Source organism: Schistocerca piceifrons, chromosome 1 (assembly GCF_021461385.2).
Source record: "Schistocerca piceifrons isolate TAMUIC-IGC-003096 chromosome 1, iqSchPice1.1, whole genome shotgun sequence".
Classification (NCBI taxonomy): domain Eukaryota; kingdom Metazoa; phylum Arthropoda; class Insecta; order Orthoptera; family Acrididae; genus Schistocerca; species Schistocerca piceifrons.
This window is the reverse complement of record NC_060138.1, coordinates 434,038,662-434,182,840: the sequence shown is the minus strand read 5'-3', so window position 1 is coordinate 434,182,840 and position 144,179 is coordinate 434,038,662. Positions and strand designations below refer to the sequence as shown.

The 144,179-nt window shown below is 41.7% G+C and overlaps 1 protein-coding gene across 1 annotated transcript; it reads right to left on the bottom strand.

The window, feature by feature from the left end:
- Window positions 1–41,617: 41,617 nt before the first annotated feature.
- LOC124793331 (platelet glycoprotein V-like) lies at window positions 41,618–102,703 on the bottom strand. Its single transcript, XM_047258010.1, has 4 exons — window positions 102,465–102,703; window positions 65,536–65,907; window positions 49,625–49,981; window positions 41,618–42,588 (listed from the first exon to the last, which is right to left on the bottom strand). The coding sequence occupies exons 1-4, from the start codon at window positions 102,474–102,476 to the stop codon at window positions 42,274–42,276; spliced, it is 1,056 nt and encodes a 351-aa protein (XP_047113966.1). The 5' UTR covers window positions 102,477–102,703; the 3' UTR covers window positions 41,618–42,273.
- Between the last annotated feature and the right edge of the window lie 41,476 nt (window positions 102,704–144,179).

Genomic DNA, 144,179 nt, shown 5'->3' with positions numbered 1-144,179 from the left:
TGCCCGAGTGGATGTAGTCATCAGAGGTATGTCAAAGTAATACTTTGATTCCTCAAGTTTTTCTTCGAAGCATTAAACTGTATTAGTTAAGTGGTTTGGTATCTCAGTTGTTCCCTGTAAAGTCCTTTTATTTGCTGAAGATTAGCTAATCGCATCGAAGTATCTGCAGAATACCATCTCACTGTAAAGAGTATCTCCAGCGACTGTTTTTGGCAAAATGCAGTACTAATCGCCAGGGTACCCGTCCGAATGTTTCACACTTTTACAGTGTTGAATAACGACAGTATGTGGAAAAAGTGTAGTCGCTTCAGTCGGCATGTATACATCATAAATATTGGGAGCAGAAAAGGGCTCTGAGACCATCTAGTTTGATAATCACAGCGTCTATGACTGGCTTTAGGGAGGATCCCCCGTTTCGAACAATGTTGACTTGCTGTTCCAATATACACTACTGGCCATTAAAATTGCTACACCACAAAGATGACGTGCTACAGACGCGAAATTTGACCGACAGGAAGAACATGCTATGATATGCAAATAATTAGCTTTTCAGAGCATTCACACAAGGTGTTCTAGGCGCTACAGTCTGGAGCCGAGCGACCGCTATGCTCGCAGGTTCTAATCCTGGAATCCTGCCTCGGGCATGGATGTGTGTGACCCTTACGTTAGTTAGGTTTAATTAGTTCCAAGTTCTAGGCGACTGATGACCTCAGAAGTTAAGTCGCATAGTGCTCAGAGCCATTTGTGAACAAGATTGGCGCCGGTGGCGACATCTACAACATGCTGACATGAGGACGACGACGTTTGCAGCAGCACGGACTATCAGTTCGGAGACCATGGCTGCGGTTATCCTTGACGCTGCATCACAAACAGGAGCGACTGCGGTGGTGTACCCAAGGACGGACCAGGGTGCACGAATGGCAAAACGTCATGTTTTCGGATGACTCCAGGTTCTGTTTATGGCATCATGATGGTCGCATCCGTGTTTGCCTACATCGCGGTGAACGCACATTGGAAACGTGTATTCGTCATTGCCATACTGGCGTATCACCCGGCTTGATGGTATGGGGTGCCATTGGTTACACGTCTCGGTCACCTCTTGTTCGCTTTGACAGCATTCGGAACAGTGTACGTTACATTTCAGATGTATTACGACTCGCAGCTCTACCCTTCATTCGATCCCTGCGAATCACTACATTTCAGCATTATACTGCACGACCGCATGTTGCAGGTCCTGTACAGGCCTTTCTGGATACAGAAAATATTTGAATGCTGCCCTGGCCAGCACAGTCTCCAGATCTCTCACTAATTGAAAACGTCTAGTCAATGGCGGCCGAGCATCTGGCTCGTCACAATACGCCAGTCACTACTCTTGATGAACTGTGGTATCGTGTTGAAGCTGCATGGGCAGCTGTACCTGTACACGCCATCCAAGCTCCGTTTGACACAATGCCCTGGCGTATCAAGGCCGTTATTATAGCCAGAGGTGGTTGTTCTGGGTACTGATTTCTCAGGATCTGTGCACCCAAATTGCGTGAAAATGTAATCACATTTCAGTTCTAGAATAAAACATTTTTTCCAATGAATACCCGTTTATTATCTGCATTTCTTCTTGGTGTAGCAATTTTAATGGCCAGTAGTGTAGTTGGAGAGCCTCTACAGTGCTGTTCGAGTCTAGAGAGAACACGAAATAGGCTGAGGCGTGAATGAAAATATGGACTGAGGTGGGAAGTCTGTACTAGTCCGTGCAGTTGTGCAAAGCCGCTGTGCCAGGGTGTCTTACTGATGCTCGCTCCTGCTTAGTAAGCAGGAGACACGGATCCGAATCTTGGTCTTATTACAGATTGTCAAATGTCGTTTCAGTTTGCACTTGTGTATGAGACTTGAAGAGGTCTCTTGAACTGCATAGTTTCTTTGATAAATGTAATCGTTGTGATAAGTATATGTGTGCGACTGAAGAGAACACATCTTTAGAAAGAACCGAACGACGTGAAATATTTATCATGGATTTATGATATATCATTGCGTATGTGTTTCCATGTGCCTAAAAATGTGTTTTGCATTCGGAATGTTTGCCCTGGCTTGTACCACGGGCAGAGGACCACATAACTTATAAATCTAAATCGACAACATTTTAACTACAGTATGCATGTTATGGCATAATAGAAATAGGTAAATCAGAATTACTGGTGACAATGACAAACATGTTGTCGTTCCGGGAGGACATTCATTTAGAAAAGTCTACTAACACGAGGGTCAGAGATAATGGATTGCAGCAGTAGGCAAGGTTATTATCTGTGACAATTCTGTATACAAATAATATAGTTAATAAGTTGATGAAATGGTGTTTGTAATAATGTAACGCCGGAAATGCATATCCTCCTATTTCCATCTATTGTACTATAATTTGTTTTCCTTATTTTTGTTACCTGAATATATGACATTTCTGTGTCTTTACATATTGTAATTGTTTTACTATTTGTATATATATATTAATGCATTTATGTCGATGTATAATTGGTTTGTTTCGTAAATATTGTTTGTATTTTTACGCTGGGTCTTGTCTAGGGAAAACTGCTATCGAACGATTACATCGATAGGTCGTGTGAAGACTCAAAGTGTGTAGGATCTTTGGTAGTGTTAACTCTGCCGCGTGGAGCGCGGGCAGAGCTGTGGGAGTCTGGCTGGAGTAGCGAGTGGAGCAGGTGTGTTGTGTGACGCTCCCGCGAGTTGCCGCGCTTTCGGGGTTTGGCAGCATGTAATTGCGCTCGACTCGCGATGATAGTTTCTGACATGGTGTCGCGGACGGGAAGCATTAGCTGGCGCACATCAAGAGCCCGTTTCGCCTGGTGACCGTGTCGAGAAGAAGGCGCGCCAACATCTAGCTTCTGCAACAGCGACGGCCGACAATGAGTGACTGTCGCCACCTCCTCGATCGACGGCTTCAAACCTTCAATCAACCAACAAGGAAGACTAAAAGCACGTAAAGTTTCAGAACTGTATGGCAGACCTCAGCTTTTCAAATTGTTCCATTTGCCTCGCAAAATTACAGCAACTTAGCATGAACCTTTGTTGCTCATTGTCCCAATTGCATTGCCAAGCAGGGTCCCTTCCTTTTCCGAAATGAACCCGAGTGTCGTTGAAATTCAAACGCCAGCATAATTCCATTTCACTGCTTTAATTTCAAAGTTCAATTTAAGTATTCATAGCTGGCTAGAATAGTTAGATTATACAAGCACAAATTAAGAGTGCGAGTTTTGTTACCGTATTTTAGCTTACCTGTGACTGCAGCTCAGCTTGGTACGTACTAAATTTTACTATTGTTAATTGTTCAGAATCGTTTAATTCAAGTTCAAAGTTAAATCTTTTCTTTCCAAATTGCGTAGATTCAAGTAGCTTTAAAAATGATTGTTGAGGTAGTCCAAGACTAACTGTATTTCGATGTGCTTCAGAAAGAAAGCTCACTATTAACTTCAGTCACTAAATTAACTTTCGATTTTCCGATTTCATTAATTCTTTTGCTAAATTAAGTGTAGCGAAATTTATTACTTCTGAAAAACTTTCAGTTTTCAGACTACACGTGTCAACCTTCAGTTGCCACGCTTATAGTGCTAATTATATGTGTAATAACCTTTCTTTTTCAGTTATTATAGTAATTGTCCATAGGACTGGCGACCGTAATTTCCCCCAAATCTCAAATATCTAATTACCGCTAGTTGATTGTTAACGTAACGGCCGCACATTTACTTTCTTTATTAACTTTATCCCTACTTCAAAATTAATTTCCACCAGTTTCACTTGCATTTTTCCTTTCATTTAGATGTAACCCTTTCCTCCCTCTTTACCGACAGGTTAACTTCGGTGACGATTGCTTTTCCAAAATTCCCATTAGGTACACGCGGTTTCATTTTTCACTGTCATTAAGGTCGATAAGTGAGGGGGAGGTTACAATAAGATAATGTGATAAAGGAGTCTCTTAATCGTGACTGACAGCTTATCTTCTTTTTTGCTAAAATATTCGATTACGAGTAAGTTTTAGCGCAAAATCGGTCTTCCGTGTCAGAATCCGGTTAAAAAACGTTTCTAACGATACCTCGTTCATCCCTGTGCGATTGCAATGTGTTGAAAAAGAAAATGAGATGTCGACTCAAGAAATAACACATATGATCACTTGGAATTTCAAACTTGCGAGAACAAATTGATCGAAACGAAAATAATTATTAGTAAGTACCAGTTCCCAGAATTATTGGAGTATGCTGAACCATTCTAAATTATAAGCATATTAATAACATAGTTTAATAGACTGCATAAAGACAAATTTCCGTTTGTTGCATTTTCACGAGGAGATTTCACGTGTCGTTCCAAACTAAGAAGAGGTTGAAAATACGGCTTCAGTTGTAAATTTCTGTATTTTTACGTGACCGGACTTTTTTAAACCATAATCAGGTGTCGTAACAGTGCTGTGGTCCCCAAGCGCCGCGTGTACAAGGCGCGGTGTGCTGCCTATGAGCGCTGAACAGGTGTTCTAAAAAATTGCATTTCATCTGACTGCATATCATTTTTGTTTCTTTTTCTCACAGTACACGATTCGCTGCTATAAATTAGCAGAGGCACCGCCTTTGTTTTATACAGTTTTAATTTTGTGCTTTGCTAATTCCATTTCTCAAGATTTTGTTTTTGGTTCCAAATGTTGAAATTTAATGGTTTTGTCTACGTCTTTGTCTACATCCAAACTTAAGTCACTGTTTAAATAACTTTTACTGGAGACTTGCTCAAGTGTGTTGTTTTCGAAGACCGACTTTTTCGATAACATTCTTAGATCGAATAGGAATTTTTCATTGAGGGCCGTAACTTTGGTTTAGTAGCAGGTATTTCTAGACTGTAGTGTTTTCTTCCCAACTCATATAAGTTATACGCAGAGTGTAGTAAGTGTACCTGTGTATTTTATAACGCAATAAGATCATTTGGATACATCACAGCATTTAGATGATAGTCCATTTTCAGGTTTATACTTTCACGGACTTCCTTCTACCAGTTTCTTGTGGGATCTTCGATGTAGATGTTAAAAGAAGTTTGTGACATGTAGTATTCCTGTCTAACACACTGATTTACTGTTTTCTTCTTCTTCGGTTTTAGTTATTGATTATTATTTTGTCATTGTAATGCATCTTGGTTGGGAGGAGTCGATAGAAAGTGATACACGTATTCTAATTCTCTGGATTTATTTCCGTACCAAAAGTCAGAAAATTAATTCTCAAGGTAAATTGATATTCTTCTGACAATTAGTGCTTCATACACAGTAAAGTCAGCCTGTGGCAACTTCATAATAAACGTATAATAGTGGTAATGTGTGTTAGTGCCGGTATGATTACTCCATCATCTTCGAAGCTCCAACCAGACAAAATGGTCCTTGAAGATAATGACTATGTTTTACTTGGTTAACGAATGATTTCTATTCTATCATTCATTTCTGATAAAGCTATTCTTCACTATTGCTCGACCTCACTATACTCGTCCAATGTGGCAGCACTCCATCGTCACTGTTAATACTTCTCTGTGTCTCTGGAAACAGTTCAGATGAAGGAAAGCCAATGTGTCTTACGTCTTTAAAAAACTTTTTTTTTTTTGCAAAAGGTAAGTCTTCGGCAGTTTCTCTCGGTTTTCAGACGCCTGTCTTGGGGTTCTCATTCCACGGGTGAAAGATAGCGACCTCCAGTATCTATCAGAAAAGCCGGCTTTCTGCCTTCAACCGACAGTAGTGCCTTTCGCTAAAAATTCATCCTCTCTCCACCCTCAAGAAATTTTTCTCCCAGAGGTCGCTACAGGATGCTCTAACTGTTGTCCATCTGCATGGCAGTGCCCTGGGGAATCACAAAGGTGCATGCAGGGCACGTCTGTGGGAACTGCCGCCTCCCGTCTAAAAAGAGCTCAGCAGTGTTCCTGACTGTTCTGGTGTTTGACTCTGCACTTATATCTGCCAGTGTTCCTCCAAAACATTCCATTATTTCCATATTTCGTATTAGCATGCAGTTGTGTTTTAGTTTATGATGGAAGCTGACAGTCACACTGGGAAGGGTAGCCGCGCGGTCTCAGGGGCCTTGCCACAGTTCGCGCGGCTGCCCCAGTCGGAGGTTCGAGTCCTCCCTCGGGCACGGATGTGTGTGTTGTCCTTAGAATAAGTTAGTTTAAGTCAGATTAAGTAGTGTGTAAGCCTGGGGAGCGATGACCTCAGTAGTTTGGTCCAATAGGACAATCTTTTCATATATATGTGTGCTTTTCTGCAGAAGAGGCGTGGTCTACCCTTGCTTGCCCATTTTTTTCCATAGTCTAGGTCAGATGTGATAGTCTGACCTCGCAACTCAGAAATAAGATCATCAACTACCTTCATTCCCTGATTTTTTTCTGTTGCTGCTCCGCTTTCGTTACTATATAAATTTGGGCTTTCAGTGTGTTTCAAGTTTTGGGGGTGCAAAAATTTTATGATACTGTTTCTTGTTGTTTCACTTGTGATACGCTGACTGAATATATAGCAGCCTCTAATCGCTGCTTATTTCTAGACAGTAACAGTTAAGGACTTCCACCAGCTTCCAAATTGCAACAAGTATGTCGTCCTTCATCTCTAACGGAGTTTTTATCAAATCCCAAGTTGCATAGTGTCTTACATGACTATCTTACATGATTGCTCAAAATACGTTCTAGACACTAGCCTTATGTCACAAACTGCTTTTAGATTTCCCATGTGATCGATATTAGCTCGCTAGAAATAAGCAATCTAAGGAAGAACGAAGGACAGAAACATCAATGTTTGTCCATTATTGACGATGAACTGCTCTTCAATATCTTATATCTCTGTTATTTCATTTTCAAACACAGTGTAAAATATCACATCCGATTAACTTCTTACGTCACTTATGCTGCTGGCTGAAAACCTTGTAACTCCTGGTGTACTCGTGATGACAATAGAAGCTGACAGGTGGCCATGCTAGGCTATTGGGTTCATCTGCCATTCAGTATTCCCATTTTTAGAAAGAGAAGGCTGTACGTTATTTTGAAGAGACTGCGAGCTGTCGTTGCTGTGATCAGACCACTTGCTAAATACATTAATGAAAATCTTTCTTCATCTGTTGAGGTGATTGTTAATTCTCGCAACTCAACATCAGTCAGTGGTCTAACTGCCATAGTGTCACAATTGAAACTGAGAAGAAACTGTACAGATTGAACCAACTGAGAAATGCTGAAAAATTTCTAGAAAAAAATCGAGTGAGCAGGTAATTTTTGCAAACACAGAGGTTTGGTTGATGGTTCAAACTAAGGTGGAGCGATAAAAATAATTATTACCATAAAGTACAACAGAAAACTAAAAGATATGTCACAGTAGAGTAATGAAATTTATGCTGGGTCATTAGCATCCCAATTTTATACATGTCGCAATTAAGGTTGTTGACAAAAGTGCTTAAAATATTTTAAAGTATTTGTGTGCCTGTATCGCTCATGCATTTGCAGACAAAATACCTACATTCGTAAAGTTACCTGGGTATTTAAATAACGAGAAACGAAATTTACAACCATTTTGGATCATTTAGATCACAACTGAACAGCAGGGTTAAGAAAAAGTCATTACTTAATTAAATAGCGCCAGGGATGTGCTGCCATCATCAAGAGATCGAATGTCGCGTTGACGTAGAAGAAATAAAATACAAATGTTGTTTGGCGAAAAAGAAAAAAATACTTCATATTGCACAAATATCGTGTTCATTTTATTATACAATGATCGATTTCGAGGCTTGTAGAGCCATGAAGAGGTGCACCTTTCCGCAGTAAAAATATAAGATACACCAGTGCGTTATGTAGTTTTCTCCATTTCGTTGATTAGACAGTCTTGCCTGCTTCACAGTCGTCTTCAATGTGTCCTGGGTCGTCCTCGATCACTTAATCCTTTCGACATGTAATCCAGTTCTGCCTTGGAAATATGATATTTTCCAGGCTTTGTGAGTGGTCGGTCCAATTCTGTTATTTAATATTTTAATTTGAACCAATTCTATGTTTAGTTTTCCGCCAATATCTTCCATCAGTATCCAATCCACCATGTCGCATTCTGTAATACTTCTTAAAAATCTCATTTCTGCCTATTTTACTCAGATGCTTTAGAGTGGGCATCAGGGCATCGCCGGCAATGAGCAACATAAATAGAGCTATTAGTTTACAAAAACTTATTTTCGTTTCCTTGCTAACTTTATTTTTAAATGGACCTTGATGCTCCCACATAAAGCTTTATATTTGCCTAATTTCTTTATAATGTTCTTGTTTCTATAGAAACTTTGTCACAAGAAAGATATTAAAAATTCTATACTTACTCTAAAATGATGTGCCCTTTGTCACAAGAAAGATATTAAAAATTGTATACTTACTCTAAAATGATGTGTCCTATGACAGTCTACCTGACAGGATCCATTCCTCTAACAGCTGAAGATTTCAACAATAATAAGATTCGCATTAATTCTGCAAACTATTTCGATTTCTGTAACTGTGTTTCATTTACTTGAATTGTTATATAGTTGTCTGAAAATAGGAGAGTATTTCAGCGGACATTGCTTTATAATACAAAGGGGTCCAAAACAATATATCCACAGTTTAAAAGTCCCTAACTGCCAAACTAATTGACGGTGTTGTCTCATCTTTGGCAGTGTAATAGTTTGTAGTTCCGGCAATCGCCACACAAGCGTTGTATTGCAGTGTTTTGTTTTGTCAGATGACAGTCGCCAGATAGTCAGTGTTTTGTTCTTAGTAGCACTTAGTTACTCGAGTAAAGATGGCTGGCGTATGGCTTACATTCGATGAAAGGGAGTCAGTTTTGAAGTGGTATTTTAAGTACGAAAACATTAATGAGGTTCAATGGCAATGGCGAAGTGAGTATCAAACAGACCAACCGACATGTTTTTCGACTTGTCGCATTCGAGACAAATTAGAAGCCGAAGGCTGCGTTAAGGATGTACACAAACAACTATCTGGACGACCTGTAACAGTAATAAGTCCAGCTAACTCCCGTCTTGTGTTACAACAATTCACCCGCTCACCACAGAAGTCTGTGAGACAGTGTGCCCGTGAAACTGGAGTGAGTCGCTCAAGTGTTCGGCGAATTTTGAAGACAGCAAAGTGGAAGTGCTACATCCCACGATTGCTACACGCAATGAACGAGGGCAACCCAGATCGTAAAATGGAGTACTGCAAGTTGTTTACTAACATGGTGCGCAACGATGAAGAGTTTGCAGAGACGATTGTGTGGTCTGATGAGGCACAGTTCAAACTCAATGGTACAGTAAATCGCCAAAATTGCATCTACTGGGCCGCCGAAAATCCGAACGTCCATGTAGACAAAGCCGTGGATTTGCCAGGAGTAAATATGTGGTGTGAGTTGTCTTACCGGGGCTTTATTGGGCTATTCGTCTTTGACGGCACAGTTACCACTGAGGTGTACCTTCACAAGCTTCAGACATCCATTTTGCCTGCCATCCGAGACTTGTATGGAGACGGAAGAGTTTACTTGAAACAAGATGGTGCCCCAGCCCACTACCAAAGTCGTGTTGGGGCGTATCACCACGAAAATCTACCAGGAAGGTGAATAGGCCGTAGAGGTGCTGTGGAGTATCCACCACGTTCCCCATACCTAACTCCTCTGGACTTTTACCTGTAGGGACCCCAAAAGACGTCGTTTATCGACAAAAGCCACGCAAATTGTATGAACGTCGAGAATCCATCGTACATTCATGTGCAAATGTCCAACTGAACACGTAGGAGTCAGTAGTTCGTGCTGCAGTTCAGCGACATCGTTTGCGTGGGGATGTTAATGGTGACCTACAGTGATAACTTTAAGCTGGACTCTAATCTACACTTTCACCAAAAATGAGACAACTCCGTCAATTAGTTTGCACGTCATGGACTTCTAAACAGTGGACACCTCTGTATAATTCTTGGATCCACGAGATATTTTCATTTCTTTAAAATATCGTCGTATGCATATGATAAAGGCTGGATAATAAGACACACTCTTGTCTAAGTCTTGTATTTGCTAGAATTCGTTCACATTCCTTAATTCCCGTGTCTGTGAAGCATGGATCTTGCCGCTGTTGAGAGGCTTGCGTGCCTCACTGATACGGATGGGCGCAACATACATGCAACCACAATGGAAGAGTGTCTTTTTAGAGGGCAGACAAGCGTATGGCTCCTGAAGGGGGGCAGCAGACTTTTCAGCAGTTGCAGGGGCAACAGTCTGGATGATTGACTGATCTGGCCTTGTAACATTAACCAAAAGGGCCTTGCTGTGCTGGTACGGCGAAAGGATGAAAACAAGATGAAACTATAGGTGTAATTTTTCCCGAGGGCATGCACCTCTACTGTATGGGTAAATAATGATGACATCCTCTTGAGTAAAATATTCCGGAGGTAAAATATTACCCCATTCGGATATCCGAACAAGGACTACTCACGAGGATGTAGTCGGCACGAGAAACAAAACTGACGTTCTACAGATCGGAGCATGGAATATTAGAGCTTTTAATCCGGTAGATAGGCTAGGAAATTTAAAAGGGTAAATGGAGAGGCTACAGTTACTTATTCTGGCAATTAATAAAGTTCGGTGACAGGTATAAAAGGACTTCCGGTCAGCTGAATGCAGGGTTAAAAATAGAAAATCGAATGGGGTAATGCAGGAACTGGTGTAATGAAAGAGAAAGCGACGTGGTAGAATTTTGCACACAGCATATATTAATCATCTTTAACACTTGGTTTAAGAATCTGGAAAAACGCTTCTGTTTGTGGAAGAGATCTGGAGACACTTAAAGATTTCATATTGATTGTATAATGGTAGGACAGAGATTTAGGAACTAGACTATTCATTGTTTCCAAGGGCAGATGTAGACTCTGAACACAATTTATTGATTTTTGTCTGCTGGCTAAAACTGATGAAAGTGCAAAGAGGTACGAAATTAAGGAGATAGAATCTGGGTAAGTTGAAGGAACTAGAGGTTGTTGAGAGTTTCAGAGGGAGCATTAGGCAACGTTTGGAAAGATCAGTGGAAAGGAATATAATAGGTGATTGGGTAGCTTTGAGAGGTGAAGTAGTGAGGGCAGCAGACGATGAAATAGGTTAAAAGAGAAGCCCATGTAGAAATCCTTGGGTAACACAGGGATATTTCATTTAATTGATTAATGGGGAAAATATAAAAATGCAGTAAATGAAGCAGGTGAAAGACAATACAAACGCTTCAAGCAGGAATGACAAGATGGCAGAAATGGTAAGAGGACAAATGTAAGGATTTAGAAGCATGTTACACTAGGGGAAAAATAAATACCACCTACAGTAAAATTAAAGAAGTGATTTGAGAAAAGATAAGCGGCTGTATGACCATCAGGAGCGCAGACGGAAAACCAGTCCTAACCAAAGAATGGAAAACTAGAATTTTGAGAGGGTATACAGAGTGTCCATACGTCGAGCATGAACCGGTAGGCAATGTTATAGAAGCAGAAGAGTACATAAACAAAAGTGAGATGATACTGTGAGAAGACTATGACAGACCATTCAAATACCTAAGTCTAAACGAGGCCCAGGATTAGGTCATATTCCGTCACAACTACTGAAAGCCTTGGGAGAACTGGCAATGACAAAACTCATCTGCTGTGCAAGATGTATGAGACAGATGAGGTAACCTTAAACATCAAGAATTATATCATAATTCCAGTTACAAAGAGAACAGGTGCTGACAGGTCTGGATATTACCGATCTATCAGTTTAATAAGTCATGGTTGCAAAACACGAATTCATAACAGGATAATGGAAAAACTGGTAGAAGCCGACCTCAAGGAGGATCAATTTGGATTCTGGAAATGCATAGGAACATGTGAGGCAATACTGACCCTACGATTTCTCGTAGAAGATAAGTTAAGGAAAAGCAAATCTACGTTAGTAGCAGTTCTAGAGTTAGGGAAAACTTTTGAAAATCCGGTCTAGAATATTTTCTTTGAATTTCTGAAGATAGCAGGGAAAAAGTACAGGGAGCGAAAGTCTATTTACAAGTTGAACAGAAACAAATTGTCAGTTGTAAGAATTGAAGGGCATGAAAGGGAAGCGGTGGTTGAGAATGAAGTGAGGCAGTGCTCTAGACTGTCTCCAACGTCATTCAATCAATATACTGAACAAGCAGTAACGAAAACAAAAGAATAATTTGAAGTAGAAATTAAAGTCCAAGGAGAAGAAACAGAAACTTTGACGTTTGCCGACGACATTGTAATTTTGTCACAGACAGCAAAGGACTTGGAATGTCAGTTGAACAGATTGGACAGTATCTTGAAACGAGGATATAATATGAATATTAACAAAAGCAAAACAATGACAATGAAATGTAGGCAAATTAAATCAAGTGATACTAAGGGAATTAGATTAAGAATCGAGACACTTGTTAGATGGTTTAGCTATTTCAGCAACAAAGTAACTAATGATAGCTGAAACAGAGATGATGTATATGAAATGTAGCCATGCGTGGAAGTGAAATACGGACGATAAACAGTATAGACAAGAAGATAACAGAAGTTTTCTAAATGTGGTGCAACAGAAGAATGTTGAGGATTAAATGGGTGGATCACGTAAATAATGAAGAGGTAGTAAACAGAATTGAGAAGACAGGAAATTTGTGGGATAACTTGATAAAAAGAAGGGATTGGTTGATAACATACGTTCTGTGACATCAAGGCATCGCCAGTTTACTATTAGAGGCAAGTGTGTGCGCGCGCGTGTGTGTGTGTGTGTGTGTGTGTGTGTGTGTGTGTGTGTGTGTGTGTGCGAAGTGGGTGGGGAGGGTGGTGTAAAAATCGCATAGGGAGACCTAGGCTTGCCCAGGACTGAATGGCATGGAGAGTTGCATCAAACCAGTCTTCAAACTAAATAGCAAAACAACGCAAGATGAAATTAATATTTCTATACAGAATCCTTGTTACCAAACTTTTGTAGTGACACCATTTTTTACAGTTTACCACAGTTTCATTCAGTTTACCCTCTTCTCTGTTCTTTGTTCTATTAACTGTCTAAAGTTGCACGTTCTTCCTTTTAGAAATCCACTTTGCTTTTCTCCCAGCATACAATCTTCAAGAGTCTTCAATGTTATTTATTATTTGGGAATGGGTTTTAAATCCTGTATTCTATAATTTTCGCAATTTCTGTGCTCTGTTCTTTTGTACAGATTTTTAACTACTGCTGTTGACTAACAGAAAGATGTTTGGCAATTACCCAAGCATTTGTTGAAGAGATGTACAATACTTAATATGCATATTATTCCACTTTATTTGTTATGTTTCACATTGCATCAATGTAGTCCAGGTGCCTCCCCATTTTTGAAGCACATAATACTATATCTAAGTCCTATGCGGTCGCAGGGACTACCAGAACTTTATTTCCATGGGAGCTATTAATTTCTGTTTTACTCACTTAGTCGTCATGTCACTGTTTTTGTAATGTTTTATCCATTGTCTTTCACTTGTTAGGTTTAATCTTGAAGTATATTACTCATGACTTAATTCATATCGAAGGAGCTGCCACTTATATCCAAATTGCGGCCTCCCATGTGCTTCACTTATTAAGTTATTCCATGCTTTTTCGTGACCCCATCTGGTTATATTCTTGGCACCTGTTCTTTTCTCGTTATACAGATTGTATGGCATTTTATTTTTTAAATATTTTTCGCATGCTTTCCATTTTTCGTCAATTCCTTGGTTTACTTCTGCTTTCCATATTCTCAAACCCTTTTCATTTCCTGTCTTCATTCACTTTATTAAACTTCATTTATAGTTTCATCGCCTGTATTATATTATCCCATTTTTGTTTACACCTTCATCAGTGTTTATTTCCATTAGATACAATGTAATTCTACTTTATTAAAGGTTCTTATTCTTCTTACAGGACGCACACCATATACACTTCTTGATTTTCTTGTTTAAATTTTGGGTTTCTTTTCCTCCCTTTTCGATTATCCTATTTTTTCATATTACAATGTAGTGGCCTGATGAATCCTCACTGCCTCTGTTTACTGTAACACCTGTAGTATGGAACTAAACTTATTATTGACTATTACATAATCAATTAATAGTATTCGTTAATTTCAGTAGGTTGAAAGCTGCGAATTGGCTAAGTTCTGGGCCATTTCATTTACTATCGCTCCTTAGAATGTCCCCATAACATGTGGAATATGTATTTCGCCTTATCGAGCATCTAAATCTCCACTAATAATAGTTTGGGCAATTTTGTTACATTTTTCTATTACATATTGTAGTATTTTATAAAACACTTTTGTTTCGTCTTTTCCCCTTCCCCAACAGCGTATATCGCTATCATCGTCGTATGTTATCTCTCCATTTTAATATTTGCTGTTCCCATTCTTTAATTTATGTAGGTAGTACTTTCTAATTTCTTCTTGCCGTTTTGATCTATTAACATGGTTAATCTGCACCGAAGTCTTTCTTTCTATATGTCACTGAGTATTGGTCAGATCTCTCTTTCCTTTCAACTTCCCTTTTGTTTCAGTTGTGGCAGCTATATTTATATATTACTTCTTCAGTTCTTCTAACACTTGTTATTTCGTATTTATGTCTTCCACATTCCATGTGTCACCCTTTAAAATATATTTCATCCCAGGTCCAGGTCGAGTGCTTTCATCATATCCAGATCGATTAAGCGTCTGAGGGAAATTATATTTACGTTAGGGAGATATCGTCACTCTGAACAACACCGTGCTGGAAGAACAGGATTTGATTTTGGGGCTCCTTCTTTTATAATGGCTACCTTCACTACAGTTCACGAGCGTGTTCCACTCGGGCTTTTTATCGGCAACCACGTATACATCCACAGTGCCATTCTCTGTTAATTAGACCCCTGTGGTAAGAGTTGCTGTTTCCGGTCTTTATGGCGTTGGCGGAAGCACTTGGTCCCACGTTCCCTCGTCGATTGTCGCAGTCTTCACTTTAATCTCTGAAAGAAACACTCACAGTTTGCTATCACCAGTTTTTTATATTTTTAGACAACATAGTTGTATGGAGATAAACTGGAATTAATTTACTTATAGTCGATTATTCAAAATGACAATCACAATCGCACTATAGTTACCAACCGTGCACAGGCAGAGTGACGACTCCACCGAGCGACCAAATAGTGTAAATTGCCCTGAAGATTACCCCATCGCGGGTTGAAACCGGTTGGCGGCAAAATAAATAATGCAGTTGTGACTTTCATTTTGAATAAAGGACTATCACCAGTGCAGGTGAACCAAGGATTTTTAAGGAACGAAGATTTTTTTTTTTTTCTCAACTGGTGTTGAATCGGCTACGGCGGAGTCGCGATACGTATTACAGTGTGTTGTATATGGAACAAATGCCATAGATATATTACCAGCCCATGCACTAATACGAAGAGTGTGCATACTACATACATAACACATGTTGTAATAATGACATACCATATTTATAGAGTGATATTTTCTAAGTTACGTATTTAAGAGTAAAATGATCCTTCCTTTACACGAGGGAGACCGAAGAGTCATTTGTTACTGACTTATGAAGTCATTATTAAAATATGCGAGACTTCTACTAATAACCGCCCCACTGCCTTCCGTTCTGAACTGCGGACAGCCCTGTACAGCAAGTAGTATTACACATGCTCTAAAGGTAGCGTCTTTTATTAGTAATCAAAACGTCCTCGATCCTGGGTTCGAAATCCTCCACCACTTAAATTTAGATTAACAACCAGCATTAGGAGGCCGCAGACTTTCGGCGTAAGATGTCACCCTTATTTTTCCAACGGCCTTGCCAAATAGAACTGAGGAGCGGTCAGAGGTTCATGGCACTCTCTTATCATTGGGGTGGGAAACTGCCCCTAAAGACGGAAGAATCAGCAATGACCAACGTTATGAGGATGCAGAGATAAATGGAAACCATTGCATTAAAGACACATAACGTGTATTTACAGGATATGTGACCTGTAATTGAAAATCATGATGATCTCTCTATTGGCAAAAGAATGCCAAGGGGGAGGTGACCACGAGAAAAGGAGTCAATAACCAAGGAAAGAATAGCGTTCTACGGATCAAGGCGTAGAATTTCAAAATGATTTAAATGGTTCAAATGGCTCTGAGCACTATGGGACTTAACTGCTGTGGTCATCAATCCCCTAGAAGTTAGAACCACTTAAACCTAACTAACCTAAGGACATCATACACATCAATGCCCGAGGCAGGATTCGAACCTGCGACCGTAGCTGTCGCGCGGTTCCAGACTGTAGCGCCTACAACCGCTCGGCTAGTCCAGCCGGCGTAGAATTTCGGAAGCTTAAATATGGTAGGGACACTAGAAAATCTGAAGGGATAAATTTAAAGGCTCAGTCTAAACATATTAGAGATCAATGAAGATGAATGAAAATACGACAATTATTTCTGGTCAGAAGAGTATAGAGTAAAATCAACAGCATCAGAAAATGTTGTAACGGATGTGGGACACGTTATGAATAGGAACGTAGGGTAGAGAGCATGTTACAGTGAACAGTTCAGTGATAGGTTTATTCTTGTCAAAGTCGACAGCAAACCAACACCGACAACGAAAGTTCACGTATACTTGCTGACGACGCAAGGTGAATATGAAGAGATAGAGAAAGTATATGAGGATATTGAAAAGGTAATACAATACTTAAAGGGAGATTAAAATGTAATAGTCACGGTGGATTGGAATGTAGTTGTAGGGGAAGGAGTAGAAAAAAAGTTTATATGAGAATACGGGTTTAGGAGAAGTGATGAGAGAGGAGAAAGACTAATTGATTTCTATAATAAATTTCAGCTATTAATGGCGAATACCCTGTTCAAGAATCACAAGAGGAGGAGGGGTACTTGGAAAAGATCGGGTGATACGTGAAGATTTCAGCTAGATTACATCATGGACAGACAGAGAGTCCGAAATGAGGTACTGGACAGTAACGCGTACACAGGAGCAGATATAGATTCAGATTACACTGTAGTAGCTGCGGTAGTGATGACGAGTAGGCTGAATTCAAGAGATTAGTTGGGAAGTGTCGGTATGCAAAGAAATGGGATACAGAAGTACTTAGGGATGACGAGACACGCTTGAAGTTTTCTAAGATTATAGGTACAGCAATGAAGAATAACTCAGTTGCTAGTATAGTTGTAGAGGAATGGACATCTCTGAAAAGTTCAATCACAGAATTTGTAGGGAAAAACGTTGGTACAAAGAATTAACCGCGGAGAATCCATGCGTAGCAAAAGAAATACTTCACTTGATCTATGAAAGAAGGAAGTAGAAAAAGTTGAAGTTCAGGGATACGGAAATACAAGTCGGTGAGGAATGAAGCAAACAGGAAGTGCTAAAAAGCAAAGAGGAAATGGCTCCATTAAAAGTGTGAAGAAATGGAAAAAGAAATGACAGTCGGAAGGATTGATTCAGCACATAGGAAAGTCAAACCAACCTTCCGTGAAATTAAATGCAAGGGTGGTAACATTAGGAGAACAACGGGAAAAGCCGTCTATGAGGCAGAGGATTTGTCAGATGTGATAGAAGAAGAAATAGGATTCGATTTAGAAGAGATAGGGGATACAATGTAAGAACCAGAATTTATGCAAGCTCTTGAAGAAGGGATAGATAACATTCCATCAGAAGTGCTAAAATCATTGGGAGAAGTGGCAATAAAACGACTATTTACCTTGGTGTGTACAATGTACGGATCTGGGGAAATACCATGTGACTTTTGAAAAGATATCATTAACACAATTTCGAAAACTGTAAGAGTTGACAAGTGCTAGAATCATGGCTTAATCAGCTTAACAGCTCCATCCAAGTTGCTGACAACGAAAATAAAACTGAAGATGCGCTAGATGACGATCAGGTTGACTTTAGGAAAGGTGAAGAAACCAGCGAGGCAATTCCGACGTTGAGGTTGATAATGGAAGCTCAAAAACGGTTCAAATGGCTCTCAGCACTATCTGACTTAACATCTGAGGTCATCGGTCCCCTAGAACTTGGAAATACTTAAATCTAACTAATATAAGGACATAACACACATCAATGGCGGAGGCAGGATTCTAACATGTGATCGCAGCGGTCGCGCGGTTCCAGAATGAAGCCCCTAGAACCACTCGGTCACAATGGCCGATGATAATGGAAGCAAGACTGAAGAAAAATCACGACACATTCATAGAATATGTCGACCCGGAAAAAGCGTTCGATAATGTACTTGTAAAATAAAGCAAGATGTTCAAAATTCTGAGAAAACTAGGGATAAGCTATAGGGAGAGACCAGTAATATACAATATGTACAAGAGCCATGAAGGAATAATGAGAGTGGACTACCATTGACGAAGTGCTAGGAATAAAAACGGTGTAAGACAGGGATGTAATCTTACGCCTCTACTGTTCAATCCGTACATCAAGGCATCAAGGAAGCAATAATGTAAATGATGGAAAGCTTCAGAAGCTGAATTAAAATTTAAAGTAGAAGGATGTCAGTGATGCGATTTGCTGATGACACTGCTATTCTGAGAGGAAGTGAAGAGAATTACGTTATATGTTGAATGGAATGAGCAATCTACTGGGAAAAAGATATTGATTGAGAGTAAATCGAAGAAAGGTGAAAGTAATAAGAAGTAGCAGGAATGAGAACAGAGAGAAACTAACTTTAGGACTGATTGTGAGGTTAGTAGATGAAGGAATTCTCCTGCCTGGGCAACAAAAGAACCAATGAAGGTCGGAACGAGGAGGACATCAAAAGGGCATTTCTGACAAACTGAATCTACTAGTATCTAATATATGTCTTAATTTGAGCATGAAATTCCTAAGACTATACGTCTGTGAAATGCGGTACGGAGCTGGTGTTGAGTGGAAAGGTACTGAGATATAACGAATTTATTAACGTTTCTAAAAAAACTAACTGTATTATTAAAAGGCAATATCCAATAATAAAATTAACAATTTGCCTCCAGAACTGAAAAGCCTCAATTTCAATAACACAACTGATGCAAACACCTCAAAACGGAAACAGTACAAAATCACTTCCTTTTAGTAAACAATATTAACTGAAGCAAAAATACATTTGCATTCCAGATAGCAAAACATATGATTAAATGAATATCAAATGATCAAATATCAATCACCGTCTATTGCCAGTAATTATCAATACTCCATTGCCTTCGCAGTAGCCAAAATGATTGACAAATGTGGTTCAAATTTATGATGTTAGAGGCGATGGCATAGGCAACGCCAGTAGCGATAATTCCTCCTTCTCTACTAACATAGGACGGCAGTTGTCTCTACCACAGTTAAATATTTCAGTCATGTTACACAGTATATTTAACTGACCACAGTTAACAAAGATTCAACTCGTAAATTATTTAGTAAAAATTAAACATACTAAAAATGTAGAAATGTACACACGTTACGCAGGAAACTCTGAACTGACTGTTGAGGCATAAAATTTTCCTCTATTCTTTTTAAAGATACAAACAGTTTAGTTAACAGCTCGAGCTTGTGATACTAGCAAAAGGCAGCTATAGACATGCCTCAGAAATAAGGTAGATAGATTAAACAATTTTGACTGACTGTAAAGTACAATTCGTAAATCAGGAGAATTACTTGTGCATTCTATACCCTTAGACTCTACAATCAGTTTTTAATAATGACAGCCACTAGCCCACACACTCTGACAGAACTGAACTCCAGTAATACCAGGAAAAACCTTCACAAATAACGCATTTATATAAATACATATTTACGTACATATTTATATACGTACATATATAACAACGGGCAACCAGGATACGGAGTCAAAATAGCCACCACGCAACTTTAAGTGACGTTCACACTAACCCCCATTGACTATCGGTTGGTTAGAGAGCTCCGAGAGAAGGATGTAACGAAGATTATCGGTAGTCGGAAACCCACAGGTATCGTCCAGCAGACGCCACCGCATCCAGTACTTGCGAAGGTCAGAGCGGACTCCAACCCGGCGCCACAATGGACACAAACTGCTTGCAACTTCAGTAGCAGAGGACACGTCAAATACTGTGCGTCCTGCCGAAGTAGCTTTTAACGAGCAATGTTCACGGCGGTGACCAACACTCGGCCCCGGCCAAATCCGCACTGAGCAACGAGCCATGGCAGACGCTTGGCCACAACAACGCGCCGCCTAACTTGCGCTACTCGCCGCCCGTGCCAGATTCTCCCTTTCTCCGGGTCGCCACAGCCCTTAACTACCATCTCTTCCAACCTGCCCGCTATCGGCGACAGTAACGCTCCATGCGCTCTTGCGGCCAGAGGTACTCCACGGGAATCACGCGAAATTAAACGCGGGCGCAGGGCACAATCTGAGGCAAAGCATTGTATGGTAGTGAAACATGGACGGTGGGAAAACCGGAACGGAAGAGAACTGAAGCATTTGAGATGTGGCTCTACATGCGAATGTTGAAAATTCTATGGACTGATAAGGTAAGGAATTAGGAGGTGCCGCGCAGAATTGGAGAGCAAAGGAATATGTGGAAAGCACTGACAAAGTGGAGAGACAGGATGATTGGGCATCTGTTAAGACATCAAGGAACGACTTCCATGGTACTCGAGGTAGCTGTAGAAGGCAAAAACTTTAGAGGAACACAGAGATTGGAATACAACCAGCAAATAATTGAGGACGTAGGTGGCAAGTGCTACTCTGGAATGAAGAGGGTGGCGTAAGAAAGGAATTCGTAGCGGGCCCCAGCAAACCAGTAAGAAAACTGGTGTCAAAAAAAAAAAAAAACCTGTGCGGTATATAAAGCCACGGAGATTGTAGGTCGCTACGTCTAGTGAGATATCCGTGACGGGGCAAACGGCACTACCGTCTTATACTAAATGACCTGAACGTAAGTTGCAATTGAATGTGTTGCTCTACTGTGAGAAAATTTATAGTTTGTTGCAAGCAGGGACTGAAACTAACAGAAATCTGTTACGTTTTTCTAAGTGACACATTATCCTGTGCTCATATGTTTCTTAAACCAATTTGCTACAGGCACTGCACTCGTACTAAATACAGTCCCAACACAGAGCTATAGCGTCAGCTACGGAAAAACAGTTAACAAACAGGAATTCCTGTGGGGCACTAACGGCTTCAATAGCGTGAAGTATCCAGTTTCTTAATAAGATGGAAATAAAGTTTTAAGGATACACTCTTTATCTAATTTCCTACATAATCGCCACTCAAGTTGAGACACTTATTATATTGTGGCACAGGTTATTCAGTACCGTCTCTGTAAAAATCTTCTGCCTAACGTTGCAACCATTGGTTTATACCGCCACGCAGTTGGGTGTCAGTATCAAAGCGTTGTGTAGCGGGCCATGTTTTCACTTCCAGAAAGTGGTGACAGTCGGTCGGAGCCAGTTCCAAATTGTATTATGGACGATCGAACACCTCCAATCGAAAACTCCGATCTGGATCTGTGCTACGATTGGCCATGAGTGGACATGTGTTGTCATGAAGATGCAAAACAAAAAAAAACAAAAAATGGCTCTGAGCACTATGGGACTTAATATCTGAGGTCATCAGTCCCCTAGAACTTAGAACTACGTAAACCTAACTAACCTAAGGACATCACACACAACCATGCCGAGGCAGGATTCGAACCTGCGACCGTAGCGGTCGCGCGGTTCCAGACTGAAGTGCCTAGAACCGCTCGGCCACATCGGCCGGCTGCAAAACATTTGCCCAAAGTTTTCCCCAATGCTTGTTTTGGGTCGCTAGGATTAACTGCGTCAGCGTTTGGCAATACCTCCCTGAGTTAAGCGCTGTCCGACGTTCAAGGAAATCAATGACAATAACACTGTTAGAGGCCCAAAAAACAGTAGCTCTGAATTTTCTTGCTGATATCTTTTGCAAATACTTCTTTGGTTTCTTTGGAGGATGTGTGTGTCTGCATTCCATCTACTGCCATTTTGTTTCACAATTGGCATCCTTCATGTAGGTCTCGTCTCCAGTTAAAATACAATCGATTATTTCGTTCCTATTTTTCTCGTAATCTTCGACGAAGGTCATTGCTGAAGCAGTCTCTGTTTTTTGTGGTCTTCCGTTATGATTTTCGGAATATTCTTAGCACAAAATTTGTTGTACCAAGATTCTCCACCACAGTTTCATGCACCAAGCTCCGTGAAATTTGCGGAATGTTTTGTGAAGGTTCCGTGAGAGCGAAACGACGATTTTCACGGTTTAAGTCAGGAGAACGCCAAAAGAAACCTACAGTCGTGATTGCTTGATTCCAATGGAGGTGGAAGTGTGATGGTATGGGCAACCATATCATAGTATTCTGCTGGTCTCATCATTACTCCCAAAGGCCGAGGTACAACCAACGATTACGTGAACATTTTAGGTGACCAGATGCACTAAATGATTCAAATGTTGTTCCCCAACAAGGACTCTATATTTTGGAACGATAAACCACCAATTAAAACAGCCAGGAAAGTACAATTGCGGTACGAGGAGCATGCAGCTGAACTCCAGCGCCTTCGCTGGCCAGCACGGTTCCCGGAACTGAATATTATCAAAGCCTTGTGGGCGATATTGGAGCGCAGACTCCGGAGCAGAATTCCGCCCCCCTCTTCAGTACAGGAGTTAGAAGATGTTCTAACCGAAGAGCGCATAACATTCCACTGGAGACTATACAATCCTTATATGCCAGAAATCCAAAGAGGATCGCAGCTGTATTGCCGACAAATGAGGGTCCAGCTATTTAGTAATAAACCATTCCCAAGTGAGTACAGGTATTCACATTATTTTGCCCATCCCCTGTATATTGGTATAAAAACCCAGCCATCCTGGATGATTTGCTAGAATTACGCTAAATATTATTTTTCTCATCATACGCATAAAGCGATATTCTGTAAAATATCTTTGCTAATAATAACTCATGTTTAGCTACGCCTTCATCCTGTTCATTAGAAAATGAAGGCTTCCTGCCTAAGATGACTTTAGAACAGTCTCTTTCATTTAACCTATGTCTTAAAGTAGAAAAAAAATCTTCCGTACATTGTTGCAGCTTACTCTTTAGCTTTCCTTTTTGTTGTGTCATGGAATCCACAATTCATTTCATGTTCCGTCCACCCTTTTTCTCTGTCGTTATGATACCTTTTCTCAGCATCTGAGAAAAATGAAGTATTAAGTTTTCAAACATTTTCAGAAATGCTATTCACCGCAATCGCTAAACGATATTACGGTATCGGAAATAGCGATCACTATGGAAGAATTGGTTCACCTTGCAAGGCACTGCCCTTTGAAGACATGACTAAATTTATAATCGTAAACTAACAGCCACGATGTTTAACTGCTAGTGCTTGATCTTCAAAACGAGTTCCAGGAAGGGTGTAATTAAACAGAGTTGTTTAGCATATTGTTACTGTTAACTTATTCACTTACTTCTACATTTCAGATCACTAATTTTATAGCAAAAGCAGCTGAAATAAAAAAAATGAGGTACTAGGAACAACATCGTGCCGCTCGAAGCTGACAACAGTTCCGGATGTGAGATGTTCCTTCCGCTGTGTCGCAGCAGTATGCGGCTCTCCATACACCGGCTGCACAGCTAAGGTGAATAGCTGTGAGCGGCGGTGCGCGGGCACCGTAGCCACACTACCGGCACAGGGCGGAGAAGGGAGAGCCGAATGGAGAGTCAAGTGGAGGATGGAGAACAGGACAGTTGCTGTCGCAACATCTTTTTTCCCCTTAACAATCTGTTCTCTCTCTTTAAAAATGATGGAGAACAGCAATCACTTGTCCTTTCCTTTCAGGCTTTATTGAAGCAAATCGAAATTTCGTCTGGTAACTAGCTGTTATCAATGCAGGATTCAGAATTTTAATACATGCCCCAGTACGTCATTTCTGTGCTGTGCATGCTTCTGTCACTGTTCATTCAAGACTAGTTAAAACTAAAAAAAACTCCTTCCGAATGGGGAATCAAGGTTAACGATACAAACTGGCCGTAGGCATCACTGGATGCGGATATGGAGTGGCATGTGGTCAGCACACCGCTATCCCCTCTGTCTTGTCGGTTTACCAGACCAGAACTGCTACTTCTCTCTCAAGTGGCTCCTCAGTTTGCCTCACAAGGGCTGAGTGCACCTCGCTTGCCAACAACGCTCTGCAGACCGGATGGTTAATGATCCAAGTGTTAGCCCCCCCCCCCCCTCCCCTCTTCCCCACTCACCGCCAGAGCTTTACTCCGGTCATCTGACGGGAACCGGAATTACCACTATGGCAAGGCCGTTGGTGGCTGCTCAAGACTACTTACTAGCCGAAGTCTACATTTGCTTCAATAAAGCCTGAAAGGAAATGACGCCTGATTGGTGTTCTCATCATTTTGAAAGTAATATCAAAGTCACTCAGTGCATTCCACATTTCTAATGGAAGGTAGGTCATACATCCCTTCTCTGTTCAGAGTAATTGTTCTTGGGTGTTGTAGACGCTGTGTGCAGTCTAGATTACTATCAGGCAGGTGATTTCTCTGATTACATTTCACTGCAAAGAACGATTGTTCCGAAACATCCGTGTTACCGAACATTAATGTTATTGTAGCTTCCTATTTGGTGGAAACATGGAAGTCTGTCCGCAGACAAGTGTCCATAGTATTCCAAGATGTTTTTATTGTACTTACATTATTTTGTCTTTGTATTCTTTGCGACGCTGCGGGTCAATAGCTTCCAATTTCAGTTCAGAACGAATCTGTTCAGTATTCTCTAAATATGGAGAGGAGAATAGACCAAAATTATTTTGTAATGCCGTTATATCTTGTAAACGTTGCTCAAATTCTTTCTCAAGGGGTATAAGGCATGTGAATAACGTTTAGTGTCCTTTTTAACAGCTACATCTTGCACGGACGATAATTTTTGATGATGGGTTTCATTTCAATTTTCCTGCTGCCATTTTGCGTATCCATCGTTTTCTGTTGAAAGATAATGTTCCTCGCAGGCAGAGCTGAGATGCGAGGTAATTGTCAGTGTTAAAATGGTTCAAATGGCTCTGAGCACTATGGGACTCAACTGCTGAGGTCATTAGTCCCCTAGAACTTAGAACTAGTTAAACCTAACTAACCTAAGGACATCACAAACATCCATGCCCGAGGCAGGATTCGAACCTGCGACCGTAGCGGTCTTGCGGTTCCAGACTGCAGCGCCTTTAACCGCACGGCCACTTCGGCCGGCAATTGTCAGTGTTACACACGACTGACTCGCCGTTGCTGCTGTTAGATGACAGCGCTGTCAAAACTGACTCTCCCGTGTTTCACAGTCTGCACCTCTCCCATGTTGTCGTGACTGAATGGTGTGAGCGCACTTCCCTCACTCCCTACCACGTCGAACTTTCTCTGCTCATAAGTAATAACGTCAGCATGCGCTAGGATTCAAGCTCAAAATCTGCGAGTTAAGCTGTGCGTTAGCATAATAGAAACAGCAGTGCACCTCATTATCCCATTGCACCGTATTACCCCACTCACCCCTACATCTGATGATAGGCTTGAAGCCTTCAAATCGACCACACCATAATAAAATGAAAAAAAAATGGCGACGAGTTAATTCAGGTCAACCACAATTCCTCTTTTCCTGATGAAGTATACAACTGCGCTCCCTGTAGCTCCGTAAACAACGCTCTGACATAAATGTTGTTCTATCGATAACAGTGCCGTGTCTTTTGCCAAGGGCGTTCCTCTTCCTTTCGGGGTCGACTCTCTCACAACTTCCGCCCGCTTTTACAAGTTCGCCGGCCGCCTGCGACCGGGCAGGTGCGGGTTATTCAATTCCGGACAGAGGCGGTGAAACGGCGCTCGCGGTGCTAATGAACGAGCGGGCGCGCCACTTTGCCCACGCTGCCGGCTGGCGGCGCGCCTCGCACGCTGTGGGCCGTTCTACGTACTCTAGGCGGCTGAGCCCGCCTGCCTGCCTGGCCGGCGTGTAAACACGGCGCCTCCTTGTCTCGCGTTATTTCCCCGGGGAGCCGGCCGGCAGCGCCGCAGCTCCGTGGCGCGCCGAAAGCCACTTGTCCTGCCGTCCCCAGGAATCTGCCGGGCCAGGAAAAGGAGGCGTCCCTAACAACGGCTCCTCCAAGTACCGAGTCTGGGGCGCACTTCCTACCTGTTTTAGTAAATCAGTGTGTCCTCACTCGGCGTAACAACAACATGTATGTTTTTTTTGATCGATCTGAAGATCTCAAAAATACGAGGGGCATTCAGTAACTAATGTAACACATTCTTTCCTCAGCCACTTTTGGTTGAAAAAATTCTGAATCTGTTACGGGACATTGTGGAACATTTCCGCTTCAGCTCTCATGGTTTAATAAAGTTCATGTACACTACTGGCCATTAAAATTGCTACACCATGAAGATGACGTGCTACAGACGCGAAATTTAACCGACAGGAAGAACATGTTGTCATATACAAATGATTAGCTTTTTCAGAGCATTCACACAAGGTTGGCGCCGGTGGCGACACCTACAACGTGCTGACATGAGGAAAGGTTCCAACCGATTTCTCATACACAAACAGCAGTTGACCGGCGTTGCATGGTGAAACGTTGTTGTGATGCCTCGTGTAAGAAGGACAAGTGTGTACCATCACGTTTCAGACTTTGATAGAGGTCGGATTGTAGCCTATCGCGATTGCGGTTTATCGTATCGCGTCATTGCTGCTCGCGTTGGTCGAGATCCAATGACTGTTAGCAGAATATGCAATCGGTGGGTTCAGGAGGGTAACACGGAACGCTGTGCTGTATCTCAACGGGCTCGTATCACTAGCAGTCGAGATTACAGGCATCATATCCGCATGGCTGTAACGGATCGTGCAGCCACGTCTCGATCGCTGAGTCCACCACAGATGGGGACGTTTGCAAGGCAACAATCATCTACACGAACAGTTCGACGACGCTTGCGACAGCATGGACTATCACCTCGGAGACCATGACTGCGGTTACTCTTGACGCTGCATCACAGACACGAGCGCCTGCGATGGTGTACTCAACGACGAACCTGGGTGCACGAATGGCAAAACGTCATTTTTTCCGATGAATCCGGGTTCTGTTTGCAGCATCATGATGGTCGCATCCGTGTTTGGCGATATCGCGGAGAAGGACATCGGAAGCGTGTATTCGTCATCGCTATAATGGCGTATCACCCGGCGTGATGATATGCTGTGCCATCGGCTACACGTCTCGGTCACCTCGCATTGACGGCACTCTGAACAGTCGACGTTACATTTCAGATGTGTTACGACCCGTGGCTCTACCATTAATTCGATACCTATGAAACCCTACATTTCAGCAGGGTAATGCACGACCGCATGTTGCAGGTCCTGAACGGTCCTCTCTGGATACAGAAAATCTTCGACTGCTGCCCTGGCCAGCACATTCTCTAGATTTCTCACCAATTGAAAACGTTTGGTCAATGGTTGCCGAGCAACTGGCTCGTCACAATACGCCAGTCACTACTCTTGATGAATTGTGGCGTCATGTTGAAGCTGCATGGGCAGCTGTACCTGTACACGCCATCCAAGCTCTGACTCAATGCCCAGGCCGTTATTACGGTCAGAGGTGGTTGTTCTGGGTACTTATTTCTCAGGATATATGCACACAAATTGCGTGAAAATGTAATCAAAAAATGGTTCAAATGGCTCTGAGCACTATGGGACTCAACTGCTGAGGTCATTAGTCCCCTAGAACGTAGAACTAGTTAAACCTAACCAACCTAAGGACATTACAAACATCCATGCCCGAGGCAGGATTCGAACCTGCGACCGTAGCGGTCTTGCGGTTCCAGACTGCAGCCCCTTTAACCGCACGGCCACTTCGGCCGGCTAAATGTAATCACATGTCTGTTCTAGTATAATATATTTGTCCAATGAATACCATTTTGTCATCTGTATTTTTCGTGGTGTAGCAATTTTAATGGCCAGTAGTGTAGTTGGCGGCCTGTACGCAACCTACAAAGTCGCTTCTGTGTTCCAAAGAGACAGCTGAGTTTCTTCTGGGGGAAAACCAGAGCATCGCAGATATTCATGGGCACTTGCAGAATGTCCTTGGCGACCTTCCAGTGAACAAATCACGGAGACTTGTTAGGAGAGGCGTCCGTAAACATCACAACACTGTCGCGCATACCCGTCCTATCTCCCGCGCGCTTACCCGCCGCATACATCTGTTATTCCTGTAATGTTGCAGTGTGCGGACACTCTCATTCGAGGTAGTCGACAGAACGCGAACAAACACCTCGCTGCACAAACGCACGTCTCTGTTTGGTAGCACTGCCACACTCGTCCAACAGTTGGGGATACTCAAAAGCTGTGAGTGAGTGGTACTTCAACGCCTTATAGCAGAAAACAAGAGTAACTAAGGACCAACTGTGTGAAACTGTTTGTGTGTTACGAGGGTGATATTGATTTTTTTGTAACATCGTCACAGGCGATGAAACTTGGGTTCGTCACTTCGAACAGGAAACAAAATGGAGTGGAGCCACAGCATCTCACCTGCGAAGAAAAAACTCTGTCGGAACCTCAGCAAGTAAAGTAATGGCGACGGTCTCCTGGGACTCTGAAAGGGTTAATCTGCTTGATGTGATCTCTCATAGTGCAACGGTCAACACTAAAGTCTATTGTGCTCTCCTCAGGAAACTGAAGGAACGACTTCAGCTCGTGCGTCGCCATAAAAACGCAAACGAACGTCTCCTTCTCCATAACAAAGCAGCCCCCCCCCCTCCCACACACACACACAGATCTGTGCGCTTGAGAGGAGCTCAGAAAACTTCATTGGACTGTTCTTCCTCATCCACCGTCCAGTCCGGTTCCCTCACCTTCCGGCTTTCGTCTGTTTGGCCCTGTGAGTAGTGGTGCACTCCGTAGGAAGCTGTACTTGGATGATTGGGAGGCTACTGATGCAGCAAGACCTTGGCTCCAGCGTCGACCAATCGGTGTGGTACCGTGCGGGCATACAGAACGTTCCAAAAAGGTGGCGTAAAGCCGTTGCACATTAACGGAGATTATGATGGGAAAAAGGGGTTTTGCAGCCAAAGTATGGTGTATTGGAGTCCTGAGTAAAACCAACCTGCTTTCAGAAAAAAAATATGTTACCTATAATCCGTCTTGATTGCAAAAATGTTTATTCACATGTCCGGCCTTCAGATCTGCAATTTCGGTTATAGGAGTAACCCGTCCACACACAGCAACCTTCACATGCGGCGTCACATGCTGCAGATCTGAAGATGGTTTTAGAGGAACCAAAACCGGTCATGTGAATAAGCATTTTTGCAATCAAGATGGATTATAATTAACATTGTATAACCAATGATTCCTGTATCCCATCAGACATTATGTCTATTTTTGTAAAGAAAAAGAATTGTTGATTTCTTGCTGAACGCCTCTCGAACTTACAAATCTTATGACCGCCGTCACACACCGTCTCGAAATCTATCAGAATCAGAAGAGATTATAATCGTAAGCAAAGTTCACCATCAGAAAGACACACACTGCTCGATAGGAACGGCAAAGTTTCCGACGACAGTGGCATAAAAATGTACTCCAATGCCGATGGTGTAGAGTTAGACACCTACAAAAGGGGGACACATAAGTTCATTTACACTATGTGAACTGAGCTACTCCCGTATTTGAAGGGTATAGGTTCTACCGTGGCACTGAGTTAATTACAAAGAGAATAAACTTGAGCACTGTTACACACTGATAGTCTCTCAATAATTAGGATTAGTATCACGCTACGTTGATGTAATATCCTCAATGTAATCTGTCACAAAAATATTGATAGGTCTGTAGATGCAATCAATTCGGGGGTGAATCTGTGAGTGCAACTGCTTAAGACGGTACACTAGCCTGTCAGAGTCGGGTCATTGAGGTGACTTCAATTTAGCGTCCTCTGGTGTCGTGCATGCTTTGCGCACCCCATTAGAGACCAACACCGATAGTGGTGTTGGTGAAAGATTAAGAAGTGCGATCTTTCTCCTAGCTTTGTGTGGTCCGTGGCGGGTGGATGCGATCGATACCGCAGTTACTAAATACGTTTTCGCCAAAGAAGATTTAGTAGATATTTCAAAAATCTAACGGACTACAGCTGCCGAGTAACGTAGAAACAGTTATGGTTGGAGTATCGAAGGAACAGAAATCACTTAATGAAAGTAAGTCTTCAAGTCCAGATTGTTTATCAGTTAGGTTCCTTTTAGAGTATGTTCGTATAATAGCTCCATACCTAGCTATTTTATACAACTGCTCGCTCGAAGAAACATCCTGATCTAAACACATAGTCAACAACGGTACATCACACGTGTGCTAAACAACTAGCTCTTCATTCTCATGAAGTGATGTTATTGGCAAGGGGGGATCTCAAATTGGTTACATATTTCTTGATTTCATAAGGCTTTTGATCCTATTCGTCACAAAAGACTTCTAATCTAAATGCATGCCTATGGAATATGTTTCAGGGGTGCTACTAGAATCGTGACTTGTTAGAAAGGTCACAGTTCATAGCAGTTTACGGAAAGTCACCGAGTAAGACAGAAGGGAGGTTTCACTTTCCTCAAGGAAGAGGTACGGTCGCTCTGCTGTTCCTGATCTACATAAATGATTTAGGGGCCAATCTCAGGATTGTCTGCAGATGATGCGGTCATTTGCCATCTAGTAGTGACATCACAAGATCAAAACCAATTGCAAAATGAGTTTTTAAAGGTGTCTATCATGGAAAAACTGACCATTGTATCAAAATAATAAAAAAATGTGACGTAATCTACTTCACTACTAAAAGGAATCCGTTAAATTTCAGTTAGACGAGAAACTGCACACCTTTTAATTACTTCAATTAAACTAAGTATCTATAAATTACAGCTACGAATATCTTAAATTGGAACCATCACACAAATAACATTGTGGTTAAGGTGAACCAAACACTATGTTTTCTTGGCTGGACTCTAAGAAGATGCAACAAATCGACTAAAGAGAATGCCCACACAACTCGTTTCCGTCCTATGATGTGATAATTTTTTAACCTGCGTTGGGTGCGTTCATTTTTCAAAGTGGAAAGATTTCCATGTCGCTCAGACCAGCAAAATTACTTCGCGTAGTTAGCACGGAGCCTTTAGTGTACTTCTTGAGCGTCGGTGTCTGTGACGATTGCTGCTAGAATTTAGTAGAGATTTTGGGTTAACAGGGAACGAAAATGGTAAAATCGGATGACGCGTTTAACCTACATCTCTCGAATGACACCAATGGCGTACGTGGCTTGGCTGTTATGAAACTGTGAGTACGTGTAGACATGTCTACAGAAAATTAGCCTGATCAAAAATGCACGCTTACAAATCGTGAACAGTGACTAATGGAAGAATCCATTCAAGAAGAAATTAGCACAGGGATCTCTTACTAAGCGCAAGTGTTAATCAATGGGCTTAAATGAATAATGACCCTTGTTCTTGCCAGTGAAATGACCAGTTGACGCATGAAATGGATTGAGTCTCTATCTTACACATGAAGCATAACCCACGAGCTTGGCTCAGAATTGTAGCTTAATCAATTATCCACATAATGACTGAAGATATTGAGTAACGCAATAAACACTGAAACACACAATGAAATTGTTTCCTGCTTTGAAGATCTTGTAGCAAATTTGCCTTCTGAAATCTGGAAGAACCATACGAAAATGATGATAGCGGTTTTTATCTGAGTAGATGGGCACCCACTGTGCAATCAACACTTATTGAATGAATGGATTTGCTGACTGCTACTGATCATGATAAAATTCTCACTACCGTTTAATTTATAAAGTGCATGAGCAAGTAAAGATCAGACAGTAGTCTTCAACGAATGCTGTCAGTTTAACAACGGCAAGGAGCGTGATTAAATTCGTTCCCCCACTAATGCATTAAAATATGTACCACGTTGGGGTAGATACGATAACTACAGCTCAAATCGGACCTCTGTGAGTATCTGCATTTTAACTATAAGCACCCGAAATAACACGCCAAACTGCGCCTTCCAAGGTGTTATCTTATAACTCTTAGCTCATATCCATAAAATACAGGAAGCAAATCTCATTGTTAGTTTTCACGTTCAACTCAAAGTTGCAACCGCCACCAATTGTTTCTATATACATCGAACCATCCACAACTACGAACCAGGCAGGACTAATTTTGTCCCATTTACATACCAGACACATTGCACTCACTCAGTCGCAGACAGGCTGATTTGTAATCGAACGAAACATACAGCTCGCGAAAGAGCGCTGTTAGGCTCCCTCTCCCATCTCTATACACTCCACCTGCCAGTATGATGATGATAAAAATTTCTTTTCCAACAAGATTTCAAGTGATGTACTGACAACGCGGCCTTCACTGCACTTTAATGGCCACATCTCCAGAAGAAGATAATTGCTAGCTGACGTTATACTTCGCACGATGACATCAATTCGGTTTAAGAAATGAAGAGCCGATCGTAAGACCTTTTCCTGGCGAACTGGGAATGCTCCTATAATGGACGATATTTTGTATATTTGTGTCTGACATGCTGTTTCTATAAGCATCTTGTTGTTGTATTTTCTTATGTTGTTGTATTAAATATTTTCTATGTTGATATAAAATTGTCAACAATCTGTATTCTGTATATTGTCCGCAATTGTGTAAATCTCTGTTATGTTTCTATGCAACGTTGGATGAAAGAGATCTACTCTGTATTAAATATAATGGAATAACCATTTGGGCAGATTAAAACAAATATTTGCTTAATATTTCTAACTGGAGATTACTATTCTAAAACAAGAGACTGTTGGTAGCCGTGCTGCCGTGTCGACGCAGGAATGAAACGGGGGTGGTCTAATTTGACAAACTAATCCGGTTGTTCGGGAATTTGAAGACTTAATATGAAGTGGAATCTATTTTGAAAGACATAGAAGAGAGGAGTTGGCATGTGGTTTGCTGAATCAGTCGGTTTGGAGAAGTTGAAACACGATTCACTGTGATGCATCATTAAGCAGCTGTCAGACTCTTCCGTTAGTAAAGAGTTCCCACTTCGATAACTTTGATTTCCACTCTGGAGTGAGTGTCTCTTCAGACACCATGAAATTAATGGACAGTGTGACAGATTAAGGAATTATAAGCCAAAATAATTCCTTGAAAAACTGAAGTGCTGCTTCAGTTACACGTAAAACTTAAAATTATTATGCCTGATAACAAAACATCTCGTACCGACAATATTTAATACCTGTTATTTTCTTGCTTTAGCCAACTGCTAAAGACAAAAAGGTTGGTAGGCTATCTCTCATACCTTTAATGCTATTTGGGAAATGCACAAAGACTTTTGTCACTAAGTAATTTACCCCTTTCTGTGTCGAAGTCAGATTTATTTCAGAATAGTGAAGTTCATTCTTTCTTCTAACGTTATTGCTGTGCACTTTGCTGTTATTTTTGAACTTGGATGGGTTATTAAGAACAAATTTCATAAGTGAACATATGTAATTAGAAAGTAGTGTGAATATCCAAGGTCCCTTAAATAAACATGTGGAAGGTTACCTTCGGTGGGCTCCAGCTGTTATTCTGATCATACGCTTTTGTGCAATGAAAACTCTTCCTTTTACCCCAAAATATGTTGCCAAATGACTGCAGTGTATGAAAATATTCACATTAGGCTAATTTACTGATATGTTTATCACCAAAATTTGCAATAAACCTAATAGCTTAAGGAGCTGAACATAATCAATTCAGCATATCATCACTGTGTTTCTTTCAATTCCATTTCTCATCAATGCACACACTGGGAAATTTTGAATATTCTGCCCCAACAATAGACTTGTCTTCAAAGTCTTTATCTATCAATGAAGTAATTCCATTTTCTGTACAGAACTGTATATACTCTCAAAATTTTGTGCGCATCGATTTGCAGAGAATGATTCAATAATTTTGTGAAAGACATTTTTTGCAATTTACTGACCAAATTCTTGTTTTGTTGGATGTGATTACTGTACTTGCATCATCAGCATAAACGACTAGCCTCGGAACTTAAAGAATGTACAGTGGCAAGCCGTTTATATATATTAAAGCAATAAGAGGCCTAGGACTGAATCCTGTAGCACGCCATTGTTGATTCCTCCCTAGCTAGAGGACACTACTGATTTTTTTTTAAGACTATCTGTACTGTAAACATAAATCTTATGCATCCTTCCTGTTGAATAAGAATTAAACTATTTGTGCACTGTCCCACTCATACCACAATACTTAAGCTAATATAGAAGAATCTCATGATTCACATAGTCACAAGCCTTTGAGAGATCACAAAGTATACCAATGAGTGATGTATGATTATTCACAGCATTTGATATTTGATCAGGGAAAGCATACATAACAAGTTCTCTTAAAAGGCTTTCTGAAAAAAAGAGTTGCATTTTGCTAGTACTTCGTTTTTATGAAAATGCGTAGGTACTCAAGAATTTATTACTTCCTCAACAATTTTGGAAAAAGCCATCAGAAGTGAGATTTGGTGGTAGTTGTTAGCATTGGACGTATCACTTTATTATGCAGTGGTTTAACTATAGCGTATTTCAGTCAACCTGAATAAATTCTGTGTTTCAGTGAGATACTACCTATGTGCCTGAGAACCCGACTTAAATGTTACAGACAAGATTTTAATACTCTGTTTTAAATGCCACCAACTCCATGCGAGCTTCTACTTTTGAATGAACTTAGTATTTTCCCGATTTCAGTAGGGGAGGTGTGACGAATTTCAATTTTATCAAATTTCATAGATATTATCCCTTCCATTACAGCCTTGCCTTTTCTAATGCGTAGCTGGATCCTACTTTCCCTACAAGACTTAAAAATGACTATTACTCATTTCTACTTATGAATTTTCGTTAAAGAATTTTTCACTGAGTTCGACATAAATATAGTATCTCTGTGGTCTTAGTTGCTGTGTTTTCCTTTTAACAATATTCCAAATTCTTTCAATTTTACTATGAGATGTAAATCTCAGACATAATGGACATTCTTCTGGATACTTAAATATTTTTTCTTAATATAGTGCGATGGTAACACAAGGATTTAGGAACCAGGTTTTAAATTGTAAGACATTTCCAGGGGCAGATGTGGACTCTGACCACAATCTATTGGTTATGAAATGTAGTATAAAACTGAAGGAACGGCAAAAATGTGGGAATTTAAGGAGATGGGACCTGGATAAACTGACTAAACCAGAGGTTGTACAGAGTTTCAGGGAGAGCATAAAGGAACAATTAACAAGAATGGGGGAAAGAAATACAGTAGAAGAAGAATGGGTAGCTTTGAGGGATGAAGTAGTGAAGGCAGCAGAGGATCAAGTAGGTAAAAAGACAAAGGCTAGTAGAAATCCTTGGGTGACAGAAGAAATATTAAATTTAATTGATGAAAGGAGAAAATATAAAAAAATGCAGTAAATGAAGCAGGAAAAAAATGAATACAAACTTCTCAAAAATGAGATCGACAGAAAGTGCAAAATGGCTAAGCAGGGATGACTAGAGGACAAATGTGAGGAATTAGAGGCTTATCTCACTAGGGGTAAGATAGATACTGCCTACAGGAAAATTAAAGAGACCTTTGGAGAAAAGAGAACCACTTGTATGAATATCAAGAGCTCAGATGGAAACCCAGTTCTAAGCAAAGAAGGGAAAGCAGAAAGATGGAAGGAGTGTATAGAGGGTCTATACAAGGGCGATGTACTTTAGGACAATATTATGGAAATGGAACAGGATGTGGATCCAGATGAAAAGGGAGTTATGATACTGCGTGAAGAGTTTGACAGAGCACTGAAAGACCTGAGTCGAAACAAGGCCCCGGGAGTAGACAACATTCCATTAGAACTACTGACACGCTTGGGAGAGCACGTCCTGGCAAAACTCAACCATCTGGTGAGCAAGATGTATGAGACAGGCGAAATACCCTCAGACTTCAAGAAGAATATAATAATTCCAATCCCAAAGAAATCAGGTGTTGACAGATGTGAAAATTACCGAACTATAAGATTGATAAGTCACAGCTGCAAAATACTAACAAGAATTCTTTACAGACGAATGGAAAAACTGGTAGAAGCTGACCTAGGAGAAGATCAGTTTGGATTCCGTAGAAATATTGGAACACGTGAGGCAATACTGACTCTACGACTTATCTTAGAAGCTAGATTAAGGAAAGGCAAACCTACGATTCCAGCATATGTGGACTTAGAAAAAGCTTTTGACAATGTTGACTGGAATACTCTCTTTCAAATTCTGAAGGTGGCAGGGGTAAAATACAGGGGGCGAAAGGCTATTTACAATTTGTACAGAAACCAGATGGCAGTTATAAGAGTCGAGGGACATGAAAGGAAAGAAGTGTTTGCGAAGGGAGTGAGACAGGTTTGTAGCCTCTCCACGATGTTATTCAATCTGTACATCGAGCAAGAAATAAAGGAAACAAAAGAGAAGTTCGAAGTAGGTATTACAATCCATGGAGAAGAAATACAAGCTTTGAGGTTCGCCAATGACATTGCAATTCTGTCAGACAGCAAAGGACTTAGAAGAGCAGTTGAACGGAATGGATAGTGTCTTGAAAGCCGGATATAAGATGAACATCAACAATAGCAAAACGATGATAATGGAATGTAGTCGAATTAAGTTGGGTGATGTTGAGGGAATTAGATTAGGAAATGAGACACTTAAAGGAGTTTTGCTATTTGGGGAGCAAAATAACTGATGATTGTCGAAGTGGAGAGTACATAAAATGTAGACTGGCAATGGCAAGGAAAGCGTTCTGAAGAAGAGAAATTTGTTAACATCGAGTATAGATGTAAGTGTCAGGAAGTCGTTTCTGAAAGTATGGAAGTGAAACATGTACGATAACTAGTTTGGACAAGAAGAGAATAGAAGCTTTAGAAATGTGGTGCTACAGAAGAATGCTGAAGATTAGATTGGTAGATCATACAACTAATGAGTAGGTATTGAATAGGTTCGGGGCACAACTTGACTAGAAGAAGGGATCGGTTGGTAGGGCACGTCCTGAGGCATCAAGGGATCACCAATTTAGTATTGGAGGGAATCGTAGAGGGTAAAAATCGTAGAGGGAGACCAAGAGATGAATACATTAAGCAGATTCAGAAGGATGTAGGTTGCAGTAAGTACTGGGAGATGAAGAAGCTTGCACAGGATAGAGTAGCATGGAGAGCTGCACCAAACCAGTCTCAGGACTGGAGACCACAACAACAACGGTGAGATAGTTTTTATGGTGTTTAAAAGTTTCTCGATCATTGCTCCTCCTAGCTGTAAGAAACATTTACCTTCTCTGTTTAAAAGGTATCTTTATATCTTTAGTAACCCAGTGCTATTTAAATAATTTGTTACAATTAGGTTTCACTTCTGTCTTACGGAAACTGTTTTCAAAAACACTCACGAATATATCATTAAATATGTAAATTAAATTTAAATCAGTAATGAGTTCTCTTAGACCTCATCCCATTCTATCTGTTTCAAGGGTTCCCTAAAATGTGCAATTGTTAAATCGATCGTTGAACACATTATTTTGCATTACTGTATGGATCTATGTCATATACTGTAAGCAGCTATGTATCGTGATCAAACAGACAATTCTTAACAGGAAAAATTTGTATTTGTTTCAATTAAACCTGGACTTCAAAAAACTTTCATAAAAAAAATTATGAAGACAAGCGCATTGATTCAATAGAAAGAGATGCATACTATCACTAAAAACATTTTAACAAGACAGCATAACTGCTATTAAACAAACTAGCTTTTGTGTGAGGCTATGTAAACATTTAAGATGCAGCTGCATTAGGTAACAACACATACTATCAACTACAAGATACTGCACAAGCAGCTTTTTTTCACAATACAGGGTTATATCATTCTCACACATATTCACTGAATCCAAATCAACACTATAACATTCCAAGTTCAAATTAGTCACATAGCTTCAAGCTTTCTCTGACGTAGTATCTGGAGCATAGAAACAATGCAACAAATGCTTTATGTGATAATTAGAATTTCAGAATATATTACTTTGACAATGTTACACAGAACAACAAATTGCTTACCAGATTTACGGTTAATTTATCCGTGTCTCAATCAACTTTTTAAATTTTGCAAAAAGTGCTATTCACTTCTCTGTTTACTATTACTTACAGTGTGCGCATGTGTGATCTCTCTCTCTCTCTCTCTCACACACACACACACACACACACACACACACACACACACACACACACAGTGAGTGCGCGCGCGCGCGCGCGCGTGTGTGTGTGTGTGTGTGTGTGTGTGTGTGTGTGTGTGTGTGTGTGTGTGTGTGTGTGTGTGTGTGTGTGTGTTTATCAGTTTGTGTGTGTTCGTGTATGCGTTTGGAAGACAATCTGTTATATGAAGTGTCTACCACTGCAATGACGTCAATCAAATTCACTTAAAGGCATACACATGTGTAGAAAAAATATGTAACAACTTTCGATACAACAAGTAATTACTAACATTTGAGTTCTCAATAAGAATAGTAATGCTTTTTTTAAAGAAAATAAATGTTATGTATATTAAAACATTTATCACACTTCCCCACTACAACAAATGCTGTTAGAATGGATTATCTGCAAAACACAAATGTACCAATACGTGTTCCTCAGCAGTTACTTACTGTGTTCAGTACACTGAAGTGAATCAGAGAAATGAGTTTCCGTCTACAGCATATCGCGTGAAACTTATTTCTTACGGGAAAAGAGATCTGCTATATATCCAATTCATTGTGCAAGCAATAGGAGTTATTCGGTTCCATGTATCAGGGAATATTCTGATCTCCGATCTGAGAGCAAACAGTAAGAGAAATGAGATTTTCTTATAATAGATATGGATGAAACTTTGTGAAACAGTCAAGTAAGGTAATTTCTTTTTCAACGTGTAGCTTTGTGATGGTAGTTTGTCTGTAGGGCAGTTTCCCATCCCAAGGACAAGAGAGTGCCCTGAAACTCTGTCCGCTCCTCCGCCCTTATGACAAGGCCGTTGGCAGAATGCAGGTGACCCCCTATGGCGGAACCCTTTGGAAGCCAATGTTGATTTTTAATCAAAATTTAAGCGGTGGCGGGTCTCGAACCCAGGACTAAGAACGTTTTGATTCCTAATGGGGTATGCTATCCCCAGACTACTGATGTATTACGAAAAAAGATTGATTTCGTAACGTCTCTCGTTAACACAGGAATCTGCATCTGGTCATCTGTGGAAAACTGGTGCCATTCAGCCACGGTAATCAGTTCTGGCGAATTCGATTCGAGGAAACTTTCTTTATCATGTTACTATTTATTGTTTTGAGGTTTTTATAACTATGCTAAAAATTATATTCACCTTCAATACACTTTGAGTCCCTTTCTTACGAAACTCAATCGTCTAGGCGGAATACCTACTGTTCTGACTGATTAGGATTCATATCACTGTGTACGAGCAACGGAAGTTGTTTAACGGTTGTCGGCTTCAGCACAATAACACACATTAATCGTTTAAGTCATTCTTTTTCATTTCTGGTATGAAAGATATGTGATTTAGTATCGAAGCAGAACTCACTTTTAGAAAGTTTTTCATGCAGCAGAAACCAAACTGGACTACCCAGATCCAGGTTATGAATCTTACACTACAGAGGTGAATGTGACTTAAAGATATAGATTGTCATTATATCGAGATTTTTTTGTGTCTTTTAAACGGTATACTTATGACATCTGATTTTAAATGGATGGAAAATTTAAATAATGCTCCTGTAATATAGTTATCAAAATTTATTAGGAAGCTTAACAAAAGAGAAGTGCTACTGATGACACTGATTTTTTGTACAAAATTTATTTTGTATGGAATTTTAGAAAGCAGTTGCGACCTATTGTTGTACAAAGATGGAGCTGAAATTTGGCGCACTGCATGTACATTTTAGTTTTTCCCCGGGATTTTTACATCTGCATGGCATTTCTTGCTGATCAAAGAATGATAAATGGTTCAGAGAATCATATCTAATGTCCTCTACCTGTTTCATTCTACGCTTTGCAGGTATGTACACTGAGGAATCTTATTTTGAAGGATTGCTCCTCTTCTCTATAATCCGTTTTCGAGTCATAATCCACGATTCTGCAATATCCTGTTTTCGAGAAGGAAAAGACTTTTGCCTCATGCACATACTCAAGTCACGACTTGGTTACAGTTACAGCCACATGAATTGCCTGAGTATAGATGCGCTGTGTCCACTTTCATAAGTGAATAAATAATCAATAAATTAAAATCAAAAGCTATACTTGTCAGCATCCCCTATGCCGTTGTTGTACTGTTTCACAAACTAGCTTTCAGAACATTAAAGTACAATTTGTTCTTCTTATCCCAACATCTTAAGGTATCCTTGCTTCCAACACTTTTGACGTTTCAGCCGGCAGTCAGAGACCTGTTGTCAAACCAATTTGTGAGAATCACAACATCATCATTGCTGATAACCCGCATAAATCCATGTGGTTCATTTTTCTTTAGACCTGCGTCAGTATGCCAGCCGGAGTGGCCGTGCGGTTCTAGGCGCTACAGTCTGTAACCGAGCGACCACTACGGTCGCAGGTTCGAATCCTGCCTCGGGCATGTATGTGTGTGTGTGATGTCCTTAGGTTAGTTAGGTTTAATTAGTTCTAAGTTCTAGGCGACTGATGACCTCAGAAGGTAAGTCGCATAGTGCTCAGAGCCACCTGTCTCAGTATATCAAAATCAGGCTCTTTGCTGGCAGTCAGTGAACAAAAATGTCAGCACTTTCCAGTTCTTACTGAATTTCTAAAATCTCTTCCAAACTTTGCTTTTCTTTACAGTTTCCGGTAACGGCTGAAGTAGTTCCAAGTAATTAATAACACCAAAGTATTTTAAAAATGATAGCCAACACTTAGAACTAGCACAAAAACAAATCGTGAACTGTCGTAGGAAACCAAAGGTGAGGGTGGTTATAGAAACTTTGTCCTATGTCAATGACTTTTTTCTGTGACAACTGTAATTCCACTAACGTATGACTGTGGTACCTTAAGTTCACTGAACACTTGAAATAAAATGTACACAATTCTGGAAGCTAAGTAGTTACACTTAGCCAGAAACTTTGCACTGTTGACAGTTTGTGCATGTTGTGAAAGTTGAAAGATGGGTCAACAGATGCTGAACTGAAGAGACCCTCCAGAATAAAATACGCTATGCCCAGTGACTTACAAAGCTTTTAGAATGTGTGTATCGACTGAAAATAAAATCGTCCCCTACAATTGACGTATGCATCAAAAAGTTTAAGAAGAAAACAACGTATGCTCCTTTGAAAACAGTTCTGTTTATCAACTGTAGATTAAAAATAATATCGACCACGCAACAATTTGGTAATGAATATGTTATTAGAGGAGTTACGAACGTGCTTTCGCAGATATGACGAACAGCTTACCCATCGAGTTTAATGTGGCGATTTAAACAATCTGTAGCTCTATTTTTCTTAAGGACTAGGCATTATTAAAAAATGAAGTCATTTTAACTGCAAAGAAAACAACTGGCTTCAGTTCTTTACATAATATAATCTGTTTTCTGATTATTGTCTACACAGCTACTAACTCATCAATTTCATTACCACAGAAAACAATGTGGTTTAACAGAAATCCTATTAAATTTGGCCTACAGTATCCTCTATCTGAAGTTAAATACTTTTATATAAAATTAAATGTGTACAATACTAAGACGAATTTAGAAATGGCAGCAAATTTCAAACTTTATACTCTTATTAGTCTCATTGAAAGAACAAATTTTGAAATAGGGAGCAGCAAATAAAATACATAGCATTCTTTCTCGGTTAAAATTGTAGTTTTGTGATGGTAATGCAAGTAGCTAGGGTCTGTTTCCCAAACACAAATGGGATTTATCACAGCAGGACAGAGTTATATACTAATAAACAATCGTATCAAACATTCTGGAAAATTCTGTAAGTTCACAGTTTCATCTACCGGCCTAGTCTGCTGAGGCAGTACTTGATACCTAACCACATCCGTCACAATTAATCACCTTACTCTGCGTCTGATATACTCCATCTCTCTATCGCTGATCATTATGGAGCACCACGTGGTCTTGTGCGCTCCTTCTCTGTCACTTTTTCCCCTGGGATAACAGTGTAGGGAGTTGTCCTCAGACTCCTGGATTGCAAATCACTTTAGTGTAACAGTGATGGCTGTTGTGGTGGTTTTTCAAGCGTCCTCAGTGACCAGAAGGCTAGACTTATCGACAGCCTTCCTCCGATGACGGCGCACGGTGAAGAAGGCGCCAACGGCAGCTATGGTGCAGCAGGTGACCACCACGGCCACCACGACGATGGTGACTGTGTTTGTGCCGGTTGTAGCTGGAGGGTGGCCGCGGTGTGACGCGCGGACTGGAGGTGGCGTGGTACTGTTTTGGGGCGCGCAGTCCAGCCCCGAGACCACGTGCACCACATGCCGCTCCCGCACAGCTCGCGGGCCATCGCAAGTCAGCTGCTGGTCCAGGGAGTCGTGCGTCTGCAGTAGCTGCAAGGTACCAGCAAACTGTCAGCTAAATATCTGGTTGTACGACACACATTGAGCGACTGCTAGAAGACAGTGTCGTCGATCGGGCGGGAAGGGGGGGGGGGGGGCAGTGTTGAGGGGGGCATATCTCGGATGAAGTTGAAGATAAGTGATACTGCCGCACCTAATTATACAAGCGAATGAAACTTCCTGACAGATCAGAACCGTGTGCCTGACCGAGACTCGAACTCGATCTCGGAACCTTAACCTTTCGCTGGCAAGTGGTAGAACACTAGCCCGCGAAAAGCATAGGTCCCAAGATCGAGTCTCGGTCCGGTACATAGTTCTGATCTGCCAGGTAGTTTCTTATCAGCTCACACTCCACTGGAGAAAGAAAATTTCATTCTGTATACATCCGAAAGTTCGCTGTGTATATCAACGTGGATAAGGCGAGTTTCAAGGGCCTATGCGGTCAAATGTTTATCTCCACCTCTGGACCAATCAAGATAGCAATCTGAAATTTTTTCAGGAAAGTTAACCTTTCTATTTCTGTCGACTGAAGCAGAATTAACAAAGAAGATACAAAAGAACCATATATATTTTAAATTATGCCATTTTTATACTGAATATTTCTTCATCCAACCCACTGAGTTCACACTTATTCAAGTCAACACAATGATTGTGCTTTAGTATTTAGAGTATGTGATTGTAAAACAGGTCACAAATTTTTACGTAGCTATGAAAAGTAGTTTTCGATATAGAGGTACATAAAATATAAAAAACATGCTTGAGAAAATCAGGTTGAAAGTTTAAAATGATAAAAATCCACCCATATACTTAAATTAAGCCTCAAAGGCACCCTGCATCATGGTTAGCATCATCATCTTTGTCATCTACCATGTGTAAAATATTCTTCCTTTTGGGTGAACTTGCTTCTTTCGTCCTTTATTCGACTGCACGCTATGCACATTCAAATCTTGACTTTTCTAATAACTTCAACCACTTTACAGTATTATAGCCGGGGGTTATGTTAAGTTGTTCTAGAACTCTATACCGCCATGTTTACGTCATTAAATATTAATACAGGTTCACTAACTGCCAGTTTCATTGCACGTATCCCCAAAGTAGCAATGGTCTTATCTTAAAAGGGCAATCACAGAAGTAGGTACGTGTAACAGAAGAAATACTTCAATTAATCAGTGAAAAAATGAAGTACAAATATTTCCATGGAGGTTCAGGAACACAGAAATACAAGTCACTCAGGAATGAAATAGATAGAAAGTGCAAGAAGCTAAGGTGAAATGGCTACATGAAAAACGTGAAAAATTAAAAAAAGTAATGACTAACCGAAGCGTATATAAAAGTCAAAACAACCTTCGGTAAAATTAAAAGGGACGGTGGTAACATTAGTAACGCAATGGGAATTCCACAGTTAAATTCAAAGCAGAGAGCAGATAGTACAATTAGGCCCTTTATGAAGGGGGGGGGGGGATTTGTCTGATTACGTGATAGAATAAGAAACAGGATTCCGTAGGAAAGAGACAGGGGATACAGTATTAGAATCAGAATATAATAGAGCTTTGGAAGACTGAAAATGAAATAAGGCAGTTGGAATAGAAAACATTGCATTAGAAATTCAAAAATCACTGGGGTAGTGGTAACAAGAGGATTATTCACTTCGCTGCGTAGAATGTGTGTGACTGGTGGAAAAACATCATCCACACATTTTCCGATGATTTCAAGAGCCGACAAGTTCGAGAACTGTCGCACAGTCAGCTTAATTGCTCATGCATCCACGTTTCTGATAAGAATGATGTACAGAAGAATGAAAAAGTAAATTGAAGATGTGTTTGATGTTAGACGACGAGCAGCTTAGTTGTAGGACACGTAAAATCATCAGAGGTGTTGTTCTGATATTTAGATTGATAACGGAAGCAAGACTGAAGAAAAATCATGTCACATTCACAGGGTTTGTCGACCTGGAAAAAGCGTTGGACATTGTAAAATGGTGCAAGACGCTCGAAATCTTGAGGATTATAGGGGTAGGCTGTAGGGATAAACGAATAATATAGATTACCAGGGGATCAAAAAGTCAGTATAAATTTGAAAACCGAATAAATCACGGAATAATGTAGATAGAGGTACAAATTGACACACATGCTTGGAATGACATGGGGTTTTATTATAACAAAAAAAATACAAAAGTTCAAAAAATGTCCGACAGATGGCGCTTCATCTGATCAGAACAACAATAATTAGCATAACAAAGTAAGACAAAGCAAAGACGAAGTTCTGTACAGGAAATGCTCAATATGTCCACCATCATTCCTCAACAATAGCTGTAGTTGAGGAATAATGTTGTGAAGAGCACTCTAAAGAATGTCCGGAGTTATGGTGAGGCATTGGCGTCGTATGTTGTCTTTCAGCATCCCTAGAGGTATCGGTCGATCACGATCCACTTGCGACTTCAGGTAACCGCAAAGCCAATAATCGCACGGACTGAGGTCTGGGGAACTGGCAGGCCTAGCATGACGAAAGTGGCGGCTGAGCACACGATCCTCACCAAACGACGCGCGCAAGAGATCTTTCACGCGTCTAGCAATATGGGGTGGAGCGCCATCCTGCATAAACATCGTACGTTCCAGCAGGTGTTTATCAGCCAGGCTGGAGATGATGCGATACTGTAACATATCGGCGTACCTCTCAACCGTCACGGTAGCAGTTACAAAACGAGAATCGAGCATTTCCTCTCAGAAAAAAGGGCCGATAACGGTAGATGTGGAAAATCCAACCCATACCGTGACTTTCTCGTCGTGCAATGGAGTTTCCACGACAGTTCTAGGATTTTCGGTAGCCCAAATTCTGCAGTTGTGGGCGTTGACAGACCCTCGGCGCGTAAAATGAGCTTCCTCGGTCCACAACACGTTACTCAACCAATCGTAATCTTCTGCCATCTTTTGAAACGCCCACATCGCAAATGCCCTCCGCTTCACCAAATCGCCTCAGTCCCAACCAAACAGTAGTGTATGGAATGCCGGTGTGACGTGCGACTGCACGAGCGCTGACTTCACCGTGCATAGACAAGTCTCCATTTCTTCCTGAACTGTCTCAGCAGCATTACGCCTTGTGCTCGGTCGGCCACTACGGGGTCTATCGTCTAAAGAACCCGTGGCTTCGAACTTTGAAATAATTCTCGCCACAGCTGCATTTGTCAAAAGACCTTTACCCGTTCGAATCCCCTTCCTATGGCGATAGGATCGTAACGCTCAACTAGCACATTCCCCATTCTGGTAATACAGCTTCACTAATCGCGCATTTTCAAGTAAACGTCAACATGCTGCGACTGCTGGCACATCTGATTCTCTCTCTCATTACAGCTCCTTTTATACACGATTGTCATGCGCAGTCACTGACGTTTTGCTGTCCATTGCCATCTGTCGGACATTTTGTGAACTTCGTTTTTTTTTTTCTAATAAAACTTCATGTCAGTCCAAGCGTGTGTGTCAATTTTTACCTCTCAATCTACATTACTCCGTGGTTTATTAAGTTTTCAAACTTATACTGACTTTTTTATCACCAGGTATGTACAAGAGCCAAGAAGGAATAATTTTAGAATGCCACAGGTTGACCGCGAACGGCCACCCAAATTTGGCGCAAAGTAACGGCACTGCCGTGCACCCGAACGATCCAAGAGCGCTAACTGTCTGAAATTTAGCGTCAGGTGTTATCCAAGGTTGAATGATCGCTGCAGAATTTTGCTGGAAATTGGCCAAAGAAAAATTAGTAAGAATCGGCCACGTACGCGGCCGTTTCCTTTTTCGACCCATTGTAGAGGATGTAGGTCAGGATCACTGCGTAATGTTAATGCTAGCTTACTGCTTACGGATGTGGCACCAGTTATGTTTTCATTAAGTTGCCGTAGATTTACGCTAACTGAGCTTGGTCTGAAGTCAGTGTATTGTAATCCCCAGTAACACAAGTCTACGTATTATGTCGACAGAATACATCTTCAGTTATAGTAAAGCATTTGCCATCTATTTCTTTGATCAGTCATGTCACTTCAGGGTAATATTAAGTAAGCACGTCTATAATGTCCTGGAGACTGCTACAGCCTAGTGGTGAACATTTGAGACTATTTTTTTGGTTTTTTCAGTGAACTTCACGACTGTAGTAGCGCGCGCTCCTCTACAGTGGAAGTTTTAGGGTTTTTTCTACGTCTGATGTAATGCCAGTGAGAAATTCATTTGCATGTATATTAGAAACACATGCATTATGTCAGTTAATAGCTGAAGTTCCGACAAAATGTTACGTTTTAGCCTTCGAAACCACGTGTTTACGAATTGTCTAGGTTATTTCAATTTCTTATTCAGACAACATTTAGCATAATGGAGCCCAGTCGCGCATAGTGGCCAGTTTCCTGTTTGTATTTTATTGTATAGTTTGAACACAAATTAAGTCCCAAAAACGCAAGAGCATTTCATAAAATACACAAGACAAGACTTCATTGTATTAACAAATAGTTGAAAAGCCATGTCCTGTTATTACGGATGTACGCTAAGGTGCCTTCAAATGCTTAAGGAAATCAGTGCAACAATAATGTGGCTCTGTAAGAAAAGAAAAAAAACGAGACGCTACAGATGACAAGAAAATTCTTGCGAACTTCAGAGGCATATTCAACCAAGAGCGAGAGGAAAAGCTCGTTTGACATGTTTTTGACAGGGAACGAAATCATTGTGACATTTCAGCTTGCTGAGCCGACTGATCTATTACACTCATTCAACAAAGAGGAAAAGATAGGACGAGGTTTTGGAGGACAGACTGGGAAGAAAAACCCAAACATAAGCATTAAACAAACAGATTCAGTCTTAAAGAATTGTTAAGGCTTTCGTGGCCACTTGTTGACAACTGCCTATTGGCTTCTGTCTCGGGTTCTCCGGCCGACGTTTATCCAATGATTTTACTGACCTTTCGCTAGCACGAGTGGTTGGCATTGTCAAAGCTTCACCCTCCATTACTGGTGGTGAACTGGAGCCGAGTTCGCGGCCGCAGACTATATGTACCTGGCGCGCAAACGTCCGTGGGCGTCTCCGCGGTCATTTCCGGTGCGGTTCGCCTCTTGCTACCTGCGACGGCCGTTCGCTGCAGTACGGGAAGCCAGGATCCCTTTACCTTAATGCTTTCCTCTTTCTTACTGAAGCTGTTCGCGTGTTTTTGTATTTCTACAGCTTCTCTGAACGAGCGCGTGTGATATTGCTTCTCTACAGCCAGAGCTTCCGTGTCGGCGTATTTTATTACGTGGTCGGCTTCACACAGTGCGTGCTCTGCCACGGACGATTTCTCCACCTGCCACAACCTGCAATGTCGCTGATGTTCTTTGATCCTGGAGTTGATTGATCGTCCAGTCATTTCGCGGAAAAGTTTATGTCGAAATAACGGGTGATGACTGAAATTATATTTTTATTGTATCGGTCTACCTTGCTATATTCGTTTGGAAGTTTACTTCATCACCAACTATGGAATATACAGTGGGCTGTAAGAGTGATATATTGTGTTTTATCTTTGAATTTAACTGCTAGTACGTCATCTGAATTTAACAAATGCGTGCATCCCATGAACGAAATGTAATATGAGCATGTTATTAGGTGGCACTGATTGACTATGAGCGGGCGGGATATTTGTCAAATAAAGGAGAGCTCTCGGGGTAATTTTAGTAGAGTTAATGTATATTTTATTTAGTAACTTATGAACTGAAAAGGTTTTACTTGATAAGTCAATAATGTGCAAGTCACATAAATTGCGTCCGTTGCAAGTTGCAGTCTGTGAGGGTTAGTATTATTATTGTGCCATGCTATCTAATTTTAATCAGCTTTGTCTTGTTTAGTGCTGGATTAAGTTGAGCTGCACCTTGGACAACGCTTTGAATCTGTTCAAATTGGTTCATGTCGAGCCCACGCTTGAGACCCACATCCATGCCGAGATCCATTCTTGTTCTAAAAGTTTTTGTAACCTGTAAGATTGAAAATATTTTCTTAATTTTTCCGTAAAGGAAAAAAATAACTTTCAACAAAAACTACCTTTGGTCTCATTTGGTCAAGAATTTATTTTTCTCGGAAGTATTTGACTTTACTAAAGAATTCTTAACACAACGTAAAATGTTAAATCTTCTGACAGGTTTGATGCGGCCCACGGCCCGCCCCGATTCCTTCCTCTGTACTAACCTTTTTACCTCAGAGAAGCACGTCCTCAGTTATTTGCTGGATCTATTCCAATCACTGCCTTCCTCTACAGTTTTTGCCCTCTACAGCTCCCTCTAGCACCATGGAAATCATTCCCTCGTGTCTTAACATATGTCCTATCATCCTGTCCCTTCCCCATGTAAGTGTTTTCCACATGTTCCTTTCCTCTCCGAATCTGCGCAGAACCTCCTCATTCCGTACCTTATCACCCACCTAATTTTCAACATTTGTCTGTAGCACCACATCTCAAATGCTTCGATTCTGCTCTGTTCCGGTTTCCCCACAGCCCATGTTTCACTACCATACAATGAGGTACTGCAGACGTACGTTCTCAAAAATTTCTTCCTTAAATTAAGGCTGATACTTGATATTAGCAGACTTCTCTTGGCCAGGAATCCAGTTTTTGTCATTGCTAGTCTGCTTTCGACGTCCTCTTTGCTCCGTCCGTCATTGGTAATTTTACTGCCTAGGTAGTAGGATTTCTTAACATCATCTACTTCGTGAACATCAATCCTGATGTTAAGTTTCTCGCTGTTCTCATTTCTACAATTTCTCATTACCTTCGGCTTTTTTCGATTACTCTCAATCCCTACTCTATACTCATTAGACTGTTCACTCCGTTCAGTAGATCATGCAATTGTTGTTCACTGTCACCCAAGTACCCAATTCCAAATGCTTAGAATTTTTTTTTAAATCACGTGTTTTATTGCATCAGGTATTAGAAGAAAACATCCGATTTAAGATAATGAGTATACGCTGTCAAAGGACGTCATGAAATACATAGAGCGAATCAAGAAAGAGTGGGAAAGTTGTTGGCTCACCTCTGCCAATGGAGAAAGAGTGCAGTCACACTGCCAAGGGTTGTCGTGTAGCCGCAAAGTGTCGAGATGAGATAGTTGGCCGATGGCCGCCACCACGTCCACTGGGAGAACCCTCATCTCATTAGAAGAGGCGTCCAGTTCCACCATTGAGGAGCAGGAGCTGATCAGAGGAGCCGGCAGTGTGGTGAGATGGTTCGTACCGACGCGCAAGATGGCTTGTTGCCCGCAGCCGGCCAGTAGGTCGTCGGGCAGAGTGGACAGGTAGTTGGAGCTGAGCTCCAGTCTTCTCAGATGCGGAACTTTCTTGAACAGGCCGCGCGGCAAACTGTACAGCATGTTTCCTGATAGGACCACTACCTGCGAAAGGCAATGAAAATTCAATGTAATTCTCTGTATTGACTTAGTGTTAATACTGCTACAAGATAAACATGAGAAACTCGCTTGGGTATAGGTGAATATGGGATTAGCGACTAGTGAAGAATACTTTTAGTTACAGAATACGGGGAATTTTTTCTGTTGCACGTAGCACACGATGGAGCTACATGCACGAAACACGGATCCAACCGGACAGAAATTTACACAACTTCAACAGCAATGTAATCACCAGAAAATTTACCTTCCAATTACGGTAATACTAATTAGGGAAGTAACTACAGACCTTAAGAACGGAGTGACGGTCAATACCTTTCATTAAGGACATGATCCAACAGTGTCACGACACAGACAAACCACTCTGAAACATTTTTCCGCAAAACAAAATGACAACTAATGTTTAGTTACAGTGGAGAGTTCGGACCTAATGAATGAGTCCAGTTTCGTAGGCAAATTTTCTCTCTCCGTGGGAAATTTTTGGCTGCATAGTAACAGTGGCGAGCTAGAGGAGGAGAAATGTAGCGAGTTCCCCTGCTTTGCCCACCCTGTCTCAACGTCATATTGAGAGCTTCTTAGCCGTTTATCGGCAGACAAGGCACTGAAAATAATTACAGGGTGAGCAGAAACAGTCTGGAAAGCTTATAATATTGTTGCAGGGTACGTTTTACTGAGAAATAATAGTTCAGCAAAAAATTCGATATATTTCGCCTTTTTCGAGTTAATTAGCATTGAACATAGGGCTTCGCGAGCGCAAATTCAAGATGCTCGCTGAAGACGGTGTTTCCAAAAGTGTTCTTCGTTTGATTTTCTAGAACTGAAGAAGGGAGCGATACAAAAATTGGACATGAGACGGACCGTAAGAATCGAACGCGAGTCAGACGCTGAGCCGTCTCGTGCGCTACCATGCACTTTATGAAAACAACCGATATTAATTGTGTCTAGTAGCCCTCTTGAATTTGCGCGCGCAACGGCCTGATTGGCTAAATTCAGTGCTAATTAACTCAGAAAATGGTCAACGTATCGAGTTTTTTCTTAACAATTGCGTCTCAACCCAGCTTGCAACACCCTTACAAGCTTTTCAAATTGTTTCTGGCCACCTGTATAGTTTAGCGATGCCTTGAGTGCCAATACACGGCTAAAGAACCGAATTTAAATATTGTTATAATTATTCGTCAATTGAACTGTGTAGAATAATGCATATTTAAGAAATACGAAGCTGGAGATAAAATGAATAAGCACTTTCCACAAACATCGATGTCTTTCGTAATTTTTCGAGGCGGCAGGGAAAAAAGGCAAGAAGACTACATTTGGAGGACATGCAGGTACATACTGTGACATAATTTTTTAATGTAGAGTGTTTGGTGGAATTTTCTTTAATACTTCTCCACATTTTACAATAAATGTAATTGTTGACCCAAAAGCTAGTAAAACGCAGTAGACTATCATGTATGTAGACATAAGAGAAGGGAGAAAATAAAGCACTGTATCCAACATAATAATTAATTACGATGTACCAAATTACAGTGTTAATCGAATTTTCAAAAATACATGAATACTAACGGGGGTACTTCGGAGGTTAAATCCTAATCAAGGTTCCACGGAAAAAATCATAGCGATCGTAATTAACGAGATACGTATGTAAAATAAGATGAGATGTTATTCTAACATATATTTATGACAGAAAAAATATAGAAGCCCTATGAAACCAACAGAAGTCTCAAAAAACTAAGATAGCTCGTTTATAGAACTGGCAAAAGTGAACTGCAATATTTGAATAGCCCCTTTCGGTTGAGTCTAATATAATTTTTGTGCTGCCTGCCGTGTCAGAAATGAGCGCGGCGAACAGAGTATACAAATTTACCACCTAAAGGCGAGCAACAAACGTTATCTTACATGTTTATTTTTGAAACTGTAATTTATATAAACTTAAATGTTAAGTCGATTTATCCTCTGAACTGTGCCTAGTACCGATCAGCGAATTACGGTTGACATGATTTACAAAAATACGTGTGCAAGTGAAACTAAAGATTTAATTGTGAATTTTACAGTTTAATACAGTGGACCTTATAATTTACCGCCATTATGTCTTTATTCCAAGCAACGTAGAGAGTATGTCTGTCTTTTTAGGTACAGGAGAGTTGAAACGAGGGCAGGTAGAATGTAGGTTACGATCACGAGGATTTAGTTTACTTCTTGGATATTCATCAAAGTAATCTACAAGCCCTTGAAATGGTAAGTAAAAATCTCTTTTTCTCACACTCGAAACGTTGCTAAGTATTCCAGCATATATTATCCACTTCGAGGTACCATCACTACTTGCTTAAGTGCAATTCTACGGTCTGCCGAAGACAACTACAAGCTCTGATAGTGCCCAACATACCTGATCGAAAAGCTTCAAGAAGACATCGTCGTAGAGAGGTTTCTTCAGCCAGAGATATTATCATGTGACATTACACGACATTGAGGATACTTTGGGTGTTTCAGAGAGAGAGAGAGAGAGAGAGAGAGAGAGAGAGAGAGAGAGAGAGAGAGAGAACAATCTGTCTCAAATGAAGATGGTAAAAGGACTCCAGTAGACTCCATTCAGTCGTTTACAGACAATATATCATGAGAAATTCCAGAAATCGTGTGTTACTGATAATCATTACTTCGACTTGGTCGTAACATATATTGATGGATGTGACATATTTTGGTGTAAACATGTATTTAGACAAAGTGTGAAAATAAACAATGCATGGATCATCAGTATTGGTAATTAGTATAATGCTTACACGAATATTATATTAAATGTTGCACAATGATTTACAGTCAGCTTCAAGTGCTATGATCTATATATCAGTATATTCAGATCAGTGCAGTAGAGCTACATGTACTTTCATTAAACATACTGTAATATGATACCCTTGTAACATATTATAGGAACTAATATCGCTGATAACTGAAGAATGCTATATGAACATTAAAGGAATTAACAGTGCAAGATTAAATGTGAACTTCATAGTCATGATAACCACTTAAATAGATAAAGGTTTGTTCAGTAGCTTATGTTTCTTCAAAATGAATAGCTATCTGTTAGTGAATGCCGTGTTTCATGGATAGCTAATCTAAGTTTTATAGAAATGGTGTCAAACAAATAAGTTTGCAAGCCGCCTGTATATGATGTGATAACATATATTACGTGGCTGGTAATTTACAGCTTTGTAAAAAGCCTCATAGCTTACATAAAAAAGGGTATATTAATCTTTGACATCACTCATGTTACTGATGACATATATCTAAACCTGATAACAAATGTAAAGTACTTTTTCTACTACACTACACATGCAGCTCGTTGTTAGTTATAAAAATGATATCTATGGTACAAACAGTTGCCTCGAACGAGCTATATTCACTCTGGTTCAACATTTACTGTGCCAACTGTTAGAAAATATAGAGCAAAGGATCACACGTTCCCACTCAGGTACAGAAAACGTCACCTACGCACCCCTATGTGTAAACGATCTCTGGCTGGGTATGATATGCTGTGGTGAATTAATTACAGTGAATGTTTTCTCAAAAATTGGCTAACTTTATTACCGATCATAAAGTCTTTTTAAGCAGAGGTGTTCTTTAACCAATTCCGAATATAATCGTCACGTCACAGGTAAGGACCATTTGCACATAGTGGGTGTTAAACTGAAGGCTTCTGTGTCTGTGAAAATCTGTTTCTGCTCTACAATCATAAGCAAATAAAGCGATACTTAGAAGCTGTCCATGTTTCCAATAAGGCTTTCTTTGAGAGAGCATAATTACTACTTTAGTAATTTCCTGTTTTCACTATCACTATTTCATTACTAATAAACCGGCAGTTTGTCATTTATGTTGTTAAATAGTGTATTATGTGAATTTGCTGAGCTAGAGTTAGTACAATGTCTACCAAAAATTGCCGACCGCAGTGGCCGTGTGGTTCTTGGCGCTACAGTCTGGAACCGAGTGACCGCTACGGTCGCAGGTTCGAATCCTGCCTCGGGCTTGGATGTGTGTGATGTCCTTGGGTTAGTTAGGTTTAAGTAGTTCTAAGTTCTAGGAGACTGATGACCTCAGAAGTTAAGTCGCATTGTGCTCAGAGCCATTTGAACCATTTCTACCAAAAATTTACGCCATGCAATGAAGTTATATGCCTGTACTTCGTGATCTCCAGTAGCTTCATTTGTTGATACTAGCCCTAAATTTAAATAAATACACAACAATTTTTGTGAGCCGCTGAGGATGATTAACAAAATATTCTCAGATCGGGCACCAATGACCGGAAACCGACATCTCACTGGGTGTGAGGTACTGAATGAGCAACGTTCGAGTGAAAAGTGTCTGTCGACTGCTAATGGCTCGTAACAAACGACTGCTTACCACATTGACGTTTGTGAGACCAAACCTGGAAAACCATAAATAATCTCCTCTCTTGTCTGGAGGTTGGGGATTAACACCGATTACTGTTCACGACTGACTGTCTATGATGAAAAAATACTCGTTATAGTACGTTGCAGAGATGTATGTAATGTATTATGCAGCAGGATATCCTGCTCAGGAAGCCAAACGAATTTAAAGGAATACCATTTTTTATTTTTAAATTTCTGTTTTTTTCAAATGAAATATGTTTTCAAAAAATCGTCCGTTTCATACCTGCTTTATCTTTTAACTAAAATAGCCCAAGCAAACTAAGAAAAATTGTAGATAACATTTAATATACATTTATATCAATTTTTATTTTCGATATTCTTTTCAAATTACCAGAATCTATTTAAACTAAATCAGGTTACCATAACTTATTAGTTCCAAAAGAAACAATGTTTCTTGGTTTAATATTTTTTCTCATCAGTTTATGTAATTCATTAATAACTTCTTTCCAAAACTATTACTTTTTTAAATTGAACGAAGACCTTCAATTTTTTCGTTGTTACTGTTTGAAGATTATTTGTATCAGTACCTTTTACACTTCAAACAGTATATGTGATAATCATGAACGACCCAGTAACAGTCAATTTATATTTATAAAAACTAAATCATTTCATAAATATGATTAAGTTCACATCTACTGGAACAGTTTCAACTGTGTCTTACTGATACAAAATTTGATTTATCAGTTATTATTGATTGATTACTATCATTTACTTCATATAACTTAAAAAAATACATTTACTGTGATACTAAAATCATCAAATTACAAATCTCTCTCTATATCCTTCCAACAGTAATAATATTTGTAGACCTACAATTCCTTTCGAAATTGTAAACTTTTTGTTCATCTAATTATAAATTAAAATTCAATACTTTTTCCGTCATGTAATATATTTACTAGTCCATACCACCTGCCTAAAGTAAATGTAATAGTTGTACTCCTGTTTTTCACCTTTTCATCAAGTTGCATTGTAGATGATATTGATGCAGAACTGTTTCATTAAAGTGATTTTTAATGACGATTACTTTTTGGGAACCCCGCAATTTTCTCCCATTCCGAAACATAAGATTGAAATTGGCCTCAAAGGCCACCCTTGGGCTCGACAGTGCTTCTAACAGCTCGGTGTCGGCACATGCGGTAGAAAGGCCAGAACTCAGAACTTCATGTGACGTAAAAGCAGGTTAAGGATTTCAAATTGGCAACCTATTTCACCACAACAGTGCCCAACGCCACCGTGAATGTGTCACATGACAGGAACACCCCATCGTACCCGTATTTCACACCTTCCTTTGATGCATTTGCGATGGAAGTCATAACCGCGACGCCCAGCGCTGAAATCACGCCTGTTTCCTATGAGTGGCTGAGGTAAACATTTCAAGCACACCGCCGCTCAGAACCAGAACGAAATGGCTTCAGGGAGTGGCATACAGGGCATCAACTAAACCACCCCTTTCCTTGGAACGTTGATAAAATGCCGTGTGGCTGGGGCCTCCCGTCGGGTAGACCGTTCGCCTGGTACAAGCCTTTCGAGTTGACACCACTTCTGCGACTTACGTTTCTATGGGGATGAAAGGATGATAATAAGGTCAACACAACACCCAGGCCCAGAGCCGAAAAAACTTCCGACCCAGCCGGGAATGGAATCCGGGCAGTTAGGTACCACATTCCGTCGCGCTGACCATTCATCTACCAGGGGCGAACGGAACGTTGATTAGCACACGTTTCACGATCGAAGACGACATTTCGCAATTCGATGAGCAAATGCACAACGCTCTTCATAACCTTTAGAACTGTTGACACCTCTTCGGAGATTCAACCTTCGTCAACGGACATTACGGGGCAGCATCCCAATTGGACGTGATCTCTCCGCTTTGGTGTGCAGTGAAATCGCAATTATTGAGCTGGTGTATATGGCGGAACCACTAGGGACCGACGATAAACATTCCTTATGCTGTTTCACTGCGTCTGTTACATGACATCCTGTGGTGTGATCGCAGAGGGTGCAATATAAAGCGGCAAAGAGCCTGAGACTATCTAGTTCGGAAAACCTCTGGTGCCACACATCCACATTTATTGGATATTTTTAAAATGTGCCTTCAAGAGAAAACCTGGGAAGTAGCTCAAGATGCCAGCAGGTAGACAACCACTTGACACACCTCTGATGCTAATAGCCTGCTTGCAGTTACCTAGGAGTATTTTCAGGTTTCCTCTCTAAAGGTGCACTTTTAAAATTCTTAATAAACGTGGGCGGGTGCCAGTGAGGGGTGTTCACAGGGGGACACTTCGCCGTTTTATTCACCGCTGTGTGATCACATCAAAGGAGGGCAAGAAACTGGGGCACCGAAAATTCATAAGCACCTTTTGCTGCTTCATATGAGGTTCAAATTTCGTTGAATGGTTTTGAGCGGTCCCTAGGGGGTCCACCAACTATTCCAGAGCAAAAACTTCGATACAACTGAGATGCAAAGGGCTAAGTTCACATTCAATGTAGTTGTCAACAGTGTGAAAGACTTCGTTCTTTTGCTCATCGCATTGCGAACTGTCGTTTTCAATAGCGAAATGTGTGGAAATCAACGCCCCAATGTAAATGGTGGTTTCACTGACGCCCTTAATCCCACCATGAGTCATTTAGACTCTGTAGATTATTGCCGAGGTAACTCATGAGAAAACCGTGTTATTTCAACGCTGGGCGTCGTGGTTCTGACCTCCATGGCAGAGGCGCCAAAAGAAGGGGTGAAACTTGGGTACGACGTGTTGTGGCGACCTTCCTAAAGTTTGACGCGTCCACGGTGGCGTTGGGTGGACTTGTGGAGACATTTTGTGCCAATGTGACATCACTAGCATATTTTACACGTAACACCTTCTGATCTCTGTTCTGTTTCCTGCACACCTCGCTACTTGAAGCGTCATCGAGCCTGAGAGTGACGTGGCCGGGCGACACGCTGTTGCACAATTACAGAGGGAAGTTGTAGGCATCATTAACACAAATTTCAAACATACGTTGGAATGGGCGACAATTGAGCGGTTTCGAAATAGTGATCCTTTGATTCTGTTATGCAGTGTATGTATAGGTTAGCATTACCTGTATTCTACTGGTAAGGCGAAATTACGCAATGGCATCTCAGTATTGGTGCATTTTCAAAATTCTTAATAAACGTGGACGGTTGCCAATGAGGGTCTTGCGTTATTCATCGGTTGCGGGTTGAGGGAACGTCTACCAGCACATGTCGGAATTACACAGCGTTAGGATATGGAGACAGCAGTATAACGTTTAGAGATATTGCTGCTCGTGTCGGTCGAGATGGCACGACTGTAATTCCATTATGGAATGCCATACTCAACGCCACTGGCCCCGAGAGCACAGATGTTATTCGTTCAGCCACGTCGCCTTCCTTCAGTCAGGAATGGGGTTTATTATCAACAAGCCAGTTATCGACAAGGACAGTGCGATGACTTCTTTAAGACCCGGTCACTCAACTCAGCAACAGTTTTTGCGGGTTTTTTTGACGTTGTAGGCAAAACAAGGGCGCCGACAAGAGTGCGAAAGTGGACGCACGAGTGATACCACGATTTCTTCATCAGATTTGTCCCGATTCATCGTACAGCACCACATTGGACGTCCGTAATAGTGTGTGGACTCTCCGAGGCGAACGAATGTTCCAGACTGCGACCTCCATCCTCATTCAGACTGAGGATCTGGTGCCACGGTAAGGTATCATTTGATACACAACACGATTACCTCCCGCTCGTACACACAATTTTGAAGTGTTAATATGGTCGATACCACCTGTCTTTGAGACATCGATGACTCTTTCAACGAGGTGACTCAAGACTACACGTTGGCCCGTGTACAGACCAGTCTCGAGACTCGATACGTGCAAGTACGAGAACTGTCGCATTGCCAGGTTAAAAACTCATTTATCCAAGTTGCTGACAAGAATAACAAACAGAAATGGAAGAAAAACCGAGAATCTGTTAGACAAGGGATTACATTTAGGGAAGGTAAGGGTGCCAGAGAGAGAATTATGACGTCGCGGTTGATACTGGAGGGAATACTAGAGAAATCGGGACACTTTGACAGGATTTTCTGAGGTAGGAAAAGCGTTCTCAAAGTAAAATTTTCAATATGTTTGAAATTCTGAGAAAAGTAGTAGTAATCTATAGGAAAAGACGGGTAATCCTCAAAGCACGGGAGCATGAAAAGGACACGCATTGAAACACTGTTCGTTGGCGGGGCAGGATGTGGAGGGGTGGTGGGGGGAAACGACATGGCCATGGGGTTTCTTGGTACTCGGTTCCTACTTGAGCTAAGAACAACGGGTAAAAAGGTTTTGGTCTAGCTTGGACCAGCAGCCATTTGTATAGCCATTCGAACATTTGTCTTACTATAGCTATGTAACTGTATTTATGGAGGGTTTGAACGAAAACTTGGGCCCTGGCAAACTGTGCTGCTCTATTTGTTCCTTTTGCGAAAGATTTTAATTGGGCTGAAATTAATACTCATCTTACGACTTCAATTGTACGTGCACTGTTCCGATTTTACGTGCAAAAAGAACCAACCCTATATAACTCAGAACTGGAGCGATACTGATGGTTTAATATTGGTCCACGGATGTATCTGACCTTGCTCTAAGAACAATTTTAACCGTTTGAAAAAATATTGCATCGTCTGGATTTTCAGAGAACAAAACATTTTTCTCGGAGGTTTATGAAGCGCCTCACGTCTATGCTTTAAACTCATATGAATCGATTCAAACTTCGCGCGAAGGTAGATAAAAGAATAAAGTAAAGCAGAATTTTTTTCATTCGTAAATCTTTATCCGTTGCCGATATACAATGTTTAAATTCCGGCTAAATGCAGCACTTAATATTCGTTCTTACGTGAACTTAATGAACGGAAACAGTTTAAACTGGATGAGCTCAGTAAGAAATGCATTCTTGCAACATAATTGAAAACTCGCTCTCATAGAATCTGGATTCGATAAGGTGTTACTTGCAAAGAAACGCGTTTTCTTCCAGTTTTCTTACGCGCATAATTTCCGTTTCAAACTAGTACCAATCGGTTGAAATTGTGAAAGAAGTTAGACAAAAGCATGTAATTAACGGTCATCCTGTTTTGTAAAAACTTTATTCATTGGTTCGACAGACAATAAGAAAACTCCTCTCATAACAGAAGAAGACGAATATGTCCTGGGCGCGTAAAAGGGTGAACTATCTGGCAGCTTTGAAGACATTTAAATCAAAACATCTTGACATATTCGCGATTTTTTACGGTTTAACCCTACTTCCCATTCGGAAAGTTGGCAGTTCTGCGTGTTGTAATTCATGGACTGAAGTCCCTGATCCTGTGGCCAAACTCCAGAATATTCACCAGATATAATGGACGACATACAATAACGTATGCGTGAAGAAAATACATCTAACAGCAAAAAATCGTTTTTCGGGGAATATAAAATTTCAGGGGGTGATTTGTTCCTGAGAGGATGATAAAACTCTTTTTTATTGTTTGGTACTTGGGGTGGTGGGGGTAAATTTACTTCCCGTGAGACCATTTCTTCCTGAAACCTACTCTGTTTTATGTGTTGTGGGGAATGTAAGAATAAACAAGTAAATCTAAGCGCTTACAGAAAGTGGGATGGTACTATAAAATGGTTCAAATGGCTCTGAGCACTATGGGACTTAACATCTGTGGTCATCAGTCCCCTAGAACTTAGAACTACTTAAACCTAACTAACCTAGGGACATCACACATCCATGCCCGAGGCAGGATTCGAACCTGCGACCGTAGCAGTCCCGCGGTTCAGGACTGAGCGCCTAGAACCGCTAGACCACCGCGGCCGGCGATGGTACTATAACAGTAAGTGCCCGAGAGTGGTTGTGCATATACAGGGTGGTCCATTGATAGTGACCGGGCCAAAATGTCTCGAAATAAGAGCCAAACAGAAAAACTACAAAGAACGAAACTCATCTAGCTTGAAGGGGAAATCCAGGTGGCGCTATGGTTGGCCAGCTAGATGGTGCTGCCATAGGTCAAACGGATATCATCTGCGTTTCTTTAAATAGGAACCCCCATATTTGTTACATATTCTTGTAGTACGTAAAGAAATATGAATGTTTTAGCTGGATAACTTTTTTCGCTTTGTGGTAGATGGCGCTGTAATAGTCACAAACGTATAAGTACGTGATATCACGTAACATTCCGCCAGTGCGGACGGTATTTGCTTCGTGATACATTCACCGTGTTAAAGTGGACCGTTTAGCAATTGCGGGAAAGGTCGATATCGTGTTGATGTGATGCTATTGTGATCATAATGTCCAACGGGCGTGTGCTATGTATGCTGCTCTGTATCCTGGACGAAATCATTCAAGTGTCCGGACCGTTCGCCGGATAGTTGCGTTATTTAACGAAACAGGAAGTGTTCAGCCACATGTGAAACGTCAACCACGACCTGCAACAAATTATGATGCCCAAGTAGGTGTTTTGGGTTCTGTCGCGGCTGATCTTCATATCAGTAGCAGACAAATGGCGCGAGAATCGGGAATCTCAAAAAGTCGGTGTTGAGAATGCTACATCAACATCGATTGCACCCGTGCCATATTTCTGTGCACCAGGAATTGCATGGCGACGACTTTGAACGTCGTGTACAGTTCTGCCACCGGGCAGAAGAGACATTACGGGACGATGACAGATTTTTGCACGCGTTCTATTCAGCGACGAAGCGTCATTCGCCAACAGCGCTAACGTAAACGGGCATAATATGCACTATTGGGCAACGGAAAATCCACGAAGGCTGCGACAAGTGGAACATCAGCGACCTTGGCCGATAAATGTATGGTGCCGCATCATGGGAGGAAGGATAATTGGCCCCCATTTTATAGATGGCAATCTAAATTGTGCAATGTGTGTTGATTTCCTACGTAATGGTTCAAATGGCTCTAAGCACTATCGGACTTAACATCTGAGGTCATCAGTCCCCTAGACTTAGAACTATCTAAACCTAACTAACCTAAGGACAACACACACATCCATGCCCGAGGCAGGATTCGAACTTGCGACCGCAGCAACAGCGCGGTTCCGGATTGAAGCGCCTAGAACCTCTCGGCCTATGTAATGTTTTACCGATGTTACTACAAGATGTTTCACTGCATGACAGAATGGCGATGTACTTCCAACATGCTGGATATCCGGCTCATAGCTCGCGTGCAGTTGAAGCGGTATTAAAGAGCATTTTTCATGACAGGTGGATTGGTCGACGAAGCACCATATCATGGCCAACACGTCACCGGATCTGACGTCCCCGGATTTCTTTTTGTGGTGAAAGTTGAAGGATATTTGCTATCGTGATCCGCCGACAACGCCAGACAACATGCGTCAGCGCATTGTCAATGCATGTGGGAACATTACGGAAGGCGAACTACTCGCTGTTGAGAGGAATTTCGTTACACGTATTGCCAAATCCATCGAGGTTGACGGACATCATCTTTAGCATTTATTACATTAGTGTATTATTTACAGGTAATCACGCTGTAACAGCATGCGTTCTCAGACATGATACGTTCACAAAGGTACATTTATCGCATTGGAACAACCGAAATAAAATGTCCAAACGTACCTACGTTTAAAAAACCTACCTGTTTCCAACTGTTCGTCTACAATTGTGAGCCATATGTTTGTGACTATTACAGAGCCATCTATCACAAAGCGATAAACGTGGTCAAACTAAAACATTCATATTTGTTTACGTACTACACGAATATGTAATAAAAAATGGGGGTTCCTATTTTAAAAATGCAGTTCATATCGGTTTGACTTATGGCAGCGCCATCTACCGGGCCAACCATAGCGCCATCTTGTTTCCCCCTTCAAGCTAGACAAGTTTCGTTGTATGTAGTTTTTTCGTTTGACCCTTATTTCGTGAGCTATTTTTCCCGGTCACGATCAATGGACCACCCTGTATAATTAGTATCCAAGGATAGGGATGCATGCTTTTGTGTCATATTGCACAACATAGGAAGTGTCATGTTGGATGAGATTATGGATGTGTGATGTTATACAACATGATATCGTGTACCATGTTACTTAGCGCGAAGCATTATATTACATACCAACACACAAAATGGCACAAAGATGAGAAAATGTTCTAATTTAACTGTCTTTGAAGTTACCAGATGTCTAGAAGCTTGTTCTTTTCTTTTACATCCCTAACTCTGCGCAGGTCATATTCGCCTTTCTTGTCGTATGTCGGGAGAATTTTTCATTCTGATATACAACATGCACAACACCGAAGACGGCAAAATAATGCTGGAGCACAAGAACGAAGTGCTCCGAATAAAACGAGTTTAAGACAGAGATGTTGCCTTTCGCTCCTACTGTTCAGTCTATACGATTAAAATTCAAGATACGAGAACGTCAGTACTGAGATTGTCTGATGAGACAGCTATCCTCAGTGAAAGTGTAGAAGTATTACAGGATGTGTGGAATGAAACGAACAGAGCAAGGAGTGCAGAATATCAAATGATTCTAACTCGGAAAAACAGAAAGGTAATGAGCAGTCGCAGAAACGTGAACAGCGAAAAAATTCACATCAAAGTTGGTGGTTACAAAGTGGACGAAATTAAGGAATTCTGTTATCATGGAAGCCAAATAATCCATGATGGACGGAGCAAGGAGGACATCAAAAGTAGACTAGTACTGGCAAAGAGAGCATTCCTTGCCGACAGAAGCCCACTGGTACCAAACTTTAGCTTAACTCTGAGGAAGAAATTTCAGACAATGTACGTTTGGAGCACAGAAATGTATGTTAGTGAAACATGGACTGTGGGAAAACCGTAACAGAAGAGAGTCGAAGCATTCGAGATGTGGCACTACAGACGAATGTTATAAAGTAGGTGGACTGAGAAGGTAAGGAATAAGGAGGTTCTGCACGGAATATGTGAAAAAAGAAACATTTGGAAAATACTGACAGTGAGAAAGGACAGGATGATAGGAGACCTGTTAAGCTATCAGGGAATAACTTCCATGTACCAGAGGGAGCTCTAGAGCTTAAAATCTTTAAAGGAAGACAGAGATTGGAATACATCAAGCAGATGACTGAGGACGTAGATTTGTAAGTGCTACTCTGAGACGAAGAGATTATAGCACAGGGGACGGGCCGTATTAAACCAGTCAGAAAACTAATGACAAGACAGCATGTTCTCGAGAATTCCATTAAAAACTGTTGGCCACTACTCAAGTGTTGCCAAGAGACTGGCATGCCACCATTCAGTAGCCATTATGCCTGTTGAACTCCGGTACCGAGCTGGAAGAGCATGGAATCGCCTACCCTGATCTGTTGTCCAAAGTCAGGTCCCCTCGATGCCCAGACGGGTTAGAGCCTTGCTTGCTGCCAGAGGAGACAAATCTGTCTAGTACATTTAGTGCGCTGTATACTTCCAAAGCAACTACAAATATAATCACGTATATTTACTGCTGCGCTATATATGCATAGTAAGTAAAATTAATTGCTGTCCTTCTTGGTGTTTAAATTTAAAAGCCAGCATCGTAACACAAGAGGGCTCAGGCAAAAGTTGTGCTCTGTAGTAAGAATGTATATGCTAGGAAACGATAATACCTAATACTGAATATACCTAAAAGGGCAGTCACAGTAGAATACACAGTTTTGAATGTGGAACATTTTAGGCGGAATTTGACAGGTCCATAAAAGGAACCACATTGTACGGAGGATTCAATGAATTTTAGAAGTCAGTTTACTAATGAAAATGTGAGCAGGTGTATAATATTCTCAAGATCTTCCGACAGAATGCGCCTTTGGTTTTCTTTTTTTGTTACAATATGGATGCTATGAAATTTGTCATGAACTCGTAGACATGTCTTTCACTCACCACATTCTACAACTACATCTAGATCTACATGGACACTCTGCAATTCATGCTTACGTGCCTGGCAGAGGGTTCATCGGAACACCTTCACAATAATTTCCTATTATTCCCCTGTCAAACACCCATATCTTTAAGAACCTTTAACATCGCAGCGCGTCAGCAATCGTTAGTTAATATATTAAAAAACTAAAAACCCACCTCGATTGCGAAAAAAGCACCTACTGTTAAGTGTTAACCCAGGTTTCGGCATAGATAACTACACCTCCTTCAGAACAATAAAATCCATAAATTTATAGCTATGGTGTTTTTTAATCATTGACAAAGGTCTTCGTAGGCACTTGTGGGTTTCATAGTTGTTCTGAAGAGGGTGTAGTTATCTACGCCGAAACCTGGGTTAACACTTAACACGAGGTGCTTTTTCCGCATTCGAGCCGGGTTTTTAGTTTTTTAATATACCTACATCTTTCCGTGCAAGCTCTGATTTGATCGTTTCTACCTATGTAGATCGGGTTCAGCAAAAAATTTTCGTATCCGGAGGAGGAAGTTGGTCGGTGAAATTTCGTGAGAAGAGCCTGCCGAAACGAGAAACGAGAAATGTCCACCCAAAATTCTGCATCATGTCCGTGCCACTCCCTCACCCATTTCTCAATAATACAGAATGTGTGGCTGTTCTTTGAACTGTCGATGTAAAATGTTCATCTCATCTGGTAAGGATTTAACACCGCGCAGCAGCACTTCAGAAGAGGACGGACAAGCATAGTGTAGGACGTATTTTTAATAGATCCGTTCCATCTTCTAAGTGTTCTGTGAGTTAATCACAGTCTTCGCTTTCCCGACAATATCTTCTAAACTACCATATCTGAAAATGACATGAAGTTTTAACATTAAGTGATATGTTATTATTAAAACTTCATGATATTTTCAGCTTGTAACTACCATACCTGTAACCTATTTCTGTGCGTTACGCCTGCATTCATTGACTGCTTATTTCGAACGTATTTTGGTGTGTCTCCCCATCGTATTTAAATAATTTAATCATAATATCAAAGATACATTTCACTCTGCAACACTCGTATTGAGTTAGACGGCTTTCCAAAGGTGATTACTATGTGTGGCAATGAGAAGCAATTGTTGCCTGACCATGGAGTTTCACAGTCTTGTTCATAATTCCCTAATTGTTCAACGAAGATATATCGTTAATGAGATAGGAGAGTTACCAACTAACCTCGAGGAGTGGTGTTGCATCGAAGAGGCCGGCTGGTATTTGACGTATGTTGTTGTGGGAGAGTTGAACCTTACGCAGCTCCGGCGTCGCAGTGAAAGCAGTGACCGAAACGCTGGTGATGTGGCTGCGGTCGGCATTCAGATGTCGCAACTGCGGCATATGCACCACGAGGTTGGTATCCAGTTCGGGTACGTTGTTACCGGAAAATTCCAAGATTGTCGTATCATTCGGCACGCAAGATGGAACTTCCAATAGGTCCAAGTTGGCACATACTGCAGTGGTCCGATTATCGACCGCACTTAACTTGCACGGGCACGTCAGTGTTGCTGACATAGCTGTCGTCATCATCAGCACTACGCAGACGAGCGCCTTCTGCAACCAACAAATAACAGGAAAATTTATTGTACAGAATGCGCAAAATGATCATGACAGGTCAACGTAGGCGGAATGGACAAAAAAATCTGTCACCGGACGTGTCGTGTAACTACACTCCTGTCCTTGATAATGGCTTCAGTTTGGGAAGGAAGACCAAAGTTCCTAAAAGTATGACATATATATCTTAAAGCACCAACTGTTGATTAGATCCCGTGGAGATATCAGATCGCGGCGATGTTGTCTCACATACATCTACATCATACTCCGCATGGAGCGTGGGAAAAATGATTGTCGCTAAGCTTGTGTATTTGCTGTAATTTCTGGAATTTTCTCGTCGTGGTTGTTATGTGAGACGCATGTGGGAGGAAGTAGTATGCTTTCCGACTCTTCCCGGAAAATTCCATCAGTAAACCTCTCAGTGATGCACAGCACCTGTCTTATTACGTCTGCTAATGCAGTTTGTGAAGTAACTTGATAACGCTGTCGCGCCGACTAAACGATGCAGTGATGAAACGCGCTGCTCTTCGATAAATCTCTATCTCTTCTATAGTATTACCTGTTAAGGATCCGATATTGGCGGGCACTACTCAAGAATCGTTCTTGAACGACATCATGTTCGCCGTTACTGTAAGAACTATTTGTATCACTATTGCAATTTTCGGCCTTTGTGCAATTTTCAAGTGGTGCTGCACAAGAGTTTTCTTCAGCACATGTCAGATTTTAAAATCCTCCAACATCTATAGGCCTACATATCGTTGAGGAAACCAGGTCTTTTCACTGTTGAAATACAGTAGATGTCTTTCCTGGAGGACTTACATTTCCTTGAAATTCTTCCCTTGAATCTCAGTCTGAGATCTGCTTTCCCTAATGTTTTTTATGTGGTCGTTCCGCTTAAGGTCGCTGAAGATACTTACTCCTAGATATTTTACAGTAGGTGCAGATTCCAGCAGTTTCTCATCAGTAGTGTAACTGTACGATAATGACTTTCTTTTACTGTGTGTGCACAATAACCTACATTTATTTACGTTCAGGGCCAACCGCCAAATCCCGGGCCATTGATCAGTCCGTAGTAGATCATTATGCAAACCGATACTGTCTTGTCTCATTGCTACTACCGAATCATCAGCGAGCAGTTTAACCCTTTACCCACCATTAGGCCTCAGGGGCCTGTCCGTGATGTTTAATATTTTCTCTGTTAGTAACTACGTTTCATTTTAATGAAATCGTATGACTTTCCTTAAAATGTCACGTTAGTCATAATTTTGAAAACAAAATTATGAAAATTTACCTATGCCTTTGTATTAAAGTGCTTGTGTCAGCCTCGCAGTCCCAACAGATTAAAAGCAATTTTTCAACATCAAAATGTCTATGTACGCAGTGTGTGTTCGTCTTTGCGGTTGTAAACTTGCGCAGTTATTCTTTCAGCGTTCAACAGTTTTCCTTGTGATAGTACAGGTTTATTTTGGTGCATTATTTCGTAAGAGTTATCTGTACTGAAAGCTGAAAATGTTAGTGAGAAGAGAACTATCAGAAGAGGAGATGGGGGAATTGTTGCAGCAGTCTTGATTCTGAAAACCCACATAGTGAATGTGAATCTTCCAGTGATGATAATGAGATAGATGTCGCTGAAAACTCAGAACTACGGGAAGATGATCATGAACAATTATCTTACGAAGGTGTAGAATAGTAGTTAGTGCAAATTCCGTTGACTGGCTTATTGTTTCCTCGTGATGGGAATGAAATACGGGCTAGACGTCCTGAAGCTATAATTTCTGGTAGGCTGAGCAAAAACGATGTATTGAAAGAAGAGCAGAGACCTTCAAGTTATTAGATAAGGAACGGTAATAATGAAGAACCTTCTTTTACATTGTTCGGTAGTGTACCCCTCATTGACCAAATGAATATGTGGACCATCAAGGAAGGTCGATCGTTTACGACGACTGGGTGCATATACATATGCAATGAATAAAAATGTTTCTTAGTGTTGTCATCCTGAAGGAATTCACAACTGAAGAAATGAAGATATTGGTTAGCTTTGGAGTGATAGGAATGGCCGACCACTGTTCACTGAAATTATGTCTCGGAAACGTTTCCATGCTATTCTGAGAGTGCTGCGATTGACAGCGCAGCAGCCCGACATGAACACAGGTCAAGTGACAGATTGCAACCAATCGTAGAAGAGTTTCAGATGTGGGAAATTGCTCTTAGGCATGCCTATATTCCAGGGTGGTGCATGTCTGTGGATGAACGTTGATCACATTTTGAGGTCGCCGTCCATTTCGACAATACAGCCCATCAAAACGATAGATACGGAATAAAGCTGTGCAGTTTGCGGCGGTGCAACAGGCTATGGCTGGAAGATGAGAAGTGTATTTGGGGACTGCAGAAGAAACCAGAACCGTGCGACTTGGAGAGAATGATGGGAAAATCCTGGCGACTGAACCAGAAAAGACTCTCCTGTGATTAATTTTTTTTCCATGTCTCGTTTAAGCTCATTGTTTGTTTTCAAAAGGTCTTATACCAGAAGGCAATAGCCGGGCAATAAGGATGAAATGCTTATTTTTATACTACAAGGGTGTGACGTATGCTCTACGTTATTTGATTTTCAGCTATTTTTGATGATAACCTCTTATGTTCCTAAGGAAAACAAAGTTGCTACCGTCCTTAGCTCTTTTCATGATTAACCAATGATGTCATCATTACAAATAAAGAACTTACGATCCAACAAAGGGCGGCATTGACACTATGGACCAGACGACGCGACGCTACAGTGTGACGATAAAATCAAGGCGCTGCCCATTGTTGATTTTCTTCAACATGATCGATGCAATTGTAATGAATGCATACGTAATGAGGCGTCAGGCTTTCATCATTAGTTTGGGAAAGCAGCTATCTGGTGTGAATGAATCAATGATTTCACTAGTGGCACCGAATCCAGAGAGGACAATGAAATCACTATGTAAGAGAAGGAGAGCATATGCATATTGTATAGAGAAGAAAGTTAGAAGTCATATTACATGCTGTAGCTGCACGAAACCTGTACACTAAGAACAGTCTGCTATTGTTGTAGATCCAGCGCTAATTCGCAAAGTATTTTATAGTGTAAACTTTAAACAAATAAAATTATTTTACAAGTATTTCTACCTTTAAAATCGTTTGCGCCATAAGTAGTCAAAATAGAGGCAATTAGCGTCAATATAAACGTAACGGGCCTGTACATACGAGGGTTATTCGGAAAGTAACGAACGATCGGTCTCGAAATGGAAAATACAGTGAAAGTTTGATGAAGCATTGCACAGATGCGTTGGGCACTGTGTCTAGTATGCATGTCGATCGCATCATGTCGCCCTTTTCAGTTCTGAGATCACAGTGAGAACGTAAAGATGGCTATAAATTAGCGTCTCCCGCCAAGTATGAGGGCCTAGGGAAAGATTTCGCCTGAAGCTATGCAATCCACATAACGTAACTGTCATGGACTTCGTTTTAGGCGACAATTCTCGGCCGAACTCTGAAGGGGCAATGAAGATGCTCCTGCAGCGTTTCCGATGGGAAGTGTCTGTTCACCCACAACACAACCCGTAATTGGGTACCCCTGAGATTCATCTCTGCTCAAATGAACCGCTGGCTATGAAGGCAATATTTTGACACAGACAACGAGCTGTAGTCCAGAGTAGAAAGTTGTCAACAAGCACTGGCGGCTGTCTCTCATAACGACGGAATTGAAAAGTTAGCACAACGGTACGACGTATGTCTAACTCTGAGTGGTGACTGTATAGAGAAGTAGTTGGAAGGCGTAGCTCACCGTTGAAAATAAAACGGTTTTGATTTTCACTGTGATGTCCTTAGGTTAGGTAGGTTTAAGTAGTCCTAATTTCTAGGGGACTGATGACCATAGCTGTTAAGTCCCATAGTGCTCAGAGCCATTTGAACCATTTGATTTTCACTGTGGTTTCCATTTCGCGACCTATCGTTCCTTACTTTCCGAACAGCCCTCGTATTTTCTGGTATTCAAAGGGTGAAAAGGCATCCGACGCTTTCTACTAGATCATTCATACACACTGGAAACAGTAATGGTCCTATCACACTTCTTTGGGGTACACTGGAAATTACCTACACATCTATCGATCTTATTCCGTTAAGCGAAACGTGTTGAGTTCCACGTCTCATCCGCTGTTCCACATGACCACAGAAACATTCAAAGGATCGGATGATTTAGCAGTCCAGTCGATCTGCTATGGAGTGACCGAGTGATAGTGAAACCAGGAACGTATTTGGTTGTTACCAACTTGGATGACGAGACGGACGTGTTACTGTATACTTACCATGAAGATGTGGAAAAAAATACGTCTCTATGACTTTCCTTTTCACAATCACTCCACTTTAATTTTTAATTAGAATTTTCAGTTATTACTACCGCGCATGTACACTACTGGCCATTAAAATTGCTACACCACTAAGATGACGTGCTACAGACGCGAAATTTAACCGACAGGAAGAAGATGCTGTGATATTCAAATCATTAGCTTTTCAGAGCATTCACACAAGGTTGGCGCTGGTGGCGACACCTACAGCGTGCTGTCATGAGGAAAGTTTCCAACCGATTTCTCATACCCAAACAGCAGTTGACCGGCGTTGCCTGGTGAAACGTTGTTGTGATGCCTCGTGTAAGGAGGAGAAATGCGTACCTTAACGTTTTAGACTTTGATAAAGGTCGGATTGTAGCCTATCGCGATTGTGGTTTATCGTATCGCGACATTGTTGCTCGCGTTGGTCGAAATCCAATGACTGTTAGCAGAATCGGAGGGTTCAGGAAGGTAATACGGAACGACGTGCTGAATCCCAACGGCCTCGTATCACTAGAAGTCGAGATAGTTCAAATGGCTCTGAGCACTACGGGACTCAACTTCTGAGGTCATTAGTCCCCTAGAACTTAGAACTAGGTAAACTTAACTAACCTACGGGCATCACAAACATCCATGCCCGAGGCAGGATTCGAACCTGCGACCGTAGCGGTCTAGCGGTTCCAGACTGCAGCCCCTTTAACCGCACGGCCACTTCGGCCGGCCGCAGTCGAGATGACAGGCATCTTATCCTCATGGCTGTAACGGATCGTGCAGCCACGTCTAGATCCCTGAGTCAACAGATGGGGACGTTTGCAAGGCAGCAACCATCTGCACGAACAGTTTCAGCAGCATGGACTATCAGCTCGGAGATCATGGCTGCGGTTGCCCTTGAAGCTGCACCACAGCAGGAGCGCCTGCGATGGTGTACTCAACGACGAACCTGGGTGCACGACTGGCAAAAAGTCATTTTTCGGATGAATTCAGGTTCTGTTTACAGCATCATGATGGTCGCATCCGTCTTTGGCGACATCGCGGTGAACGCCCATTGGAAGCGTATTTCGTCATCGCCATACCGACATATCACCCGGAGAGCAGGTATGGGGTGCCATTGGTTACACGTCTCGGTCACCTCTTGTTCGCATTGACGGCACTTTGAACAGTGGACGTTACATTTCCGATGTGTTACGACCCGTGGCTCTACCCTTCATTCTATCCCTGCGAAACCTTACTTTTCAGCAGGATGATGCATGACCTGCAGGTCCTGTACGGGCCTTTCTGGATACAGAAAATGTTCGACTGCTGCCGTGGCCAGAACATTGTCCAGATCTCTCACCGACTGAAAACGTCTGGTCAGTGGTGGCCGAGCAACTGGCTCGTCACAATACGCCAGTCACTACTCTTGATGAACTATGGTATCGTGTTGAAGCTGCATGGGCAGCTGTACCTGTACACTCCATCCAAGGTCTGTTTGACTCAATGCCCAGGCGTATCAAGGCCGTTATTACGGCCAGAGGTGGTTGTTCTAGGTACTGATATCTCAGGATCTATGCACCCAAATTGCGTGAATATGTAATGACATGTCATTTCTAGTGTAATATATTTGTCCAATGAATACCCGTTTATCACCTGCATTTGTTCTTTGTGTAGTAATTTTAATGGTCTGTAGTGTATTATGTTACTGGATCGTTCTGGGAGAACTACAGTATCGTAACGGCAGGCTGCTGTCAAGACTGGAGGTAACTTGAAAAGCACATATGACAGGACGCATGGTGCTCACCGAAGTTATTGGGGCCAAAAATAAAAACGTGATTTTACGGTGTGGGCAGCCATACCTTAACTGATACATTTTAAAGATACCTATAAATATTCTTTTTTAAAATCTTCTAAAAAAGGTTCTGCAAGCCGCTTTAGCTGTAGATAATACTTTATTCCATGATCATATAGGACGAGTTTTCGTGATACTGCACTTGTATCTTCTAGTGAAAAACTATAGAAACAATAGTCTCGGAGGGACTTCCGCAACTGAGCGTTATATCGGAGTTACCGCTTCAGTTATAAGGTTCTTTTTCATCTGAAACATGGTCGGTTTCGGTCTCTTACAGGTCCATCTGATGTTATAGCTTTTTGCTGCTACCGAGAGCGCCGGAGTGCAACTCTACAAGATGCGGTGCCTCACCAGCGAGAGCAAAGCACGAACTCCGAGTCCTGTACTGGTCCCATGCGGCGCTTTGGGTCACAGCACAGAGATATAACACCTGATGATGGTCAGATAAGAGCTCGAAATCGGTCTTATTTTAAATAAAAGGAACCTTACAACTGCAGCGGTATTTTCAAACTCTGTGAAAAAATGCAGCTCGTTTAGATCACTAAGACAGTATGGGGGTCTAATGTTGATTTAGCTATATTTTTTCATCTAAAACTGCGACTACAATATCGTAAAACGGTACTGTGTAATCTTAGAATAAAGGATAATCAACAGTTAACACAGTTTCCTGAAATTTGTACAGGGTTTTAACCAAAATAAATTTACAGAAATCTTTCATGTTAAAAATGAACAACTAATATCAAATCAGTTCCTGGAATTGTGATTAGTTAGAAAAATGAACTGTATATTATTCATATTGGTCATGGTCGCTAAAACGGCTACACAGTTTTCTTAAACTTTCGATGCCGTGTAATGTACATAAAAATGTGTTTTGACGTAGTTTGTTCGAGTTTAAATGTTTAAAATCGACTGGAGAACTGAAACTGCAGTAACACAAAAAATGATACAAGTTGAGCAAGCTGTGAAACCAAGTTGCCATTTAGAAAATTCTTAGTGGGTGACTGTATCTACAACTTTCTAAATCTTTCGTTGACGGATTGTAAATAATATCGTAAAATATAAAATTACGTACGCCAGGCAAATAATTCCTGCATTGTAACACTGCGATGGAGAAACATTATAAATGTAGTCTCACGGAGCACATCGTTTTATGCAGCATTTTATTTTCCGAGATGACATATTGGACACTGTGTGATTTATACTCGGGAAACGGATGTGAGATAAGGATATAATCTGTTCCATTGTTCGTCAACACTGGGTCAGGCAGTTACACAACTGCAACTTCCTCATTTCTAGAGACACTGTATCCCAGCCCCAAGGGTATCATGGAGGGAAAGTCATACTTCCTGATGATAGCTACAGTCCAACTGTCAGTTCACAAAATGATATTGCAACTCGAACAGCAGCTCGCACTGAAGGCGCAGGCACAGAGTAGGTACTAAAAGGAAAGAAACAGAACTAAGATTTAACTGGGGAGAGGTAAGCAAGTTCTTCTACACGTTGTGTTCCCTATCTCCTAATTATGAGTAGAAATCTTTCCCCCAGCCCGCAGCTGTAAATCCACAACCCAGTATCATTTCTGCAAAGTGATTTCCTCCAAGCAGCATCATAAAGAAACGGGTATCGTCCAACATACGCCTATCGATAACACGATTTGTGCGTAAGCGGTGAGCTTTGTTCACACACAGCTCCCACCTCGCTCCTGTTCAACAGTTATGTTCTTGCTGCTGGTTCGCCAAGGCACCGTAGGCAGTTATAATCGATGCTGAAACAGATGTGGTACCTGACCGAAGACTTGTAATTTATGACAATTTCTACCGACTCACAGGCAAACGAACACTTATAGAAGTCAAAATTGTCGTGGGGTCTATGCATGAACCGTTCAATGAATGTGAAAGTAAAACGTTATCGACCTACTAGACAAAAAAAAAAAAAAAAAAAAAAAAAAAAACATTAGAAGTTCTGGCCTCAAGCTCAATCAGAGAACGGATATGAGCCATCTGTCCAGGTACTCTATGGCCGTAATGGCATTAAAACAAAGAATGGCATAGAAAAGCTGTTTCGCAGAGGAAGACCGCACTGAAGTGCCTCTTTTAAATCGTCTCACCAATGACGAAAGGTCAGATACGAAATACGCGACCAAAGGATAGAGAAGCAACTGAAATCATTCAAATAATGTAAAGGCCACTGGATATGACGAGATACCCGCTCGATTCTATACAGAGTACACGGAAGAACTTGCCCCTTTTCTAGTGGCAATGTACCGTAGGTCTCTAGAGGAGTGATTCGCTCCTAAGGATTGCTAAAAACCACACTTCTTTCCCGTTTTGAAGAAGGGACGTCGAATGGTCGCACACAGCTGTAGGCCTCTATATCTGACTGGTCTGTTGTAGAATTTTGGAATATGTTGTAAGCTCGCTTATTGTGACCTTCCTGTAGTCCGAAAATTTCCTCTGGTTCCACCGAAAACAACGATCGTTGAAACCACAATCGCTCTGTTCGTTCACTAGACGCAGTTGCAACACCTAGGTAGATACCGTGTTCTTTAACGCCGGAAGACATTCAACACAGTTCCACACAGCAACCTAACGAACAAAATACTAGCGTGAAGAATATCAGATCAACCGTGAGACTGGATTTAAGAGATAAGGTTTCACTTTAAACGGGGCTTGGGTCCGGCACTCAGTTAACGTATTACGTTCTTGCCAGCCACCACATCCACCAGAGATGGGAAACTTCATACTCCACTTGGAGTCCAGGACTTGTAGCACTTGTAGATGACGACTGGGTAGGTTGGAGAAATATTGTGCATAAAATGCAAACAACAGCTCTGCCGAACACCCGGAAGCACACCATTGTCGCTAACATGAAAGAAGAAAAATGCTGTCTCTTCGACAGAGAGAGGAAGAGATTGGTGTGCACCATCTAGGAACCAAGTGTATTGTGAGTTGTGACAAATACCCAAATGGCACACAGTAGATGGAACACAAAATTTCTTGAAAATTGTTGCTACCTGGGATTTGTCACGGGATCTACTAGGTGCAGGTTCACAACATAATGATCAGTCCATCAGTATTTCTTAAAATGAGAGCACTAGCTACGTATTTCTTTCTCCTGTGAAGAATGTGGTGTGACAGGAGAGGAGATGGACGAGGGTGGGGAGGGTCGAGGATCGAGGGACGGAAAGGAGACCGGACAATGAAGAGGGTGACTTACACTGACTTCTCACTAATTATTCCAGTACCTTTATGACCAGAAAACCTGCCGCCCTATCACTTGGGATATACAATGAGGTGACCAAAGTATTGAGATACCTCTTCATATGGCGTTAACACTCCTTTCCCCCGGCGTAGTGCAGAAACTCGACTTAGTATAGCCTCAAAAAGTCGTTCGAAGTCGCCTGCAAAAATATTGAGCCATGTTGTCCCAGTGGCCATCCATAGCTGTGACAGTGCTGCCGGTGCAGGATTCTGTGAATGAGCTGCTCTCTCGATTACGTCTCATAAATGATCGATGGGATTCATGTCGGGAAATCTGTGGTCAGATATATCGCTCGAATTGTCCAGAATGTTCCTCAAACAAAACCGGGAACAATTGTGATTTGGGACCGGTGCACTGTCATCCAAAAAAATTCCATTGTATTTTGGGAACATGAAATCCGTGAATCGCTGCTTATGTCTCCGAGTAGCCGAATTTAACTATTTCGACATAATGATTTGTTCAGTTGGATCAGAGGACCCAGTGCATTCCATGCGTACATAGTCCACATAGTTGGATCCACCATCATCTTGAACAGTGCCTTAATTTATAACTTTGATCCATGACTTTGTGACGTATGCGCCACACTAACATTACCATCAGCTGTTACCAACTGAAATCGGGACTCACCTGACCAGGTCACTGTTTCCCAAGCGTCACGGGTCCAGCCGATATGGTCACGAGCCCAGGAGCGGTCCTACAGGTGGTAACTCACGAAGTCACAGACGTCTGTGCATTACCACATGTTAGCGCGTTCAAGTGACTGAATTCGCACGTGCAACGATCTGATCGGCTACCATCAATGCTAATTTAATCGGAAATGGCGCAACTTATCGAAACTTTTTGCTTCAAAATTACTTCTCAGCACACTATCCTGCAACACCTTTACAAATTACTCAGACATTTTATCACCAACCTCTAAATTCTTCAGAACTCTCTGCTCTTTTCCAAAATCGAATCTCAATTTATACATCTATTCCTAATCCAATGCTTCAGACGAAGGTCCTATTTTTTTTTCAACATAACCTAGGTTTCCGTGTAACGAAGTTTGGTTCTGGAGTGACATAACAGTGACTGATGGTGACTAATGTTATTGCTTGAAGCTATATTTCTCATTCATTTTTCTTTCTGGACCACCGTCATTCCTCTGCCTGGTTTGATGGACCCGCCTATTCCACTCCAGTGCCAACCTGTTCATCTCAGAGTAGCCCTTAGACCCAACGTCTTCGATTACTTTTTGGGCGTATTCCAATCTCGGTCTTCCCTTCACAGCTCCCCCGGTCCAATAGAAAATATTTCTTGATGTCACATTTCAAACGCTTCGATTCTCCTCAGAGTCCCCCCACAGTCCCTGATTCAATGCCATACAGTGCTGTACTACAGAGTTACATCCTCAAAGAAATGTTCCTGAAATTAAGGCCAGGGATACTGTCTGTCCGTGTTAGTCTGCTTTTATGATCTGCTTGCTTCGTCCGTCGTACATTATTTCCTTTCGAAGGTCTACATCAGATTCCTAGTTTTGATGTTAATTTTATCGCTAAACTTGTTTCTGCTACTCCTTATTACTTTTGTCGTTATGTTTACTGTCACAGCGTATTCTGTATTCAGTAGACCGTTGTCCACGTTCAGTACGTCATGTAATTCTTTCTCGATGAAGGTAGCAATATTAACAGCGAATCTTAGCGTTGGCATTCTTGCACCCTGAATTTAAATCTCCCTACACGACCAGTCTTTTATTTTCGTCATTGCTTCCTCGAGGTACAGACTGATGATTAGGGGATAAAGAATGCAGTCCTGTCTGGTACGTTTCCTAGTCGGAGCGCTTGCTGTGCCTCCTTATTTCTTTTACATGCTGCATACAGTCTTTCCGTATAGGTTTCTCATATTTTTCTCTGACTTTCGAATACCTTGTATCATTTTACATTGTCAAACGCTTTGTCTACGTCGAAAAAAGGCTTCGAACTTCAATTTTCTGTTCCATGCATCTATACATTACTCTTGTCATTAACTATGATGCTTAGGTTGTTGTGCTGACTGTCCGGTAGTTTTCGCATTTATCTGCCGTTATTTTCTTCGGGATTATTTTTCTGAGAGTTGGGTAGTACGTCTCCACTCTCATTTATACTACAAACTAACTTGAACTGTCATTTGGTTCACACTTCCCGCATGGTTTCTGAAACTGCGAAGGAATGTAATCGACATCTATGCTTTCCGCCTTATTTGATCGCAAGTTTTTAAAGATCGGTTTAACTTTGATACTGGATCCTCTAGGTTTTCCATATTGACTTCAACTTCTTCTTGCATCACGTCGGCACGTAAGAGCTCTCTCTCATAGACGTCTTCAGTGTACTCTTTTCACGTATCCCATCTCTCCTCTGCGTTTAGTAACAATTCCTCTTGCACTATTAACGCTGACCTTCCTGCTTTTGATTTCATCGAAGGTTCTTTCTACTTAATAATATGCTGAATCAGTTCTTTCAGACGATCGTTTCTTTCAATTTTTTTAATTTTCTCCCGCTGCTATTTGGCCTTAGCTTCCCTGCATTTACGGTTGCTTTCATTCCTAAGTGAGTTATATTGCTGTATTCCTTCCTTTTCCCGTGCATTTTTTTAGTTCCTTATTTTGTCTTAATTTAAGTATTTCTTCTGTTAGCAAAGGTTTCTTTGCAGTTATTTTCCCTGCATGTATCTCAGTTTTCCCTAATTCTGTGATTACATTCTTTAGAGACGTCTCACTCCGTGTTGGTCTTGTTACCTGTACTTGTTTTATCAGTGTTTATTGAAGTCTTACAGCTGGTTTATCTTTCAGAAATGATCCATAGCTGTACCAGAACGTATTGCAAATGAGAACAACTCTTATCCACTATGAGGTAATAGATTTATTTAGGGTATATCTTCCATGAATTAACCATACAAGGCCTCATTTGAGAGAACTGCTCAACTTACTATTCAGTATTTTTTTATAAATGTATAAATTAACACGTAACTGAAGTATCACAGTGTAATTTCGCTTAGTCTCCTTCCGCCGCCGAGCAGTGTCAGCAGTGCGCAAGTAGCAGCATTACTGCATTTACTAGGCAATCTTGTATTTTAATAACCGTTTAAATTTTGTCGATTTGTTTGCGCTCTCTGTAGATTAGTTCAGACGTTTTTTGCAAAACAGTTTTTAGCATGGATAGGGACTGCAACTGCTGTGTTCGGATGCAGGCTGAGTTGGCATCCCTTCGCTCCCAGCTTCAGGCAGTGTTGGCTTCGGTCATACAGCTTGAGGCTGTTGCCAATGGGCATCACTGTGGGGGTCCGGATGGGGGTTTGTCGGGGACGGCCAGCTCGTCCCACGCATCCCCTGATCTGACTACGACTGTGGTTGCCCGGGATACTGCCCGCATTGAGGCTGATCCCTCACATGTGGTAGAGTGGGAGGTCGTTTCAAGGTGTGGCAGGGGGCGAAAGACATTCCGGAGGGCTGAACGGAAAGCCTCTCCAGTTTGTCTGACGAACCGGTTTCAGGCTCTGTCTCAGGCTGATACTGATCTTCGGCCTGACATGGCTGCTTGTCCTGTTCCAGAGGTTGCCCCTCAGTCTGCAAGATCCGGGCAGTTGCAGAGGGTGGGCTTACTGGTAGTTGGGAGCTCCAACGTTAGGTGCGTAATGGGGCCCCTTAGGGAAATGGCAGCAAGAGAGGGGAAGAAAACCAATGTGCACTCCGTATGCATACCGGGGGGAGTCATTCCAGATGTGGAAAGGGTCCTTCCGGATGCCATGAAGGGTACAGGGTGCACCCATCTGCAGGTGGTCGCTCATGTCGGCACCAATGATGTGTGTCGCTATGGATCGGAGGAAATCCTCTCTGGCTTCCGGCGGCTATCTGATTTGGTGAAGACTGCCAGTCTCGCTAGCGGGATGAAAGCAGAGCTCACCATCTGCAGCATCGTCGACAGGACTGACTGCGGACCTTTGGTACAGAGCCGAGTGGAGGGTCTGAATCAGAGGCTGAGACGGTTCTGCGACCGTGTGGGCTGCAGATTCCTCGACTTGCGCCATAGGGTGGTGGGGTTTCGGGTTCCGCTGGATAGGTCAGGAGTCCACTACACGCAACAAGCGGCTACACGGGTAGCAGGGGTTGTGTGGCGTGGGCTGGGCAGTTTTTTAGGTTAGATGGCCTTGGGCAAGGACAGAAAGGGCAACAGCCTCAATGGGTGCGGGGCAAAGTCAGGACATGCGGGGACCAAGCAGCAATCGGTATTGTAATTGTCAACTGTCGAAGCTGCGTTGGTGAAGTACCGGAACTTCAAGCGCTGATAGAAAGCACTGAAGCTGAAATCGTTATAGGTACAGAAAGCTGGCTTAAGCCAGAGATAAATTCTACCGAAATTTTTACAAAGGTGCAGACGGTGTTTAGAAAGGATAGATTGCATGCAACCGGTGGTGGAGTGTTCATCGCTGTTAGTAGTAGTTTATCCTTAGTGAAGTAGAAGTAGATAGTTCCTGTGAATTATTATGGGTGGAGGTTACACTAAACAACCGAACTAGGTTAATAATTGGCTCCTTTTACCGACCTCCCGACTCAGCAACATTAGTGGCAGAACAACTGAGAGAAAATTTGGAATACATTTCACATAAATTTTCTCAGCATGTTAGTCTTAGGTGGAGATTTCAATTTACCAGATATAGACTGGGACACTCAGATGTTTAGGACGGGTGGTAGGGACAGAGCATCGAGTGACATAGTGAGTGCACTACCCGAAAATTACCTCGAGCAATTAAACAGAGAACCGACTCGTGGAGATAACATCTTGGACCTACTGATAACAAACAGACCCGAACGTTTCGACTCTGTAAGTGCAGAACAGGGAATCAGTGATCATAAGGCCGTTGCAGCATCCCTGAATATGGAAGTAAATAGGAATATAAAAAAAGGGAGGAAGGTTTATCTGTTTAGCAAGAGTAATAGAAGGCAGATTTCAGACTACCTAACAGATCAAAACGAAAATTTATGTTCCGACACTGACAATGTTGAGTGTTTATGGAAAAAGTTCAAGGCAATCGTAAAATGCGTTCTAGACAGGTACGTGCCGAGTAAAACTGTGAAGGACGGGAAAAACCCACCGTGGTACAACAACAAAGTTAGGAAACTACTGCGAAAGCAAAGAGAGCTCCACTCCAAGTTTAAACGCAGCCAAAACCTCTCAGACAAACAGAAGCTAAACGATGTCAAAGTTAGCGTAAGGAGGGCTATGCGTGAAGCGTTCATTGAATTCGAAAGTAAAATTCTATGTACCGACTTGACAGAAAATCCTAGGAAGTTCTGGTCTTACGTTAAATCAGTAAGTGGCTCGAAACAGCATATCCAGACACTACGGGATGATGATGGCATTGAAACAGAGGATGACACGCGTAAAGCTGAAATACTGAACACCTTTTTCCAAAGCTGTTTCACAGAGGAAGACCGCACTGCAGTTCCTTCTCTAAACCCTCGCACAAACGAAAAAATGGCTGACATCGAAATAAGTGTCCAAGGAATAGAAAAGCAACTGGAATCACTCAATAGAGGAAAGTCCACTGGACCTGATGGGATACCAATTCGATTCTACACAGAGTACGCGAAAGAACTTGCCCCCCTTCTAACAGCCGTTTACCGCAAGTCTCTAGAGGAACGGAGGGTTCCAAATGATTGGAAAAGAGCACAGGCAGTCCCAGTCTTCAAGAAGGGTCGTCGAGCAGATGCGCAAAACTATAGACCTATATCTCTGACGTCGATCTCTTGTAGAATTTTAGAACATGATTTTTGCTCGCGTATCATGTCATTTCTGGAAACCCAGAAACTGCTATGTAAGAATCAACATGGATTCCGGAAACAGCAATCGTGTGAGACCCAACTCGCTTTATTTGTTCATGAGACCCAGAAAATATTAGATACAGGCTCCCAGGTAGATGCTATTTTTCTTGACTTCCGGAAGGCGTTCGATACAGTTCCGCACTGTCACCTGATAAACAAAGTAAGAGCCTACGGAGTATCAGACCAGCTGTGTGGCTGGATTGACGAGTTTTTAGCAAACGGAACACAGCATGTTGTTATCAATGGAGAGGCGTCTACAGAGGTTAAAGTAACCTCTGGCGTGCCACAGGCGAGTGTTATGGGACCATTGCTTTTCACAACATATATAAATGACCTAGTAGATAGTGTCGGAAGTTCCATGCGGCTTTTCGCGGATGATGCTGTAATATACAGAGAAGTTGCAGCATTAGAAAATTGTAGCGAAATGCAGGAAGATCTGCAGCGGATAGGCACTTGGTGCAGGGAGTGGCAACTGACCCTTAACATAGACAAATGTAATGTATTGCGAATACATAGAAAGAAGAATCCTTTATTGTATGATTATATGATAGCGAAACAAACACTGGTAGCATTTACTTCTGTAAAATATCTGGGAGTATGCGTGCGGAACGATTTGAAGTGGAATGATCATATAAAATTAATTGTTGGTAAGGCGGGTACCAGGTTGAGATTCATTGGGAGAATGCTTAGAAAATGTAGTCCATCAACAAAGGAGGTGGCTTACAAAACACTCGTTCGACCTATACTTGAGTATTGCTCATCAGTGTGGGATCCGTACCAGATCGGGTTGACGGAGGAGATAGAGAAGATCCAAAGAAGAGCGGCGCGTTTCGTCACAGGGTTATTTGGTAACCGTGATAGCGTTACGGAGATGTTTAATAAACTCAAGTGGCAGACTCTGCAAGAGAGGCGCTCTGCATCGCGGTGTAGCTTGCTCGCCAGGTTTCGAGAGGGTGCGTTTCTGGATGAGGTATCGAATATATTGCTTCCCCCTACTTATACCTCCCGAGGAGATCACGAATGTAAAATTAGAGAGATTAGAGCGCGCACGGAGGCTTTCAGACAGTCGTTCTTCCCGCGAACCATACGCGACTGGAACAGGAAAGGGAGGTAATGACAGTGGCACGTAAAGTGCCCTCCGCCACACACCGTTGGGTGGCTTGCGGAGTATCAATATAGATGTAGATGTAGATGTTGTGAAATTACTTCGTTACAGGTAATTTGTTTCATCCAAATGGCAACGTCGTAATTAAAATCAGTTAATTGAGACACTCATAAATGCAGCGATACCTTACGAATACTTCGTCCTGGAACAATCCAAGTATAGATTTCTTATCTGATTAAAATGCATTATTTTGTACAATAAATTTAAAAAATTCTGTGTAGTTTTATCTTCGACATTTTTGTAGTGAATTTCGATTTTGTATGTTTTTAGGTGTTGTATACCAACGTCAACACATTTCAATCAACATACTACAAACATTGACTGCAAACAAAAGGGAAATCTAAGAGTCTCTCAGTACTCGTTTGATCCAATAAATCTTAGGAAAATTTATCCTCAGCGCCATCGGCAGCAGCAGAGATATTCTTTGCTTCATGAGATATTAATCTTGACGTAGAGAGTGTAATGCCTCAGGAATGACGGGAGGCGGCTGGGAGTGGCACCATAATAAAAGAAACTCTCCTAGCTAAACGCAGGCATTGTCAGAAAAAGTCCAAAGGAGGACAGCTCGTTTTGTATCATGGCGAAAGGGGAGAGCGTCGCACATGTAATAAGCGAGTTAGGATGACAATCATTGAAGCAAAGGCGATTTCCTTTGCGGCGAGATCTTCTAGCGCAATTTCTAGCATACTTAGGGGGAAAACCTCAACGTAAAGAAATAAGATAAATTGAAACTCGTACAGAAAGAAGTGTTAATTTTTCCCCATGTACTTTTAGAGAATGGAACGATTGAGAAATAGTATAAAGGTAGTTCGAATAACCCTCTGCCAAGCTCATTATTGTGAATTGTAGATTAATCATGTAAATGTAGATGTAGAAGACCATTTAAGTTGCAGAACGATTTTGATGATTCGGTTCTATAAAATACGTAGTAGTAACACCGACTATGCCAGGTGAAAGTGGACTAATATGACTATGTTTTAAGGAACGATAAAAAACAAACACTGCGCAAAGTTTCTGTTTGTTGGTTGTGAATATAGAGTTAAGACGTGGACCTACAATCTTAAACAAACTAGTGACCACAAGTATATCCTCGGGAGTTGTGGATCTGAGAATGTTGTGATGACGGCTTGCCTTTAATAAAAAAAAAAAAACCAACGAAGTTTACTAATCACACACTTCAAGTTGGCAGCTATGCAGAGGACGCTGGGAGCGTAAACTCGCACCTGGTTAGTACCTGCTACAGCAAGCCCTGCTTCCCTCTACAAGGCCAGCCAACTTAACTGGTAATGTTTTAACGTGTCTCTAGAAGGACCAGGTACAGCCTCTTCGCTCGCTTTTGTAAAATCACTACGAGTAAGGCCGCACACGACTCAGTACTGCGCTCACAATGGCTGCTTGCTGGATCATCGCACAGAGCTGTTACGATAGCTTAGGTTAGGAACGAGCGGAACCTTTCAGATCCTGGACGAAGTCATTCGATTTTCAGTTATCAGAGAGGATCCAAGCAAAGTGCGCGGTTTTTAGGTAGACCTCTCACCTATGGGCTAATATAAATGAAAATACGTGAATCAATAAATCGATGGAGATAAATGTGACGAACTCACTATAATATGAAACCCATCACTCCACGAACATGTACAGACCTCAAATATAGTGTTCGGTCCAAATACGTAAAGCTATACCGTTACATTAGGCAGTGCCTCGAGCAGATCCAATTAACATATTTAGAGAACACTGTGATAAAGCTGTCCAGCCAAACATTCCGCGGTGAGGTACACAACAGAACATTTACTGTCACTACCGTACGGTGCAGTCAGCTTCATTTCGGAAATGTGATAAGCAGCTGATGGGTATAGAAAGGGGAGGAGTGAGGGGAACACATCTTAATAACCTCACAACATTTGGAAAAAATTTACTAGGGACTGATATCATCATCATGGTTCAAATGGCTCTGAGCACTATGGAACTTAACATCTATGGTCATCAGTTCCCTAGAACTTAGAGCTACTTAAACCTAACTAACCTAAGGGCATCACACTCATCCATGCCCGAGGCAGGATTCGAACCTGCGAAAGTAGCGGTCGCGCGGTGCCAGACTATAGCGCCTAGAGCCGCTCGGCCACACCGGACGGCAATTGTGAAACATCAAATTCTTTAAAGTTAGTGAACATTTCGAAAAACAGCATTTATGAGGTTTGAACCAATTTCCTCTCAGGTCAGTACCGTAAGATCAAGTGGTTTGAGCAAGGAAGAAACATCTGAAATACATCTCCTAGATCAACCATAGAGAAAGAGGAAAATTCTTAAAGTTTCCGTTCCTTTTAGTAACATACGTGGGCTATTTACGCCGTTTTGAAATTTATCCGCTATATTGCGTTCTTGGAGGGACGCGTTCGGTAGTATCAGGAGCGAATTACTCATTTCATATATCGAATACACTCACTAAGAAGATTCTGTCGTGTCACCCACAGAGAGGCCCATATTCGGTTTTGCGTTCATTGGGAATGAAGTCAGTTGCAGAGGCCCACCCCAGTGAGGGAGAATATGAAAATCACTTTAGTAACAGCGAGTTTACTGAACAGCCTACTACGGCATCTCTGCTACTCTCAAACCTTTCAGGGTCCTGCAACACGAACCGCTCTGAAACATGCTTCACAATCACTTGGAAAAATTCTATTTAGCTCAGGGGCCCCCGTACGATTCATGCCATAGTGTACTCCGTTCTACCACTACTCGCAAATCCAGTGAGGGAGATGTAACTGTCTATATGCGTCGGTACTGGCCATGATTTCTTCGCGGACGTTACGCTAGTTGTACGTTGATGGAAGTAGCATTGTTCTGAAGGCTGCCATAAATATCGGTTCTCTAAAGTTATTGGGAAAAGTTTCCCCAAAAGAACATCTTCTTCCATATATGGAATCACATTTGAGTTCATAGAGAATTCCCGTAATACTGGCGTCTTGGTCGAACCTACGGGTAACGGATCTAGCTGCACCCTTTAAATTACTTTGATGTCCTCTTTTAATCAAAATTGGTGGGAGCACAACTCAGAATTTATGTCGATAAACCGAATTCAACAATTCGCCTTCCGTACAACGGACCTTACGTGCTGGTTCCATTCTATTCGCTTTGCGACATTACGCATAGATACACAACCTGATCAAAAGTACACTACTGGCCATTTAAATTGCTACACCACGAAGATGAGGTGCCACTGACGCGAAATTTAACCGACAGGAAGAAGATGCTGTGATATGCAAATTATTAGCTTTTCAGAGAATCCACACAAGGTTGGTGCCGGTGGCGACACCTACAACGTGCTGACATGAGGAAAGTTTCTGTGGTGTCACCGCCAGACACCACACTTGCTAGGTGGTAGCTTAAATCGGCCGCGGTCCATTTAGTACATGTCGGACCCGCGTGTCGCCACTGTGTAATCGCAGACCTAGCGCCACCACCAAGGCAGGTCTCGTGATACGAGAGAGCACTCGCCCCAGTTGTACGAGAACCTAGCTACCGGCCAGTTGTATGAGAACCTAGCTACCGCCCAGTTGTACGAGAACCTAACTACCGACCAGATGTACGAAGCCTTTCTCTCTCATTAGCCGAGAGACAGAATAGCCATCAGCTAAGTTAATGGCTACGAACTAGCAAGGCGCATTAGCCATACAGTGATTGAACTTAAAGTCTCCTGTGTATCGTCAAGATCGATGTACCACAATGATATTAAAGATAAGTATTAATCCTGCTCCGTACTTTTCTTCCTAACATTAATTACGTATCCTGTTCCAGTACATCACGCCCGTCTGCGTTAGTCTAGCTTGCCTTTTCAGCCATCTCAACTTCACGGTGTCGGCCCAGCTACCGACACAACAGTTTCCAAACGATTACTCATACGCAAACAGCAGTTGACCGACTTTGCCTGGTGAAACGTTGTTGTGATGCCTCGTGTAAGGAGGAGAAATGCATACCATCACGTTTCCGACTTTGATAAAGGTCGGATTGTAGCCTGTCGCAATTGCGGTTTAACGTATCGTGACATTGCTGCTCGTGTTGGTCGAGATCCAATGACTGTTAGCAGACTATGGAATGGGTGGGTTCAGGAGGGTAATACGGAACGCTGTGCTGGATCCCAACGGCCTCATATCGATAGCAGTCGAGATGACAGGCATCTTATCCGCATGGCTGTAACGGATCGTGCAGCCACGTCTCGATCCCCGAGTCAACAGATGGGGTCGTTTACAAGACAACAACCATCTGCACGAACAGTTCGACGAGGTTTGCAGCAGCATGGACTGTCAGCTCGGAGACCATGGTTGCGGTTACCCTTGACGCACCATCACACACAGGAGCGCCTGCGATGGTGTACTCAACGACAAACCTGGGTGCACGAATGGCGAAACGTAATTTTTTCGGATGAATCCAGGTTCTGTTTGCAGCATCATAATGGTCGCATCCGTGTTCGGCGACATCGCGGTGAACACAAATTGGAAGCGTGTATTCGCCATTGTCATACTGGCGTATCACCCGGCGTGATGGTATGGGGTGCCATTGGTTACTCGTTTGTCACCTCTTGTTCTCATTGACTGCACTTTGATCAGTGGACGTTACATTTCAGATGTGTTACGACCCGTGGCTCTACCCTTCGTTCGATCCCTGCGAAACCCTACATTTCAGAAGGATAATGCACGACCACAGGTTATAGGTCCTGTACGGGCCTTTCTGGATACAGAAAATGTTCGACTGCTGCCCTCGCCAGCACATTCTCCAGATCTCTCACCAACTGAAAATGTCTGGTCAATGGTGGCCGAGCATCTGGCTCGTCGCAATACGCCAGTCACTACTCTTGATGAACTATGGTATCGTGTTGAAGCTGCATGGGCAGCTGTACCTGTACACTCCATCCAAGGTCTGTTTGACTCCATGCCCAGGCGTATGAAGGCCGTTACTACGGCCAGAAGTGGTTGTTTTGGGTACTGATTTCTCAGGATGTGTGCACCCAAATTGCGTGAAAATATAATCACATGTCAGTTCTACTATAATATATTTGTCCAATGTATACCTATTTATCATCTGCATTTCTGATTGGTGCTGCAGTTTTAATGGCCAGTACTGTTATCAGACGCGGCTGATTAACGCAGAACTAACACTAGGTATCACGAGAGGCCGATGCGTCGGTATAAATTCATTGCGTTGTCAGTAGAGACACGGTAACGGCGGAACCTCCAGGTCATATCTCCTCAGTGATCTCGAACACACAATAGTTATTCCATGGCACCTGGGTACCAAGCGCATCAGAAAAATTTCAACTCCTCTAAAGGTGCCCCCTCCAAAGCTGTCCAACTCAACTGTTGATCATGCGATTGTGAAGTGCAAGCGCGAAGGAACAACAGTACTTAAAGACCAAGTAGACCTCATTTAAAGGACATCTGGGACCGTCGAACATTGTGAATGGTTACTGTAAGAAATTGTATGAAATTTACGGAAAGATTCACTCGTGATTTCCAAAGTGCTACCGATAGTACAGCTCGCACAATAACTTTGTGTTGAGTGTTATAACGAATGTAGTATAACGATCTAGCAGCGCCTCATAAGCCAGAGATCTTTCCTTGTAGTCAATAATAAGTGACGCTTGAGGTGGTGTAACAGGCGACGCCAGTACTCAGTGGATGTCTGGAAACACGTGATTTGGAGAGAAGGCACGTTATCGAGTGCCAATCTGTCTAAAGGGTTTCCGTTCGTCGAACGCCTGGGGGGCCGTTACCTGTCGTCATGTGTAACGCCAACAGTCAAGTAATTGCAAAGAGGAGGTGGTGCTACGATTTGAGGGTGTGTTTCGTGCTTAGTCTGCGGTACACTTATCGCGCTTCAGAAAATGCTAAGTGCAGAAGCATATGAACACATTTTACGGCATTGTGAAACGCGTACTTTGGAGGAACAGTTTGAAGACGGTGATAATATCTGCGTAACAACTTACTCTTTCTCAAAGCACCATATTTGGGGCAATTGTTTGTGAACAGTAACATTCCCGAAACGGACTGGCCTCGCCACACTCCCTTATTGAACCAAAGGGAATATATTTTGCGTTGAAATTATATGCTATCAGAGACCTTTCCAAATCTCAAAACTTTATGCTGTGAATTGAACCCAGGTTCCCTCATCACCTGGGTTATGCCCAAACAACTACGACACGCGGGCACATTGGTTTTGCACAACTGCGCGGACTACCCCAGCATGCATCCCTCCTCAGTCAAAATTCCTATTCCTTCTTCAGCCTACCGGTCATTCCCCCTAACCTCGAATAGCACCTCGGCATCAAGTACAACAGCGGATACTTGATGAAACACAGGCATAGGTGTTGTAACCAAATGAAACAGTATAGTACAATAGACCTTTCCAAGTCTGAAACGTCAATGAAGTATACATGCGGACTGAACCGTCAAACGAAAATTTCTACAAAGGCATTGATTCGAACCCAGGTCTCCTGCTCAGTAGGCATTACACCACCCTGGCGCAGAGGGTTTGCAAAACTGCACGGAATAGCTTAGCGCGCCTTCCTCCTCAGTCCAAATTGCCATCATGCCACAACACCAGCCTTGATACAAATTTTCTTTCATCGCTTCAATTGCATAACTACATACATGGAGGATGAGTTAAAAAGGCGACTGCCCTCCAGACCCCAGCGTTCAATATGACTACATTCTCCGGTTTGCCGGCCGCGTTGGCCGTGCGGTTCTAGGCGCTCCAGTCCGGAGCCGCGCTGCTGATACGGTCACAGGTTCAAATCCTGCCTCGGGCATGGGTGTGTGTGATGTCCTTAGGTTAGTTAGGTTTAAGTAGTTCTAAGTTCTACGGGACTGATGACCACAGCAGTTGAGTCCCATAGTGCTCAGAGCCATTTGAACCATTTCTCCGGTTTCGGCTCTTGAAGATTCGGCTGCTATTCCTCCACAGGCGTTCAGATATCTCATTCAAAGATTACAGAAAAGAATTCAAGCCGTGATGAATGCGATATGTTGACACACCCCATATTAATGTTCCCAGATATACAGGGTGGTCCATTGATCGTGAACAGGCCAAATATCTCACGAAATAAGCGTAAAATGAAAAAACTACAATGAACGAAACTTGTACAGCATGAAAGGGAAAACCAGATGGCGCTATGGTTGGTTCGCTAGATGGCGCTGCCATAGCTAAAACGGATATCAACTGCATTGTTTTAAATAGGAACCCCATTTTTATTACATATTCGTGTGGTACGTAAAGAAATATAAACGTTTTAATTGGACCACTTTTTTCGCTTTGTGAAAGATGCCGCTGTAATAGTCACAAACATATGGCTCACAATTTAAACGAACAGTTGGTAACAGGTAGGTTTTTAAAATTAAAATACAGAACATAGGTACGTTTGAACATTTTATTTCGGTTGTTACAATGTGAAACATGTAACTTTGTGAACTTATCACTTCTGAGAACGCATGCTGTTACAGCGTGATTACCTGTAAATACCTCATTAACGCAATAAATGCTCAAAATGATGTCCGCCAACCTCAATGCATTTGACAATATGTGTAACGACGTTCTTCTCAACTGCGAGTAGTTCGCCTTCCGTGCTGTTCGCACATCCATTGACAATGCGCTGACGCATTTTGTCAGATGTTGTCGGTGCATCACGATAGCGAACATCCTTCAACTTCCCCCCCGGAAAGAAATCCTGGGACATCAGATCCGGTGAATGTGCTGGCCAATCCACCTGTCATGAAATACACTTGTCAACACCGCTTCAACCGCACGCGAGCTATGTGCCGGACATTCATCATGTTGGAAGTACATCGCCATTTTGTCATGCAGTGAAACATCTTTTAGTAACATCGGTAGAGAATTACGTAGGTCGTCGGCTGATAGTCGTATCCGAGTTTTCATTTCTCTCCTGAGATTTCCTTTGTCACGGTTCAGGCGTGGAAGTGTCGTTGATGGTTTAGCAATCCAATCCTAGCGTGGAAAAGGCGGCCACAGACATTACAGCTGATGGAAGGTGGAGGACGTGGCTGAGCCTGGAGGAGTTTACGTCTCCATTCTTCGACGTTCCAGCTCAAAGTTTTGAAGAGCATTTGAGGTAACTGAGCGCCAGCGACTTCGGTCTTCTGCTATTGTGGACCAGTTACTCGGATCGGAGTTCAAGTTTTTCAGATTTTACTTGTACTGATCCTTATAACGTTTGAGAGGGGCACCTCGTGGCCTTTTACCTGTGCTCACTTCGCTGTACAGCATTTGGCGTGTAAGTGTCATTTTTCATCCGCTGCACATGTCCGACCCATCTGAGTTGATGCCCAATGATAAGAGCTTCCATGATATGCATGTTTGCTTTCTCAGGAACAGCCGTGTTGGATATGAAGTCATTCCATTTCAGGTTCATGATATATCTTAGCTTCTGTTGGTTGAAGCGTTCTAGTTCCTTCAGATCGCGGCGATATAACGTCCAGGTTTCGCAACCACATAGCAGGGTGGAAATGACTACAGCTTTGTACACCATCAGTTTGGTGTACAGTGTTAGGTCTTTATTCAGGAAGACACGATTTGTAAGACGTCCAAATGCTACATGGGCAGCACGTAATCTATTCTCCACATCTTTTCCAGATGAGCAGTTAGATGACAGTATGCTTCCCAGGTAGAGGAAATGGTCCACTTGTTCCAAGGGTGTATCATAAATGGATATGCTGAAGTCAGGAACGAAGGAGCCAGGAGTTGGCTGCGCCATCACCTTTGTCTTTGGATTATTGATGGATAGACCAAATCGTTTGTACGCCCTGCTGAAGGAATCAACTGACAGCTGCAACTCTGCAGGTGAATGAGCTGGAGAAGCATTGTCATCAGCATACTGCAGCTTTGTCACACGAGTGGTACTGGTGAACCTTTTTGAATGGAGTCTGGACTGGTTGAATAATCCTCCATCAAACCTGTACTTAAGTTCTATTCCTGTATTGTTTAAGGTTGTCTCGAAAGCATAGCTGCCAGATACAATGCAAATAATGTTGGTGTAAGAACGCATCCTTGTCTAAGCCCACTTGTTATTGGTAATTCATCAGTCGTTTCATTCTGGCAGAGGACCTGTCCAGTCATATCATCGTGTAGAGCTTCAATCAGGTCAACAAAATGTTCAGGGCAGCCGAAGCGTTTTAAGACCATCCACATGGCTTCTGCGGGAACTGTATCAAAGACCTTTTCTAAATCGTAGGAAACAAGTAGTAAAGGCTTTTTCTGTTCTCTGCACTTCTCCTGTAGTTGTCGTGCACAGAAAATCATGTCAATTGTCCCTCTTAAAGGTCGAAACCTGTATTGAGACTCCGGTAGTATAGTCTGTAAAAGTGTCTGGAGGCGATTTAAAAGGATTCTTGCAAAAATTTTGCCAGTGAGAGAGTAGAGGTATTCCCCGGTAGTTACCACAGACGCTTCTGCCGCCCTTCTTGAAGATGGTGACAATTTTGGAGTTCAAGTCAGCTGGTACCTTGCGGGTTTCCCACATTAATAGAATGAGTGAGAAGAGTCTAGTTTTTAGAGGCAAGCCGCCACCCTCAATAAGCTCCATCGGGATGCTGTCAGGTCCAGGAGCCTTCCCAGGTTTCACACTCTTGAGTGCCTTGCAAAATTCTTGAAAAGTTGGAGGATCAGACATCCAAGGTTTTGGAGGGTGCTGTGGGACATTTTTGAGAAAATCTCCAGCGGCAGTAGAAGGGCGGTTTAACAGTGAGCTGAAGTGCTCTTTCCAACGATTTAAGATGTTCTGACTTTCAGTAAGATTGGTGAAGTTGTCAGCAGCTTTCAGTGTTCCTGATGAGGAGCGGATAGGTCCATACAGCTCTTTAATACCAGCGTAGAAGCCACGCAGGTTCCTTGCATCGGAAAGATTTTGGAGTTCTGTGGCTTTCTGTTCTATTTATATTCTATATCCTATTTATAGACTTCAAGAAGGCCTATGATAGCATACACCGACAGACACTCTTAAACACCATAAAAGAATTTGAAATACCATTAAAATTAATCAAATTAGTTAAAATGCGTTTGGAAGAAACCATATGCAAAGTTAAGACACCTGCAGGAGAAACTGAAAATTTTAAGGTGTACACTGGACTGAGACAAGGGGATGCCATCTCACCTATTCTATGTAATATTATCTTAGAGAAGATTGATAGAGAATTCATCAAAACTAATCCACAAGGGATCCAACTGCAGGGACAGAACATTACTAGACTTGCTTATGCAGATGATGTAGCCTTAATAAGCACTTCAAAAGATGAATTAACCAGGATGATGCAAAATTATTACAAAATAGCTGAGAAAGCTGGACTTCATGTGAATGAAGAAAAGACAGAATATCTAGTCATAAGTAAAAAACTCCAAAAGAATACACCACTGACCGTAAATGGTCTCACTTTCAAGGCAGTTGACCACTTCAAGTACTTAGGGAGTCTTTTTAGCAGAGACAATAGAGCAGAAATAGAAATACATGCCCGTCTAGCAGCAGCTAATAGAACTTTTTACAGCTGTATCAAAATTTTAAGGATGAGATCACTTAGTACTGAATTCAAAATCCGTTTTTATCAGTCAACTATTCTACCAGTGGCATTATATGGATGTGAAGCTATTACATTCAGGAAAAAAAAGATGAAGAAAAACTGTTGATATTTGAAAGAAAAATACTAAGAAAAATATTTGGACCAATCTTCGATGAAAATGAAGAACTACGGGAGCTGTACAAACATAGTACCATTGTGGAAATGTTAAAGAAGAGAAGACTGAACTGGGCTGGTCATGTAGCAAGGATGCCGGAGAACAGACTACCCAAAATAGCATCCACTAAGAAATTAGAAGGAAAGAGAAGAAGAGGAAGACCTCGAATTAGGTGGATGGAGAATATCCGGGAAGATGCAGCTAGGATGGGCATCAACTCTGATTGGACAACAATTTCCCTGGATAGAAATAATTGGAAGAGGCTCGTAGAGCAGGTGTATGGTCGATAAGGCCTTAGCCACGTGTAAAGTGAAGTAAAAGTAAAGTAAGTGGCTTTCTGTTGCCACCATTTGTTCTTGATTACTCGTATTTCACTTTGACATTTCTGCTCGAGTTCTTGAAAGTGTGCTCTCTTCTGCGCAGGACGGATCTTGAGCAAGGGATAGGTAAGCATCCCGCTTTGCATTGATGTTGGTTTGGATTTCTCCATGGTTGTCATCAAACCAGTCACTTCTTTTCCGTGCACTAAAACCAACAACATTCTCAGCAGTTTCTTTGACGATGTTCTTTAATGTGGTCCATTCTTGTTCGACGTCATCTGTGGTTCCTGGAGCTTTGTTAAGTTGTTTGACAGTATGTCTTGGAAGTGTGAGCGAACGGTTTTTGTTGTTCAGGTTGCTTATGTTGAATTTTCTGCGTGGTGGGTTTTTGTTGTTCAGATTGCTTATGTTGAATTTTCTGCGTGATGGGTTTGAAAAGTGGGATCGTTGCTTGCGATACTTTGGTACTCTCAAACGGCTGACTAAAAGTCTATGGTCAGTCCAGCACTCATCGATGTTTAGTGCTGCTTTTGTGATGAGAATGTCTTTCTTGTCACGCTGTCGCGCAATAACGCAGTCTATAAGATGCCAATGTTTGGAGCGTGGGTGCATCCCTGTGGTCTTATAGCGGTTACGCAAACGGAATTGGGTTTTGGAGATGAAAAGCTCGTGCTCAGCACATGGACCAAGAAGTAACAACCCATTTGCATTGCAATTTCCCACCCCTTGTTTACCCAAGACGTCTCTCCAAAAACGGTTGTCCCTTCCCACTCTGGCATTGATATCTCCAAGTAAAATTAATTTATCTTGAATGGGTATTTTAGAGAGAGTACTGTTCAGTTGGTGGTAGAACTGATTCTTTGTGTCTTCATCACTGTCTAAAGCAGGAGAATATGCAGAGACGAATGTGACGAATCTGTCTGAACCAATGGGCACTCGAAGAGTCATCAGTCTTTCATTAATCTTTCATTAATTGAGACAGGTGTAAGTCGAAGATCTTTCACTATTTTCATTTTTACGGCAAATCCTGCAGCCTGGATGCTTGGTTCTGCGACGTAGGTAATCAGCATACATTGCACCATTTAGATTGCCTTCGATAAAATGGGGGCCAATTATCCTTCCTCCCATATTGCCGCACCATACATTAACCCGCCAAGTTCGCTGATGTTCCACTTGTCGCAGCCATCATGGATTTTCCGTTGCCCAATAATGTATATTATGCCGATTTACGTTACCACTCTTGGTGAATGACGCTTCGTCGCTAAATAGAACGCGTGGAAAAAATCTGTCATCGTCCCGTAATTTTTCTTATTCCCAGTGGCAGAACTGTACACGACGTTCAAATTCGTCGCCATGCAATTCCTGGTGCATCGAAATATAGTACGGGTACCATCTATGTTGATGTAGCATTCTCTACACCGACGTTTTTGAGATTCCAGATTCTTGCCAAGTTTGTCTGCTACTGATGTGGGGATTAGCCGCGACAGCAGCTAAAACACCTACTTGGGCATCATCATTTGTTGCAGGTCGTGGTTGACGTTTCACATGTGGCTGAACACTTCCTGTTTCCTTAAATAACGGAACTATCCGGCGGACGGTCATGACACTTGGATAATGCCGTCCAGGATACCGAGCAGTATACATGGCATACGACCGTTGTGCAGTTTGATCACAATATCCATACATAAACACGATATCGACCTTTTACGCAATTGGTAAACGGTCCATTTTAACAGGGGTAATGTGTCACGAAGCAAATACCGTCCGCACTGGCAGAATGTTACGAGATACCACGTACTTATACGTTTGTGATTATTACAGCGCCATCTATCTCAAACTAAAACATTCGTATTTCTTTACTTACTACACGAATATGTAATAAAAACGGGGGCTCCTATTTTAAAAAATGCAGTTGATATCCGTTTGACCTATGGCAGCGCCATCTAGCGGGCCAACTATAGCGCCATCTGGTTTCCCCCTTCAAGATAGACGAGTTTCGTTCTTTGTAGTTTCTTCGTTTGATGCTTGCTATCAATGGACCACCCTGTATGTCCAAATATTGCTGGCGGAATAGTGGCTGTGTCAAGCTAAGCTCCATTAATGCAGTTGCAGATTGCTACTCACCCAGCTCTTCAGATCTGATCTAGCTCACATCCCTGGAAAGGAATCTCACCGATTATTTCAAATAAACCGAAAATAGCCACCCGGGAATCGCAAGCACTAATGGAACACGAGGCATCCCGCGCAACTCCGGTGGCGCGGTATACATTAGACCGCGTTAATAATCTAGAGGTGGCTGCTTATTAACTCAATAACTCTGTGTGATGGCTTTGCGTTGGGTAACCACCGCCAGTAACAATGCGGCCGTTAATGACGAGCGCAGTTGGGTACACACGGGCGGCGCGCGCGGGCGAGCGGCTGGGGGAAACGGCCGGTGCGCGGCGCTGCAGCACAGGGTAGCCGAGCGGCGCCGCTGCTGCCGCCGCTGCTGCTGCGGCAAGCTCGCATTTCTCTCTCGCCACTATTGTAGCCACGGGCGAAATTTAATAAGCTTTGACGGCGATGCGCTGCTAGTTAATTACCGTTACACTGAAGTACAGCCGCCAAACTCACTCCACACACCAGTTTTCGTGGATTAGTACATCCAGTATTCCTTTTAGCTGTAGCGACTACGTAGACCTGCGTTTTGAACACATTGTAACTTTTGTAGGTAATTTTTTACCTGGTAGTTTGATAGCACCATATTACAGAAACTTGTTATTGCGTAAGATACAGCAGTATCAATACAGGGTGATTCAGCTGCCCCTAGCCCTGGGTTTCATGCAACCCGCAATATGTTTAAATACCAAACACAGGATTTTCATAGTCTCTAGCTCGCCACTTGCAAGCTATTAGACCTACAGAAAAAGCTGGCATGGTCTTTTTTAGGGAATTTAGTACAGTTAAATTTTGTACTGGAAAGCGTTATTGCTAGAGAATGCACTTTTAGAATTATTTAAAAAAAGTTCGAAACTGACTTTCTAAGACGTTTTTCCTGATTGACTCAAAAACCGTCGCTTCCAGCGGAGACCTATCCCACTACAAAATATCGTTCCATTACATTTCCTACATAAATATCTTATGGCTCTTTCTCTGTAGGGGTAATAGTCTGTACATTGGAAGCAAGAGAATATGAAAATCTTGTGTGTGGTGTTTCATGGTGGTGTGAAAGGTTAAGTCAGGGCATTGTCCCAGTTGCAGGTTGCCCAACGATTTTCAGGGAAACCAAAAATTTCGTTCCCAGTATTTCATGCAGATATTGTGCTAATTTAGAAATTTAAAATGCTGTTATAATCAACTCATTATGAGCTGTAACCTATATTAAATGTTTAACGCAAGAAGTCAAGTAATATAGGTGGAAAGTGCAAATATATCTTTAGGCAGCATAAAACACAGCATGTGAATTACCCTAGTTATTATCAGGCAGTACCTGCGAACATGAGCAATTGGCAACTTGCAACAAACTTTACACAAGTTTCAAACCTCTACAAAACTTTTTCTTACTGACACCTCCTGCAATATTATGAAAGGAAAAAAAAAGATTATATTTTCGCTTTTAATGCAGTAGAACAGAGGTATCAGGCATGGGGTTTTAATGTATTGCTTCTTCACTACTATCTCTATTCGCAAAACACTTCGTAGACAGCATCCAAATGTACCATTGTAAGTGCCAGCAAAATTATGTCTCTGTGCGACTCATAGTACAGGAGAAACGACAACATAAACATTGAGATGCGCGAAAAAATCCCGATTAAAATTGAACTGAAATTATCCAAGCTAAAGTCATCCAGTGTTTGATAACGAGAGCACTCAGCGACTTCTAAAGAACTTTAAACTTATTTTCAAACTTTTTCTACACCCTTTTCTGGTTTTATAACTCATTCACATCTACATTTATACTCTATGAGCCACATTACGGTGTCTGGTGGAGGGTACATTGTGTACTACTGTCACGTCCCGTTTTCCTGTTCCAGTACCGTATGGTTCACGGGAATAGCGATTGCTACTAAGCCACTCTGTGGGTTTGAATCTCTCCAATTTTATCTTTACGGTCTTTCCATGACGTATACGTAGGTTGAAGCACTACACTGGTTGACTGTTCAGGGAAAATACGCTCTCGGAATTGTAACAGTGTACCGTTCCGTAATGCGGAATTCCTCTCTTGTCTCTCACTGGTGAGGCCTGAGCACCTCCATGACGCTTTTGTGGATACTAAGTGAAACTATGAAGGAACGTGCTGCTTTTCTTCGTATCTTTCCTTTATAAGTCCTACCTGGAAAGCAGACCCACGATCAATATTCAAACTTTTTTATCTGTAAAGTAACCAGACGTTTGAAGCTGTTATATACATGGATTTCAATTCTTTGAACACTTCAGGGTCGGGGGTTCACTGGTATGTCACTAACGAATTGTGACTGAGGAAAATCCAGAAAGTAAATACAACAACAAACTTTGTGCTCTGCCTTACGGCAGGTCTTGTCATGGGGAAAGCCTCGTCAGAGTGGTCCACCGCATGAGCATCTAGGGAAGTGATTCTAGTGGTGGTTTCCCGTTTCCTTCTACTGGTGATGATGAAATGAATGAGGACAACAACACCCAGTCCCTGAGCGGAGAAAATCTCCGACCCAGCCGGGAATCGAACCCGGGCACCTCGGTGAGACAGACCGCCGCGCTGACCACTCGGGGAGAACAGAGGGTGAATAAATAACTAATATTTATAAATATGTGCCATACAGCAGAACCACTTCGACTAAAGATTGGTGGATGTTTAGGAACTTCTCTGAGCATTTTGGAGCCGGCCGTTGTGGCCGAGCCGTTCTAGACGCTTCAACCAGGAACCGCGAAAACCGCTACGGTCACAGGTTCGAATCCTGCCTTGGGCATGAATGTGTGTGATGTCCTTAGGTTAATTAGGTTTAAGTAATTCTGAGTTCTAGGGGACTGATGGCCTCAGATGGTTAGACCCATAGTGCTCAGAGCCATTTGAACCCATTGCTGTTTATGAATGGAAGAACTCTCAAAATGTGGATAAATGAAAGGTAATACGCAAGAAATGTAACGCAAACCCAGTAGTTTCCATTTACATAACTATACCGCATCTGCCAGTACAACCTTCTGGGCTGTAACAGTCTATGTCACTGAGATAATTACCTATTGGCGTAGGCCTACCGTATAATCGTATCTCAGTTATCAGTAGACTACCTGTTAGAGTTTACTGAAATTTAATACGCACTAGCATATATTATTTGCTAGGTACCGTGTTTGTGAATCTATTTTTATTCAGGAGAAAAATATCATCATAATGGTCGAGTTGAATGTACGGTCTAAAGTACTGCAACACAGGGGCGCATCTTCTTTGTGGTACCAATGTGAAGGCTATCTAAATTCAGAATGAAGAACTTAGGGAATTATCATACACAGGAAAGAAAATCACAAAGATACCCGAAGCGACCTTATAGTTAGAATCAAATCTGAAAAATTAAATTTGGTAAACAGTATCGTGACATCTAACCGCCCAGACCTCGTAGTCGAAAGAAATTCTTGTAGTAACATTAAACTGAAGCACAACGGTATTAATAGCACATCGTGTGTATGAAGCCTTAGGAGGTGTTCACAAAAGAAAGACGCTAGAAGATGCATTCGTAGGTGATTGAATACAAATGGTTGAAGCCGGAGACAAAATAAGACAAAAGCAAACTGCACAATTGCTTGCGGGATTTCTGTGGAAGAAGACAACACCTATAATTACAGAACTGAGTAGTCAAGATAAAGTATCGTTTTGTCTGGGTTTCATAGACGTTGAAAATATTTTTACCATAGTGAACTTTTCCATCTGCAGTGCCATGTGCACTGCTGTCAAACTTCCTTAGGGATGAAAACAGTGTTTCGGACAGGGACTCGATCCTGGGACCTTTGCCTTTCGCGGACAAGTTCTGACCGCCTGAGCTACCCAAAAACGACTCACGAACCCATCCTCAAAACTGTATATCCGTCAATACCTGATCTCCTACCATAAAAACTTCACAAAAGTCCTCCTGCTTTGCTTGTGAGCCTAAAATGTTACATTAAAATCTATAATAACAACCCTTTAACATTTAATGAAATTATCATCACATACTGATTCCATTATAATTCATCAGGGCAGCGAGAAACTTAATGTCGATAGAGGACCAGGAAAGGTCATCCCACATCAGCGGATCTATTCTCAGCAGTCCTACTGGTTGTTATCAGACACTGAAACAGGGGAAACGAAGAAGTATTTCGCGTTCACGGGACAACTGTCGCTTGGCTGGTAAGTTTTCCTTTTATCCAGTGGACATAAACCTTAGAAACTAATGGTAGAACGTAGCACAACAAGCATTAATCATAAAGCGACAAAAATAACGGTCAATGAATAAATCTAAAACAAAATAGTACGAAAGTGAGAAAACTGGAAGATCTAGCTATACAGGCAGTTAAGGAAAGTTAGTGGATGACAAGGAAGAGTAGAACGTAGAAACGTAAAAATGGCGTTTATGGTATTTCATACACTAGAGTGGGTGTTCGAAACTAAATTGCCGATACACGTGTAAAGTGATATTTACAGTCAATAGACTCGGATGAGTAAAATGTAACGATTAAAGTAATTTTCGCATGGCGTGTCGCTGCCAAGTAACAGCGCGATGAAAGTTAGACCATACGCAGAAAGGTACAGTATAATATAGAAAGTAACTAAAAGAAATGTGCAATCACATGAACAGAAATGGCACCTTTCCTCAAATAAATTATTACATTCACGTTAATGAGATTCATGATGTACTGTGGATGCCACAAAAAGCGGGGATTGGTACTTACCAGAGTGCTTGGTCACCACGGTCGGTAATACATAATCTGCAAAGTGTCCCCATGCTAGCCACGCTGTTGGTAAGTTCTTGTGTTATGTTGTTCCATTACTCCACAAAACACTGCGGTTGACAAATGCTTGATGATCGATAGTGCGAGCGGACAAGCAGCAAGTCTCCCCAGCGCACCCTACACGTTGCCGATAGGATTTGAGTCGGGGAAGCGACCAGGCCAGTCCAATGCCAAAATATTCTCTCGTCCCGAGTGCTCCTCCACCTGTGCTACTCGATACGGTCGCGCATTGTCAACCACAAAAATGAAATCAGGTTCTATTCAACCCCTCAAAAGATGCAAATGCGGAAGGGTACAGGGTCATTGACCGGTGAGTGTTACGTGTTCAAAGATTTAGAGGTCAGTACGCTCACATAACATTATACCTCCATCACTAAAACGATCATGTTAGTTCAGATTTGACATACCGTCATACGGTGAGAGGTGGGATCATGTAATGCTGATTAAACAAACCCGCGACGAATCGCAAGGATCTTCATTGCAGCTTTCCTATCCGTTCCGGTACCCCTAGTTGGTATCTAGATATACATCTACATATAGACATCATATAACTAATGAGGAGGTATTGAATAGGATTGGGGAGAAGAGAAGTTTGTGGCACAACTTGACTAGAAGAAGGGATCGGTTGGTAGGACATGTTCTGAGGCATCAAGGGATCACCAATTTAGTATTGGAGGGCAGCGTGGAGGGTAAAAATCGTAGAGGGAGACTAATAGGTGAATACACTAAGCAGATTCAGAAGGATGTAGGTTGCAGTAAGTACTGGGAGATGAAGAAGCTTGCACAGAATATAGTAGCATGGAGAGCTGCATCAAACCAGTCTCAAGACTGAAGACCACAGCAACAACAACATACTCCGCAAGCCACCTTATAGTCCGTGGCGGAGGGTACCCTCTACCACTACTAATTTTTACCTTTCCTGTTCCATTCTAAAACAGAGGGAGGAAAAGCGACCGTCTATGTGATTCCGTACGAAGCATAATTCCTTTTATCTCCGTGGTTCATACACGAAAGATACGTTGACAGCAATAGAATCGTTCTGCAGTCTGCTGCAAATGCCGGTTCTGTAAATTTTCTCAGTAGATTTCCTCGAAAATAACGACGCTTTCCCTCCTGGGATTCGCATTTGAGCCCCGAAGCATCTCTGTAACACTCGCGTGTTGATCGAACCCACCGGTAACAAATCTATTAGCCTGCCTCTGCATTGCTTCGTTGTGTTTCTTTAATCCGACCTGGTGCGGATCCGAAACACTAACAGAATGTGTCACACTAGTGTTCTACACCGGTTATCACTTACAGATGAACCACACTTTTCAAAATGTCTCCCAATAAACCGAAGTCGACCATTAGCTTTGTCTACTACAAATGCTACAAGCTCGTTTAATTTCAATCGCTTTTCTACGTTACGCCTAGGTATTTAATGCACCTCTATGTGTCAAGCGGCACATTAATAATACTGTATAACGTTTGGATGTTGGTTTTCCTGCTCATTTGAATTAACTTTATTAGTCAAGATCGCAGAACTATTCATAATCATTCGTAAGTAGTTTCGGCTAAAACAGCAAGCCGTCTTTCGATCAAATATGGCAAACATTGCTGTGTCTAAGCACTAGCTCGGTTGGAGAGACACTGTCACAAAACTAATATTATTCGGATCCCAACCTTAGGGGTAACAACCTGAATAAATCATAATCACATTATTACTCTGTAACTAGCCATCGCAGTCCACTGCACCCTCAACCGAAATTCTTAGAAAATATTAAACAGAAGCCCGGAAATTTTGTCGATGGGTTTCTGGTTCACATTGTGTATTGTGTGTATACCTCGAAGTACGCGGGACGCTATCGTGACGTCTGGAGACGCCCACTATTACGAACAACACGTATTTTTGCTCTATTTAGATTCTACTTGAACAGTGTTACTCGGGTCGCTAACCTGTTTTGGTCTTAATTTTAATTTTAACCGGCTTCAGTATGAATTGGTTTAGTGCCTTAAGGCCATGAGATGTGTGCTGCTCTGTAGCGGAACGTGTGAAGCTGGACAGTGTGTCACAGTAGAGTACAGACTAAAGAACGGATATCCAAGCTCCCAAAAAGGCACAAAAGGTTTTAAAAAATGAGAGACAGAATAGTTAGGTACTTACTCGTAAAATCATTGTAGAAACTGCTGTTAGTTTCCTATTAACAGTGACACACTTTCCACGTCGTATATTTCTTAATACTGACACGGTAACTAAATAAGTAATTACAGTATACGAAGCGTAGTACGTTAACGCAATAGCAAGACAAAAGTGCTACAGCTCTGCTGTTCGCTGTGTTGGTACACCCAGTGAGGCGGTCGGTCACCAAGGCAGGTCCACTGTATACAGTACACAACACAGTGTGTTCCTCGAACACTGGCGGTGGCTGTCGGGGCTCGCGGAAGCTGCGGCTTCCTAGTGCGGACGGAACTTCCTGCGCAGGAAGCATCGCGGTCAGTTCAGAGTCTTGCAACAGACGCCTTGAGTCCGGAATTATGGACAGATTACGTGTTTGTCCGCTTTGCAGAGTGGTTACAGCTTTTGTAGAAGATTTCATAATCCAAAAAAGTGACCCAGGTAAAGAATATACCAGGGCATGACACGATCGTTTGAACCAAACACCATTCTGAGGAGACTGTATGCCCACCTGGGAAATAGTTTACATATATATAGAGAGATTATTTTCCGAGTTACTGCAAACGGCTACGACGTATAGTACCGGTTGACACATTTAACAGGAGAGTGATCCAAGGGCTTGATGGTGAAGAATGTTGTGTGCAGTATTTGCACAGTATCATTAATGCATTCCAAGACATATACTCATAGCTTGTGGAAAAAAAATTACTGGTAAATCAGAGTAAGACTCAGCTTGTACAGTTTATAACGCACAGTTCAACAAAAACTGACCTTTCGATTACACAGAATTACGTATGATTAGTGAGACTGAAAAGTTTAAATTCCCAGGGGATAAGATAGTAAGCTGTCGTGGAAAGCCTTTAATCAGGTTCAAAATGGTTCAAATGGCTCTGAGCACTATGGCACTTACGTTCTGAGGTCATCAGTCCCCTAGAACTTTGAACTACTTAAACCTAACTAACCTAAGGACATTACACACATTACACACGAGGGAGGACTTGAACCTGCGACCGTAGCGGTCGCGCGGTTCCAGACTGTAGCGCCTAGAACCGCAAGGCCAATCCGGCCGGCCCTATAATCAGGATATGCTTTCTTTAAGATTAGGCCATAGTCTGAAATAAGTGGTAGATCAACACGAAAAGTAGTCTACTTCGTATATTTTCGTTGGCTTATTTGTTAAGTTTAGGATTGGTAAGCAGGGAACATGGGCTGCTGGAGCGGAATGCTGACACCATTTGAGGATGCCAAAATTTATTTGCACCACGTTAATTAAAACACAGCAGTGGTAACAACACGCTGATAAATTGCAATGATATACACCGATTATTCAATTGTCTAAAAGTAATGAGAATAATTCAGAAATTTTGAAAGGGAAACAACCTTATGGCCCCAACTTTAAATTAATTAAATATTACTCCACACAAATATAATTTTAACATAACCGCAGATCTGAGCTCACTAGTCGTGAAATTAAGTCAATTATCAGGACTTGTGGACATGAAAAATAACAATTTGTAAAGGCTGTCAAGTAGGTTTCAAAAATACTCAAATAGCAAGTTCTCACACATACGTGAATTAACTATTGTGGAAAACATTCGGCAATATGATATTATGATAGCCGGAAAGATCTACACAGCAATCAACACATTCTCGACGTTTAGTGTTCACATCGGCCGCGCGTCTGAATTCCGTGCATGAGTGCTCGAGTGACAACAACAGGCAAGAGGGCCTGCCCATACCAATAACTGTCTCTAGAACACACAAACCCAGTATTAATACACAATTCACTAAAATACGAAAACCAAAGCCCTCCGGCGCTTTAGTCTGGAACCACGCGACCAGTACGGTCGCAGGTTCGAATCCTGCCTCGAGCATGGTTGTGTGTGATGTCCTTAGGTTTAAGTAGTTCTAAGTTCTAGGAGACGGATGACCTCAGATATTAAGTCCAATAGTGCTCAGAGCCATTTGAACCATTTTTTTACCTTTTTTGAACATAGTGCTCATAGCCACTTGAACCATTCCTTAAACAATCTCCAATGACGTGAAATTTCACTTGATAAATCTATAAACCACAAATAGCTCAAGATGATATCGACCAGACAATCCGCACATAATCTTAAATACCAAATCACCGTTTGACGGCGAAAAACTGTTACTACTATAGTTGCCAACAAGGAAGAAGTTTGCGTTCCCAATTTAAATACACGGGTGAAGTTTTACACAGAGAATGAACTTTGATTCATAAAACTGACCACTTAACATATTAACCATAACAATAAAAAATGGAATCGCCGAATATCGGCCACACTTATAATTCAAGATTAATGCAACGGAACCAGGACGCAGCGAAGTTACATGGCCTTGCAAACCAAATATCAACCGGCCGGGGTGGCCGAGTGGTGCTAGGCGTTACAGTCTGGAATCACGCGACCGCTACGGTCGCAGGTTCGAGTCCTGCCTCGGGCATGGATGGGTCTGCTGTCCTTAGGTTAGTTATGTTTAAGTAGTTCTAAGTTCTAGGGGACTGATGACCCCAGAAGTTAAGTCACATAGTGCTCAGAGACATTTGAACCATTTTGAAACCAAATATCCCGGACCCACGCCCAAGTGGTTTAAGGAATGCTAGCGAAAATCAAAGTGGCTACAGGGAGCAATCACATCCATAAGCTCCACCTCTAAGTGGCTCATCATTTAAAGTTAAACTGGGAGTTTGCTGTTGTTATATACGTCAGGGTAAACTGCCGCGGTGTCCTCAGGATTCGAGATAGAGACAACTCTTAAACAGAGCCTATGTTGACCGGTGACTGCTTCCGCACTCAAGTTCCGCTCGCCTCAGACCCAGGCGCTAAGCGCTGACTGACTACTCGCGATGCTCCGTGCGCTGTCTTGCCTCCGTCTCTGACCCGACCGAGTCTCCGTCACTGCGAGTCTCTGTGACTGCGCCCGGCCGAGTCTCACCTCGCGAGCCGCGGCCGTACTAATAGATGGCGCTAGCCAACCAGGACGCCGCAAAGCGCGTAACTTTGACGATGAAACTATCCTTCCAACAGCATCGCAGGAAGTCACGGCTCACTTATAACGTATGGTATTATTTTTTTGGGCAACTCTTCTGATTCAAAAACGATATTTTTGACTCAGAAACGGGCGGTTCGAGCAATATGTGATGCAAGTTCCCGAATCTCTTGTTGACCGCTGTTCAACGGTGTGGGAATTCTGACTCTGTCCTCTCAGTACATATTTTTTTTTTATGTCGGTTCGGTATCTACATATTCCCAACATTTAGTAATTTTCACTCAGTTAGTACTAGGCACAAATCCCACCTGCATTTGGAACGCACATCCTTGCCTCTTGTGCAGAAAGGCGTGCAGTACTCTGCTGGGTCCCTTTTCATTAAGCTGCCACAAGAATTCAAAAATCTTCATGTTATCTACATATTTCACGTCAAAACTGAAAGGTTTGCTCACCGCTTACTCCTTCTGTTCTGTCGAGGAACTTCTGCAAAAATTAAAAAATTAGGCTAATTCCTGTGTTACGTTCTTGACTATGTTTATTCAGACTTACAGCTTGTCGTCTGCATGAATTCACATACGTGTAATTTTATCCGTTATTACTCTTCTAATACAATTTCACGTACTGACTCGTTCTATGAATGTGGAGACATTCTCCTAAATTTTGTCGTACGGATCATGACACATAAAACATACAAAAATACAAAAGTAATTGCTTTATATTCGTCTACTGAATCCTTCAAGTCGTCGCCAGTGAGTATCGACCTCTAAGGCAATGGAAGAAGCGGTACACCTCTCCAGAGCGTGCTCTTATGACTTTTAATTTCAGAGCAGTTTTTATTGTGGCGGGAAGGACGTCGCTGGCTGGGTTTAGAAATGCATGGACGGTACTCTGCACAGTCTTCGTACACAATGTTTTCTGTGGCTCATATTGGCGACTGAGAGGCATAAAACCTGAACGATGCCGGTAGAGTGGAAGAAAATGAATTTATTTATTGTGGTTAAATATAAAGTTCAGATAATAAACGTGGCACATAGTGCACCGTTACTTGCCATGAGTTTAATACAACCTTCCTTGTTGGAATAAACGATCTCTCATTAACCGATAACTGTACTTTTATCAAGCACAAACTTTTATGAACCATGTTTACTCATAGACCGCCCGGCTAGCCTCGCGGTCTAACGCGCTGCTTCCCGAGCGCAAAGGTGTGCCAGTCACCGGTACGAACCCACCCAGTGGATTAGTGCCGAGGTCCGGTGTGCCAGGTAGGGTGTGGATGGTTTTTAAGGCAGTTTTCCATCTACCTCGGCGAGTGCGTGTTGGTTCCCACTGTGTCGGTGTTTGCTCCGAAACACCGTTACCACGCACGCGTACTCCATAATTATTGTACTGTGCAAACATTTGGGGCTACACTCGTCTGGTATGAGACATTCTGGGTGCCGAACCGCACAATAACCCTGGGTTCGATGTGGAGCGGCGGTGGGGAGGTTGGACTGCTGTTGCCTGTTGTGGGGTTGTGAACCACTGAGGGCTACAGCGGGACAAAACCTCTCTGTCGTTACATACGTACCTACATACATGTTCACTTATACTGATCAGCCAGAACATTATGACCACCTGCCTGATAGCTGACGTGTCCACATTTGGCACAGATAATAGCGGCGACGCGCCGCGGCATGGAAACAGTAAGGCCTTGGTAGGGCGCTGGAGAGAGTTGGCACCACATCTGCAGACTCAAGTCACCTAATTCCCGTAAATTCCGGGGAGGGTTGCGATTAACTCTGACGCCACGTTCAGTCACATTCCAAACGTGTTCGACTGGGTTCAAATCTGGTGAGTTCTGAAACCAGCACATCAATTGGGACTCGCCACTGCGTTCCTCGAACGACTCCATCACACTCGTGGCTTTGTGGCGAATTATCTTGTTGAGAAATGCCATGCCGTCGGGAAACATGATCATCAAGAAGAGGTGTACGTCATGTGCAGCTAGTGTACGATGCTCCTTGGCCGTTCTGCTGCCTTGCACGATCTAACACTGAGCAAGTGGATGTTCACTTGAATGTTCCGCAGAGCATAATGGAACCACCGCCAGCTTGTCCCCGTCCTACAGCACGGGTTTCAAGGAAGACGACAGATTCGAGCCCTCCCAACGGCATGAGGATGAAGGTTTCAGAATTCATCAGACCATGCTACGCTCTGCCACGCGCTAACTCCGTTTGCCGATGGCCACGTGCCATTTCAGCTGTAGTTACCGCTGTTGTGGTGTTAACATTTGCACATGCATGGGTCGTCGGTTCCAGACGCCCATCGCTAGGAGTATTCGTTGCACTATCTATTCGGACACAGTTGCATTCTGTCCAGCATTAAAATCTGATGTTAGTTCCACCACAGTTCTCGTTCTATCCTGTTTTACCAGTTTGCTCAGCCTACGACTTACGACATCTGTAGTAGGGGGTGGCCGCCCGACCTCAAGTCGTCAGGACGTGTTGAGGAACTCACCACAGCACTCCCTGGGCATCCGACAAGTCGTGCAGTTTCTGAAACGCTCACGACGAGTCTCGAGCCCATCACAATCGGCCCTCGGTGAAAATCAGATAGATCGTGCGCCTACCCCATTCTCTACACGGACAGCACGCTCTCTGATACTACATGGACTACGTGTTTGTCTAACAGTCATTCCTCACCAAGTGACGCTGCTATCACCTGGACGGTTTTTTCTTATATCGACAATAGGTCAAGGGTAATAATGTTCTAGCTGTGGCAGGCCGCAGTGGCCGAGCGGTTATAGGCGCTTCAGTCTGGAACCGCGATGCTGTTACGGTCGCAGGTTCGAATCCTGCCTCGGGCATGGATGTATGTGATGTCCTTAGGTTAGTTAGGTTTAAGTAGTTCTAAGTCTAGGGGACTGATGACTCCAGATGTTAAGTCCCATAGTGCTTAGAGCCATTTGAACCATTTGATCAGTGTGTTAAGCTGTCACTACGAAAAGGAAGAAATCTGAGTGACGAAAACCCAAGAATGATTTAGAACTATACTGACGGTCACCAGTAAAAAGTCGAAGTAGTACAAAGCAAACAAAGTCGACTCTAAATCTGAATATTAGTTATAGGATATCTTACAATGTGACGAGAGATGTGGGACTATGATCGGACAGGACACTAGTAGGGTAATGTCAGGTTTATTGCACCATTTTCTGCATCTTCACGATTTTACCTTAATCTAATAGATACTGTCTGGAATAAATAGTAATAATGTGTACCCCATTATCTCAGATACATATGCCGAAAGTTTTGAAAATAAATTTTCTGCAGTTTAAATGCTATGATACTATAGTTGGAGAGGTGCAAAGTGGTACATGTTACAATCACGTATCCTAAATTCTACCACTGGGGTTATCAATTGTACTAATAACTTCTTTCTCAAGTACACCAAGAAATATAGAAATTTGATCTGACTAACATTTATTTTAACTTTTAAGACATTAACATATTCTTCATGTAAAACATTAGGCAACATTTGGACTTACACTGAACAGTTCCAACATTAGCTGCTCATAGAGATTTGCTGCTATCACAATGATATTCTTTTTCCTTCGCGCTTCCGCACACCGGGTATGGAAACATACACTACATTTCAGGAATGTATTTCTCCCTCCTACCCACCTTCTGAGATGTTGCAGAACCAGTTTGAAGGTGCATTGCCACTTTTGGTTCCGTCAGTTTTAGTTTTATTAGGACTACATCAGGTAGTGAAGGGAGACGAAAATTTAATAGTCATAGACGACTGGAATTCAAGAGTAGGAAAAGGGAGAGAAGGAAACATGGTACGTGAATATGGACTGCGGGTAAAAAAAGAAAGAGGAAACCGTCTGGTAGAATTTTGCACAGAGCATAACTTAATCATAGCTAACACTTGGTTCAAGAACCATAAAAGAAGGTTGTATACATGGAAGAATCCTGGAGATACTAAAAGGTATCAGATATATTATATAATGGTAAGACAGAGACTTAGGAACCAGATTTTAAATTGTAAGACATTTCCAGGGGCAGATGTGGACTCTGACCACAATCTATTGGTTATGAACTGTAGTTTAAAACTGAAGAAATTGCAAAAAGGTGGGAATTTAAGGAGATGGAACCTGGACAAACTGACTAAACCAGAGGTTGTACTGAGTTTCAGGGAGAGCATAAGGGAACAATTGACAGGAATGGGGGAAAGAAATACAGTAGAAGAAGAATGGGTAGCACTGAGGGATAAAGTAGTGAAGGCGGGATCAAGTAGGTAAAAAGACGAGTGCTAGTAGAAATCCTTGTGTAACAGAAGAAATATTGAATTTAATTGATAAAAGGAGAAAATATAAAAATGCAGTCAATGAAGCAGGCAAAAAGGAATACAAACGTCTCAAAAATGAGATCGACAGGAAGTGCAAAATGGCTAAGCAGGGATGGCTAGAGGACAAATCTAAGGATGTAGAGGCTTATCTCATTAGGGGTAAGATAGATACTGCCTACAGGAAAATTAAGGAGACCTTTGGAGGAAAGAGAGCCACTTGTACGAATATCAAGAGCTCAGATGGAAACCCAGTTCTAAGCAAAGAAGGGAAAGCAGAAAGGTGGAAGGAGTATGTAGAGGATCTATACAAGGACTATGTACTTGAGGACAATATTATGTAAATGGAAGAGGATGTAGATGAAGATGAAATGGGAGATACGATACTGTGTGAAGAGTTTGACAGAGCACTGAAAGACCTGAGTCGAAACAAGGCCCCGGGAGTAGACAACATTCCATTAGAACTACTGACGGCCTTGGGAGAGCCAGTCCTGACAAAACTCTACCATCTGGTGAGCAAGATGTACGAGATAGGCGAAATACCCTCAGACTTTAAGAAGAATATAATAATTCCAATCCCAAAGAAAGCAGGCGTTGACAGATGTGAAAATTACCGAACTATCAGTTTAATAAGTCATAGCTGCAAAATACTAACGCGAATTATTGACAGAGGAATGGAAAAACTGGTAGAAGCAGACCTCGGGGAAGACCAGTTGGGATTCCGTAGAAATGTTGGAACACATGAGGCAATTCTGACCTTACGACTTATCTTATAAGAAAGGTTAAGGAAAGGCCAACCTACGTTTCTAGCATTTGTAGACTTAGAGAACTTAGAGAAAGCTTTTGACAATGTTGGCTGGAATACTCTCTTTCAAATTCTAAAGGTGGCAGGGGTAAAACACAAGGAGCAAAAGGCTATTTACAATTTGTACAGAAACCAGATGGCAGTTATAAGAGTCGAGGGGCATGAAAGGGAAGCAATGGTTGGGAAGGGAGTGAGACAGGGTTTTACCCTCACCCCGGTGTTATTCAATCTGTATGTTGAGTAAGCAGTAAAGGAAACGAAAGAAAAATTCGGAGTAGGTATTAAAATCCAGAACAATTAAATACTTTGAGGTTCGCCGCTGACATTGTAATTCTGTCAGAGACAGCAAAGGACTTGGAAGAGCAGTTGAACGGAATGGACAGTGTCTTGAAAGGAGGATATAAGATGAACATTAACAAAAGCAAAACGAGGATAACGGAATATAGTCGAATTAAGTCGGGTGACGCTGAGGGAATTAGATTAGGAAATGAGACACTTAAAGTAGTAAAGGAGTTTTGCTATTTGGGGAGCAAAATAACTGATGATGGTCGAAGTAGAGAGGATATAAAATGTAGACTGGCAATGGCAAGGAAAGCGTTTCTGAAGAAGAGAAATTTGTTAACATCGACTATAGATTTAAGTGTCAGGAATTCGTTTCTGAAAGTATTTGTATGGAGTGTAGCCATGTATGTAAGTGAAACATGGACAATAAATAGTTTGGACAAAAAGAGAATAGAAGCTTTCGAAATGTGGTGCTACAGAAGAATGTTGAAGATTAGGTGGGTAGATCACGTAACTAACGAGGAGGTATTGAAAAGGATTGGGGAGAAGGGAAGTTTGTGGCACAACTTGACTAGAAGAAGTGATCGGTTGGTGGGACATGGTCTGAGGCATCAAGGGTTCACAAATTTAGCATTGGAGGGAGCGTGGAGGGTAAAAATCGTAGAGGGAGACCAAGAGATGAATACACTAAGCCGATTCAGAAGGATGTAGGTTGCGGTAGGTACTGGGAGATGAAGGAGCTTGCACAGGATAGAGTAGCATGGAGAGCTGCATCAAACCATTCTCAGGACTGAAGACCACAACAACAACAACAACAACAACGACATTTCTCTTTCTCAGATTCTTTCGCAAAGAGAAACCACCTGTACGCTCTATCGGCCATCTCGACAGCAGATGGTGTTCCTCTTGGTGTTTTGCTTTTCTTTCCTCTCGCCACCTGAGTTTCTCTTGCTTTCATATATGAGGTAACAAGGTTTTTTGTCACTATGATATATGTCCACCCGTGTTTAAGTAATCGTCTTCTGATGTACCATTCCGTATCCATATCCTTATCCTCACTTGATGGCTTCCCAATGCTGTTTTCATCGTTTGCCTCCAAGACATTCATTAAATTCTCATCCTCATCATTTATCATTAATCAACCTTCCTTTAAGAAAACAGGTCTCACACGACTATCAACATTTCCACTTACAACCGAAACATCAACCTCCATCACTCTAACACATCGATCTCCAGCTGACCAGTCATCGCAATGTAACCTTCACAGATACAAACATTAACCTTAAAATTTTCTATTTCCGCCCACCTTGTTACTTCTAACCCGTCCTTCTTTCCCTCTCTACAAATTCACTTCCGAGAAAGATTGAATTTACCACTGACTGTGCTTTTCACTCTCCCTGCTTTTCTACTTTATTTCACTTACAATTACCCTTTATTTAGCCCCATGTCACCTATGTCAATCATCGTGTTACTTCCAACCCGTCCTCCTGCGTTGCTTTCCATTATTCCATTCCTTATTTATTCCTTATTATTCCTTATTTATTACCGAGTGAGGTGGCGCAGTGGTTAGCACACTGGACTCGCATTCGGGAGGACGACGGTTCAATCCCGTCTCCGGCCATCCTGATTTAGGTTTTCCGTGATTTCCCTAAAATCGTTTCAGGCAAATGCCGGGATGGTTCCTTTGAAAGGGCACGGCTGATTTCCTTCCCAATCCTTCCCTAACCCGAGCTTGCGCTCCGTCTCTAATGACCTCGTTGTCGACGGGACGTTAAACACTAACCACCACCACCTTATTTATTCCTTATTTGTCTCCTGAATTAGCGGTCCGCTCTGATTTCCCCCCTCAAATCTTCGCCGTCTTCCGTGATTTCACATGTTCCCACGTATATGGTTTCTCATTTTAAAATTTTTACCAGTTTATGTATTAAAATTATTATTATTATTCGCGTTCTGTCCCTGAAAATCACCACTCTGACCTGTTGGTGTGCACCTACCTGTCTGTTATTGGAATTCGGTTGCGGCTTGTAATTTAATGCCTTGTGCAGTTTTTCAACAAAATCTAAATACGCATCAATTGATTGTATCAGATTATGTACCGCATCGTATTCTTATAAACATTTGTTAAGAGTAGTTATCTCCATTAAGCTGCCCAATCGCCTGCTTATGTGAACGAATTTTACCAGTTCCTGCACGCAAAATTCCAGTGTGGATAAACCTCCACTTCGATAACTCGGTCCATTCAAGAACTCCTTCATTTGTCAGGTTTGTGTGGCCTCACACCCAAATTTATTCAAGAACACCATTCCAAATGCCTCATAATCAGTGGACGTACCACTCGTATGATTCCCCTTCTAAAAGCCTTTTCACAGTTTTCATCTTTGATTCATCCAACATATCCAGCACGAATCTAAACCTGCATGCAGAAATAAAATTCACCCAATGATGTTTCCAATCGTTACTAAAACACTTGCCATCAGTTACTCCACCCACAGTACATTTCCTATAACTGCAACTTGACGTGTTGCCACAGCATTCAGTTTCCCACACTTCTCTTTAATCTGTTGTTCATACTGCTGTACTCTGGCACTGGAGCGACTTTCATTAACATTCCAGGATAGAGTGTTGAACGCTTTGCCAGTCGCGACCTCAACTTTGTTTTGCGATAGTACGTAGTCCCCAACACTGCCGAATAATTCATTCCGCAATTTTCCTTTTCTCGTGTCTACTGAACTATCTATTGATTCCAGTTTGCTTTATATGGCACCCGTTTCATCCCCGTGTTTTCGTATTGCCCTTGTCGATCTCCGATATAAGTTTCTGCTAGCTCGTCTTTTAATTCAGACTGTCCCTTCCCTACCTCCTAGTTGACATTGTTGATGCAAGCATTCGTATCTGTTCTAAAATTTGAAATAATAGCATTCATATTATATATTTTATAACTGAAAGGCTAGAGTTTAAATGCATGAGTGCTTACTTCAACGAAGAGGTCGTGTTTTCCCCAATTACACTTTCACCGTCAGATTTCGAACTTCCTGATGCGCGTGTGTTCTCCGATCCGTGATTAAGTGCTTAATCACTGTACGCTCTGCTTCTAACGTCCTCCGTGCAAAGTGACATACCGTTACACTATCGGCGTCAGTACATAGCTTGTCCGTCATTCTACTTGTTGTTGTGAGGCTGGTGCAGCCGTAGGTAGAAGCGCTGAACTTGCTGCTGTTGACTCAGATGCATGAGCTGATGGCGATGTCTGCGCTGGTACCTGTGTACTCGCTGCTGGCTGCCGACGACTCTTGCATACCAGAACCCCCTTGCTTCTCTTTCCACTTTCTAATCCCTGACACGCTTCATATGCACTCAAGTTGTTGTGAATCTTCTGCTCTTAGCGCCCAAGCAATAGTGGCTATCAAGTACTGGTTTCTACACTTCCATCACTGCAATGTCAATCTTATTTGACGTTACAAACGGAGAAAACACTATTGACGACGGAATATTGAGTCAAAATCATTCCGAAAAACTGGACGAAAAAACAATACTTGCGACCTACCGGTGAAAAAGAGAGTAATGAATGAGGTAGGTTATGATCGCATTTGGTTATCCCAGGTCTGCGAGTTTCCGGGAAATAACATGATGAAGATCTGTACTGGACAATGTGTGATTCAGATTAGATGTTGGTTTATTACCACTGTCGTAGATGTTTAACCAGCCCCCATATAATCTTTAACTCCCTGCAGTAGCTTGATAGCGTAATATACATCAATAGCTAGTGAAATTTTTTAATTATGTATTAAACCGCGGACCTAGGAATGACGGAGATGGTTCGTCCTGCCGTAGCCCTTAGTGGTTCACTGCCCCACAACAGGCCACAGCAGTCCACTCACACCACCACCGCCCCGCACCGAACGCTAGGTTATTGTGCTGTTCGGCTCCCTGTGGACCCCTCTGGGAAATTCTCATAGAAGAAGAGTGCAACCCCAAATGTTGGGTGGTAGGATAATTACTGTGTACGCGTACATGGAAACGGTGTTTGCGCACCAAACGCCGACACAGTGTGACTGAGGCAGAATAAGGGGAACTAGCCCTGGTGATATTACAGCCCTAATTGGCAGAAACAGGAAACCCAGTGCCAGTAATAAATTATATACAGTGGAACTGGCTACCTTAAACAAGATAAGTGATCTCAGATGATGTGACAACTAAATGATGTAGTAGATCAAGAGAACTTTTTTTGGGAGGGGTGGGGGGGGGGGTTGGATGTCAATCGGGTCGAATTGGAGCAGGAGAGGCACCACAGGACATTTAAATTTCCCTTGTCCATATTTTTACGAATAAATTGATAAGAATTTGTCGGTATGGCCACGAAGAATTCAGAATTCACACTCGTTGCAGCGGAAGTTCAAAAATCAAGAAAAACAATTTTTCGTGTGAAATTTCGTCATTTTTTCACTTATAATTGGCTACATTTGTTGCTATAAATATACTGTTCATCATAAGTAAGAGAGATTCTTCGATGAATTTTGCACAGCATACAAACCATACTTACAGGTGTATAAAACTCTACGATTTAATTTATGAAAAAATGAATGAAACGTTACATTTTAAACTTCGTGTTTAGAAAAATCTCATATTTTATAGTTAATTATCTCAGTTTTTACCACAGTTTTCAATAGATTTGGAAAATTCTAGAGTTTCATACACCTGTAAATATGATTTCTGTGCTGTGCAAAATTCATAGATGAATCTCTCTTACTTATGAAAAAATGCAGCCAGTAGTAAGTGAAATAAATTATGAAATTTCACATGTAAAAAAAGTTTATTTTATTATAGTTTTGAACTGCCTCAGCTGTGAGTGTAGATCCTGAATCCTTCCTGGTCACGATGACAAAGTTTTACGAATCTATTTCTAAAAGTTTAGACAGTGGATATTGAAATGTCCTGTGGTGCCTCTCCTGCTGCAAGTCGGCCCGTTTGCAGTCCTATGCACCCATCACTGAAATTATTGGTTTATTCATTCAGTAACTCTTTGAAACAATGAAACCCTCTGTAGTTCAGTAATATCTAAGTGTACGAGACTCCTCCCCCCGCCCCCCCCCCCTGGCCAACCATTCACGTTGCCGTTGGTGGGGTCCCTCGTGTGCCTCAGCGGTGTGCGTAGCCGTACCGTAAGTGAACCCACATTGGAGACGTATCTGTTCAGAGGTCAGACGACCGTGTGGTTCCTGAAGAGGTGCAGCAGCCTTTTCGGTAGTTGCAGGATAATAGGCTGCGTCATTGACTGATATGGTCTTGTAACGCCAACCAAAACGGACTTGCTGTGGTGATACTGCAAACGGCTGAAAGCAAAGGGAAACTGCGGCCATAATGCAACTCCACTACATGGTTAAATGATTATGGAATCCTCTTGGGGAAAACATTCAGGAGGTAAAATAATCCCTCAGTCAGATCTCCGGGAGGGGACTACTCAGCAGAATACCAGCATCAGGAAAAACAAAATTGACATTCTATGTATAGGTGCATAAGAATATTTAAGAAGGGAATTAGAAAGGTTGAAGTTAGATAGAGTGAGAATTACTAAAAACTGGCGGCAGCAGGAACAGGACGTTTGGTCAGGTGATACAGAGTTACAAATACAAGAACATATTGGGACAATGCAGGACTACGTTCATTGTTGAGTATGAAAATAGGAAGTCGGGTAAGCTACTATGAGCAACATAGTGAATGCATTATCGCAGTGAAGACAGACACAAAGCACACACCAAACACAGTAGTTCTAGTTCATATGCCAACTAGCTTCGTACATGGTTAGAGGAATTTATGATCAGATAAGTGAAATTACTAAGGTCGTCAACGGAGACGAAAATTTAATTGTGATGGGGAACTGGATTTCGATAGCAGGAAAAGGAAGAAAGGGAATAATAGTAGGTGAACATGCTCTGAGCACAATTTTTGGTTATGAGCTGCAGATTGAAGCTAAATAAATGGCAAAAAAAAGAAATTAAGGAGATGAAACCTTGATAAATAGGAAGAACCAGAGATTTTTGGGAGTTTCAGAGAGATAATTAGGTAACTATTGACTAGAGCACGGGAAAGGAATACAGTGGGAGACGAATGTGTAGCTTTGAGAGACGAAGTAATGAAGGCAACTTAGAACCAAATAGGTAAAACGACAAGGTCAAGTAGAAGTCCTTGAGAGATACAGGAGATAATGAAATTAACTGATGACGAAGAAAGTATAAAAAAGCAGCGAATGAAGGAGACGGCTGCAAACGTCTAAAAACGGAGACTGGCAGGCAGCACAAAATGGCTAAGCAACAATGGCTAGAGAAGAAATCTAAGGATTTAGAAGCACGTATCTCTAGGAGGAAGATATGTAGTGCCTACAGCGAAATAAAAGAGGCTTTTGGAAAAAAGAGAAACAGTAGTACGAAAATCAAGAGCTGAGATGGAAAATCAGTCCTAAGCAAAGAAGGGAATGCTGAAAGGTGGAAGGAGTATATACACTGAAGAGGCAAAGAAACTCGTACACCTGCCTAATATCGTATAGGGCCCCCGCAAGCACGCAACACGACGTGGCATGAATTAGACTAATGTCTGAAGTAGTGCTGGAGGGAAATGACGCCTTGAATCCTGCAGGACTGTCCATACATCCGTAAGAGTACGAGAGAGTGAAGATCTCTTTGAACATAACTTTGGAAGATATCTCAGATATGCTCAATAATGTTCGTCTGGGGAGTTTGGAGGTCAGCGGAAGTATTTATACTCAAAACAGTGTTCCTGGAGCCACTTTGTAGCAGTTTTGGAAGTGTGGGGTGTCGCATTGTCCTGCCCAAGACCGTCAGAATACACAATGGACATGAATGGATGTACGTGATCAGACAGGATGCTACGTACGTGTCGTCTGTCAGAGTCTAATCTAGACTTAACAGAGGTCCAATGTCACTCCAACTGCACACCTTCTACATAATCACAGAAACTTTACCAGCCACAACAGTCCCCTGATGACATGCAGAGGCTGTCTCCATACCTGTACACGATCATCCACTCGATAAAATTTGAGACGAGACTCGTTCGACAGAGCAATATGTTTCCTGTCATCTACAGTCCAATGTTTGTGTTGGTGGGCCCAGGTGAGGAGTAGAGCTTTGTCTCGTGCGGTCATCAAGGGTACACGAGTGGGCCTCCGTCCCCGAAAGCCCATTTCGACGATGTTTCTTTGAATGATTCGCACGCTGACTCTTGTTGATGGCCAACCACTGAAATCTGCAGCAGTTTGAGGAAGGGTTGCACTTCTGTCATGTTGAACGGTTTCCTTCAGTCGTCTTTGGTCCCGTTCTTGCAGGATCTTTTTCCTGCCGCGACGATGTCGGAGATTTCATGCTTTACCGGATTCCTGATATTCGGGGTAGAATCGTGAACTGATCGTATGGGAAAATCCCCACTTCATCGCTACCTCGGAGATGCTGTGTCCCACCGCTCTTGCGCCCACTATAACACCACGTTCAGAGTCATTAAATCTTGCTAACCTACCATTGTAGCAGTATTAACCAATATAAAAACTGCGCCGGACTCACGTTGTCTTATAGAGGCGTTGCGGCAGCAGTGCCGTGTTCTGCCTGTATACATATCTCTGTATTTGAATACGCATACCTATACCAGTCTCCTTGGCTCTTCAGTGGAGATGATCTATACAAGGAAGATGAACTGCAGGAAATTATAGAAATGGAAGAGGACGTAAATGCAGATGGAATAGGAGGCATGATATTACGAGAGGAATTTGACAGACCAAGTCGAAGCAAGGCCCCAGTGGTAGACGACATTCCGTGAAGATCTACGGATAGCCTTGGGAGAGCCTGTCATGACAAAACTCTTCCCTCTGGTGGGTATGATATATGATACACGCGAAAGACCCTCATGCCACAAGAAGAATACGATAATTCCAATTCTAAAAATAGCAGTTGCTGAAAGGTTTGAATATTACCGTTCTGTCAGTTTAATAAGACATGGTAGTAAAATACGAAAACGAATTCTTTACAGAAGACTGGAAAAACTTGTTCAAGCCGACTCCGGGCAAGCTTCCAGAGAAATGTAGGAACACGCGGGTCATTACTGACCCTAGGGCATACCTACCACAGGGGATAAGTTAAGGAAAGGCAGACCTACGTATAAAGTATTTGTATAGTTAGAGAAAGCCTTTTAGAACATCAACAATAACGCTATTTAAGACTGTAAGACTGCAGGGGTAAAATACAGGGAGCGAAGGGCCGTTTACAACTTGTAGAGAAACCAGTCGAGGGAAATGAAAGGGAAGCAGCCGTTCAGATGGGAGTGACACAAGGCTGTAGCCTATCGATGATGTTATTTGAACAGTACATTGAATAAGCGGTAAAGGAAACAAAAGACAAATTTGCAGAAGGAGTTAAAGATCAACGGCAAGAGATAAAATCCTTGAGGTTGGCCAATGACGTTGTTTTTCTGTCAGAGACACCAAAAGGCTGAAAACAGCAGCTGAACGGAATGGATAGTGTCTTGATAGGTGGATGTAGGATGAACATCGACAAAGGCAAAATAAGGATTATTGAATGTGGTCGAATTAAATAAACTGAATCCCAGGAAATTAGATTAGGAAACGAGCCTCTTAAGGCAGTAGATGTGTTTCCCTATTTTGGCAGTGAAATAACAGTTGATGACTGAAGTGGAGAGGATATTAAAAGTAGACTGCCAAAGACAACAAAAATGTTTCTGGAAAGGAGAAATTTTTTAACATCCAATATAGATTTAGGTGTTAGGCAGTATTTTCTCAAAGTATTTGTGTGGACTGTACCGATGTATGGAGAGAAACATGAACTATAAATAGTTTAGATAAGAAGAAAACAGAAGCTTTGTAAATGTGTGATACAGAAGAATGCTGAAGATTAGATGGTTAGGTTACCTAACTAATGAAGGGTTAATGAATAGAACTAGAGGCAAAAGAAATCTGTGACAGAGCCTGACTGGAAGAAGAGATCGGTTGATACGACACGTACTGATACCTCAATGGATCACCAACTTAGTATTGGAGGGGAACGTCGGGAGTAAAAAAGGTTAGAGGGAGACCAAGACATGTATATGGTAAGCATTTTCAAAAGGATTAAGTCGCCATATTAGTCGGAGATGAAGAGGCTTGCACAGGACAGAGCAGCATGGAGAGCTGCATCGAACTAGTCTTCCGACTGGAGACCACAACAACAACACAACTACTTCAAATTTCCCAGTACTAATGTTCATGGACATCAACAACGCTCTCAGCTGCCGAATTTTGACGAAGCCCCACATCACACGAATATTTTCAGAGTCCCAACAGCTGTTGATGTATTTTGTGCAAGTTAAATCGTCACCTGAAACTGTTCTTACGACTCCCCAAATGTAAGTGGATCTTCGCTGTCGTGAAATGTACTCCGAGTTTCAAATTTTCAGCTGGCTAGCCGCTGGTCTCCTGACAATCCACCAGCACTGCTCTGCGCCAATAAGACACACGACCGAAAATGAACTATAGTCTGCCTCTCTCACCTTACAGTCGTTTTGAAATTTAAAGCTCAATAAAACGGAACGCTTAATAAAAAGGGATGACTTAATAAGATGAACCACCACACTTTGGTAGTGCGAGGTAGCCACGCGGTCTGGGGCGCCTTGCACGGTTCGTGCTGCTCCCCTTCCCCTCCCCCCGCCCGAGGTTTGAGTTCTCCCTCGGGCGTATGTGTGTGTGTGTGTGTGTGTGTGTGTGTGTGTGTGTGTGTGTGCTGTCTTTATCGTATCTTAGTTTAAGTTAGATTAAGTAGGGTGTAAGCCTAGGGACCGATGGCCTCAGCAGTTAGGACCCATAGGAACAAATACAAATTTCCAATTTTCTACCGTACTTCGTGGTATACTATTGTAATGAGAGTATTTACATTACATAAAAGTTTGTTCCTACTAGTTCGAACGGTACCAGACAAAAAATATTACAGTCGTAATTTCATGTAAGTAATTAATAAAGTACTTCCTCGTAGAGTGGTATTAAAGAAATAATCAGTAGCTAGAATTCAAGAATGACTGCTGATGAAAGTGTGAGGAAGGATTCACTTATTGTGTTCATGTGGAGGACATGACAATTCGAGCCTGATATGCGCTGAATCTACAAGGTGACAATCATTGAACTATATGAAAAATAACGTATATTATGCAAAAACAGACATAATGTCTGATGGGATAGCAGCAATCAGTGATTGTATAATGTTACTTATAATCCGTCTTGAATGCAAAAATTTTTTATTCATATCACCGGTTTCGGTTACTCCTCTAACTGAAATATCAGATCTGAAGATGGTTCTGGATGAACCGAAACCGGTCATATGAATAAAAAAAATTTGCAATCAAGGCGGATTATCAGTAACATTAACGTAAATTAGTTACAGCCCGCATCTCGTGGTCGTGCGGTAGCGTTCTCGCTTCCCACGCCCGGGTTCCCAGGTTCGATTCCCGGCGGGGTCAGGGATTTTCTCTGCCTCGTGATGGCTGGGTGTTGTGTGATGTCCTTAGGTTGGTTAGGTTTAAGTAGTTCTAAGTGCTAGGGAACTGATGACCATAGATGTTAAGTCCCATAGTGCTCAGAGCCATTTGAACCATTTAAATTAGTTACAAACTACTGCGGTCACACGCTTTCTCGACTACAGATATTCGGATATAGGTTATGACATGTCCGATATGTCTGTCACCATTGGCGATGATATGTGGCGCAGACGAGCAGCGAAATTCTGGATGACCCGCTGAAGTGTCGGAACACCGACGCTGCCGATGATCTCCTGAATGGGTGGTTTTAGCTCACCAATGGCTTTGAGGTTATTTCTGTACACCTTGTCTTTAATATAGCCCCACAAAAGATTCGCATGTTTTGAGACCCAGTGAATGTGGTGGCCAATCGAGGCCCGTGTCAGTGGCCTCTGGGTACCCCAGAGCCCGAATGCGCTCCCAAATTGCTACTCCTGGACATCAAACGCTCTCCTGTTTCGATCGGGTCGAGCTCCTTCTTGCATGAACCACATATTGTTGTAATCAAGGTCACTTTGGATACAGGGGATGAAGTCATCTTCCAGAGCCGTTACGTAGCGTTCGGTAGTCACCGTGCCATCAAGGAATATCGCACCGATTACTCCGTGAATGGACATTGCACGCCACTCAGTCACCTGCTGAGGGTGAAGAGACTTCTCGATTGCGAAATGCGGATTTTCCGTCCCACAGCCATTTTTGCTTACTGACGAACCCATCCAAATGAAAGCGGGCTTTGTAGCTAAACCAAACCACAATGCGCATACTAATTTTCATCATGCCCCAAAGACTACCGTGCAGTTTGAACGTCCTAAAGCCAACCTTTCAAAAGATATGACGATTGTATGTAATATAGTTCAATAACTGTCGCCGTGTATCTTACAACTAAATACTAGATTTTTCCTCGCTGTGTAGCATTCATGACAGACAGCTAGAGTGCGTTGCTACGTCTGATGCAACAACGTCTGCCGAGCTAGAGAATAGCACTGTCTCATGATTTAACCCTACATAATTTTCAACTGGTTTGCTTGCTTCCATAGGATAACTTCTGTAGTTTTAGAGATATCGCACATAGCAGTATGCCAAGAGCAGCATTGTGACTGCTTGGTGATTTTGGTGTATTGAGATTAGCTCTACGATGAGCGGTTGAATTAGTACTGAGTCTGGAGACTTCTTCAATTTTAAAAGTAACAGACGTCTCAGTTCTTAGCGCTGGCCAAGCATCCTGTCTGCCGCTGTTCCCTTACGATCATGGAATTCTCGCCTTGTACCTGCGCTGACCAGTCGTTTGTATCAACTCGCTAGCAGCCGCTGGGTTAGTAATTCCCCTGAGCGGCTCAAGTTGGTTGGCTCGAAAGTCGCTGCTGCGGCTGAAAAATACAATCGTGCTCTCAAAACCTTAGATCTTAACTTAGCTGGCTGGGCCCTGCCCAGAATTAGTGTTATGTGATAGGGCCTACTGACACTCTCCCGCTACCCATTACGTTAGTGGGAGTTGAAAGATTCAGAAGTGCAACATTTCCATTAGTCTTCAGTTTATGGGGAGTTCTTGATTTGGCTGTCCTCTTATTATTTTCTATGACTTTTCTAGCTTCTGATTAAGTCTTGGATTTAGTGTAAATGCCGGAAAACTGCGTGGATCCAATGCACTGATTCTAGTTTTGGTGGTGGTGGTGGAGGTAAGTTCTATGGGACCCAAATGCTGAGGTCATCGATCCCTAGACTTACACACTACTTAATCTAACTTAAACTAACTTAGGCTAAGGACAAAACACATACCCGTGCCCAAGGAGCCTCCGACGGGGGAAGCCGCGCAAACCGTGGCAGGATGCCTGAGACCGCACGTCTTCCCCGCGCGGCTCCAGTTTTGGAGAAGACCTAATGGACTTTTTACGGTCGCAGCCCTGCCATTGGAACCAACTAACGCCTAAGCAATGTTTTTCAGACCAGTATTGTAGTCAAGGCTTGTGCGAGGTCATTTTTCAGCTGTAGTTTGCAATAAGGTGGAAGTGGCTTAAGATGTAGCGCTCAGTAGCTCTACTCTATGAGTGGTGTGTGTTGTACGCAATCAGGCGAAGCATAATTGCACCATTACCGTTTCCTAAAGCTTTAGCAGGCAGGAAATACAGTAGTACAGTTGTTACATAAATTATTAGAAGAAATGGTTTATTAAAATATGAATACTACACATTATTTGAGAAATTACAGTACAATATATAGCAAAAGTGGTGGTGTGATTTATAAACCTTTTGAAACTTACCTATTGCTGCACAGAGACTTGATAATTTAAAATATTTCTAAACTACAGTATCACAGATAAGTATAGCGGTTTGCAACGTAAGTTATAGAGAAACTTTTGATATATGTAAGAGTACATACGCTAATTTCCACGAACAAATATTATTTAATAGGTCACAAAATAAACCACACCAAAATTATCAACACGCTAATTTCCACAAACAAATATTATTTAATAGGGCACAAAATAAACCACACCAAAATTATCAACACTCTGTGGAACTGGACATGTACCAGTTACAAACAACGTCATACACATTCTGTGCAAAATGTGGCGTCACTATGCAGATATTTTGCTAGATATCTTAGTGATACATTTAAAAGGCGGTAAAATTTATGATACTTTATCCTACAGGGTACGTTGTGAGAGGATCGATATTTATACCACTCCATCATTTATAAGTATGCGACTTTTTTAATATTTCGCTTGAATATAGCTCTTCTGTAACAGGTTTGGCTTGTAATCTGAAGAGCTATTATACTGAAAGTATGAGTTTATTTACATTCTCTCTAAATGTACACTTAATATAGTCAGCAGGTATGCGGTCGACTACATGTGCCACAGAACATCGTAGTTCTTCCGTGACAGCGTCATCCAGTTCCTTCGTTTCTAATCTATCTTTGGTCTGTTGTTTACAATTCCTCTCCGTTTACAGAACTAATCTTTGTCTCTACGAATTATGTTACCCGTGTACTGTTTACATATCGTACAAAGAATACATCGAATCCACATATAGAGCGTTTCCATCTAGCTGCAGGCTATGTAGCTCGTACTACACTAGTGCTGCAGAGTGAATTTCAACATATGCTAGTGTATCAACACTCCCTTAAACCTGCGTTTTATGGAGCAGCATTAGGAAAACGTTACTAACTGGAATAATGATTACTGGTGTACGAAACGTATTATTAAAAAAGTTTGCATAGTAGCTATGTAGAAACGAAAATACTACCACAGAAAAGTAAAGAGGATATAAAATCAATCTGTAAAAACAGTTTAACTCATCACATTTCTAGACGAAACATTACATTGCCTGAAACTATGGGTAAATGCTGTCACACATGTTGTAGAATCTATTCCAAGCAAGAGAAGGATTTGTTGCGGACCTGAGTCCATAGATTGGTTTGATGCATTTCTTGAGGACAATCTATCCTGTGTAAGCCTCTTCATCTTTGCAACCTAAATGATTCTGAACTTGCACAGCGTCCTGAGCTTCCTCTAAAATTCCACCCAAACCACATACACACACTTACCTCCAATACCAAACTGACGATGCTTTAATACTACAGGTTGTGCCCTGTCTATCGATACATTCCTTTACTTCAGTTTGCCCCATAAACTTCTTCTTCTCCAATTCGATTCAGTACCTCCTCATCAGCAAATGAAAATAAATCCTTTGAAGATGTTAACACCAGCCTGACGTGCAAATTGGGAGAGTTGAGTGTAAATTACTCTAACAACTAGCAAAATCCCAAGTGTGTACGTTCCATCTTAAGCACAATCAAGCATGTCGCAAATTTATGTGGCAAGAAATATAATCAGTAAATATAGCCAATCCTGAATATCTTCCTGGTGGTACTCTGACGTGCAAGCAGCACTGGGAGAAAAGGAGAATGAAGGTGGAGGTCAGAAATAATATCCTCCACATCACTGGTAGTATGCGGGTCTCTCGACCACAAACTCTCAGAACGACGGCATTAGCAACATATACAGTGCTGCGGAGTGTGTTCCCAGGGCGATACTAATCTATCCACGCAAATAAAGTTGACAAGGCACGAAACTAAATGTATAAACTGATTACAGTGTGTCTGAAACCTACGCCACTTGTAAAACTATCAGATAGCAGACATAGGGCCACCAGATACATCGTGAAGTACTGCCAATGTGGATAGGCTTATCAGGAAAACCATCCATTATATGGGCACACTCCAATGTTAAGGTACAGAAGAAGTTTCACCAAGACCACTTCATTGTTGTTAACAGCAGCGGCTACTGTGGATTTCACTACTTGAGGATAAGTAGACTTGACCATCCCCTTCGGAAACCCTCCCATCTCGTCGTGAACAGGGTTCGATCGTGTGGAAGTCACTAAATCGCCTTCTATTTGTGGATGAAAGATCCAGGAGTAACCTCCAGAAATGGCACTTCTCTATGGATACCACCAACTATGACTGCGGAGAAGAACACATTATGGAAACCTTACAGGTCTGTGAGCTATGCCCTGCATCTTGTACAGAATAATATCTGCTCGCGACTCCGAGCGCAACTGATGTTGCAAGATTTTGGGAAACAGAAATGTAGCTAAATAATTCCTCCTCTCTTCCATTTTAATGGTAATTACCATGTATTGTGTTTGCTTCTGCCTCGAATAAAGAACCTCCTCGTTTACAAAACTGATAACTGAGAAGGGTTTGAATTAAAGCAGCCTACATTGTGAAACACTTGCAGAATTGTAAACTGGAATCGTCCTTGAATGCAGCTCACCTTCTAAGCGCTGTCTCAGACGTGTAATACAGTAATAAAACAGTATTTATACTAAAACTGTGTGCCCGACCGAGACTCGAACTCGGGACCTTTGCCTTTCGCGGGCAAGTGCTCTACCAGCTGAGCTACCGAAGCACGACTCACGCCCGGTACTCACAGCTTTACTTCTGCCAGTACCTCGTCTCCTACCTTCCAAACTTTACAGAAGCTCTCCTGCGAACCTGCAGAACTAGCACTCCTGAAAGAAAGGATATTGCGGAGACATGGCTTAGCCACAGCCTGGGGGATGTTTCCAGAATGAGATTTTCACTCTGCAGCGGAGTGTGCGCTGATATTAAACTTCCTGGCAGATTAAAACTGTGTGCCCGACCGAGACTCGAACTCGGGACCTTTGCCTTTCGCGGGCAAGTGCTCTACCAGCTGAGCTACCGAAGCACGACTCACGCCCGGTACTCACAGCTTTACTTCTGCCAGTACCTCGTCTCCTACCTTCCAAACTTTACAGAAGCTCTCCTGCGAACCTTGCAGAACTAGCACTCCTGAAAGAAAGGATATTGCGGAGACATGGCTTAGCCACAGCCTGGGGGATGTTTCCAGAATGAGATTTTCACTCTGCAGCGGAGTGTGCGCTGATATGAAACTTCCTGGCAGATTAAAACTGTGTGCCCGACCGAGACTCGAACTCGGGACCTTTGCCTTTCGCGGGCAAGTGCTCTACCAGCTGAGCTACCGAAGCACGACTCACGCCCGGTACTCACAGCTTTACTTCTGCCAGTACCTCGTCTCCTACCTTCCAAACTTTACAGAAGCTATCCTTCCACTCCTGAATCTTCCTTTTACTTTCATCTTTCCTTCCTCGATGTACTGATTGAACGGTAGAAACTAAACACTAAACTCTTGTTCTGTACCCTATCTAATTGGAGTATTTCATTCCGGGTCTTCTGTTCTTCATATTTACTCTTGATTCAGGTAAAAATTTTATATTACTTTTCTTTCTGTGTATATCATACGTTTCTTTCTGAGAATTTCGAACATCTTCCACCAGTTTACATCCTCGAAATCTTTTTAAGGATCGAAGTATCCTAAGAACGTGTCTTGATTTTTCTTTAGTCCTGCTTTGATCACCAAGCGCAACGACAAAGCTGCGTCTGTTGCGCCTCTACCTTTCGGAAGATAAAATAATTGGTAGCTAAAAGAGCATCAATTTTCTTTTCCATCCTTCTCTATATTATTCTTTTCAGCTATTTGGATCCACCAGCTGTAAAGCTGACAGCGTTAGTTGTCGCACTTACATGTCCACATTCATAATGTGATATAATAGTATATGTAATAAGAGCTTCGGCACATGATATGAGCGGGGTGGCGTAGAAATTCATGGACACACATTCGGAAGGACGGCGAATGAAGCTACGCCTCACCTCCCTGGGTCACGTAAGGTAAATACCAGATTTGTTCCCTTGAGCAGAACACGCCATATTCCTGCCGCAACCTTCACAACTGGGAGCTTTTAGAATGCCTTTGATCGTCTCGACATATATGAGAGTTCTAATCTTAAATCGGCTTTTGACACAATGGTAGCATAGCTTTCGCAGCGTCAATTTGAAATGTCAGAATCACGCCTGTCACTTGAAATGAATGGAGTTGAGCACGGAAGTTATGAAGAAACGGAAAATCGTAATCAGAACGGAAAATAAAAAATAAATATCACAAAGCTGGGATATAAAGAGGAAAAACAACGAGGAAAAACAGCACAGAATTTTTTTAGCCTTTCTCAAGCCATCAGCCAACATAGACTAACGAAAATGTATCCCTCAAGATAGAACGTCAACTGAAAAGAAATTCTGTGAAAATCTGAATTTAGCTTTCCTTCTCAAGGTTCACAAAATGTGATGACAAATTGCGGAAATGTACGACTCTGATATATTTTATAATCTGACAGTTATGTCAGAAAATTTTAAGAGGGACATAGACAGGTTACTCTTAGATATAGTGGGAATTAATGAAGTTCGGTGGCAGGAGGAACGGACTTCCGGTAACGTTAATCTGTATACAAAAGCAGATAGGGGGAAGGAGTAAGCTACCGTGAGTATCATAGTGAACGCATTATTGTAGCCAAGATAGGCATGAAGCCTACGCCCATCACAGTTGAACAAGTTTAAATGCTACCTAGCTCCACAAATGATAAAACGATTGAAGAAACGTACGATCAGATAAGAGAAATTATTCAGATGGTTAAGGGAGACGAAAATTTAATAGTGATAGGTGACTGTAATTCGACAGCAGGGAAAGAAGAGAAGCAAAAATTGTAGGTGAATATGGACTGGGGGAAAGGAAAAGAGGAAATCACCTGGTTAAAATTTGGACAGAGCATTATTTAATTATGGCTATCATCAGGTTTAAGAAACATGAAAGAAGTTTGTACACGTGGGAGAGACCTGGAGGCGCTCGGTGACATCAGTTTGAGTGTGTAATGGCACGACAGAGATTCCGGAGGTGATTTTAGACTCTAAGACATTTACAGGGAGAGATGTGGACTCTGATCGCGATTTATTTGTTACGAACTGTTGATTAAAACTGAAGAACTTACAAAATAGTACTAAATTAAAAATTGAAAGAACCAGAGGTTGCTGAGGGTAGGCAGCATAATGGAATGACTGACAAGAACAGGGAAAAGGAATACGGTAGAAGACGAATGGGTAGCATTGAGAGATAAGAAAGTGAGGTCGGCTAGGGATGAAATAGATAAAACGACAAGCCTAGAAGAAATCCTTGGATACGACAGGACAGATTGCATTTAGCTGATGAAAGGAAAAAATATATAAAAACGTCATAAATGAAGCAGGAGAAAGGGAATATTACAAATGAGATTGATATAACAAATATGATTGACAAGAAACGCAAAATGAGTAAAAGGGTATGGGTAGAGCACACATGTAAGGATTTACAAGCGTACATCACTAAGGGGCAAGATAGATAATGCCTACAGAAAAATGGAAAAGGCCTTTGTAAAGAAGAGAACCAGATGTATGAACATGAAGAGGTAAGGTGGAAAACAAGTCCTAGGCGTAGAAGGGAAATGTGAAAGCTATAAGGAGCATATAGAGAATATGTGCAAGGGAGATGTTCTACGGAAATGGAAGAGGACGTAGATGAAAATGAGTTCTGATATACCATACTGTGAGAAAAAATTGCGAGAGGACTCAAAGAGCTGCACTATATGATCAAAAGTGTCCGGACACCTAGCTGTAAATAACTTACTAGTTCGTGCGCCCTCCATCGGCAATGCTGGAATATAATATGGTGTTGGCCAAACCTTAGCCTTGATGACAGCTTCCACTCTCTCAGGCACACGTTCAGTCAGGTGCTGGAAGGTTTCTTGGGGAATGGCAGCCCATTCTGCACGGAGTGTCGCACTAAGGGGAGATATCGATGTCGGTCGGTGAAGTCTGGTACGAAATCGGCGTTCCAAAACATCCCTATAGCATTCAGGGCGAAACTCTGTACAGGTCTGTCCATTACAGGTATGTTATTGTCGTGTAACCACTCCACCAAAGGTTTTGCATTATGAACAGTTGCTCGATCGTGTTGAAAGACGCAATCGTCATCCCTGAACTGCTCTTCAACAGTGGGCAGCAAGAAGGTGCTTAAAAGATCAATGTAGGACTGTGATGTGATAGTGCCACGCCATACAACAAGGAGTGTAAGCCCCCTGCATGAAAAACACGACCATACCATAACACCACAGCCTCCGAATTTTACAGTTATCACTCCACACGCTGGCAGATGACGTTCACCGGGCATTCGCCATACCAACACCCAGCCATCGGATCGCCACGTTATGTACCGTGATTCGTCACTCCACGTAAAGTTTTTCCACTGTTCAATCGTCCAATGGTTACGCTCCTTCCACCAGGTGGGGCGTCGTTTGGCATTTATCGGTGTAATGTGTGGCTTATGAGCAGCTGCTCGACCATGAAATCCAAGTTTTCTCACCTCCTACGTAACTGTCATAGTACTTGCAGAAGATACAGATGCAGTTTGGAATTCCTGTGTGATGGTTTGGATAGATGTCTGCCTATTATACATTACGACCCTCTTCAACTGTCGATGGTCTCTGTCAGTGAACAGACGAGGTCAGCCAGTATGCTTTTGTGCTGTGCGTGTCCCTTCACGTTTACATTTCACTATCACATCGGAAACAATGGATCTAGGGATGTTTCGGAGTATGGAAATCTCGCGTACAGTCGTATGACACAAGTGACACCCAATCACCTGACCACGTTCAAAGTCCACGTGTTCCGCGGAGAGCCCCATTCTGCTCTCTCACTATGTCTAACGACTAATGAGGTCTCTGATATGGAGTACCTGGCAGTAGGTAGTAGCAAAATGCACCTAATATGAAAAACGTATAGTTTTGTGGGTGTCTGGATACTTTTGATCACATACTGTCACTTGAAACGAGGCCCCAGGAGTAGACGTCTTTCTGGCAGAGCTACCGATAGCCTTTAGAGTGCCAACCGTTACAAAACTTTTCCGTCTGTTGTGCAAGATGTACAAGACATGCGGAATATCCTAATATTTCTAGAAGAATACAATCATTCCAGTCCTACAAAAAACAGGTGCTGACAGTTGTAAATATTACCGAACTATCAGTTTAATAAGTCATTGTTGCAAAATATTAACGCGAATTCTTTACAGAAGAAAGGAAAAGCTGGTAAAAGCTTACTGCTAGAAGTTTAGTTTCAATTCCGAAGAAATGTAGTACCACTGATCCTACGACTTCTTTTAGAAGATAAATTGAACATTTGAAAGATGACGATGTTGACTGGAATACAGTCTTTGAAGTTCTGAAGATAGGAGGGGTAAAATGTAGGGAGCGAAAGGCTATTTACAAACTGTACAGAAACCAGTCGAGTGACGTGAAAGGGAAGCAGTGGTTCAGAAGGTTGTCATACAAGGTTATAGCCTACCCTGACGTTATTCAATTTGTACACTGAGCAGACAGTAAAGGAAACCACAGAAAAATTTGAAGTAGGAATTAAATTTCAGGGTGAAGAAGTAAATAATTGAGGTCGCCTATGACATTGTCAAACACAGACAGAGTACTTGGAAGAACAGTTGAAAGGATAGGACAGTGTCTTGAAAGGGGTATATAAGACGAAAATCAACGAAGGCAGAACAAGGTTAAAGGGATGTAGTCGAATTAAATCAGGTGATGCCGAGAGAATTAGATTATGAAACGAGCACTTGAAGTACTGTATGAAATTTGCTATTTGCGCAGCAAAGTAAAACGTGATATATAGAGGATATAAAATTATGCTGGCGACGGCACGAAAAGCATTTCAGAAGACCATAAATTTGTTAACATCGACTGTGGATTTAAGAGTAAGGACGACTTTTCTGAAAGTATTTGTATTTAGTCTAGCCATGTACGGAACTGAAACATTGGCGATAAATAGTTTAGACAAGAAGAGAATAGAAGCTTTTGATACGTGGTGCTACAGAAGAATGCTGAAGACTGGAAGGGTAGATCACGTAACTAATGACAAGGCACTGAATAGACACTGGGAGAAAGCAGAACTGGAAGAAGGAATCATTTGATAGGACACATTCTGAGACGTCAAGAGATCACCAATTTAGTACTGGAGGGCAGTGCTAGTCTGTTTTTGATATCCTTCTTGCTGCATCCGTCACTGGCTATTTTGGTGGCTAGGTACTACTTCGTGACCATTAGCAGAGCTGTTAAGTTTCTCGCTGTTGTCATTATTTCTACTTCACATTAATTTTGTCTTTCTTCGATTGACTCTCAATCCATATTCTGTTATCATTACACTGTCCACCCCATTCAGCAGAACTTGTAATTCTTTTTCACTTTGACTCAGGATTGCAATGTCATCAGCGAACCGTACCACTGATATCCTATCACCTACAATTCTAATTCCGTTTCTGATCCTTTCATTTATTTTCATTATTGTTTCTTCGATGTGAAGATTGAGTAGTAGAGGCGAAAGACTGCATTCCTGTCTTACATCCATTTTAATCCGAGCACTTCGTTCTTGATCGTCTCTTGCACATATTGTGCATTACCCGTCTCTCCCTATAGCTTATGCTACTTTTCTCAGGATTTCGAACGTCTCTCTCTATTTTACACTGTCAAACGCCTTTTCCTAATCGACAGATCAGATGAACGTGTCTTGATTTTTCTCTGGTCGTGCTTCAGTTATCAACTGGAACGTCAGAATTGCCTTTATGGGGCTTTTACCGTTCCTAAAGCCAGACTGTTAGTCATGTAACACATCCTCAAATTTGTTTTCCATTTTTCTGTATATTATTCTTGTCGACAATATGAATGCATGAGATTTTAAGCTAATTGTGTTATAATTCTCGCATTTGTCAACCCTTGCCGTCTTCGGAATTCAATGGATGACATTTTTCCGAAACTCAGATCGTATATCAGCAGACCCATACATTCCACACACCAACCTGAAGAGTTGTTTTGTTACCACCTCCCCGAAAGATGATAGAAATTCTGATGGAATTTTATCTATCCCTTCTACCTTATTTGTTCTTAGGTCTTCCAAAGGTCTCTTAAATTTTGTTTCTAATTCTGGATCTCCCAGTTCTTCTAAATCGAGTTTTGTTTCTTCGTCCATCGCGTCAGGCAGCTCTTCCCCCGTCAGATGCCTTGAACGTACTCTTTGCATCCATCCGCTCTCTCCTGTTCGTTTGGTGGTGGAATTACCATTGCACTCTTAATATTAGCACCCTTGTTTTTAATTTTACCGAAGGTGAATTAGATTCCACTGACCAAGTGTGGGATGCCTTTGGAAAACCTATTGCAGCTCATCCACATGGACCAACCACGACCCAGCAGATTTAAATCGCTCTGGTGAAGCAAAGGAATATCCTACCACAAGAACTCCCTATCAGCCTTATGGCCAGTATGGGAGCATATTGCAGCGCATGCATTACTGCCCATGATCATCACACCCCCTATTAAGAAGAATGTCCTACGTTTTGTACTGTCCAGGGGAGCTTCATAAATCGTGGCGACTTCAGTGTAATTACTGTCTCTGAATTAATGTGTCATTTATGTTCCTTTCACTGAGTACTTATTTCAATTACTTTCTGTACTATGATATAGCAGTTCTTTCTATGTATGGTCTGTGTTACATCGAGCTGTTACCTTGGAGAGACACATCATGGGAAATTTATTTTCGTCCTCTCGTTCTGTACACTGGAGTATTTTTAAGATATCTCTGGGAGAATGTTGTCCATTGTCCCAAACGAAACTGAAAACGTTGATGTGTGTGTGTGTGTGTGTGTGTGTGTGTGTGTGTGTGTGTGTGATAATCCGTTGAAAACTTATAACAATTCGCATTCAGAGAGAAGTAGACTTTTTGAGGTAACCCACAAATGAATCAAAGTTTTACCCATAACTCAGCCTATTTATTTGCGTTTCATGTCCATGGACGTTGCTACTTTTGTGAGACCAATGACCCTTCTTTGAACTCGTATCTGTGACCCATCATGTTTTACGTTTCTCGATGCAAACAACTCTACATTTATCCTTGGTACACAGCTGAATTGTGTTTACCTCTCGAATAGTAACAGTACGACTTTCGTCAAATAATACAAAGGGCGTTCAAAAAGTTTTGCACAGTCGTCCATACCTTTTTATTTTTTGTAGGAGGAGAATCAAATTTTTTGTGAACATACTTGGAACATTTAGCTACACATTGAGCCTACTCAATGTAGCCTCCATCAGCTGTGGCGCATCTGGCTCAGCGTTCTTCTCATGATGTAAATGCACTTTAGTAAAATTTTGGGGAATGACTTTCACACCATCGCTTGACACAGGAAATAACTTTCTCACTATCAAATGTTTTACCGCGCAGGTGGGCCTTCAGACGACCAAAGAGGCAAAAATCAGACAGAGCCAAGTCCAGATTGTAGGGAGGATGGGGAACCACTTTCCAACCCATTTTCCTGATTTTCCCCTGCGTCATAAGGGCTGTATGGGGTTTGGCATGTCATGGTGTAGTCTGCTAAGCTGACCCTGAAGATGTGGTCTGTGCGTCTTGATGGCACGTCGCAGCTTGTCCAATGACAAACACTAACAGTCCCGGTTAACTGTGGAGCCAGGTTCCAAAAAGTCAATGAAAATGACACTACACTGATTCCTGAAGAAGAAGGCCATCATCTTTCGGCGTGCTGTTCGTGAAAGTCTTGGTTTCTTCTTGCGAGGAGAACCCGAATGACGCCACTGCATGGATTGGGTTTTGTTCTCAGGTTCGGACAAAAACAACTATCTGTCATCCCGGGTAATGACGCCGTCAAAACAAATGTTTCGCTCCTCAGTAAAGGTCTTGATGAGACCCTTGCACACATTCTTCCTCATCGATTTCATCTCTCTTGTCAATAATCTAGGCACCCAACTTGCACAGATTTTTCTGTACCCAAGTGACTGTACCAGTAACCCCACACTACCGAACGACAAACGAGTCATTTCAGCTAGCTGTCGTGTCGTCACACATGTGTCATTTTGAATGACTTGATCAGTTGTCTCCTTATTCACATCTGTCACTGTCGTCGATGGTCTACCGCATCGTAGATTATCCAGTAGAGAGAAATTACCTTCTATAAAACCTCTGCAAACACCGCTGGATACTGCTGCGATCCACTGTGTTCTGCCCATAAACAGGGAGAAACTTCCAGTGAATTGATGTGGCATAGTCATTGCCCGCCGGTCTTGAAGAGCAACTCCATCACCGACCGTTGTCGCAAACTGACATGTACTTCACTGTCTATTACGGCTCACCTGTAAATCAAAGAAAATACTTTTATATACCAACTTATAGTTAAATGTTACAAGTATGTTCGCAAAACATTCCATTCTCCTCGTGCAAAAAATAAACTTTTTGAACGCCCTTTGTATATACTCGTGACCCCGCCACACTTGAAAATACACAGATGCTACTACCAGCCGTTGTGTAGGAAAAATAGTAAATGAAAAATGGTTCCGTAGACAGGGTTGTGTATCACCATTCCTTACAACCTGTTGATCATAGAGAATATGAATGAAATGAAAGTGTACTTTGGATCATTATTAATAGACCAAGGATAACGTATAATCAAGTTAAAGTAGTGCTCTAACGTTTTTAGGGGACTTATAAAATGAGCTGGGTCCCTTACTTCGCGCAGAAAAGTTTGATCGACAGAAAAATCAAAGTAATCGAAGTCATATTAAGTATGATTTCTTCGGTCACCGGAACACATCCTTTTGAGGTAATTATTAGTACAGTGAGGATCACCTGAATAGAGTATCATACGTATTCAGTTATCGGCTATCAGGAAAATGTGGGAGTATACTGAAAGAGCAATTCACAAGAACAGCATTCTGCAAGCCCAGTAAAACACTGGTATTTTTGGGGAGTGTCAAAGATTACTTCAGTCTGTGGAAGGCCGGGGTACATTAGGTTGGGTGCAAATACAGCATCGCGTACATTTGACGAACAGTGGGCACCATCGATGATCGATGCCAACACCAGCGACACACTTGAGTAATATACCGAAACAAGTTGGCGATCGCAGTGCACCGTTTTTCTGAGAATCTTGCCATCGAATTATGAACACACCGGTATTTAAACTCAAATTTCCAAATACTGGGCAGTGTCATTAGAGAAATGATCGAAATTCGCACCACGGATATTTTTATTAGTCGGTACTGCGGCTATGGTCCCAGCAGGGCTGGGGAACGAGTGGGTCTAATTGAGAAGACGATCTAGCGACCAGGACGGTTAGTGCTATTACATCGACGCTACCACAGGCGCCGACACGATCGTATCTGCGACCGCCGGCGCGCAACCTCAGTCGCGGAGGGAACGGCTTCTGGAGGGAGGCTGCGCCGCCCATGAGATCAGTTCGTCAAAGCACCTGAAGATGGTGACACGTCCGGTCGCCGAAATATTGTACCTGTTGTTCACTATGGACTGGCAGCGCTACGGCGGATTCTTCGGTCAACAGTTAAATAAAGGAATTACCTCTGTTAACCGCAGAACGAAAGGAGGGGCAAATAATGTAATGTAATATAAATGTAATGTAATATAAAGAGCCAGTACTACTCGAAAATCCATTGATGTGACAACAAGTTATGACTACCTGCTCAAAGGCGAGCTGGCCAACGCAACACAGCAGCGACCGTTAAGTCATCTGGTACGGCAACCGTAATTAGAATAGTTGCATTAAAAACAGTCTTGGTTACGACGTGTTCTTTTATTAACAACGAGTTTCGCCCTAGTGAGGCATCTTCAGATTATCTAAAAATTTCCTCTCACTGCGTATTAAAAACTAGAAAACGGCACACTACAACCCGTTTTATTGTTTCTAATATGGTGTGAAAGAAATATTTTAAGGGCAGACGTAAGGCAAAATTTCGATTTTCTTTGTTGCATAATTTCTTAAACTGATTCTTCAAGAATAGCGTCGTAAAGTTTCCTAATCGAATTCTGAATAGACATATATTCTAAAAAACGTTTGTTTCGGCGTCTGCGCCTACCCCCCTCCCACCCACCCCCTCCACTGCCGCCACCATCTTTCTATGCTGCGATCCACACCATCTCTTAGCTAGATATTTTTTGTCCGTTGATTTTTCGTTCACACTATCGAAACGATCTGCAGATGAGTCTACAAGCCTGCGATAAAGATTAGTTTACAGATTGGTATTTTTGTTGTTGTTGACAGTATGACCTACAAACTTATTTTAGTTCTTAGTTTTGCATTCATAAAAACAAATCATGGAAAAACTGTAAAGGATAACTTACGTAGTGTTAAAACAATGCAGAAATCCGTGTGGGCAATATTCTTTCACAAACTGTCCACATATAATAATTCTCAACATTCCTTTTATGACTTATCGTGCTACAAATATCTTCAGGCTGCAGCTAATGGAAAAGTGTACACATACAAAAATAGGTATCCACAGGCTGTTTTAGATGTTGTAAAAGCAACTTTCAGGTACCTAGCCAATCACGAACTGCTGAAAATAAGCGTACATGGGAAAACGCAGAATATAAATGAGAGCTACAATCACCATATATGGATGCGTTGGCCAAAAACTGTATTTGTGTCCTCAATTGCTGTATAGACAGGTGCATTTGATTTCCATTGTTCAGTTGTGGAAATGTAGCTGTGATTAAGCGCCCGCAGAGACTAAGCTTCCATTCAGGTGAATACATACTGAAGATACTCAGAAGCACCGACGAAGCTCGGCTAGATGAAGCTCAGGCAGCAGAAGAAAAAATGGAAACGTTGGCTGAGTAAACGAAGCAGAGGAAGAGATTAGTCCAAGGGGACAAAGAAGTGAATGAATATTATGGATATTGACAGTATTAGTCACTAGAGGTACAGCAGTATTGTAAAAATTTGAAATAAAAACTTTAACAGCGAATTGCCGTAAACTGACGTTTTGAAGCTTTTCTCAGAAACTGGAATTTGCCATAGTTCTTACGAATTACTTAATGAATAATCCTGTCAGCACTTTTCCGTTATCTTTACTTTCAGAAAAGTTCTCCTTTAAAATTTAGGAAATATATAGCAGTCCCGGTAAGACAAAAGTGAGAAATTAATGGCAAATCAAATATGACATTATGCAAAAATCTTTTGCATACCTTCTATTAGCGTCTTATGCACACGTAAACTGTGAAATTCCAGTTTTATTGCTTGGTTACTTAACGAGAAAAGGCACATTATGGAAACAAAGGTAATTAAAAATTCAGATCCTTATAAAGTGTATGTCGATGCGCATTTTCAAGCAAATATTTCATAGAATATCAAGCATTGTGATATACATAATACACTCAAGTTAGCTGTAATATTTTTGGAGACTTATATATTACAGTTCAAGAATGCCTACTCAAGGTTTCAGGAGCGAATTCTCCTTTTGGCCGGCCTTGGTCACTAGAATGTATCCTGTGGACTCTGAATAAACTTTCAAACGCCCTGATCGCTAGTACAGCATTTATTAGATTTAGATTACCAGTTTCGGCAAGGTTATGTTGCCCTCGTCGATATGCAACAGGAAAGAATCGAACTGATAGGACAAACACTTAACTAACATGATATACTCTGAGGTGACAAGAGTCGTGGGTTACCTTCTAATATTATGTTGGACCTCCTTTGGCCGGCGTACTGAAACAACTCGACGCGGCATGGACTCAAGAAGTCGTTGGAAGCGGCCTGCAGAAGTACTAAGCCATGTTGCCTCTGCAGCCGTTCATAATTACGAAAGTATTGCCGGTGCAGAATTTTGTGCACGAAGTGACTTCTTGATTATGTCGATACTTGTTCTATGGGATTCGAGCCGGGAGATCTGTGTGGCCAGAACCATTTGCTCGAACTGTTCAGGGTATTCTTCAAATCAATCCCGTAAAACTGTGGCCAGAAACATGGCGTACTATCATCCATAAAAATTTCATCCTTGTTGGAGCATATTAATTCTATTAACGACTGCAAATGGTCTCCAAGTAATCGAACTGGACCATTTCCGATCAACGATTGATGAATATGCAGACCACACAGTTATGGAACCACTACCAGCTTGTGTAATGCCTTATTGTAAAGCCTACTTTCAGCTCTTACCAGCTGAAATCGGGACCCTTCAGACCAGACTATTGTTTTCAAGTCGTCTAGGGTCCAATCTATACGGTACGAGCCCAGGAAAGGCACTGAAGGCGATGTCGTGCTGTTAGCAAAGGCACTTGCGTCGGTTTTCTGCTGAAATAGCCCATTAACGCCACATTTCGCCGAACTGTTCTGATACGTTAGTTGTAGGGCTCACACTGATTTCTGCGGTTGTTACACGCAGTGTCGCTTGTCTGTTAGCACTGACAGCTCCAAGAAAACGCCGCTGCTCTCAGTCGTTAAGCTGAGGCCTTCGACCACTGCGTTGTTCATAGTGAGAGGTAATGGCCGTAATATGGCATTCTCGACGCAGTCTGAGCACTGTGGATCTCGGAATATTAAATTCACAAACGATTTCCAAAATGGAAGGCTGCATAGGTCCAGCTGCAACTACCATTCCGTGTTCATGGCCATAATCACGTTGGAAACGTGTGCACATGAATCACCTGAGAGTAAACGACAGCTCCGCCAATGAACTGCCCTTTTATACTTTACATAAGCGCTGCCACCGCCATCTGTATACGTGCAAATCGCTGTCCCATCATTTTTGTCACCTTGGTGTAGTATTGGGCATACGAATTTTCATTTACCACGAGATATGGAACAACAACATACGTATGATTTATAACATTGCATCATCTTTCTCATCAGTAGTATAGGTCGTAGTCACGTGTATACATGGCGGTGTATGAACTTCACTAGAGTTCGACATGTCCAATAACAGAAATACTGAGTACAAACACGATACTAATTCACCGACTATCATCACTCGTACACATCAACGGCACACAACTGACTGTGAATCAGCGTTAACACTATAACTGCCCACCAGATGACAGTGTAGCGTTCATCCATTGGACACAAGCATGGATATAATTCTTTATTGTTCCATATAACTATTTTATGTTAAATCCATTTTCTATCCACAATATATACACTAAAGTGAGAAAAAACTGGTTAAGCATGTGTATTCAAATAGACAGACATGTAAACAGATGGAATACCACGCTGTGGTCGGCAACGCCTATATATGGGAACAATTGCCTGGCGCAGGTGTTAGATCGATTACTGCCGCTACAATGAGAAGTTATCAACATTTAAGTGAGTTTGGACGCAATGTTACAGTCGGCGACGAACTATGGGACACAATATCTCCGAGCTAGCGGTGAAGTGGGCATTTTTCCGTACGAACATTTCACGAATGTACCGTGCATATCAGGAATCCGGCAAAATATAAAATCTCTGACATCGATGAGGCCGGAGAAAGATCCTGCAAGAACAGGACCAACGACGACTGAAGAGAATCATTGAACATGACAGAAGTGCTACCCTTCTGTAAATTGCTGCAGATTTCATTGCTGGGCCATCAAAAAGTGTCAGCGTGCAAACCATTGAATGAATCATCATTCATATGAGCTTACGGAGCCGAAGCCTCAGTCGTGTACTATACGACAAAAAGGCTTACACCTCGCCTGGGCCCGTCAGCACCGATACTGGACTGTTGAAGGAAACATGTTGTCTGGATGGAACAGTCTCGTTTCAAGTTGTATTGAATGGATGGACGTGTACAGGTATGGAGACAACCTCAAGAACCCATACACCCTGCATGTCAGGAGGGGATGTTCAAGCCAAATGAGATTCTTTAATGGTATGGACCGTGTGCAGTTGGAGTGATATGGGACCTCTGATAAGTCTAGATACGACTCTGGCCGGCGACACGTACGTAAGCATCCTGTCTGATCACCTGCATCCAGTGTGAATTCCTATGGACTTGGGCAATTCCAGCAGGACGCTCCACACGTCCAGAATTGCTACAGAGTGGCTCAAGGAACACTTTTCTGAGCTGAAACACTTCCTCTGGCCACAAAACTCCGGAGATATGTACATAATTGAGCACGTCTGGGATGCCTTGCAAAGTGCTGTTCATAAGAAATCTCCACGGCGTCATACTCTTACGGATTATGGACAAGCCTGTAGGATTCATGGTGTGAGTTGCCTCCTGGACTACTTCAGACATTAGCCGTGTCCATGCAACATCATGTTGCGGCCCTTCTTCGTACTCGCGGAGACGTACACTATATTAGCCAGTTGTACCCGACTCTTTGGCTTTTCAGCGTACAAACCAAGATAGATAACCTTATATTATTGAGACTGTTTTATAAAGATTTTTAAAAATTAACACTAGTCAAGAAAGATTATGAAAATTTGTAACCAATTTAAAAAAAAATATATATATATATATATATATATATACATATATATATATACATTTATATATATATATATATATATATATATATATATATATATATATATATATATATATATATATATACATTGTAAGAAACAAGAAGATAATTGGTTTAGGTTACCTATGTCTACCTTGTAACGCTAAAACTTTATTTCACTCAAGATATCTCAGGGCACAGTTATCTGTTACGATTAGAATTAACAATATTACGTCTAATTTATCTATTCACAACCATACATCTACCATAAAGTACAATCATATTAGTTCCTACATACACACTAATTCGTACTGTTATGACGTAGACTACTAATCAAAACGTATATGGAACACTCCCATTGTTATGAAAGTAGTATAATATTCAGACACAGCTATCTCATCACCCTATATCTAAGTGGAATCATAGTAGAAAAAAAGAAACATTTTAAGCCGGATACGCTGTTTAAAATCAATTGAATGTGTCTTGCGCTGTCTATATATACATTACATAGAGTAGCATGTAGCTGAATCTACTACTATCCAAGATTAATTCGACGTCTACGTGACAAAGTTTCTATGTCTAGATAAAGTTAACGCAGATCAATTTTATTTTCACACAACCAAAGAAAGGAAATCCCACTTACTACAGTGTCTAATGTAATACGACTATGACGCAAAAGGTTGATCTGTGAATATACTTGAAATCATCATTCAAATTAGGGACGATCATTAGGTACAAACCATACATCGATAGACAGGACAGCCAGTTCAATTTAGATCATGTATACGAAACAAATTCATATTATCTATCGAAGACCATCAAATCAAAATCTATACATTATTCATTATAGAAAAACATCAAATAAGAGGAAGTTATCTGGCGAATGAATAATCAAATAAAGCAAAGATATGCTGATGCTTAATTTTACTCCATGTGTCACCTGTTGCTCAACGTCTAAAACACTAACCTATAGTAAGCAGGAATCCTCGACAGTCAATGTCGGCAACAGGACTTTGCATACACAACATTACTATACATATCAGAATTATCAATAGTAGATGCCGTATTAGCATGTAGGTGAACCTATTATTTCCAAGAATAGCTTCAAGATCTAAGTGACCACAATTGTGCTAAAACCACACACACACACACAATATATATATCAAAATTAATGACAGAGAAATCATTATCAAGATTTGGTTCACCACTAATAACGTAAAATACACAATTACTTTGTAGTTGTTATTCCCGTTAAAAAGCTTTATTTTGGAAACTTTTCGAAAAGACAATGTAAAAGATGCCATCTATTGACAATCTGTTTATCCAACAAGCACGACAGCTGTGGTAGTTGTTTTGATTCTTCATGCAAGGGTAGTCTATCAACCGATTTCGATCATACACGCCGATTTAAAGAATTTAGAAGGCGTCATGTATAGTCAATATAGTTTTACTAGTGTACATAACAGCTGTTGGTTTAGTTTATTGTGTACTGCACAAATAAATTGAACTACATCAACGTTTACATCACAGTTAAGTACTGTTTATTTGAATAACTTTATTTGTAAAATAATTTATTTAGCTTTTTATTCATCTTTTCTTTACAGCGTTTTCAACTTATCCGTACACATCTCCTAGCCTCCACACCATTAATCTGCATCAAAACTCCTAAACACTGTTACTTTAATTATGATAGTTTTAAATACAAAAATGATGATTGTACAACAGTTAAGAAACATGTCATTTCCGATTTGTTATCTGGAGAGGAAATGGCTTTATCTCAGTTCAGATTATGTCTGAATTAAAGAAATAAATGACGTTCAGTTGTACCTGTAGAATTTTTTAACTATTTAAACCTGTCCAGTTTACCACCTCATCAATAGCTTTGAAAGAAAAAAGTCATTATTATGTTAATTTGAAATCTTAATGCTACTCTGGCATGAATTAATGTTGTAAGATTACTGGTAACTCACTTAGATGAGTACCATTAACTTCATTGACTTCTCGTATCCTGCATTAACATCACACCTTTTTTTCCAACCAGGCCTTTCCAAGATAAGACAACAATTTCCAACAGAAGTAACCTTCGCCACGACCATTAATAAAGCATAAGGTCAGATGCCTCAACAAGTGGAATTGTATTTAGCGCAACCTGTTTTTTCACATGGACAGTTATACGTGGCATTTTCACGAGTTCATGCATTGAGTGGTATTTGTTCTAAGGACGCATACAGACAAAAATTAACGATCATCACATCATAACTGCTAAGATTATTTTCAAAAAAGTTTTTATAAAAAAGGTTTAAAACATTAGTCTGAACAACATTAGATCTATTTTTATATTTTTACGATTAACCATATTGTACATGATGATGTCGATTGTTTACAGTGAGACTAACATTTTAGTTACTACTATTCAAAATATAATATATTTTATTAATAAGTACTTGCACTTACTTATTTCTCCAGAACTAGATTACCTAAAAGTGACCGCTCAAGATAGAGTGAATTATTAGCAAGTGTCAACTAGTCCTATTTTAATAATGACAGAAGTATACTGCATCGATTTTGGTAAGTGGATTTCGTCATATCGTTATAGTTTAATTTGTGTATATGATAGAAACTAAGATGGTTGTCTTTCCTAATCGATGTATGGTTTGTACTTAAGAGCACCTAGACAATATCTGACATGTTGTAGTCAAAAAACTTGTCAAAACATCGTAGCTTTTCGATAATAATATTACACAATACGCTACAACAGTTGTGAACTCGTTGTAATGTGAATAAATAAATCAGATGTATTATGTGTTAATTTTATCCTAGATTAGAGGAGACTTCCTACAGTTTTCGATGTTGGTCTGGTTAATAAAGTTTTGTTCCATGCCTGCTACTAAGGTGTACATAGAGAACTTGACCCAACATCTTTATCCATTTACTGATATCAAGAACATTCAATGATTTCAACAGTGTAACTGGTTTAAAACCGTGTGTCCTAACATTTCACTTAGGCATTGGGTGATGCGCTGGATTTG

What these genes read in the sequence shown, in the direction of transcription:
- LOC124793331 (XM_047258010.1), bottom strand. An exon ending in ATGCAACACCACTCCTCGAG is followed by an intron (nt 49,982 to 65,535) that starts GTTAGTTGGTAA and finishes TGCCTTTCGCAG; the next exon opens with GTAGTGGTCCTATCAGGAAA. An exon ending in CTCTTTCTCCATTGGCAGAG is followed by an intron (nt 42,589 to 49,624) that starts GTGAGCCAACAA and finishes GGTACCTTGCAG; the next exon opens with CTACTGCAGACGCACGACTC.